A 108,471-nucleotide genomic window follows, 5' to 3' on the forward strand; every position below is an offset into this window, starting at 1 on the left:
AAGTGACTTTTGGAAAACACCTAAGGATGGGAGGCTGGTTGCCAGGGAAATCAACCACGTGATTAGATGGCTGGAACTTTCAGCCTACCCTACCCCCACGCCCCGGGGGCCTCCGGGGAGAGGGGAGGTGCTGGAGGTGGAATGAATCACCGTCCACCAATGGTGTCATGGACCATGACTCCATAGTAAATAAAGCCTCCATGAAAAACCAAAAAGATGAAACCAAACAGAGATGCTGGGAGGGCGGCACCCCCAAAGAGGACACAGGCTTCCATGCTCGTGCCTTGCCCCCAGCAAACCTGCCACCTGGCTCTTCCTGAGTTGTGTCCTTCATAATAAACTTGGAAGCTAGTGAGTAAACCATTTCTCTGGGTTCTGTGAGTCACGCTAGCAAGATGATGGAACCTGAGGAGGGGGTCGTGGGAACCTCTGTTTTTCCACGAATGGGTCAGAAGCCCAGGAGATGAGCTGGACTTGACACAGGCTTTTGAAGTGGGGACAGTCTTGTGGGACTGAGCCCAAGGCCTGTGGGATCGGATGCTCTCTTCACATCGGTAATGCCAGAATGGAATTAAATTGTAAGATACCCAGCTGGTGTCCACAGAGCTGTTAGAGAATTGCTTGGTGACCCCTTCCACGTGACTGGAACTTAAGTAGTAATGAGTGTTATAAAATAGAGGAGGGACACAGAGTTTCCTTTTATGAGGCTGTGAAGCTGACTAGGATTGTTCCAGATGGAACTTACCCCAGGCATAACTCTTGGACTCTCGCATATATTGCAAGAATTTGAAGGGCAGCTACACCTTCTCTCTGAGGCACCTTAGGATTGTGGGGGCTGGGGCAGGGTCACTGTAGGTTTATTATAGAAAGGGCCTTGCCCCCACAAATCTGGCTGCCTGTGTTGGCAGGGCGAAGGATGGTGATTGAAGGGCCCCAGAAGGGCCTCAGACTCAAAGTCTGGGGCCCATTTTCTCTAAGAGAGCTGCTGAGAGTTTGTCAAATTTCTCTCCTCTCTTTAAGTCTCCAGGGCAATGGGCCAGCCCAGAACCAAGATGTCCCCAAAAGTGATACTCGTATCTGCCAAAAAGCCACAGACCACAGTTCTGTTGAGTTCTACATCAAGATAGCTTTATTGCTGGAGCCTCTAAGAGCCCCGGAGACTAGCGGCTTACGGCTTCAAAGATCCAGGGGGTTGAGTCCAAACTGGCGGAGCTGCTCCTTGTACTTGGCATGAAGTCTCAGCACAGCCCCGTCCCACTGAGGCTTGACGACCCTCAGCTTGGCCAAGAGTCGGTCCAGGCTGCCCTGCAGACACCAAGTTTGAGGCCCCAGAAAAGGAGAGGGTAGAGTGAGCAGTGCCCCAGGCTGGTCTGTATGCTTTCCTCGCCAGTGTCTTCTTCAAGTTCTTACTCTTAGTAAGTAGGCATGGTTGTATTCCCCTGCCAGTCTGCCCTCAAGACAGAGCAGGATTCCCTGTGGAGATGCTGCTTCTCCTTCCCCCGGGTCTACCATTGATGACGATGGCAGCATGAACTAGTTTGGGTCGGAGTGGGAGGATAGGGGAGCGCTAGGTACTGGGGGTTGGGCTTCCAACGGTGGTGCTTACATGTAAGATTTCCTCATACTTGGCCTCCATGTCTGCCACGTGGGCCCGAAGCTGAGCCAGAGTCTGGTCCCGCTCTCCCAGGGCCTGCTCAGCCTCTTGCCCTGCAGCCTTGGCCTCCTTCTGGCACGTCTCTGCGGGGTAGGACAGAAGGATGAAGGGGACTGCCTAGTGACACTCTCCCTGTGAACAGAGTCCTCAAAGGTGCCTAAAAAGCAGAACTTAAATGGGATCACTCCAGCCTTCCCCCAGGATCATCAATTTTCCCACAGTCCGTATAAAGAGCTGATGTATACCATTAAGGTACAGCTGAGAAAGTAGTGGACTTATGACAAGGGATGTGGGTCCAAAGTCTGGTTGTCACTTAATATCTGTGTAAGCTCAGGCATGCCTCTCTCAGACTCAGTTTTTTCATCTTTAAAGACAGACTGATACAAATCTTACTGGCTTACTGTGAGTTAAATGCGAGAATGTGTGAGAAGATGCCTCGTATATACAGGAGGTGCTCCCTAAATGCTGATTGATTTTAAATTTGAGAGAAGGCAAGGATTAGGAAAGAAATGCAGGGTCTGCATGGCAGAGAAGCAAGTCTTGGGTATCTGTAGCTAAACTCAGGCCATTTGAGAGGAGCCTGGCTGACTTGGTCCGTAGTGCCTGCTACTCTTGATCTCAGGGTCATGAGTTCAAGCCCCACATTGGGCGTGGCACCTACTAATAAAGAAACTGAGGCTATTTGAGGTTAAGAAAACTCTGAGACCACAATTATGAAAGATCTTATGTGCCATGCTAAGATAGTTCAACTCTACCTTGTAACCAAAAGAGAAAAGAAAACCTTACTGTTCTTTACATTTTTGTTTATCTGGAAGGCTTATTCCTTTATTTAGCAATAATTACGTAGGACTTGGCATGCACTTGGCATTGAAGATATGAAAGTAAATAAGTCAAATATCTTTTAGTTTCATTGTAAAAATCAGCTAAGAGGGAATATGTTTCGCTCATGACAGATAAGGCAGGGGTGCGGAGAAAGACCCAGATTTGGAGAGATCATGGAGAGAGGGAGATGAGATGAGAAACCAGGTCTGCTTTAGTTACAACTTAGAGATTTTTATCATCTTGAACCCTCCGCTCCAGTCCTCCATGGTGGAGGAGTCAGTGGGGAAAATGGTCCAAGGGTCTAGACAGCACACAGTCTTCCAGAGAAAGATGATCTTCAGTCCGCCCCTGCAGGCTGGACCTTGTCAGTGCCCCAGGAGAGAAAGGGCTTAGGGAGTGGGGAAGCCTACCCAGCTGTTCCCGAAGGCCCGTCACTTCTTCCTCCAGCTGCCTGCTGCGGGTCTCCATTTCCTTCTGCAGGGCCTGGCACTGACGACTCATTTCTGTGGTGGGGGCAGAGGGTGACCAGGGACCCAGGTGTGGATGGAGTAGTGGAGAGAGGAAAGGAAGCTGTGGGTGGTGAAGGGCCTGCTTGGCCCAGTGGGACAGGAACATAAAGGCCTTCTCGGTTCCCGTGATTTTAAGAAGCTGGCAGAACTGGAACACCTGGGGCAGAGCTGGGAAACCACACCCCTTTCCCCTCCCCGACCTGGTCCAGTCCTGGACCTGGATTCTAGCCCTTCTCCCCACTTACTCCCATGGCACCAATGAGACAAGGCCATGTAAGTTTTTGTAATCCACATTACTAGAGGTGCTTTCTGTAATCCATAAAGCACATGCCATTGGGCATCCTGGAAGGTTCCTGCCCAGCATCCCGGAGGCCTTCCTTTGGTTCTTTCAGGCCCTGTGCCTGATCCATGCTGAGCCGGGAAGGTTGGGGATAGGCATGGCAGATGGAAGTCCTCCTCAGTTCCCTTCCTGCACCCTCTGGCCCTCTTGGTTGTCCTCTTCCAGGCCCCTGTCTCCCGCCTACCTGCCTGGCCAACCACACACCTGCATAGATGGCCTTGCTCTCACTTCGGGCCTCCTCCAACTCAGCCTCCAACACCTGCAGCCTCTGCCTCAGCTGCTCCTCAGAAGCTTTAGCCCGGCGGGCCTCATCCCTCCGCAGAGCTGCGAAAAGTCCCAGAGCAGTCCTTACAACGGGCTGAGGGTCCCACCAAATCAGGCCCCAAGGGCTTGATAGACTCCTCCCACCTCTGGGAACCTGGTGGCAGATTCCCAGCCTCTCATTCTCTCATTCTCTCTGGATTGGTTGGTTGGTTTTCCCCCCTAGAATCCCATGAGCTCTTCATTGCTAAGAAGGCAAAACTCCATGTCCTGCTTATGAAAAATAGCTCTCCTCACCCACCCTCACTGCCCACCCCTTCTTCGCAATGTCAAGTCTTTCTCCACTGGGGGATGGGGAAGACATCAGCTCGGCCTCCTGACACAGCTCCAACCATCCAAGCCTCCAGGATGCAAACTGCCCCATTGTCCCACCTCTGGTGTCCCAGAGCCTCTACCCTTCTTACCCAGGTGGTCTTGGAGCAGCTTCTTCTCCATCACTACCCGCCGGTATGCGGACTTGGCCTCCACATCTGCCCTGGCAAGTTGGCAAAATCTCAGCTTATCATGATCTCAGCCTTCCTCATGTCTCCCCATCCTCAGCCTACACCTTGGACTTTTTCCCTGCAGCTCTGAGGGCCTCTAAACAAGGGATCTCTGATGGCGAGGCTACCGAGGTCACGCCTGTGTCCTGGCTACCCAGCACAGAGTAGGTACTTGGAATATGGGTGATGAATGTATTAAGGAAGGCACAGAGCCAGAAGGGCACCACGGAGCGGGTGTGTGCTGATTTCCCCAATTTCCCAGCTCCATAGAACCTGGGGGCAGGGGGAAGACATGAAGAGGGAGGGGCATGAAAACTCTGTCTTGTCATGCAGAGGGCTTCGTTCTCTCTGGAGCACCTCTGCTTAGTCTCTAAGCCAGAGCATGGAGAAGCAGGAGGCACTCACCTCCAGCCACCCTGACTCACCAGCGCCCGCATTCTCTTTCTTCTTCTGTGCCCCAGTTTTCTTCCCCTTTCCTTTGGTTTTGGGTGGCATCTCCTTGCTGTCCTAGGGAGGGAGAGGACTCATATTTAAGCCTGGGCATGGGGCTCCTTTCCTGACTCCTGGACTGAACCAGGAGTCCTAGGAAAGTTAGAGTTCTAGTCTCCAAGTCTTTCTCTTCTACTTTCCAGAAGCTTCCATGCTTGGACTCCTTGGAACTTTAGGCAAGGCTGGTATTTGGGGAGGGTGGAGCTGTTTCTTTCTATCAGTCAGGTTCTATGAGCAGAAATCACTCCTCTCAGTCGTCTTTTGGAGAAAATAAATCTCAGTACTTGTCCCTTCCCTCTTCCCATCATCCTTGCCCTGCCTCTTCTTACCTGTAGGATCCTCTCTGGCCTCTGCTGTGTCTCCCTGTGGGGTGACCCACTCGTGGGAGGGGCAGAGAAAAGGCCCAACCAGCTCAGAGCCTGAGGAGGAGCCTGGGTTCTGGGAGCCAATCCAGGGTGGCAAATTTCCTTTGAGGGCAGGACTGAGAACTGCACGGTTGGGTGAAATTGGAGACCAAATGTTGTCCAGGTAACTGGGAAACATGGAGCTCATAGGCAGGTGGAATGTGCCAAGCACAAAGCTTAAAATAGCGAGGTCCTGGAGGGTCGCTTCTCTCCTTATCCCTAAATCCTAAATGTATTTTGAGGAGAAAGAGCTTTGGAACCAGTTAACTATGCTTTATTTTCACTTAGCAGTGCCTGAAGTTCCGAGACATACAAATGACAGATTTTCACATCTGACAGGATGCTGTTGTGCTGACACAGAGGAAAAGGGCTGACAGTAGCTCTAGGTGATTTATATCTCTAGGGCTCATGAGGGAGCACATGGCATTATTAGGCTTTGGAAAGGTGTTCTGCAGTGTATGAGGGAAAGAAGTGCAGAATGTAGCTGAAGGAGTTTCTCACTTCAGAGAAAGGCAACACAGAGGAGAGGTAGACCCATGGACTCCAGGGTGCTGACATAGAGGGAGACAAATGTAGAAGAAAGGATATTGGTTAGAGACAAGAGCCATGAGTTCTAGTCCCCCTTCCGGTTGTGTAAACTCTGACAAGCCATTTAATTTTGCTCAACCTCAGTTTCCTGGTCTTTAAGTCTTTGATGCTGTAAATCCTGGAAGGACCGGATTTTAGCTGGGTATTCACAGGGCTATCTTCCCTTGTGGGGACTTAATTTATTGCCTTGCTTCCCCTGTTCCCTAATGTGGCTGATTCTCAGTCGGGTGCTGTGAAGCTGCTTTGCCAGGCTCCCCTCAGTCCTGAGTTGGTCAGGGCTCCCTCTAGTGGACTTACTTGATTTCTGGCGTCTCCTAAATTTTTCTACTTAAATTCTTGGGCCATGTCTGGGGTGTCTCCCTTTTGGGGATACTTCCTAGCGACTTGCTGGGGTCATGAGTGGTTGGAAAAACAAATTCAGGGAAGGGAGTGTGATGGGCGACTTGTCCTTATCCCCATCCTCCTTCCAGCTCTGTGCTACAACAGCCTTGTCATCCGTCTGCCACCTGGATCTCTGGGCACCGTACTGGCTAGAATGAAAATAGCAGAAACATCAGGATTTTCCTCTTGTGGGTCAAGGAACCTGCAGACCCTTTAGATATTTCTCTCTCTCTCTCTCTGTGTCAACACTTTTGATCAATTGCCTGCTGTCAGGAGCAGATCTGAAGAAATGCTTTGAGATTTGGGATTTAAAAAGCCTTCTTCAGGGCGCCTGGGTGGCTCAGTGGGTTGAGCCTCCGTCTTTAGCTCAGGTCATGATCCCAGGGTCCTGGGTTTGAGTCCTGCATTGGGCTCTCTGCTCAGCAGGGAGCCTGCTTCCCCCTCTCCCCACTGCCTGCTGCTCTGCCTACTTGTGATCTGTCTGTCAAATAAATTAAAAAAAAAAAAAAAAAAGCCTTCCTCTGGAGAGTGGACAGATTCAGGTGGCTGCTGATTCGTGTTTATTTGTCTGTCACCTTGGTGGCTGCAGGGTACTTCTCTGATTCTTCAGACATTTTACAGCGTAAAAAGAAGAACCAGGCTTGCCTTTCCTGGGGCTTACAGTTCCTGTACCCCAGGGTCAGATGACTCTGTGCACAATTCCCAAATCTGGAGAATACTTTTCCTCTCATCTCAAAGTGTGTTTTTCATTTATTCTCCGCCCCTCCTTCCCTGAACCCTTCCCCCTTGCACAGAAATGCAATAGAGATTCTTGCCCCAGTCCTTCTCCTCATCTAGAAGCCCGTTTGGGGTCATTTTCCAGAGAATGAGTAATCTCCGCATTACGCCGATGCAGGGGCCAGCATTTTGAGGACAGGGTTTACAGAAAACAAATAACATATCATGCCTCCAAAGAGCATTTACTTTTCAAATATGTTCACTCAACTGACTTTCGGGTGCAGAATGAGGATGTGGTTTGGGTGAAGGTGAAATGGAGTAAGAAAGTGCCCCATGTCACATGATGTGATGATACAAACCAAGCCGGCTCTCGAATAAGCCAAGAATGCAAATGACACTGTAATCTACAATCCAATCCCATCTTCAGTATATGTTGAAAACATGCCAAGTAAAATTGTGGGGGGAGAAAAAAAAAAGGTCATTCTTTCCTTCTTTTTTCATTAACTTCAGCTCAGAAGTGAGAATAGGTAAGATCATCTCCACAGAACTCTGTCTTCCTTTGAATAGGATCCCTTCTGGGAGTTTCAAAGAGACACAGAGGAGAGAACCATCACTCTCTCTGGTTTATTCAAATGTGAGAGATAGGTCATTTGTATATTCAAGGAAATATGGCTTTTTCTCTTTTGTAGGGCGCCTGAGTGGCATAGTCAGTTAAGCACCTGACTCTTGATTTTGCTTCAGGTCTCATCTCAGGGTCATGAGATAGAGCCCCGCCCCCCCAGCCCAACCCTCAGGCTCCGCACAGCGCCCAATCTGTTGAGATTCTCTGTCCCGCTCCCCCGTTTGCATGTGTCCTGCATGCTCTCTCTGTCTCTCTAATAAATAAATCTTAAAAAAAAAAAACCAAAAACCTAAACTATGGCTTTTGTTTTTCCTTCTTCTTGTGGGGTGGGGGTGGAGGAGCAGAGAGAGAGTCTTAAGCCGTCTCCACACCCAGTATAAGGCTGATGCAGGGCTTGACCTCATGACCTGAGATGAAATTGAGAGTCACAGGCTCCCAGGTGCCCCCAGAAATATGGCTCCTGCAAGCAGAAATAAAATATAAATTATACCATTACATTCTATCCAGGTGGTACTGAAATAATAAAACTTGGAAGCCTTAAAGGAAGCCAGCGATGTGTAGATGACCCAGAGGAACCCATATAGGTCCAGGGGTTAATTTCTTGCCTGTATTCCATTAAATTTGATGAAGAGGGGGAAAATACCCTGTGTACTTATACTATGTTAGGTACTGTGGAAGACTAAAGTCTACCAGAGAGCATAGCATAAATTAATATGAGGCATCTGTGAGAATATAGGGTTATGGAAATTTAGAAGAGGAAAGGATATTTCTAGCTGGAATGTCTGGTGAGAAAGAAAATATTTGAGCTGGGTTCTGAAGAATGGATAGGACTTCAGTAGCACACTTTTTTTTTTTTTTTTTAAAGGGTTTATTTAGGGGCGCCTGGGTGGCTCAGTGGGGTAAGCCGCTGCCTTCGGCTCAGGTCATGATCTCAGAGTCCTGGGATCGAGTCCCGCATCGAGTCCCGCATCGGGCTCTCTGCTCAGCAGGGAGCCTGCTTCCTCCTCTCTCTCTGCCTGCCTCTCGGCCTGCTTGTGATCTCTCTCTGTCAAATAAATAAATAAAATCTTTATTTATTTATTTATTATTTTTAAAGAGTTTATTTATTTATTTGTCAGAGAGAGAGGGAGAGAGAGAGCGAGCACAGGCAGACAGAGAGGCAGGCAGAGGCAGAGGGAGAAGCAGGCTCCCTGCTGAGCAACGAGCCCGATGTGGGACTCGATCCCAGGACGCTGGGATCATGACCTGAGCCGAAGGCAGCTGCTTAACCAACTGAGCCACCCAGGCGTCCCAATAAATAAAATCTTTAAAAAAAAAAAAATAAAAATAAAAAATAAAATCTTTTAAAAAATAAATTTAAAAAAAGGGTTTATTTATTTATTTGGCAGAGAGAGAGAGATCACAAGTAGGCCGAGAGGCAGGCAGAGGGAGAGGGGAGTAGGCTCCCTGCCGAGGAGAGATCCCAGGATACCGGGATAATGAGCCAAGCAGAAGGCAGAGGCCCAACCCACCGAGGCACCCAGGTGCCCAGGTGCCCCTTCAGTAACACACTTTAGGCAGAGGGAACACTCTCAGCCATGGTGATGAAAAAAGAAAGAATTGTGGTATTTTGTGACTTGGTGACTCACGCAGCATAGGATATACATATTGGAATAGTATAAAACTGCAAGGTAGTTTGGAGTTAGATCATGACTGTTAACTTCATCCAGGAGACAATCAGGAATTGAAGTTTTTTTTCTTTTTTTTTTTTTCAAAAGATGATCCCAGGACCTGAGATCATGACCTGAGCCGAAGGCAGCGGCTTAACCCACTGAGCCACCCAGGCGCCCTGAAGTTTTTTTTCTGATGCCATCAGAACTATACGTCAGGAAGACTGGTCTGGTAGCAGAATGGATTGGAGATGACAGGGAAGCCAGTGAGGAAAATGTTTCAATAAACAGATCAGGGGAGAGAAAGGGAGGGCTTGCAACCAGGGTGGTAGATGGGAAGTTTTGACAATTATCTAAGAGGCTTGTCTAGATTTCCCTTGGGAGATTTCTTCTCTCTCTAGGTAGGAACTGATTAAAGGAAATTCTACTGATAGGAAATAATGTTGACTCCTTAATCAATCTTAAGGTAAAGGCCATTGAATTGCAAAGCAAGGATGTCTGGCTGATCGGTACTTGAGTTCGGAGAGATTTTCCCCAACTGTGACGGGAGCACACGATAAAGTTAATTCCCTTATCAGTCAACGACTTTGTGGAAGACCCAGGTGGGGGATCTAAGACGGAACTGAGTACTTACAGACACACTAGAGCCTGCAAGTTCCCAAAGAGGAGGCTCAGAATATTAGCAAATTAGGCAGGGCACTTCCTTCTTTAGGAAGAAAGTTCCCTTTTTTTTTTTTCAAAGTTTTTCCAACAGAACTTTTAGATTAGAGAAGTGGAAATGACTGGGAACTGCATTTCTGTTCCACAAGAGGAGCGAGTACTCCTCTGGTCAGAGCTCACACCCGTCTTACAGCATCTGTGGTCAAGGCCTGGGCCGGCCGCACTGACCTGCCTCGCAATGTGTGGAGCCCAGTGCGCTGAGCTGGGGAATCTTAAGTACATACTCAATTCCCAGAAAAAGGAACTAGTGTTCAGAAGCCAAAAGGAGGGGGAGGTATTTTGTTTTCAGAAAGTCAAAAGGCCTGGAAGAAGAGCTTGCGGCCTGAGTGTCTCATGCCTTTCTGGGGTGTAATCAGGCTTGAATATCGGCAACAGTCACGTTCTTGTCACATTCTTGTCCTTGGTGCCGACTTAATGAGTTCAAAACACCAAGGAGTGGGGAAAGAACTTCTGTTTTTCTCCAACAGTGTGAAGAAGCAAATGACTTTAAGCTCAATTTCCTCATCCGTCAGGTATGGGGGAAAGATTTGACGTCGAGGTTCCTTCCACTGCTACCTGTCTTCATTTAAATGTCCCAATAAACCCCTCAAAAGCACCAACCTTACAGCCCACAAGGAACATGGAGGGCTTGGCTTCTGTCTAGTGCGCAGACTCCTGCCAGACCCCGCCCCCTTCCTTTCCCGGCTTCTCCAGCAGAGGGCGCAGGCGCAAAGGTTCCGCCTGGGCCCGCCCCCCGGGGCAGGGGAGGGGTAGGCGGCGCGGAAACTTGGCCGCGGCTTTCCGGGAGCTGTGACTCGGAAGGGGGTAGCGCAGGAGCGGTCGCTACCCAGTCGGGACCAGGCCGCCGGCTTCGCCGAGCTCCGCGCGCTCCTCCTGCCCCCGGGCTCGCGCTCTTGGAAGGGGCGCGCCCGCGCGGACCCGCGCTCCCGTCGCCGCCCACTCCCGTCCCCGCGGCCGCCCCTCCCTCCGCCCCGACAGCCGGCGGTGGCGGCGGCGGCGGTGGCGGCCGGGAGAGGCCCCTCCTTCACGCCCTCCTTCTTTCCCTCGCTCGCAGCGGAGCGGAGCCGGCGGACGCGGCTGGGCCCCCAACCCTCCCCGGGCCATGGCCGGCAACGTGAAAAAGAGCTCCGGGGCCGGGGGCGGCGGCGGCTCCGGGGGCTCGGGCTCCGGCGGCCTGATCGGGCTCATGAAGGACGCCTTCCAGCCGCACCACCACCACCACCATCACCTCAGCCCCCACCCGCCGGGCACCGTGGACAAGAAGATGGTGGAGAAGTGCTGGAAGCTCATGGACAAGGTGAAAGGCCTGCCCGGGACCCGCGGGAGCAGGGGTGGGCGTGGGCGGAGGGGCCGAGGGAGGGGAAGGAAGGGACAGAGGAAGCTGGGGGGAGGGGACGGGTCATGCGGGGCTGGGGAGGCGAGGAGCTGGGGTGACCCAGCCGAGGGGTGGGGGACGTGGGGGTGGGGAAGAGACCGGGAGGGTGGGGGTCGGCGGTGGGGGAAGGGCTGTGGTTAGGAGTGGTTAGAACGTTGAGGTGCTGTATTTGGGGTAACGAGACAAAGATGGGATGGGGGCTGGGGTGAAGGTTAACTGGGAAGCCACCAGGGCGGAAGTATAATGGGGGGGTTATGTTGGGGCTCTGCGGGGTCTAGGGATGTGGGTCACGAAATTGGCCCCAGGAGGTAGGAAGGAGAGGGAGGGCAAAGAAAAGAGTGTGCGATGTACCGGCTGGGGCTGGCTGGATGAGGAGTCGAGCTCGGACTCGGGAATTAACGTTGATGGGCTCTGACTGAGAGACCTGGGGTCAGGACAACTCCGCAGGCAAACTGCGCTCGCGGCGCGCACAGTTTTTCTCGTTAAGATGTAACACCAAGATAAAAGAAATTCGGATGTTTAAATGGGCCAAGGAAGAACTTTCCTCCACGTCTAGCGCTGGGGCAAGTTTTCATCCTCCAAAACATTGGATGGGATCCATTGCTGGTGCTGAGATTAAACCACAAGTTTGGTTAGAACCATTATCTTCGGAAAGATGTATTCACTGAGCGGGCTGCACAGCAGCTTCAGGCTCCTTCCAGATTCTGGCTGCTTCCAGAACTTCCTCCTCACGCTGCTTTTAGCTGGGTTCTAGTTTTTTCGTGGTGGACCTGACTCCTTGTTGCAGGACCTGGCTTTAAGCTTGTTCGTGAGCTTCGATTACCTTTTTTTAAAAACAAGTGTAAAAAATACCCTTTTATATTTGGCCATTAAGTTCGCCGTTTAAGAGAATTTTACTTCTTCATTGTGTCTGTGGTAAAGAACTATAGTGTTCCAGAGTACTTCAGAGTGTTTAAGCATTTCCAGAGAATTCAGTGCAGTGTTTCCTTAATATTTTTTCACATTCATTAATGCATAGCTTATTTCTTGAAAAATTTCATATTGCCAATGAAAAGTAATTAAGAGTATCTGGCATATTGTAAGAGAATGGTGTTATTTCCTCCAGAATAAACTTGGTTTTCTTTGGTTCCTCTAGGTCTAGGTTCCTCTTCTGTAAGTTCTTCATGGATTCTTTTGGAGTAAAACAGCTAATAAAAATGATTATGAAACACTTGGCAAATAAAAATGTTCTATATAAATGCTTAATAAGTCCGGTGCGTGAATTAACACTCCTGGAGTGCATACAAGTGATTCCTGAGCCATTTGGGTTTCTAGTGTTTTTTTTTTTAATTTTTAATTTTTTTTTTAAGATTTTATTTATTTATTTGTCAGAGAGAGCGAGAGCGAGCACAGGCAGACAGAGAAGCAGAGTCAGAGGGAGAAGCAGGCTCCCTGCAGAGCAAGGAACCCGATGTGGGACTCGATCCCAGGACACTGGGATCATGACCTGAGCTGAAGGCAGCTGCTTAACCAACTGAGCCACCCAGGTGTCCCGGGTTTCTAGTGTTTCTAATGTTAAATAATCTGGTACTGTAATGAATGATCCCAGTATTTGTATGTTCATTATATTGGTGGTGTAGTGCTAATTTTATTATTAGAAGTCATAATAAAACCATTACAGAAAGTTAGGCATAGAAAGGACACTTTGAATTCATTGAACACTTTTTAAAAAATTATCCAATGTATTCAGTATCTGAAGTTTGTAGGGTTACATTTTAGAGATTTTATAGGTAAGGACTAAGGTTCTCCTGGAATAGAAAAAAAATTTGTATTTTTAGTTTCTCATTTAAGATGTGTGTAAGTGGTATATCGAAACTGTTGACTAGAGACCTTTCCTTAAAAATGACAGACTTTTTCTCAGACTTTTGAATCTCTGTAAAGTAGTTCAATAAGATCCTTCTTGAAGTTTTATTCCTTTGTTTCTTAAAGTATGTGTATGGATTTTTTAATGGATTTTTTCTGCAGAGTGTTTAATGGGGAAGAATACTCATTTTGAGTGCTTCTCAGGTTTTGATAGTTTAGGGAAAGTGGACACTTAGCTTTTCCTTTCTAGTGTTGGGAGAGGAATGTTTTATTCCTTGTGTCGCTTGTCCTAGGAGGTAATTTTTAGTACTCTTCTGTGCCCCATATCACATATTACTAATCATGCTGAAATAAAACTTAATTCTTTCTGATGTATTCATCTGATAGGTTCATACTGCTCTCCAGATTTTGGGTACTTTCCTATTAGATTGAACGGTCTCTTCTATGCTTTCAGAAGTGGTTTTTTTCCCCACTTTTTTACTGTTAGAGTCTTAAATGTGTCAGTAACCCTCCTTGTCTTCGTGTGGTATGATGTAAGTGGTAAAGAACTTAACTCTCAAATCCACAGGTGTCCCACACAGTTACTGAATTTGGTTCTTGTCACCTTCTATTTCCTGTTTTGTCCTTGTTATTGAAGCTAGATGAATGGTACTCCAGCCTATTAATAATCAGTTTATTGACTTTGCACTGGGAACTGTTGGTGTCCTCCCCTCCCCCAATATTGAATATGTGCAGATGGAGAAGTTGGCATAAGTCATGGGTTCTGGTCAACATAGGCCCGATTTTACTAATCCATTGTGGAACTTAAACTCATTGTTGGGAAAATGCTTGTCCTAGAGCACTTGTTATTTAACAAAAGACATGGTCAGCCTCTGGGGTTTTTTGGTGCTAGCCTCGTATATTGTAATTAATATTTGTGTGAATACTTGTGTGTGAAGAAAGTGGCTAGTAAGAGCCAAGTGGGCAGGGGAGTGGAGAGAAATCCTATAAATTGCCTTAAATGTCAGCTCGGAAGTATTGAAATATTTAGTTTGGTGAGAGATTCAAAATTCTGTTAGGAAGTAGAGCAGGAGTTGGCGAACTTTGTCGAGGGACAGACAGTAAATATTTTAGGCTTTGCTGGACCCACTTAGTCTTGTTTTCTTTGCTTTTGTTTTATAACTCTTTAAAAATGTAAAAGCTGTTCTTAGTTTGCAGGTTTAAAAGAAGGCTGGAGATTGTAGGTCGCCCATCTCTGGAGTAGAGCATCATGCTGGGTGTACTATGTTTGTACTCTGTTTTTATTTTGAATTGGCTTATATCACTAGAACATGAAGGTGTTGATTTTTTTTAATGGGATATTATTTATTTATTTATTTATTTTAAAAAAAAAAGGATTTTATTTATTTATTTATTTGAGAGAGAGACAGTGAGAGAGAGCATGAGCGAGGAGAAGGTCAGAGAGAGTGAAGCAGACTCCCCATGGAGCTGGGAGCCCGATGCGGGACTCGATCCCGGGACTCCGGGATCATGACCTGAGCCAAAGGCAGTCGTCCAACCAACTGAGCCACCCAGGCATCCCTTAATGGGATATAATTTATAAAAGAATTTATGGGACACCTGGGTGGCTCAATCGGTTAAGCATCTGACTCTTGGTTTCCGCTCAGGTCATGATCTCTGGGTCGTGAGATTGAGCCCTATGTCCGGCTCAGTTGGCAGTCAGCCTGAGTTTTCTCTCGGTCTCCCTTCCCCCACCCCTTCCTGCAGCTCTCTGAAATAAATAAATATTTTAAAAAATTATAATTCCCTTATGATTTATAAGGGAAAAAGCTTCCTTTTAAGTCATGAGTTTAAAAAAGTTTTTTTTTTTTTTTTTAAGATTTTATTTATTTATTTGACAGAGATCACAGGTTGACAGAGAGGCAGGTAGAGAGAGGAAGGGAAGCAGGCTCCCTGCTGAGCAGAGAGCCTGATGCAGGGCTCTATCCCAGGACCCTGGGATCATGACCCTAGCTGAAAGCAGAGGCATTAGCCCACTGAGCCACCCAGGCACCCCTAAAAAAGTATTTTCGAAAGGTGATTCTTCCTTCTACTACCTATCTTCTCTTTGTCCTACCTGCCCCCTCCCCCAAAAGTACCTTTCTATATTTTAGAAGTAAGGTGCACTAAATAGAATTTATGATTCAGTATATTTCATTGGACTATTTCCTCCTCCCCTTCTCAGCTTCCTTCCTTTGCATGCTAAGTCCCAAGCATAGTGCTAGGTGTAAATTACCTTCCAGGAGATTACATTATAGTGATAAGGGACCATGTAAATATGTACAAAGCGATAGGAGATCTCTTAAGTTTAAACATAGCGTACATACAAGATTGTAAACTCCATGAGGACAGCAACTATAGTCTGCTAACTTCCTGCAGTGTCCAGTCATGAGGCTTACTCAATAGGAAATGCTTTGTAAATATTTCATTTGTTTTGTATTGTGCTCGCTTTGGCAGCACATATATTAAATTGTTTTGTATGTTCCAAAGAAATAACTGAAAAGATAAGATGTGGGGGTGGGAATACATTTTAATTTCATTAAACTTATTTTTTGCAGTAGCCCTTTGGTGGTATCATGTGTGTCTTATAGAAGGAGACAGGCTCAGAGAAGTTAGGTAATTTAATTTAGTGAGTTTGGAGGCTGACTTGGAATCCAGGATCACCTATCTCCTGAGGCTTAGTTATTCCCTCCATACAGTACCTTCTTAGGTATACAGCAGAGCCTCAGTAACAAAAAGCCATTTATTCAGAAAGTGACCTGTGTAGGTATAAAACAATCTTCATGTACACTTACGTTCCGCCGTTCACACACTCAAGCGAAGTAGATGTTCTCTTGAGTGATACTAGGATAGCCTTTAATATCATTCAGTGAAATACCATTTGTCTTCTACTTTCAGGTTAAGGGTTTGTGTGTCTCCAAATTATGTGTACCGGTTACTTTGCATGGTGGTCTCAGAGGCCTGTGCACTTTATTTTCCCATTATACTCAATGCATGTTACCTCTGGCATCATTTATGACTTTTCTTTGTCCATCTATTTTACCGTCCAGTAGAGCTCTTCAGGACCAAGGCTTTGTCTTAATTTCAGTTCCTGGGCCTGACATGGGGTAGTTGGTGAATGAAGTGCAAGCAAACAGTTAACAAAATAAAATGAGCTCAAAACATAGTCCCTCCTCATTCTCTGTGTGATGAATTAGGGAGAATCAGGTAGGGAATCTCTTTTGAGTGATGGCTTAAGGTACCATTTACTCAAAGTACTTTTACCTTTCTCTCTTTTTTTTTTTTTTTTAAAGATTTTATTTATTTATTTGACAGAGAGAGATCACAAGTAGGCAGAGAGGCAGGCAGAGAGAGAGAGAGAGGAGGAAGCAGGCTCCCTGCTGAGCAGAGAGCCCGATGTGGGACTCGATCCCAGGACCCTGAGATCATGACCTGAGCTGAGGGCAGCGGCTTAACCCACTGAGCCACCCAGGCGCCCTACCTTTCTCTGTTTTAAAGGTAATAATACATAGTCATTGTAAAACACGATTGTGCTGTTAAGGCCTCCCCCAAAGGATGTAAAATTCTTTTTTTTTTTTTTTTTTTAAAGATTTTATTTATTTATTTGAGAGAGAGAGACAGTGAGAGAGAGCACGAGCGAGGAGAAGGTCAGAGAGTGAAGCAGACTCCCCATGGAGCTGGGAGCCTGATGCGGGACTCGATCCCGGGACTCCAGGATCACGCCCTGAGCCGAAGGCAGTCGTCCAACCAACTGAGCCACCCAGGCGTCCCAGGATGTAAAATTCTTTGTAATTCCTTGTGAAACACGAGATTGCTTGAGCATTTCACGTGATTTGTGATAACTTGGTAGGTATATATAGAATAAAAGTGAGGTTGGGTCAGGGAAGAAGAGAATCTGTTCATTTTGTAACTTTGGTTGACGTGTTTGGTAACTCTTGCTATATAGTAAAACCTGTTTTTAGTATGTAGTAGGTTTGTTGTTAGTATATATACATTAAGCCTGATAAATCATGGCAGATTGGTCCCTTACTCTTCACTGTTCTATTCAAACATAACAACTTGGTAACTTTTTAAAAAAGATTTTATTTATTTATTTTTGACGGAGGGACAGTGAGAGAGGAAACACAAGCAGGGGGAGTGGGAGAGGGAGAAGCAGGCCTCCCGCAGAGCAGGGAGCCCGATGTGGGGCTTGATCCCAGTGGGGTCCCGGGATCATGACCCGAGGCGAAGGCAGACATCTATCGACTGAGCCACCCAGGTGCCCCCTTAGTAACGTTTATACTATGGAAAAAAAAACCATTTCCCTAATGATTAACCTAGATCATTAAAAGAATAATAAATGAAGTATTAACTTGAAAACTGAGTTTATTTTTTATTTTTTATTTAAAAGATTTTATTTATTTATTTGACAGACAGAGATCACAAGTAGGCAGAGAGGCAGGCAGAGAGAGAGGGAGGAGGAAGCAGGCTCCTTGCTGAGCAGAGAGCCCGATGCGGGGCTCGATCCCAGGACCCTGGGATCACGACCTGAGCCGAAGGCAGAGGCTTAACCCACTGAGCCACCCAGGTGCCCCGAAAACTGAGTTTAAACTTCAATCCTACTTTTTAATGAAGTTGTTAATTCTGATCTACATTAGGTTTGTTGGAAGTAGGGGGATTATAACAAGCAAGTCATTGTGAAATGTTTTCATGATTAGCACATTTTGTGCTGGAAGGAAATAGGTGGGAGTAGTCAACCAGGAGCACTGGAAGCCAGCCTCAGCTCTGTCCACACAGTGTTCCTTCCTGCAGCAGCTTCCAAAGGGAGGAAGGGAAAGGGGTGCTAACGATGGCATTGGTGGTATACACCCACTGGGGATTTCAAGCCCTGGGAAGATTTGGTGCCACAGTCATAGATGCTCCTGTGATTCCTTTAGAAGAAATCCACGATGACTCTGGGTCTCCTCTCTGCAAGCTTTTTAGGATGGACAGTGACTCTTACTTTGCAGACTCTACTGCCTGGTCCCCTTCTCAGACCCACCTCTGAATACTGCCTTTGCTCTGGCTCTGGGATCAGGCATGAGGAAGTCTTTTTTTTTTTTTTTAAAGATTTTATTTATTCACCTGACAGAGAGAGATCACAGGCAGATGGAGAGGCAGGCAGAGAGAGAGAGAGAGAAGCAGGCTCCCTGCTGAGCAGAGAGCCCTATGCGGGACTCGATCCCAGGACCCTGAGATCATGACCTGAGCTGAAGGCAGCGGCCCAACCCACTGAGCCACCCAGGCGCCCCAGGCATGAGGAAGTCTTAAAACAAGGCCAGGGTATTGATACTTTAGTGAATGGGATAGGATCCTAATTCCCGCCTCTTCCTACTTTGAATAGCAGTATCTGTTGTAGCACTCTTTGTGAAAAATGACATATGAATCATACAGAACAAAATGTAAAAGTCCCCTATTCCTCTCCTGCCCACACGTGACTACCTCTCCAGAGGTACATACTGTCTACAGTTTGGGTTCCATCTCTCCAGTCCTTAGTCCCTTTCCCTAAGCTAGGTTCTGAGAAGGTTGAATGGACAGCACTGCCCATGAAAGATAGATCAACTTGAGCAAGTTACTGACTTTTTAGCATTTACTCACTAAGACTGATAATTGAGTTCTAATCGTCCCTTGTAGAGCAGCAGTTTACAGTTCACATCTGCTGATACATCAGGAATCTCAAAATAGTGTGTTTGAGGAGAATGGAATTGAGATTCAGAGAGATTAAGTAACCTAAGTCACCTAGCTAATACTTTCGTCTGGTGTTCAGACTCTTGTTAGGTGATTTCTTTTTTTTTTTTTTTAAAGATTTTATTTATTTATTTGAGAGAGAGACAGTGAGAGAGAGCATGAGCGAGGAGAAGGTCAGAGAGCGAAGCAGACTCCCCATGGAGCTGGGAGCCTGATGTGGGACTCGATCCCGGGACTCCGGGATCATGACCTGAGCTGAAGGCAGTCGTCCAACCAACTGAGCCACCCAGGCATCCCATGTTAGGTGATTTCTTATAAGCCAGTGCTTCTCACTTTAATATGAATTCAGACCATTGTGGGGGGTGGTGGTTAGGACTTATTTATTTTTTATTTTTATTTTTATTTTTATTTTTTAAGATTTTATTGATTTATTTGACAGAGAGAGATCACAAGCAGGCAGAGAGGCAGAGGAGGAAGCAGGCTCCCTGCTGAGCAGAGAGCCCGATGCAGGACTCGATCCCAGGAGCCTGAGATCATGACCTGAGCCGAAGGCAGCGGCTTAACCCACTGAGCCACCCAGGCGCCCAGGGTGGACTTATTTATTTTTTAGAGGATGGGGAGGGGCAGAGGCAGAAGGAGAGAGGGAGAAGCTCAAGCAGATTACATTGAGTGGGAGCCTAATGCAGGGCTTGGTCTCATGACCTTTAGATCATGACCTGAGCCTAAACAAAGAGTTGGATGCTTGACCAGCTGTGCCACCCATGTGCCCCCAGACCATCTGGGGATCTTGTTAAAAAGGTAGAGGCTGAGTAAACCTGGGGTGGGGCCCATGATTCTGTATTCCTGACCAGCTCCTGGGTGATGTCCATGCAGCTGGCCCCAGGGAACATGCTTGAAGTAGCAAGTTTCCATTCCACAGTTGCTTTTATTTTAGGTGAGCCTAACAGACTTTTTTTCTTTCTTGAGAAATAGCAGTAGTATATTTCACTTATGTTGAAGATTTTAATTATTCTTAAATTTCAAAAGTAAATTGTACTTAGAATATACATTTTTTAAAAGATTTTATTTATTTATTTGACAGATCACAAGTCGGCAGAGAGGCAGGCAGGGCGGGGGGAAGCAGTCTCCACGCTGAGGAGAGAGCCTGTTGAGGGGCTGGATCCCAGGACCCTGAGATCACAAACTGAGGTGAAGGCAGAGGCTTAACCCACTGAGCCACCCAGGCACCCTCAGAATATACATTTTTTAAGGAAAAGTGGGTTTTTATTTTTTTTTTTAAAGATTTTATTTATTTATTTGACAGAGAGAGATCACAAGCAGGCAGAGAGGCAGGCAGAGAGAGAGGAGGAAGCAGGCTCCCTGCTGAGCAGAGAGCCAGATGCGGCCTCGATCCCCAGGACCCTGAGATCATGACCTGAGCCGAAGGCAGCAGCTTAACCCACTGAGCCACCCAGGCGCCCGAAAAGTGGGTTTTTAAATAAAAATGGTTCTAGAATGTTTTTCTTTTTCTTTCTTTCTTTTTCTTCTTCTTCTTCTTTTTTTTTTTTTTTAAAGATTTTATATATTTATTTGACAGACAGAGATCACAAGTAGGCAGAAAGGCAGGCAGAGAGAGAGTGGAGGAAGCAGGCTCTCCGCGGATCAGAGAGCCCAGTGTGGGGCTGGATCCCAGGACCATGGGATCATGACCTGAGCTGAAAGCAGAGGCTTGAACCCACTGAACCACCCAGGCGCTCTGTTTTGCTTTTTCAAAATCTGCTGTATTATGGAGATTTACCATGTTAATACCACATACAGGTCTTCCTGAATTCTTTTTTTTTTTTTTTAAGGATTGTATAAGATTTTATAATTATATGTTTATCTAATAAATTCATATTGATAGTCTTTTAGATTATTTCTGATTTTTTTTTTTAAAAGATTTTATTTATTTGACAGACAGATTACATGTAGGCAGGGAGGCAGGCAGAGAGAGAGGAGGAAGCAGGCTCCCTGCTGAGCAGAGAGCCCGATGCGGGACTCGATCCCAGGACCCTGAGATCATGACCCGAGCCGAAGGCAGAGGCTTAACCCACTGAGCCACCCAGGCGCCCCTGTTTCTGATTTTTAATATTAGGAACAGTGCTGTGGTGACTACCCATTATGCAGTTTCTAAATATTTCTTTAGAATAAACTCCTAGAAATGAAATGTGCTGGATCAGAAGACTCATACATTCAAGTTTTTTTTTTTTTTTAAAGATTTTATTTTATTTATTTGACAGAGAGAAATCACAAGTAGACAGAGAGGCAGGAAGAGAGAGAGAGAGGGAAGCAGGCTCCCTGCTGAGCAGAGAGCCCGATGCGGGACTCGATCCCAGGACCCTGAGATCATGACCTGAGCCGAAGGCAGCGGCTTAACCCACTGAGCCACCCAGGCGCCCCCATACATTCAAGTTTTAAAATATATATGTATTAGGGGCGCCTGGGTGGCTCAGTGGGTTAAGCCGCTGCCTTCGGCTCAGGTCATGATCTCGGGGTCCTGGGATCGAGTCCCGCATCGGGCTCTCTGCTCAGCAGGGAGCCTGCTTCCTCCTCCTTCTCTCTCTGCCTGCCTCTCTGCCTACTTGTGATCTCTCTCTGTCAAATAAATAAATAAAATCTTAAAAAAAATATATATATATATGTATTAGCACGTTGCCCTCTAAAAAATTTGCTTCCACTCATGATCCTTGTCTAGTTTGTTGATTTAAATACGATTCCTTGGTACCTTAGATGAAAATCAGGGGTAGGGAGAGGGTGGTTGGGTTATGGACATTGGGGAGGGTATGTGCTATGGTGAGTGCTATGAAGTGTGTAAACCTGGTGATTCACAGACCTGTGCCTCTGGGGCTAATAATACATTATATGTTAATAAAAAATAAAAAAAAATTTTTAAAATTATGTTGGCATCTGTCCATACACTTTTATGGGACACAAGCTGTAGTGCTCGCTTCGGCAGCACATATACTAAAATTGGACACAAGCTGTTTGTCAGGTGCTGGGGAGTTAAAGATGACCCAGTGTACTTAGAATCTGGTGATCTAACCGAAGGTATACAAAGGACCCTGGGAAGTGTCCGTGGAAATCATTAGGCGAAACTTCACTTCATTCCTGATGAGACAAGACAAGGGATTGGGAAGGGAAGGAACTTGAGAGCACATCAGTGCCTCTGTACTATCCTAAGCCACAGTTGTATCTTAATGAGGGTCTGACATCCAAAAGTGATGCTAAAATCATTTAATCTCTAGTATTTATCTCTAAAATCATTTAATCTCTATAATCTGCTGAGTATTCTGTTTGAAGTTGCACTGATAAGTCTGGGTGGAGAATTATATTTTTCTTTAAAAAATAGAATCTGTGGGGCGCCTGGGTGGCTCAGTGGGTTAAGCCGCTGCCTTCGGCTCAGGTCATGATCTCAGGGTCCTGGGATCGAGTCCCGCATCGGGCTCTCTGCTCAACAGGGAGCCTGCTTCCCCCTCTCTCTCTCTGCCTGCCTCTCCGTCTACTTGTGATTTCTGTCAAATAAATAAATAAAAATCTTTAAAATAAAAAAAAAAATAGAATCTGTGTATAAAAACTGCATGGTTAAACTATCAGTACGTGTAGGTTATTTAATATTCTACACTGTGTTGGATTTTTTTCCTGCAGCTAATGTGATAAATGAAAGTAATGAGATTGGTAATTAGTTATAAGTGGCATAGTGTCTTTAATAAATAGTGTTGGGTGGTATTTGAGAAGTGTTAGGTAGTAATTATAGTTCAAGTCCCTGAATGGAGTTTTGAGAAATCAATAATGGAGAATAGTAATTAGAAGTAAAAGGCTTTTTTCTTTGGGCCATTATCTGTGATGATAGGTTTCTTAAAAAAAAAAAGTACAGGTTTCTGATTTCTCTTTAGAAAACATTTAAAAGCTTCACAGTATATAGTTGTAATACTGTTAACCGTTTTCAGGTTTCTGTGTTGGTGAGTTTCTAAACCTGAAGCTTTAAGAAGATGTTAAAAAATTAAAGTCTAAAGAGGCTTTAGAAATTAATTGATCTCTTTCATTTATAGAGGCAGAAATTGAGATCCAGAGAGGTCAGTAAACTTGGTTAAGGTCAGCATAGCCAAATAATGTTGGTCATCAGGCTAGAGCCCAGGTCTCCGGACCTGGGGTCCTTTCTGCCATACCTCCTGCTCCCTTGAGCAATATGGAGTCTTTAACTTTAAAAACTGTAACCAGATTTTACGTGTTTTAAGATCAACTCAACCAACTGAATACTCATTTCTAAGCATAAAGCTTATTTTAATCACATTTTATCGTATGAAATGTTTGAAATGAAAAACCGTTCCACGGATAAGTTGAGGTTTGCAGAGCTAAAAATACTTAGTCATTCATAGTCCTATATGGTTAGTTTTCTGTCTAATTGGAAATTCAGGTTCCTTAGTGGTACAGAAGAGTCTGTGTTCAGAATAGAATTAGGCTTAGGCACTGTTCTTGGTAACTTTTCTCTTTTTATAAATTTAGCTGTTTCCAAGCATAATTTTATTCATTTTTTATTGTGATCATAGCACTTTCCAAAGTTTTTCTATTGACCATTGAGGCTTGGCAGAAGCAAAGGGAGGAGTGAGGCCAATGAGAAAGCTCTTATGAATGAACTGTGTGGCAGCCGTACAAGGATGCTGTTGCTTTCCCAGAGCACGTTTCTTTTTGGCATTGTTTTGAGTGATGCTGTAAATGTACAGGCAAAAGTAAACAAAAGGAAGCCATTTTTGCCATTGCAAGACTCGGAAGGCCAAATAAAGTTGGCCAAATGGAGGACACACTGAACAGGAAAATGTTTTAGCTTTTTAGAAATTTTTTGGTGAATGTTTTTGGAGCTCAGTGTCCATTTATGCTTTAACTAGCTAGCTATGACTGGAAATTAAAGTAAATAAAGGCAGGTTTTCACTTTTGATGTTTGTTAACTGTTAAATTAGTCACAGAGCCTTTTTTGAACATTTTCCTAGAGGTTATACGTGTTGAGGGCATTTTCCTTTCTAGGAGATTTTAGTATCAAAAGAGTAAGTCTACTTAAATATTTTCTTTATGGTCTGTGTTGGTGTTAAAAACTCACGAGTTGTTAGTGGAATACTGATTTCCCTTGTCATGTGATGATTCATCTCAAAAAGATCTTAAGAGCAGACATTTAATCTGCAAATGATCTTCATAAGGTCATGTTTGAGGGAGGGATGAATAATATTTGTGAAAGGTACACGGTACTAGCTTGAAAATGCAAGCGAATCAAGTAAACACTTGATTGGAGACATTTTTTAACTTGTGATATTTTAAATGTTATATTATGAGGAGTGGTTTTTTTGGTGAATTATCATTAACATTTATTGATTGCGTGTTATAGGTTGGGTATTGTGTGTAAGATTAAGCAATTTTAGTTTTGTTGAAAGAAAGTATATGTTTTTTCAGAGGTATTAGGCGAATAACTACATTTTAACCTAAACTCTCTGAGGTTAACGCATTTATCTTTAAATAGGGAGAACAGGGGTCGCCTGGGTGGCCCAGTTAGGTAAATGTCTGAGTCGGCTCAGGTCATGATCCAGGGTTGTGGCATGGAGTCCTGCATTGGGCTCCCTCTCAACCATGATCCCAGGGTTGTGGGATGGAGTCCTGCACTGGGCTCCCTGCTCCCTGGGGAGCCTGCATCTCCCTCTCCTGCTCCCCTGGCTTGTGCTCTCTCTCGCTGTCTCTCTGTCAGATAAATAAAATCTTTAAAAATAAATAAATAGGGAGAACAGGTGGGTTGGTGTGTGTAGCCCCGGATAAAATATAAATTCATATTGGGAGCTCTGCTGGATTTGGACCTTGGAAGGTGGGGTGGGAGGATACTGTAGCTTTTGCAGATTGTGGGTCACTGTATTCTTTTTTTTTTTTTTTTAAAGATTTTATTTATTTATTTGATAGAGAGAAATCACAAGTAGACGGAGAGGCAGGCAGAGAGAGAGAGGGAAGCAGGCTCCCTGCTGAGAAGAGAGCCCAATGCGGGACTCGATCCCAGGACCCTGAGATCATGACCTGAGCCGAAGGCAGCGGTTAACCCACTGAGCCACCCAGGCGCCCAGGGTCACCATATTCTTGAGGGGCCTGCTGCCTTTTCTTTATCCTTTGGTCATCAGTTGGAGACTATGCAGGACTGGGAAGGTAGCAGTGGCATAAGCCAGGATGGTAGGAGTTGTGGTGGTTGGTTTCCGGGAGTTATCCAAAGGTGATGATCTACTTAAAGTCCGTAATTCCTGCCTACCCTGAAGATAAGCCTGGTCAAGGTGCATGGAAATGGGAGCAGAACACGTATTGAGTACCAGTTTATTAGAAACTGCAGGCCTTTCATAAGTGCTTATTGTGAGGTAAGTATTTTCTCTGTTTTTGCTGGTAGAAGAGCTGAGGCTCAGAGGTTAAGAAAATTAGTGAAGGTAAATGACCGAAACAGGACATTTCAATATAGTTGGTTGATGCAGTCTTAGCAAAATATGAAAACATTTTGTCCTTTCTAATTTTAATCAAAAACTTAAAAGTTATATTACAGGCTTCATCCTAATGCCTCCCTTGTTAATTACCTCCTTGTTAATTTCACATCTCTCTCTCCTCTCTCCACTTTGCTGTCTCCTTAGTCTTACTGATCTTTTTATTCCTCAAACAGATCCAGAGCTGTTCCCATGTTCAGACTGTTGGATTAGTTTCCCACTCTGGGCTCCTCTTCTGCTGATACTGCATGGCTAACTACTTTGTGTAATTTCAACTCTTAATCCAAAAACACATCAGAAAATCTTTCCCTATTCAGTGTTCTAAAGGAGTTGTTCAGGGGCACCTTGGTGGCTCAGTCGATTAAGCATCCGCCTTTGGCTCGGGTCATGATCCCAGAGTCCTGGGATAGGGAGCCTGCTTCTCCCTCTGCTGTTCCTCCTGTTTGTGCTCTATCAAATAAATAAAATCTTAAAAAAAAAAAAAAAGGAATTTGTTCAGCATATTCTTACTCTATTTAAAGGCTCTGCATAGAGCCTGACACTTTCCTTTTTATCGAAGTATAACTGACATGTAACATGATGTTAGTTTCAGCTGTATAACATAATGCATGATTGTTTGTATACATTGCAGAAGGATCACCACAAGTACAGTTACCATCTTTCACCATACAAAGTTACAAAGCTGTCCTCCCAAATTTTTTCTTTCAATGAGAACTTTTAAGATTTACTCTATTAACAATGCTTAGTTATCTAATACATATTGTATTATTGACTATAGTCACCAAGCATTACATTCCCTTGACCGAAGTTTATACTTTTTTACTCCCTTCACCCATTTTGCTGACCTCCAAACCTCCTCTCCCCTCTGGCAACCACAAATTTGTTCTCTGTGAGTTTTGTTTGCATGTTTGTCTTATTTATTAGATTCTACATATAAGTGAAATCATACGGTATTTGTCTTTATCTTTCTGGCTTATTTCACAGCAGAATACCCTCAGGGTCCATCTGTGTTATCACAGATGGTGAGATTTCATTCTTTTTTATGGCCGAGTAGTATTCTGTTGTATACACATAACACATCTTCTCTATCCATTCATCAGACCATGGACACTTAGATCGTTTCTGTATGTTGGCTATTGTAAATAGTGCTGCAGTGAACACAGGGGTGCATGTCTTTTCAAATTAGTTTTTTTTTTTTTTTCCTTCAGGGAGATATCCACAAATAGAATTACTGGATCATATGGTAGTTCTCTTTTTAATTTTTTTACAGGAACCTCCATACTGGTTCCTGTACGGTTGCATCAGTTTACATTTCCACCAAGAATGCATGAGGCTTCCCTCTTCACTGCATCCTTGCCAACACTTCCTTCTTGTCTTTCTGATACTAGCTGTTCTGACAGGTATAAGGTGGTATCTCATTGTGGTTTTGATTTGCAGTTTCCTGATGATGAATGATGTTGAGCATCATTTCATGTGTCGGTTGGCCATCTGTATGTCTTTGGAAATATGTTTATGGAGATCCTTTGCTCACATGAAAATCAGGTTGTTTGTCTTTTTGTTATTGAGTTGTGTGAGTTCTTTAATGTTTGAATGTTAAACCCTTATCAAATGCATGATTTGCCAGTATCTTCTCCCATTTGGTAGGTGGCCTTTTCATTTTGTTGATGATTTCCTTTACTGGGCAGAAACTTCAGTTTGATGTTATTTCCTTTAATTTTGCTCTTTTGCCCTTGCTTTTGAAGTGAGATCCAAAAAATCATCACCAAGACCATTGTCAAGGAGCTTACCACCTGTGTTTTCTTCTGGGAATTTAATGGTTTCAGGTCTTAGAACCCCCTGTGTATATATTTTTTTAATTTCTTTTTTGTAGCTTATTGCCTGATGGCTCCCAGATTGAGGCATGTTGCCTTTTTACTTCTGTGTATCCCAGTGCTTGACATACATTTGTTGAATGGGAACGTTGAGAAAAATCAAAACCATCAGGAACATTGCTACCTTCATGTTAACTGCCTTCCTATGTCTGAGTTTGTCTCTCAATCTGCCCTCATCCCTTCTGTTTCAGAGGATGGAAGTGTCCTTTCTTTCTAATGATGTGTAATGTTTCTAGCCATATATAGCTATATATATATATATCTATCTCATTTCCTGTTGTCTTCCCAGAAACCTTAGCTTCTCACTTATCTTTTTCTCTTCTGGTTCTTTCTCCTTATCATTTCCAATTTTCTGTGAAGATAAAAACCTTCAATTACATACCTCTTATAGCCTTTGCTGGGTCTCAAGATCTTAAGTCTTATAGTCAGTCTACCTACTTTCTTCCATGAACTAACTTAAGGAAGATTTCCTTTTAATTATTTTTATTATAAACATATATTCTGTAAAAATATATTCTGAATTATAAACAACTGACTTAAAAATGAGGTTTTGGAATGTAACACTGCAAATTGAAGACTATTTGTTTATTAATATGAGTTCTTATTAACTCTTGCACTTAGAATATAGTTGTCTTTTGAGGTAGTCTTTCTTTCTTGGCTGTGTTTTTCCCTTTTGGCTTGAAATCTTTAATAGGATGAGCAGCTTCCTAAAACACTCCTAAAATATTCATGCATCAGATATTTTTGTTGATTCATCTTATGTTTAGTAGGATTATATGGGCCTCTTTTTTCAAGAGTTCAGGAAATGCTGTGCAGAGAATAAGATTCCTAGCTTTAAAAATTTAATACCATCTGACTCATCATAAGAAGAGTCATTGATGATTAGTTATTAAATGGAAGGTTTGCGGTTATCCTAGCTGAACCTAATGTTTCCACTTCTGGGGGAATCTATTTGAACGAAATAATCTGATGTATAAAAGAATAACATGCTCAGTGATGTTCATCACAGTGGTCCTTGTAATAGTAAAGGCTTAAAAACAACATAAATGTTAAAACAGTGTGGGGTGAGGGAGATGGTTAAGATATACTGTGGTCTATCTATAGAGTGGAATCATTTAGACATCTCAGGCTTATAATGAGCTTTTGTTGACACAAGGAAATAGATGTTTTTAAATGTGAAATAAAAAGCAAGATGTCAGATTTTGCTTCTGCCAATGTTAGACAACGTCAGATTGTTTTAAACCAAACCAAATATATTGCTGACAACTAGAAAAGCTAGAAAGCATTGAAGAGCTATAAAAGCAGTAAGGAATGATGAGGCCAAGTTCCAGAAGATAAGGAAGACTCTGAGAAGTTAGCTTGATGTTAGAGGCTGCTTTGTCCATGAGATCATGGCTGACTTTGGAAGTGACAGTTGAGAGACTGAGTAGAGTGTTCAAAAGGCTGATGTCAGGGAAGACAAAAAATTGGAATCAGAGCCTCCCAGGGTAGAGGGCCCTGGGAAACTCTGGTTTTGGGTTGGGTTCCTCAGGACCTTAATTGTAAGGGTAAAACAAGTAGACTAGTCTTTACTAAGGAGTGAAGCCCAGTTGTTCAGTCTTTTCAGTTCTGGATTAGATTAAGATGATCTGGGAACCTAATATCCCTAGCCTGTCTGCTTGCCAGAAGCAAAAGTGAACCCTTTCCCCATCATCCATAGCCTCAGATTGTGTCTATAATTTTTTATTTATAATGTCCAACGTTCAGTAAAAAATAACCAGGCATATGAAGAGACGAAATGCAACTAGAAACCAAGAGAAAAAACTGACAGTAGAAACATACCCATAGGATAGGCAGAGATATTTGAATTATCAATCATGGGCTTAAAAAAATGTATGATTAATGTGTTAGAGGAACTAAAGACAAAATTGATAATTTTGACATTTGAAATAAACAAATTCTGAAACTGAAAAACGCAGCTGGTTATTACGAATTCTGTGAATGAGTTTAACAGCATAGATACAGCTGAAGAGAAAATTAGTGAAGTGAAAGCTAAATTAGGGAAAAAAAAATCCAGACTAAACCACTAGAAGCAGAGGATGGAGAAAACAGAAAAGAGTGTAAAAGACATATGGAACATAATAAAAAGGTCTTATGGATTAAGTCACTGAAGTTCCAGAAGGAGAGAAGAAATTAAATGGCACCGAAGCAGTTACAGGCATCCCTCAGTTTATTGTGCTCTGTGCATACTGCATTTTTTACAAATTGAAGCAAGCCTCTTGACAAATTCAAGGAAGTCTCTCTACTCCATTTTTCCAACAGCATTTGCTCACTTTGCTCACTCTGTGCCATATGGTAAATTCTCCCAGTATTTCACACTTTCTCATTTATGTTTGTTTCTGTGATCAGTAATCTTTGATATTACTATTCTAATAGTTTTAGGGCACCACAAACCTCACCCATGAGAAACATTGAACTTTTTTTTTTTTTTTTAAGGGAGCTCTACACCCAGTATGGGCCTTCATCTCAAGACCCCAAGATCAAGAGTTGTATGCTTTAAAAAAAAAAAAAAAAAAAAAAAAGAGTTGTATGCTCTACTCACTGAGCCAGCCAGAAGCCCCTGAAATTGCAAGCTTAATTGATAAATGTTTTGTGTTCTGACTGTTCTACACCCGGCCAGCTATTCCCCCTCTTTCTACCTCTCATGTGGCCTATTTCCTGAGACACAATGATACTAAAATTAGGACAGTTAATAACCCTGCATTGGTCTCTGAGTGTTCAAGTGAAAGAATCGTACTTCTCTGAGTGTTCAAGTGAAAGAATCGTACTTCTCTCACTTTAAATCAACCAGCAACCAGCACCCTGATGAGTCAGCAGGCATCCACATTGAGGCAGGACCCTCAATTGCAAAAATGTTACAACTCACTGAAAGCTTAGAGGATGCTTAGCATTTTATAGCAATAAAGTATTTCTTAATTAAGGTATGTACATTTTTTTAGGACCTAGTATTGTATATTTAATAGATTACAGTATAGTATAAACATAACTTTAATATGCACTGGGAAACCAAAATACTCATTTGATTCACTTTATTAAGTGCTTTATTGTGGTTGTCTGGAATCAAACCTGTGCTGTCTCTGAACTATGCCTGTATATTCTGAATATATACATTTGGATATATACGTGTTATATATTCTTTGATTCTCTACAGGGTTTTGTTTTGTTTTGTTTTTTTTAGATTTTATTATTTATTTAACAGACAGAGATCACAGGTAGGCAGAGAAGCAGGCAGAGAGAGAGAGAGGAGGAAGCAGGCTCCCTGTCGAGAAGAGAGCCCAACGTGGGGCTCAATCCCAGGACCTTGGGACCATGACCCTAGCCAAAGGCAGAGGCTTTAACCCATTGAGCCACCCAGGCGCCCCTCTACAGGGGTTTTTATTCTTTGTAGGGCATCTTGATAAACAGAAGTTCTTATAAAGTAGTAGACTTTCAGTTAACGTTTTTGTGTATGTGTTTAAGGCTTTTTATAGTCCTGTTTAAGAAAGTTTTCTCTGTAATTTAGATAATTTTCTTATATTATCTTCTAAAGCTTTATAGGTCTGCCTTTCACATTAAGATCTGTAACCCAAGGTCTACTTTTTTGGGGTTTGTTTTTTTGTGTGTATATGTATGGTTTTGTTTTGGTTTTTGGTATAGTGTAAGGTGAGTGTTTAGTTTGATTTTATTTTTTTGTTCTGTTTAGATACCCGATTGTTCCACTACTATATTTGGAAAAGACCACTCCTTTGTGATAAGTGAAGGGCCTGTATATGTGTGGGTCTGTTTCTAGACTTTTCCCTTCCACTAACTTGTCTTTCCCAGACACGGAAAAATCCGTGGAAGTGGAAAATACAAAATGAGATAGTAGGAATAAATATAAATTTATTAGTCATTATTAACAAATATAAAATGTACCAAACTCACCAGTTTAAAAACAAAGATTGTTACATTGGGTTTTAAAAATATTGCTACGTATTCCTTAAAAGAAACCCGCATAAAACATAAGAACTCAGAAGTTGAATGTAAAAGATGGGAAAAAGAATTATTAAGCTAAATGTTCTGGAGGTTGTTTTTTTTTTTTCCCCTTCCTTCTTTTCTTTCTTTTTAAGCATTCTCCATACCCAGCATGGGGACTGGAGATCATTTATATGGCAAGAAATGGTATCTCAGTTGAGCTCCATGGGGTTTCAAGGCTCCTCTGCTCCCAGACCCTAGTGGCTGTTACAATTCTAGCCTCTCTATTACTTCCCAGGGCAGCCATGTTCTTTATTTCAGTCCTTAGGAATTTTCTTTAGAGTGCTGTGGGGTGAGCCATGCATTTGAAATGAACTTGTTCTAGTTCATCTAGCACTTTTTAGGTATTAGTGTGACGTCTTCCTCCTGTTGCAATGTTTAGACTGCTATGTAAGTTCTTTTTTTTTTTTTTAAGATTTTATTTATTTATTTGACAGAGAGGTCACAAGTAGAGAGGCAGGAGGGGGTGGGGGTGAGCAGAGAGCCTGATGCAGGGCTCCATCCCAGGACCCTGGGATCATGACCTGAGCCAAAGGCAGAGAGAGGGTTAACGTACTGAGCCACCCAGGCGCCCCCATTTTCTTCCTTTTTTTTTTTTAAAGATTTATTTTTAAGTCATCTCTATACTCAGCATGGGGCTTAAACTCAAAATCCCAAGATCAACATTTGCACACGCTACTGACTGAGCCAGCCAGGCCCCCCTTGTCTGCTATGTAATTTCTGGACCATTAGCCTCTCATATGGTTTTAAGAACCCACCCTTCTGGGGGGACCACTAAAAATGCAAAATAATTGCAGGGGTGTTATGGATCATTTCTTATGGTCTTGTGCATTTTTTAGTATTTCTGCAACAGAGCACAAATTTTATAACTTTTTTTTTTTTTTAACTTGAAAAAGGAAATTGTCCTTAAGATCCTCTGAGTAATAGCCCTTCTTTTCCATTTGTTGCAGGTGGTGCGATTGTGTCAGAACCCAAAGCTGGCGCTAAAGAATAGCCCACCTTATATCTTAGACCTGCTGCCAGACACCTACCAGCACCTCCGCACTGTCTTGTCAAGATATGAGGGGAAGATGGAGACCCTTGGAGAAAATGAGTATTTTAGGGTGTTCATGGAGAATTTGATGAAGAAAACTAAGCAGACCATAAGCCTCTTCAAGGAGGGGAAAGAAAGAATGTATGAGGAGAATTCTCAGCCTAGGTAATGGCACATACCACACAAATACTTCTTCAGTTCTGTGACTGCCTCAGTGGGTAACACTTAGAAGTAGTTGACTTGGTTTTAAATTTTAGGTCAATGAGAATGCAAAGTTGACATTTGATTTAAAGGTGGGTTTTATGTAAAACGTTACCTTGGAGGACATTGAATCCCCCCGCCTCTGAAAAGTCAGTGACTTTTAGTCATGAAGATGAGTTGGAGGTACTAGGTCCATCGGAGACCCCACAGATCATGGAAGTATGGGGATAGGTGAGAGTTTGAAAGAAGGTTGGGGTTCAGCTGAGGTTGGGAGTCAACAATAAGGGCAGATTTTGCCAAAGCTATAACTTATTAGGGAAGTCATATATGTGGGATAAAAAGTAAAAAAATAAAGTCAGTAGTTAGGTAACTTTTTTTTAAAATCAAAGTGAAATGACGTTTCTTTTACTGTATTGGGTATCCCATATGTTATTAGTTTGGTTGTTACAAATTACGTACTGGGAGAGAAATGGGTTGATTGTAGGTATGGTTGTATTTGGTTTGGGCCAGTGGGAAATACTAACTCATCTAGGACAAGTAATAAAATGTAAATTCGACTAGAGGTTTGTAGGTAGTAAATTAACACTCAAGGAGTGACACCAGTTAGGAAGAACAGTAATTTCTGAGGGCATTAAGTAAGCATGCATTACTCAAGCACTAACTTACTAAATGGTATCTTTGTAGCTTACCTACCACTCCTTTGACTCTGGCTTAGATTCTGGGAACTCTCATCCCTTAGTTAAAATTTTATGCCCGTCATTATTTATATTAAGTTTACTACAACAGATTACTCTGGTTTGATCCAGAGTATCAGTCTTTTCTCATTAAAAAGATTTCTGGTGATTGAATTCGATCTGTAGGAACCTTTATAGCTTCTAATTTATATGAAAGTGAACTTTATTCCTTTTAAATATTTAAATTTTATGATTTGTTAAGCTAAAACCTGACTATGTGGACCCTAGCTAACTGGTGATTTTGTATGGCTGAGTTTTTAAAAAATAATTTTGCTTTATTTAATTTGAAACTTAATTTATCATCTACAGTGAACTAGGTTCTAATTGTAGGAGGTGAAAAGGGGAGTTTTTAATTATGATGTACTGAGGCAGATGCTTTAATAGAGAAATGTACAAAAGGCTGCGTGAACACAGGTTTGCCTGGTTGCATCAGGGGATGTGGCAAAGAGGAAGTGTGATTTGAGCTGGGTTGTAGAAGGCAAGTAGAAATTCTCAAATCAAAGAAGTGAAAAAAAGGCCTTTAACATGAGGGCATGGACATGCCCAGGCTCCGTATGTTGAAGGAACGTGAGTGTGGTCTGGGGTGGCTAGAATTGGGGCAGACAAGTGAGCTGTGAGTACAGGTGGGAGTCAGGGCATAAGTGTTCTTTTGTCCCTGGACATTGTTCTGTGGGTAGAGGCTGCCACAGAACTGTCACTGTTGTTCTTTTTTGAAGAGGACCTTTATAGGGAGATTAAAATAGTAGATTTCCCAGTTTTAGAGCATACTGAACATTAACTAATTTTTTTTTCTTTTCCCTGCTGGATTGTTCATTCCTGAGAGGCAGTATGCTGTGTTGGTTAAGAGGATGGACCCTGAAAGCTTGCATTTGAATCTTAATTTTGCCATTTAGCTATGCGATCCCTGTTTATTCATCTGTAAAATGAGATAACAGTAGTACTTTATTTGTAGGGTTGTTGGGAGTGGTTAAATGAGTGAGTAAATGTTCAGCACTTAGAGTGGTGATCGGCACAATGAAAGTAATAAGTGGGTTAGCTCTAATTTTAATCCTCATCCTGATTTTCTTTACTATAAACATCGGTTATTGTATCAAGCTGTGTGTTGGTGATACTGCCAGATCATAATTAAGTACATGGACCAATTTGCCCTTAATAAGTGGCCTCATACAATTGTTTTCAGGTTCTTCTGCTGTTTTTTTTTTTTTTAAATCTACCTGTCAGTACGTTTGTCTGTATCAAGTGTTATTACCCATAATAGGAAGTTTTTAATACACTATGGGCTTTGAATCCATACAGCAAGGTTTGTACAAGTTATCTGTAAAATGAGAATAAATTTCAATTGAGATTCAGATTTTTTTTTTAAAAGATTTTATTTATTTATTTGAGAGAGAGCCAGAGCATGAGAGGGGAGAAGGTTAGAGGGAGAAGCAGACTCCCCGCAGAGCTGGGAGCCCGATGTAGGGCTTGATCCCAGGACCCTGGGATCGTGACCTGAGCCGAAGGCAGTGGCTTAACCAACTGAGCCACCCAGGTGCCCCTCAGATTTTTTTTTAACCAAGGAAAATGTATGGCTTTCCTGTGTGACCTTTCTGATCTGTATTTTGGTTGCTTAAAAACTTTTTTACTAATCAGTTTTTTAAATTGAGATATTAATGTATCATAAAATTCACCCTTTTACAGAATGTAATTCGGTGGTTTTTGGTATGTTAACAAAGTCTTGTAACCGTCCCCCACTATCTAATTTAAGAATGTTTCCATCATCTCAAGAAACCCCACACTCATTAGCAGTCACTGCCCATTCCCCACTTCTGCTCCCCCTACCCCCCAGGCCCCTGGCAGTCACAAACATCTATTTTCTGTCTCTGATGATTTACCTGTTCTAGACGTTTCATGTAAGTGGACTTGGAATGTGTGGCCTTTTTTGTCTGGCTTTCCTAACAACTCATTCATGTTATCAGTACTACTTCCTTTTTTTTTTTTTTTTAAGATTTTATTTATTTATTTGATAGACAGAGATCACAAGTAGGCAGAGAGGCAGGCAGAGAGAGAGGGTTAGCGGGGCTCGATCCCAGGACTCTGGGATCATGACCTGAGCTGAAGGCAGAGGCTTTAACCCGCTGAGCCACCCAGGCGCCCCAGTACTACTTCCCTTTTTAATGGCTAGATACACTCTATCCCATGGATATACCACATTTTGATTATGGACATTTGGGTTGTTTGCACTTGACATAATGAATAATCCGCTGTGAACATCTGCATGTAAGCTTTTGTGTGGCTGTATGTTTTGCGTTCTCTTGGGTAAATACCTGGGAGAGGAATTGCTGAGTCATATGGTAATTCTATGTTTAACTTTTTGAGGAACTGTTAGACTGTTTATCACAGCAGCATTTTACATTCCTCTAACAATGGAGGAGGAGAGTTCCAGTTTCTTACCAGCACTTGTTATATTTTGTTTTTGTTTTTATAGCTGTCCTACTGGGTATGGGGTAGCTATCATTGTGGTTTTGATTTGCATTTCTCTAATGAGTAATAATGTGATCTTTTTTTCATGTGTTTATTTGTCATTTGTGTATCTTCTTTGGAGGAATTTCTGTTCAAATCCTTTGCCTGGTTGGGGTTCTTTTTATTGTTGAGTTGTAGCATTCTTTTTTAAAGATTTTATTTATTTATTTGACAGACAGAGATTACAAGTAGGCAGAGAAGCAGGCAGAGAGAGGGGAAGGGAAGCAGGCCCCCTGCTGAGCAGAGAGCTGGATGTGGGACTCTATCCCAGGACCCTGAGATCATGACCTGAGCCGAAGGCAGCGGCTTAACCCACTGAGCCACCCAGGCGCCCCGAGTTGTAGCATTCTTTACATATTCTGGATACTAGACCCTTAATCAGATATATGATTTACAACATTTAATTCCCATTCTGTGGGTGGTCTTTTCACTTTCTTTTTAGTGTCATTTGAAGCACAAGCAATTTTAATTTTGGTGAGGTCCACTGTTTTTTTCTTTGGTTACTTGTGCTTTTGATATCATGGCTAAGAAACCATTGCTTAATCTGATTTCATGAAGATTATGCCTGTGATCATTTTGAGTTAATTTTTGTATATCGTCAAAGGTAAGGGTCCAACTTTATTCTTTTGCATATGGGTATCCTTTAGTGCCAGCACTGTTTATTGAAAAGAACATTCTTTCCCTGTTGAATTGGCCTGTATTCCCTTGTCAAAAGTCAATTGTATGAAGGTTATTTTTAGGTTCTCTCTCTTCTTTCCATTGGTTATGTCTGTCGTTAGGCCAGTATCCATACTGTCTTGATTACTGTAGCTTTGTAGTAAAGTTTTAGAATCAGGAAGTGTGAATCCTCCAACTCTGTTCCTTTTTTTTTCCAAGGTGGTTTTGACTATTTGAGGTCCCTTGGGATTCTTTATGAATTTTAGGATCAGCTCACCAATTTCTGCAAAATGGGTGGCTGTAATTTTCATAGGAATTGGATTGGACTGGTACATCTGTTTGGGAAGTATTGCTATCTTAACAATACTAAGTCTTGGGGCGCCTGGGTGGCTCAGTGCGTTAAGTGTCTGCCTTCGGCTCTGGTCATGATCTTAGGGTCTTGGGATCAAGCTCTGCATCAGGCCTTCTGCTCAGCGGGGAGCCTGTTTCCCCTCTCTCTCTGTCTGCTTCTCGTTGGCTTGTGATCTCTCTCTTTCTGTCAAATAAATAAATAAAATCTTAAAAAAAAATACTAAGTCTTACTATCTATGAACATGGGATGTTTTCCCATTTGTTTAGGTCTTTTAAAACATCTCTCGGGCACCTGGGTGGCTCAGTGGGTTGGGCCGCTGCCTTTGGCCTAGGTCATGATCTCCGGGTCATGGGATCGAGTCCCGCGTCGGGCTCTCTGTTCAGCGGTGAGCCTGCTTCCCTTCCTTTCTCTCTGCCTGCCTCTCTGCCTACTTGTGATCTCTCTCTGTCAAATAAATAAATAAAAATCTTAAAAAAAAAAAAAATAAAATAAAACCTCTCTCAGCAGCGTTTCTGTAGTTTCCAGTGTACGAGTTTTTCACTTCCTTGGTTTAATTTATTTCTAAGTAGGCGTGCTGGGTGCCTCAGTTGGTTAAATGGCCAACTCTTGGTTTCATCTCAGGTCCCAGGATGGAGCCCTGCTTTGGGCTCTGCACTCAACAGGGAGTTTGCTTGAGGATTCTCTGTCTCCCTCTCCCTAACGTGGAGTGTACGTGAGCTCGCTCCCTCTCACTCAGTCGCTCAATAAAAATCTTTAAAAAAATAAAATTAAAAAAAAAATTATTCCTGGGTGCCTGGGTGGCTCAGTTGGTTAAGCTTCTTGCCTTTGGCTTGGGTCATGATCCCAGAGTCCTGGGATCGAGTTCTGCTTTGGACTCCCTGTTCGGTGGGGAGCCTGCTTCTCACTCTCCCTCTGCCATTCTCCCTGTTTTTGCTCTGTCCTCTCTCTCTCTCTCATATAAAAGAAATCTTTGAAAAAAATTTTTTTTATTCTTTCTGATGCTATTATAAATGTAATTGTTTTTCCTGGTTTCATTTTTGGATAGTTTATTGCTGGTATATAGAACACCACTGATTTTGTATCCTGTAACTCTGCAGGTCTATTTACTGATTCCAGTAATTTCTTACTGGATTCCTTCGGATTTTCTGCAAATGAGATTGTGTCATGTGCAAATAGAGAAAAGTTTTAACACTTCTCCTTTATGGATGCCTTTTATTTTTTATTTTCTTGCCTGGTTGTGGTGACTAGAACTTCATGCTGAATAGAATATATGTTGAATAGAAGTGATGAGAGCAAACATTCTTGTCTTGTTCTTGATATGAGGAGGAAATCTTTTGGTGTTTTCACCATTGAGTATGATGTTAACTGTGGGATTTTCTTTCTTGTTTGGTTTTTTTTTTTAAAGATTTTATCTATTTATTTGTCAGAGACAGAGGGAGAGAGAACGAGTGAGCACAGGCAGACAGAGAGGCAGGCAGAGGCAGAGGGAGAAGCAGGCTCCCCGCCGAGCAAGGAGCCCGACGTGGGACTCGATCCCAGAACCCCGGGATCATGACCTGAGCCGAAGGCAGCGGCTTAACCCACTGAGCCACTCAGGCGTCCCTGTTTTTTTTTTTTTTTTTTTAAATATTTTATTTATTTACTTGACAGACAGAGATCCCAAGTAGGCAGATGGCAGGCAGAGAGAGGGGGAAGCAGGCTCCCTTCCGAGCAGAGAGCCTGATGTGGGGCTCAATCCCAGGACCCTTAGATCGTGATCTGACCCAAATGCAGAGGCTTAACCCACTGAGCCACCCAGGTGGCCAGTAGCTGTGGGATTTTCATAGATGTCCTTTATCAGGTTGAGAAGGTTTCCTTGTGTTCCTTGTTCAGTGTTTTTTTTATCATGAAAGGGTATTACAGGGCTCTTATGCTTCATTCCTGGTTTTTCTTCTTGGGAGAGAGAAATGTGTGGACTTGTAAATTCTAGAAAAAGTGAATATGTTAAGTTGCACTTAGGGCAAGGATGCAAGGAATCCTCGGGAGTAACAAACCGGGGTTGGAAATGTTGCTGGGATTCTCTCCGCATTCTCTTGATGCAGACGGATGTCTAAATTGCTGGAAAACTGACCTCTGCTACATCCAACATTTACATCTTGTGGGGTTTCCACTGTAGCAGAACGTCTTGACTCTCAGTTTCAGTTTTGACTTTGGCTTGCTATGTATGTGTAGATCAGTTGATGATCCCTGAACCAGTCAACTCGAAAGAAAAGGTGAGTGCTGTGATTAGTTCAGCGTGGGCCAGGACTCACTTCTAGATGAACCTCCTGGCTTGGGGAACACACTTGTTTCCCTAAAGCTGTATGCACAAGGGAATTTGTTCCTAGGCTGGATGTTGAAGAGCTGATCCCTTAAGTCCGCTCTGCATATCTATCCATATTAATAGAGTTGCTTCCTGTCTTTATTTTAGAGAGGATATTAGGTGAAGTAACTTCTCTCAAGATAAATTTGCCCTTATTTCTCTTAGACTTTATAAAAAACGACTTAAGCAAAAACTTTAAGCTGCTTTCTTGTCTTTGATCTGTGACCCTGGTTTTTGCACCTGTTTTCCTTCTTGCACAGGATGTTACAATAGAAGCTGAATGGGATTATGCAGCAAAGTCCATCTTAAAAACATTACTGTTTGATTGCATACAATTTGAAAAGAAGATGAAACTTTGTTGTAACTCTGCTGCCTTTTTAGTTATAAGCTGAAATGATCAAGATTTGGCTTCATTGTCATTCAGCTGGGAATAATTTAGAACTAACTAAAAGCTCATGTTCTAACCATTCATTAAAGAAAAAATTAGTCTTGGGTACTTTCTTGATGGTAAGCACTACGCGAGGAGCAGTGATTGCACACCACGTGGAACCAACACAGTCCTTGTCTTAGGAGGTTGTAACCTAGAGTTTTAGCTTGTAAGGTTTTTGGTGTTTTTCTAGTAGAACAGTGGTGTTTCATAGACAAGACAGAATTATTTGTGCTGCTGTAGTCTTCCCCTAGCTCCCAGAAGAGAGGTTTTCAGTTAGTGTGTCATATCTTAGTGTAGGCAGCTTAGATCTTTGGTGTGGAGAAGATAGGGCTTGGGGCGCTTGGCTGGCACAGTTGGTTAAGTGTCTGACTTTTGGTTTCATCTCCAGTCATGATATTGAGCTTTGGGCTCTGTGCTCAGCTCAAGTCTGCTTAAGTTCCTCTCCCTCTGGCCTGTGCCTGCCCCCCACCAGGCTTGCTCTCTGTCTCTCTGTTTCTCTTTCTCTCACATACATAATTACATTTTCTTAAAAAAGAAGTTTGATTTTGGTTAAAGATTCCCACTCAGATTAGGAATGACTTTCTGATGATTGAGAAGGGGGCAGCACCCCCTTTTTGGTCCTGGAGAAAGATGATGGCTTGAATCAAAGTGGTGATGGTAGAGATAGCAAGAAGTAGACAGTACTTGATGTGTTTTAAACCTAGCAAGGGGTGCATGGGTGGCTAAGTCGTTTAAGCCTCTTGATTTTTACTCAGGTCATGATCACAGGGTTGAGTGATTGAGTCCCGCATTGGACTCTGCGCTCAGTGCAGAGTCTGCTTGGGATTCTCTCTCTTTCTCTCCCTCATCGTCTGACTCTTCCTGCTGCTCTGTGCATACTGTTTTTCCACCTGCCATAAAAAATAAGTAAGTAAGTAAGTGAGTAAAATCTTTTAAAAAAAAAAAAAAAGAAGAAGAAGCAGAGCTAGCATTGGCTAGGTTTCTGGTTTGAGCAATGGGAATTCACAGAAACGTATAAAAAGAGGGGAAGAACCTGATCCGGTAGTTACTTTAGAATGATAGCATTGGCTGCTTTGTGGGAAATGGATTAGGCTTAGGGGTAGCAGTGGTGGGATCAGAGGAGTAGGTTACAAGGTTGTCAGCCAGATGGGAGACAAGATAGTTGGTAAGGGAGAGGCTGAAAGGAAGAAAAGAGGGCAGATTGGAGCTAGAATCAGAAAGAATTCCTGGGGAATTGGACAAGAGGAGGGCAGGAAGAAATAACAGGGAAGGATCAAGATGACGTATAGGTCTCTGTCATTAACTCTGCCAGTGGCAGCGGCATTTACTAAAATGGGGTATTCGGAGTATAGACGTGGGGAGAGCTAAATTGGGAGTGAGGAGGATCAAGAGTTCCATTTTGGACTTGTTTACATTGGAGATATTTTTATGAGCCATCTAAGGCAATAAGTCAAGCAGGCAATTGGCTGTATTAGACTTCGGAATTCAGAGGGGGATGTGTGGGATGCAGTTTTTGGCGGTATTTAAAGCCAGCAGAGTGGACAGAATCATCTAAGGGGAGAGGAGTCGGCAGTGGAGACTGAGGAAGAAAGAAGGGAGAGAATAGATTGTAAGAGCCACAAACTAAAAAGAGGGGGGAATGCCTGGGTGGCTCAATCGGTTATACATCTGCTTCAGCTCAAGTATGATCCTGGCATCCTGGGATTAAGCCCTGCAGCAAGCTCCTTGCTTAGTAGGGAGCCCGCTTCTCGGAACTCTCCCTCTGCTGCTCCCCTGCTTGTGCTCTCCCTCTCTCTGTGTCAAAGAAATAAATAAAATCTTAAAAAAATTTTTAAAAACTAAAAAAAATCCTCTTTCTAAATGAAAAATTGACAAAGGAAATGACTAGTTCACAAAAGAAAAATAAAAGGGCACATAGAAATATTAAAAGAACAGTTTAGTTTATGAGTCATAAAATAATTTTCTTTGGCCCCCCAAATTGGCAAAAATTGGAAAATCAGCTTATAATTAGTGTTTCAAAGGAGGGTGCATGCAGGAAAAGGGAGTACTCCCTTACCTGGTTGTGGTGGGAATGAAATTGGTTTAGCCTTTCTGGGGGCTGGTATATATAGAAAGATTTAGAATCTTGCTCAGTTCCACTTTTAGAAATTTATCAAAAAGAAGTGAGAAGGGATTTGGATTAAAATATAAAACCATACAACTCCCAAAGGAAAATCTAGGGGCGCCTGGTGATGCATTCAGTCAAGCATCTGACTCGGTTTTAGCTCAGGTAATGATCTCAGGGTCATAAGATTGAGCACCGTGTGGAGTCTGCTTAAGACTCTGTCTTGGGTGCCTGGGTGGCTCAGCTGGTTGAGTATCTGCCTTCAGCTCACATACTGGTCCCAGGAGCTCAGCAGGGACTCTGCTCCTCCCTTATCCTCTGCCCCCCTCAAATAAATGAATAAAATATTTGAAAAAATCATTAAATAAAAAGACTGTTTCTCCCTCTGCCCGCCACCCCCTGTGTGTGTGCCCTCTCTCTCAAATAAATAAATCTTTAAAAAAAAAAAAAAAGAAAGAAAGAAAGAAAAGAAAATCTAGGCAATAAACTCTTGGACATTGGCCTTAGCAATATTTTTCTGGATTCGTCTCCTCAGGCAAGAGAAACAAAAGCAAAAATAAACAGTTGAGATGACATCGAATTAGAAAGCTTTTGCACAGTGAAGGAAACCATCAACAAAAAGGCAGCCCGCTGAAGGGGAGAAAAATAGCTGCAAGTGATATATCCAATATGGGGTTAGTTATCAAAGTACATAAAGATTCCCTACAACTCAAGACCAGAAATACAAATAATCTGACTAAAAAATGGGCAGAGGACCTGAGCAGGCATTTTTGTATTACTGAGAGTTAGAATAAGTTACCCAAGGACGAGTAGCTAGTTAAGTGCCAGAACCTCTTTTTTCTTTCTTTCTTTCTTTCCTTTTTTTCTTTTAAAGCTAGTTTCCCAAATGTTTATTACTAATTATTTTGGTTTTCTTTTAATGTAGAGGAATGGTAATGGTATATTCCACTCCATATTACAGAAATGGTCCCTTGGAGGTAACACTTCAAGTATCATATGAAATAGTAAACCACGTAGACTCAGACATGAGTACATCTTTTAATTGGTATGTCTTTTGCACACAAAAATACTCAATAGTGTGATTTACCACAGCAGGATTCTGTCTTTATATAACAATCTCACCCCAAATATTTTGTATTGGACATAAGCTTGGTTATGCAAATAGAGGGAACATGAAGCTCTCCCTTGCCTCCTCTCAGAGAGTCTGTGATAACTTGTAGAAAACCAGAACATTATAGAGAAGTAGGCAGTGAATGTCAAGTAGAATGTGCAAAAGCTTTTTCTAATCACTTCGTTCTACTAGTGCCAGCCAAGCCTTGCTCTAAAACCATAATACTTGGGAAGTGCACAACTGCATTTAAATTAGAACATCTTAAAGAACAAGGTCAAAAACTGGCTCCAAGAATGTCTTTTTTGCCAGGCTGTAGTGTACGAAGGAGCAAATGCTTGCTGGCGATACCTAGTAGTTTGAAAATGCATTGTGTACTTTAATCCTGGCAGCTTAATTTTTTACTTACTGTGTGTTAAAATACATGTCCCCCCACCCCCCAAAGCTTAAATCCAGTGTTTTAAATTTGTCAAAGAAACGGAGTAAGGAGGCTTCGCTAACATTTTTGTTTCCTCTCTTTGTTTAAACCCTCCCCCTCCTCCTTTCACATGCAAAACACTCACCCCGCTTCAGTGTCTAATACAATATACCTGGATGGTTGAAATCCAAGCGTAAGCATTCAGAGTTTAGTATTCTTCAGCTTGTTTCATTCTTAGAACTTCTTCCCCAGTTATTTACATTTAAAATGGTTGACTTGTATTTCCTGGGTAAAGTTGATCCAGATAATAGTATCCTTTTTTTTTTTTTAATTCTCCTGTTCTGACTTCAAAGAGCGTGATTAAAAAGACACTTAGGAAAGAGAATCCTCCATTGTTACTTGTAACTGTGAGCTAAATTCTCAGCCTGAACCTTTGTCCTGGGGATCTTTAGACCTATCTCTGTGTGAGTGAATATTAACTATTTTACCTTTTAATCACTGGATCAGGGTTTTATAGATTAAATCTTCACTTGCAGATCCTGAATGATCATTAAGGCCCTGCCTTATATAGCATAGTTTCTCAGTTTCTCAGGCAGTGACACAAGTGTGTGTTGGGAAATATGGCATGTTGAGCAGGGATGTTGAGACAGAACAGAATTAGATGTAAGTAGGACTATATGTGTAAGCTGGATTGCCCAGAGTGGAGCCCTCTGCCATTCACTGTCTATGCCTTGAATCCAGGTACTGCTCTTTGCCTCAGCTGTCTCACTTAAAGGTGTTCTGGGACCGTCGTGTTATAATAAATACGGCAATATTTGGAAAACACTTAGAATAGTGCATCGTTCACAGAAAGCAGACCTAAGTATTTGCTTTTTTTTTTCTTTTAAAGATTTTATTTATTTGATAGCGAGCGAGAGAGCACAAGCTGGGGAGCTGCAGAGGGAGAGGAGAAGCAGATTCCCTGCTGAGCAGGGAGCCCGATACAGGACTCAAAACCAGGACTTCTGGGATCATGACCTCAGGCTAAGGCAGCAGACACTTAACTGACTGAGCCACCCAGGCACCCCAGTATTTGCTTTAAAAAAAAAAAAATTAGAGGGGCACCTGGGTGGCTCAGTTGTTTCAGTGTCTGTCTTCAGCTTAGGTCCTGATCCTAGGTCCTGGCATTGAGACCATTGGGTTTTGCTTCCCTGGGCAGGGAGCCTGCTTCTCCCTCTTCCTTTGCCTGCTCCTCCCCTTGCTTATGTTCTCTGTCTCTGTCAAATGAATAAATAAAATCTTAAGGAAAAAACTCAGAGATCCATAGTCCGTGAAAAATAAGGGAAGAAGAAAAGTATTGAGTGCTCTATCCACTGAATTATACACTTGAAAATGGTTAAAATAGTCATTTTGATCTCATGTATGCTTTACCATCACCTTTTCAGAAGCAGTGAGTGTCCTAATGCAAAGGCTGTTGAAGTTTTCTTGCTACAAGTGTTCGGTCAGCAAGTAGTTCTGAGAACTTGCTCTCAGTGGGCTGCAGGTGAAGGTGAGGCTGGAGTTCATGGTTAGAAGGACGACAGGAACGCAGACCCCCTCTTCTTGGTGTGCTGTGGAGAGGAGTGCTCAGGCTGGGGCACACCTGGCTGTTCTGTGAGACTGGGCTTCAGGAAGGAGACTCTGTCTCCCAGCCCACCCTGTCCTCTTTTTTTATGGGGTTAATTGTGGTGAGTGAGGTGAAAAGGCGAAGTCTAGGGACCACCTGTTTCTAGGAGTTACTGAGAACCATCTGTCGCACACCTAGAGACTGTGAGAACCCTTGGGAAGGGGTTTACTAGAAACCCCTCCTGGCAGAGGGAGGGGAAGGAGGAACCCTTGGTCTGTATAACTCATTGCTGAGCTCATTGCCAGAGAGTACAGGATGACCAGTTAGGAGCTAAACCAGTCGCCCGGGTGAGATGGTGGGAGCTGGGACCAGTGGTAACTGGACTGCCATGGACATAAGAAGTCACTGGCTCTGTGAACTGAACATGTTTTTTCTTTCCTTTTCCCTTCTCTTCTCTTTTCGTTCTTGATTTATTTAAGACAGCTCACAGGGGTGGAGTTGAATGGGAGGGACAGAGGGAGAGAGAGAATCTAAAGCAAACACCCTGCTGAGCACAGAGCCCAGCGTGGGTCTGGATCTCATGACCATGAGATCACAGCCTGAGCCAGAATCAAGGGTTGGATGCTCCACCAGCTGAGACACCCAGGTGCTTCATGTTGTGTTTCTCTATGTGCAGTCAGTTCTCTATGTGCAGCCTCATGTTGTGTTTCTCTGTGTGCAGTCAATTCAATTACAGTGAATTATGGTTATAGATCGGCAAAGTTAAACTATCCTTGCGTTGCTTGGATTATCTCTAGTTTGTAATGATGTGTAAATGCTCACTGGACTCTATTTAACAATCATTTATGATTCTGGGGCTCCTGGGTGGCTCAGTCGACTGAGCATCCAGCTCTTGATTTTGGCTCAGGTCATGATCTTAGGATTGTGAGATTGAGTCCCGTGTCTGGCTTCACACTCAGTGCAGAGTCTGCTTGAGATTCTCTGCCTTTCCCTCTCCCTCTGCTCTCCCCCTGCTCACATTCTCTCTGTGTCTCTAAAATAAAGAAAATCTTTATTTTATTTTATTTATTTTTTAAAAAAGATTTTATTTATTTATTTGACAGACAGAGATCACAAATAGGCAGAGAGGCAGGCAGAGAGAGATGAGGAAGCAGGCTCCCTGCAGAGCAGAGAGCCCGATGTGGGACTCGATCCCAGGACCCTAGACCATGACCTGAGCTGAAGGCAGAGGCTTAACCCACTGAGCCACCCAGGTGACCCAAAAATCTTTATTTTAAAAACAAAACAATTACTTATGATTTTTTTAAATCTATGTAATGTGTTGTATTAGTATGTATAATATATAAATATATAACTAACAATCATTTATGATTTATTCACCTATATAATACATTATATTAGTAAGTGAAACTAGCATGTAATTTTTTTCTTGTGTTTGATTATGGAAATAATCACAGTGACCTAATTCTTTCTCATTTTGTGACAATTTGCAAAAGTAAGAATTTGCTTTTGTGGGGAATATCTAGCAAAAATTTCTTCTGTAGTTCTGTTATGGTCTAATGGGCATGCTTGTGCACATGTGCGTGCATTGCTATGTCTCTGAGGGCTGGGGAGGGACTTCTGATACCTACTCTGTTTAATGGTTGTGGTTTACTCAGCGTTTGAAATGAAATAGTCCATTTCCCCTAAATTTGTAAGCTTAAGAACAGTGCTTGCCATAGAATAGGCTTTTAGTATTTGTGGAATGAGTGAATTAGTAAAAGTTATTGGACTAGAGTTCGCTGTAATTTTTATTAAAATGCCTTCTATATTGTGTGTCTAATTTGATGTTGAGACAGAACAGAATTAGATGTTAAGATTTTAAGAGTTGCTGCGTTCTGAAGATTTTTACCAATTCATTTTTTCAGTTACCATTTTTTGGTTTCCTCTCTTTGTTTAAACCCTCCCCTCCTCCTTTCACATGCAAAACACATCACTTTTTCTTTTTTCTTTCTTTTTTTTTTTTAAATGATTTCATTTATTTATTTCACAGAGATCACAAGTAGGCAAGGAAGCAGGCAGAGAGAGAGGAAGAAGCAGGCTCCCCGCCGGGCAGAGAGCCCGATGCAGGGCTTGAACCCAGGACCCTAAGAGCATGACCTGAGCCGAAGGCAGAGGCTTAACCCACTGAGCCACCCAGGCGCCCCACATCACTTTTTCAAGTACCATTCAGTTTTTACCAGTTCATCATGATCGGTTTAAGTTTGCATGTAGCTTTCAGATACCTCGTATTCTATTCAAGGTACATTTGTGATTTTTTTTTCTTTATTTTTCCTCATATGTGAATATACCTCTGCACCTTGACCCTGTTGACATTTTATCATATGTGTTTTACTTTGCTGAACTTACTGCACACAGTAAACACTGTTTACTCTTGTGTGGTGGCTTCCATACACATGGGTGGCTCAAATGTGCTTTTTCCTGTTGGGAAGTAGGGTAGATGCCACTGGGTAGGTGGCGCAGCCCCTGAAATCCTATAATCTATGAAGCTGTGCTAAGGTGCTAAGTGCATTTTCGAGTCTTTATAAAAGATACCGACAAAGACTGGGTCTCAAAGAGAGGGCATTACTTTCTGCCTTAGGTGAGACTATACAAAATTAGCATGATTTTCTTATAAAGGTAGTTTGCTTGGGACATTGATTGGCCAGTATTTTCAAAATAACTGTTCACATGGATTTGTTCTGCCTTTTTAAAATTTATTTATGTATATATTTTAAATAATCTCCACACCCAGTATGGGCTCCAACTCATGACCCTGAGACCAAAAGTTGCACTCTCTTCCAACTGAGCTAGCCATGTGCCCTGCATTTGTTTTGCCCCTCCTCTTTGTTTTTAAAAGATTTTATTTATTTATTTGACAGAGAGACAGCAAGAGCCGAGATACAAGTAGGGGGAATGGGAGAGAAGAGAAGCAGACTTCTGGCCAAGCAGGGAGCCTGATGTGGGGCTCTATCCCAGGACCCCGGGATCATGACCTGAGCTGAAGACAGACACTTAACTGACTGAACTACTCCGGCATCCCAAGGAGGATTATTTTTCATGGAAAATATATATATATATTTTTTTGTATTAAAGATTATTTATTTATTTATTTGACAGAGAGAGATCACAAGTGGGCAGAGAGGCAGGCAGAGAGAGAGAGGAGGAAGCAGGCTCCCCGCTGAGCAGAGAGCCCGATGTGGGACTCGATCCCAGGACCCTGAGATCATGACCCGAGCCGAAGGCAGCGGCTAAACCCACTGAGCCACCCAGGCGCCCCATGGAAAATATATTGAAGAGAATGGCAGTTATGAGGATTTCTCCAGTTTTGATCCCTTCAAAAGTCTTAGATTCAGATAGTTACAGAAAATTCCATATTTCTTCCCCTGTTTTGAGGATACTAAAGTTTAGTAGCTACTCTGTATTTGTTCAGAGAAACCATATATTTAAATGTCTAATGTGTCATATATTTACGAGGTAAATAATTAATGACAACCAGATAGACTTTCTGCATATGTGATTAGATTCTCTTAGAACTGTTTCCTGCTCAGTATAAGTTGTTTTGTCTGTCTGTATATCCATATATTTTTAAATATATTTTTTAAGTTCATAGGACAGGCTTTCTGAAAGCAACTTGGTGGTTTTGTCATTTGCTAGTGAGAAGGTATGAGAAGTTTTAGAGATGATTTTTCTTTTTGCATTTTGTTACGTAAGTGCTTGCATATTCTTTAAAGAACTGGTATGGAGAAGAAGTAATCAGTTCTTGTGGTTAATACACTTTTAGCTGCAGACAAATGCTTCAATGTCTGTAGTAGCTTATATACTTACCTTTCAAAACTTGAGTTGAATAAATTCAAAGGTTATGTTGAAATACAGGGAAGTCAGATTATGTTCTTAAACTCTTTAGGAAATAATTATTTTCAAATATTGTCTCTAGTATAAATGATCCTGTTTCAGATGAGTTAGGAAAGGACAACTGTTGGTGAAAAAGGACATTTTGTCTACTAGTAATTGTCCGGTGTAGAAGCATGCCAAACACTCCTGGCATTAACCCAGTGATCAAGATTTGCATCACCAGTGATGTCATGTGGACTTCATGTAGCCCCTGATAGGATGTGATGAGTAGGGCATCTCACATCCGTGGGATTCTCTCTGTAAACTCAGGCCTCATCAAAAATACGAGCTTAACATCAGCTAAGCATATCCGGGGATGTTCTGCAAAATACCCGACAGGAACCCCTCAAAACTCTGTGAGGTCGAAGAAGAACAAAGACTAAGAAACTACCTCATACCAGAGGAGAGTAAGGAGATGTGATGTTAAATGTTATGTATCCTGGATTGGATCCCGAAACAAATAAGGGCATTAATGGAAAAAAACAGGCAAGACCTGCAGAAAGTTGCGGTTCAGTTGATAGGAGCATATGGTTGTTGGTTTGTTAGTGTTCACAAATGAACCACAGCAATATAAGGTCTTAATACTATTAAGGGAAACTGAAACTGAATGAGGGCTGTATGGGAAATTCTGTAGTATCTTTCAACTTCTTTTATAAATCTAAGGTTCCAGAGTAAAATGTTTATTTAAAAAAAAAAAATTTTCCCGTTCAGTTCTACAAATTTATTGAATGCCTGTTAGGTGCAAGGCAATGCGCTCACTACTGCAGGAGACAAAGTATGTGAGACACCGTCCCTGTCCACAAGGAGTTGTCCAGTTGGGGACTAAGACAACGGATACAAAACAGAATATGGTAGAGCTTGTGCTGAGTATGAGCAAGGTGCTTTGGGGTCTCAGGCTGGAGAGTGGACATGGAATAAAGACAGGCGAATATCCTACACCTGCCCGCCCCACTGCACACACTGGGGAGATAGCATTTGAGATGGACTTTGGGCAGGAGTTCAGTAACCATAGGGGAGAGAAAGGAAATCTGAATCATACTGACCAGTGGGCTCTTGAGTCAGTAGACCAGCTTTGCCATTTACTAGCTCTGTGATGTTGTGCAAGTTATTTAACATCATTAAGTCTTTGTTCTCATTTGTGTGATAGTATTAGTAATTCCTATTTCAATGCACTGTTATGAGAATTAAATGAGGTATATATGTAACTTAGCAAAGCATCTGATACGTAGTAAGCTCTTAAGGTTAACTGTTAGAAATAGAGGCATGTATTGTTGACGTAACATCATCAAGAAAGGTGCGGGGCCCCGGAAACTATAGGATTTGGGGGGAATAATGAGTCGTGTGTTTAGAAAGATGAATCAGGACCATATTGTAAGTGCTCTGATTTGTAAGCTGAGCAACTTGAACTTTTTTGGTGGTTATTGGGGAGTCTGTGAAGATTTTTGTGTAGGGGGAGTAATGAGATTGAGTCTGTGGCTTAAGATTAATTTGTTAGAAGTGTGAGGGCAGTACTGGAGATTCTCACATGGGCTTTTGCCTTCCCACTCATCCGGTGAATTAGATTAGTGTCCCTTCAGCTTTCAATTCTGTGAAACAGGGAGCTGAAAATGCTGTGGATGGTTAATGCTGTGATGGTAATCTGTACATGTAACTTGGGGGTCTTAAAAAGGATGGCCACAAGTATAGCAACAGGTACATTTAATATGTGTTTTGTATTTTGAAAAAAAAAAAAAAGGTCATTGATATTTTTAGAGATACTGGCTCAGAACTCCTTTTGTAGGTGATGGTTCTAGTTTTGCCACCCCCACCCCCTTTTTTTTAAGCAGTTTAAGCAGATAAGAGTTAAACAGTACTTTATTGACTTCCTGTGGAGCTTGTTGAAAGAAGTTCCGTTCTATCTATTTTTAAAGCTGATTACTGTGAGCAGGGGTGCTTCTGCCCAGTTATGAATGTTCACCACAGTATGCTCTCAGCATTCTTTGGATGACACTGTGTTTGCATATAAGGTTCTCAGAGTTCAATGAAGAGGAAAGCAGCATAGTTATTGCTGAAATGGTGGCAGCAAATGAAATTCTTACAAGCATTGATCGTTTCACCATTCAACAGTATAATCAATTTATCATCCTCTATATGGGGCCTTTACCTCACACTGCTGGCGGAATGGCAAAAAATGGGGTATCCCTGTGACCTCATTTTGGGGAAGATTTTACAACTTCAAGATGATACTATATAATGTTCTATAGCTTGTTTGTTAATCATTGTATCAAAAGTGCTAATCATTTTGAAATTTACTCACTGGGAAGTAGAGGTTCATTGGGCCCATAAATATTAAAATAGATTCCAACCTAAATTATTGGGGTTCCCCCAGTGTTTCGTTATGAAAATTTTCAGTCATGCAGAGAAATTGAATTTACACCAGTTGTATCCCCCATCACTTAGAATCTCTAAGTAACTAAATGGTAAAAGGCAAGTTCTGTTTTCTTCTCTTTGAAAATCAAAGAAACTTCTTCCGGAAACTTTGAACTGTTTTCATGTAAGGTAGTATTTTGAAATGGCTGAGGTGACTTTTTTTTTTTAAAGATTTTATTCATTTGAGAGAGAGAGAGAGAGAGAGAGCGCACGAGCATGAGCAGGGGGAGGGGCAGAGGGAGAAACTGACTCCCGGCTGAGCAGAGAGCCCAATGTGGGGTTAAATTCCAGGACCCTGGGATCATAACCCAAGCCGAAGGCAGACACTGAACCAACTGAGATACCCGGGTGCCCCGGCTACGATGATTTTTGATGTTAGTTATTTCTTCGGAAATGAAATTGAGTAAAATAACCTACCACACATTCTGGGATTTAGTAAATCCCCAGTGTTAGAATAGAAAACAGTATTTACCAGATCAGATTAACTTTTCAGATCCCACAGTGGGTTCATACAATTAACTGCTCGTTTAAATTCCATGAGACATGAGTTCATTTAAATTCTTTGTAGGTTGGACGCTGGGTGGCTCAGTCAGTTAAGCTTCTGCCAGTCAGCTCAGGTCATGATCCTAGGGTCTTAAGATTTGAGCCCCACGTTGGGCTCCCTGCTCAGTGAGGAGCCTGCTTCTCCCTCTCCCTCTGCCTGCTGCTCTCCTTGCTTGTGTGCTCATTTTCTCTCTGTCTCTGTCAAATAAATAAATAGAATCTTTAAAAATAAATGAACAAGTTCTTTGCAGGCAAAAATAAAACAAGATGAAATCAGAGAAGGAGACAAACCAGAAGAGACTCTTAATCATAGGAAACAAACTGAGGGTTGCTGGAAGGGAGAGAGGGGGAGATGGGGTGACCAGGTGATGACATTAAGGAGGGCATGTGATGTTACGAGCCCTGGGTGTTATATAAGACTGATTAACCTCTACCTTTGAGACTAATAGTACATTATGTTATTTAATTGAGTTTAATTTAAAAAATTTAAAATATTAAAAAGTAAAAAAAAAATTCTTTGCAGGCAGAAAGAAAATAAACTTGTAAAATTTATCTTATAATTTCTAGTCCTCATTCTTATAAAGATATATATACTAGTTTGCTTTCTCTTGAGTCTTTCTTCTTCAATCCTATTGTGAAATTAAACTGCTGGAAGTTAAGGTTTCTAGTTTCAAATACGTGGAATAGCATAAATTCATAAATTTTTATTCATAGAAAGAGATCTTCAAGAGTCATTGGTTCCAGCTCCCTTATATTACATCTCAGGAAGTGGCAGCCCAGAGAGGTTAAGTAACTGCCCAAGGGCCCAGTAAATTAATGGGGAATCAGGAAATACATTTTATTTTGTTTATTTTTAAGTTTTTTAGTTTTAATTTTAAGTAATCTCTATACCCAACTATGTGGGGCTCGAACTCACAACTGTGAGATCAAGAGTCATGTTACTCTACCAATTGAGTCCACCAGGCATCCCAGGAAAAACATTTTAAATCTCTAGTCTTCTCTAGTATTATCATACATTATTTTTAGATAACTCTTATAGAAAGAATAAACAGAGTATGCTTGTCAGTTATAGAATTTATCTCTATTTAAATGGAGTTTCAGAAAATGGCACTCTAAATGAGAATATCTTTGTGAATAAATTGGACTGTTTTATAAGTCATATTTTTTTCCTAGAAGATCTCAATCCCTAAATGTATTGATTTCTCGACAGTCCTGTGCTCGCTTCGGCAGCACATATGATTTCTCGACAGTCCTTTTCTTCATAATATTGTTGCTGTACTTCGAAGGGTTGGGGCATTCTCACTAAGCAAGGAAGAGTGGTACTATCAGTACTCATCTTAAATGTTAATGAATATATTTTATTTTAATTTTTAAAAGATTTTATTTATTTATTTGACAGAGAGATCACAAGTAGGCAGAGAGGCAGGCAGAGAGAGAGAGGAAGGGAAGCAGGCTCCCTGCTGAGCAGAGAGCCCGATGTGGGACTCGATCCCAGGACCCTGAGATCATGACTTGAGCCGAAGGCAGAGCTCAACCCACTGAGCCACCCAGGCATTCAATAAATATATTTTAATAGAAAGTGTTAATTTATCTCCCCGCACTATGTTCTTTTTTCCATTTCCTCTTCCTCTGCAAAGAACTTCGTGGCTATGAGTTACAAGATAACTTGTTTTTCAGTATTTTGTGCAGTAGTAACTTCATCAGTCGGAATCATTTGAAGAGGTTTCTGTTTATCTAATTCATATAAAGGCTACTTTTCAACACTGTCTTGTTTGATCTGCAGAAGTGGTGATTGTAATTCCTCTCAAGTTGTATTTATCTTTCTACTTTAGAAGCTAAAACAGGAACTGTAATTGCTTCTTTAATCTTTAATGTACCTATTTGTGACACAGAAATCTTAGTCCCTACTAGCTGAAATTATACCCAGAAGATGTAACCATTGTTTTAGGCTTGAGGTACAAAAAAGGTGTGTTAGCTTTTAGGATAGGACTGGAGGTAGGGAGAAAAGAACTGACACTGGTCTTGAACTTAAACTGACACTGCATACTGAATCAGCATTTGTTTATGAGGAAGTTGTGAGCGAAGAGAAGAGGAAGATGGAAGCTATACGGTAGAATTTGTGGTTACTTAGATGTAGATGTCTGGCATTAAAGGCAATAAAAATGACCTCCTTTAAATACTGAGTTAAAGAAAAACCTATATTGCTTGCTGCTGCTGGAACTTGAGAGTAGTTATGTCTTCAGGGTATTTATTTTAAAAAAAAAAAAAAAGTAGAAGAGATATGTTCCTCTGTGTTTCTTTGGAGAATTGTTAGAACGTAGTGTATGAATTGAAGTAACTGCTGACAGAATTTTGCTAAGTATTGCTTGCTTTGTCATAAGCCTAAACATCCATCATGCCTCATTATTCTAAGATTACATGTTTAGACAGATTCTGCTGATTAAATTCAGCTCTGTACACGGCGGACACTCAGCTATAAGCGTTATAAGTCTTAAAATGTTATTGAACAGAATTTCAACTCAGATCAGTTACAAAATGCTCTGACCCATGGGATTTTATAGATGCTTAATTTCCTTTTAAGAAGTGTGATGCTTATGGTGCGCATCTCTGGTGGTTTTAAGAAATGTAAGCTGGCTTTTTGGGGGAATGCATCCTTAAGTAGGAAAGTGTCTCAAATTGATTTTCTGTGTCTATTTCAGTCAGCACTTTGAACTGCTCTTACGTACCTGGTCTCATTACATCCTTGTGGTCAATAACTTTCCCTTTTCTCGCGGCTTACTTCACATATTAAAATAGCTTTCTGTCCATTATTATTTTGGTGTGTATATTTTATCTCTGATCCAGCATAATGCTGGGCACTTGGTAGATCTGACTGGAAATTTTTTTTTTTTAATCTGTTTTGACAGACAAGAGATCACAAGTAGGCAGAGAGGCAGGCAGAGAGAGAGAGAGAGGAAGAAGCAGGCTCTCTGCTGAGCAGAGAACCCAACGTGGGGCTCGATCCTAGGACCCTGGGAACATGACCTGAGCCAACGGCAGAGGCTTTAACCCACTGAGCCACCCAGCTGCCCCTCTGACTGTGAGATTATTTGAAAAGGTGCCGACATGGCTTGGTTATCCCAGACTCACGTTGTCCCCACTTCATACCTCGTTTAAGAATCTGCTCTTGGGGGCGCCTGAGTTGCTCAGTGGGTTAAGTCTCTGCTTTCGGCTCAGGTCACAGGGTCCTGGGATTGAGCCCTGCATCGGGCTCTCTGCTCAGCGGGGAGCCTGCTTCCCCCCACCCCTCTCTGCCTGCCTCTCTGCCTACTTGTGATTTCTCTCCCTCTCTCTCTCTCTGTCAAATAAATAAATAAAAATTTAATTTAAAAAAAAAAAGAAAGAATCTGCTCTTGGAGAGAGGTTCCCAAGACCACCTTCTCTAAAACAGCAACCCTACACGACTCTCTTCTCATACTCTGCTTTTTCTTCAGAGTACTTTTCTCCCATTACCTGATGTTCTCCATGGGAATGTAAATGCCATAAAAACAGGAATTTTGTTTTGTTCACTGTTGTATCCATCCCTGTTACTCAGCAGGCACATAGTGGGCACTCAGTGTTTTCGGAAGGTATCGTGAAGGTTAGAAATTGTGCCGGATATCCTGTGGGATATAAATACATATTAGAAATATAGCCCTTGTGTACTCAGATAGCTAAAGCAAAAGATGGGTTCAGACGGTCTGAGGACTTCAGCAAATAGGCTGTGGGTATTTTAGTAGCTTATTACTTCTAGCTGGCTTCTTAGGAAATGACATTTAAGCTGCGTCTTCTTTCAGACTGGGGAACCAGATAAGCAGAGGCTCAGAGGTGGGAAAGTGAGTAAGGGCGGTATGTATAAGAAAAGATGACATATTCAATTTGACTAGAATATATTCCTGACAAAGTAAGAAGTCAGGTAGAAAGGTAGGTTAGATCCAGGGCAGTGGAAAGTCTTCAGATCAAAGCTGAGTTTGGGTTTTGTCCCGCTGGCACTGTGAAAATTGTTATTTTCCCTCCTGAAAGGGCAGTTAGGGACGCCTAGATAGCTCAGTCGGTTATGTGTCTGCCTCCAGCTCAGGTCATAATCTTGGCTCCCTGCTCAGCGGGGAGTCTGCTTCCCCTCTACACCTGACCCCATTTGTGCTCGTGTGTGTGCGCGCGCTCTCTCTCTCATTTAAATAAATAAATAATTTTTAAAAGGGCAATTATATGGCACGCTCTCTCTCTCTCATTTAAATAAATAAATAAACAAATAATTTTTAAAAAGGGCAATTATATGGCATGATTGGACCTGTAGAGGAGGAGATTGAAGACTCAGGTCAGTTTTTATTATTATTAAATGTTTTATTTTAATCCAGTATGTTAGCAGAGTGTTAAATTAATCTCAGGTGTACAGCGTAGTGATTCAGAGTTCTGTACCTGATTCGGCGCTCACCACCATAGGTGCATTCTGAATCCCTTCACCTAGTCCACCCCTCTCCCCACCCACTGCCCCTCTGGCAGCCACCAGTTTGTTCTCTAGAGTTAAGAGTCTGTTTCTTGTTTTGTATGTCTCTTTCTTTATTTTCCTTTGCTCATTCGTTTCTTAAATTCCACATATGAGTGAAATCAGAGGGTATTTGTTTTTCTCTGTCTGACTGACTTCACTTGGCATTATCCTCTCTAGTTCCATCCATGTTGTTGCAAATGGCAAAATCTCACTTTTTATGGCTGAGTAATATTTCGTGGACAGATATATATAGATATACACACACACACACACACACACACACCCCACATCTTCTTTATCCATTCATCTGGACAGTTGAGCTGCTTCTTTGGTTTAGCTATTGTAAATAATGCTGCTGTAACCTTAGAGGTGTGTGTGTGTTTATAGTTTTGGGTTAAGAACCAGTAGTGGGATTATTGGATTGTAGGTCAGTTCTGTTTTTAACTTTCTGAGGAGCCTCCGTACTGTTTTCCACAGTGACTGTTCCAGTTCAGTTCTAGTCAACACCCTCACCAACACCTGTTGTTTGTTGTGTTGTTTATTTTAACAACTGTCAGGTGAGAGATGATGTCTCATGATGAGTGATGTTGAGCATCTTTTTGTGTGTATGTTGAAAGACTGAAGTTTGAATTGTAGGGTAGGTGGGGGAAGGTAGCAAGGAACTTATATTAGAATAATAATATAATTTCGGATGCCTGGGTGGCTCAGTGGGTTAAAGCCTCTGCCTTTGGCTTAGGTCATGATCCCAGGGTCCTGGGATCGAGCCCCACATCGAGCTCTCTGCTTGGTGGGGAGCCTGCTTCCCCTCTCTCTCTGCCTGCCTCTCTGCCTACTTGTGATCTCTCTCTCTCTGTGTCAAATAAATAAATAAATAAATAATCTTTTTAAAAAATATAATTTAAAAGTGGAAAGACAACAGTGGTCAGCAAATTGACAAATAAATCTGATATGGTGAATAAGGGAAATGGAAGAAACCAAGATGACTTTAAGGTTTTGAATTTGTGAGAAGTAAGATGGTGTTGTCATTGAAGAGAACATGAAGTAAGAACAGACTTGAGAAGGAAGATTAATTTAATTTTGAACATGTTGCTCTGAGGTGCTAGCATTTGAGTGGAGGAATGTGGTTGGCAGTTGGAGTTGGAGAGCTTCCAAGGCTTGAGATTTGGGAGTCGCTTGCAGGGTAGTTTCTGAAGCTTGAGAATGTGAAGGAAGAGTCAGGAGAGCCCATGGAAAAGAAAGGGAAGTGGCGGAGAACATATTCTTGGGAAATAACTGTTAAGAGAACAGGAGGAGAACCAAGTGAGGACAACATTATAGGAGTCCAGAAAAAGGTCTGTGGTAACCTTGAGAGTGGGATATATATCTTTTTGGTCATATCACACATTGTTCTGTACTGTTTAGCATAGTTCCTTCTTTTTAAAAAATATTTAAGTGATCTCTACCTCCACTGTGGGGCTCAAAATCATGACCCTGAGATCAAGAGTCACAGGGTCTACTTACTGAACTAGCCAGGTGCCCCATTCTGTGATATATTCTTGGTCTTTCTGCTTTTTGTTTCTTTTTTGATAAAATAGCAAAAGTCTAATAAGCCATAACTGAAGGATCTCAAAGTGTGAGAAGGACAACGATTAAAGGAGCTTAGGGATTGGATAAGTGCTTGTCTTCGTATCCCACACTTGATCTACATAGCATAGGAATTATTTTAGACTGTCTTCAAAGAATATATTATCACTTTTGTAGTGCTTTCAGAAAACAAATCGGAAACTAGAAAGAATAACTTGCTAAAGTGCAAGAAGACGGATCTTAGAACTGAATCTGATTTGTTGAAAGCTGACTGGAAAGATTTCAGTCGCATTTTGCACAAGAATCAGGGCTAGGGAGACTTGGTGTCTTTGGTGCAGCATTTTATATAGCAAAAAAGAGAACAATCTCTCCATGAAAGAGAATTTTTAGGTACTCAAATTTGATCATGAATTGACTTGAAATTTTATAATCCACTTAAGAGAAGAATAGACTTTTGAATATAAAAATACTAATGATTGGGACAAGGTGAAAATAAGTACAGATGGTAGCTGGTTTGGCATATAACAGTATCTAAAGCATCTGTCTGTCTTTCTCTGTGTGGCAGCACATTAAAGATAAGGAAGATAATCTGGGGCGCCTGGGTGGCTCAGTGGGTTAAGCCGCCGCCTTCGGCTCAGGTCATGATCTCAGGGTCCTGGGATCGAGTCCCGCATCAGGTTCTCTGCTCAGCAGGGAGCCTGCTTCCCTCTCTCTCTCTGCCTGCCTCTCTGTCTACTTGTGATCTCTCTCTGTCAAATAAATAAATAAAATCTTTAAAAAAAAAAAAAAAAAGAGAAGAAAGATAATCTGATTAAAGGACATACCTCAAAGTAGAGGCATCATCCGGTGTGTTAAATTGGTACTATGTGGCATCTTTTTTATATTGAATTATAGTTGACAGAATGTTACATGAATTTCAAGTATACAACATAGTGATTCGATAACTCCATTATTCTCTGAGGCATCTTTATGAGGTTATCAGAGTAAAGCTCACTAATGGGTAAAGCATAGCACTAGCATATGCATGCAGGTAGAAATTGTCACATGGTTTGGATACTAGCATTCCAGTTTTGGTATAGGAAGAACTGTTTTGGTAAAACTTCTTTAAGGTCTGATTTAAGTGAAATACTTGTTAGGTCTGGATATTCAAATTGAAAATTGTAATTTATTAATTTATATTTTTAATTTGGATGAGTGATATGATTAGCTTTAAAATCCAGAATAGCGGGGATCCTGGGTGGCTCAGCCAATTAAGTGACTGCCTTTGGCTCAGGTCATGATCCCCAGGGTCCTGGGATTGAGCCCCGCATTGAGCTTCCCTGTTCCGTGAGGCGCCTCCTCCTCCCCTTTCTCTGCATCTCTTCCCACTCATGGGTGCATGCTCCTGCACTCTCTCTCTCTCTTTCCCTGTCTCTAGCTCAGATAAATAAAATCTTTTTTTTTTTAAATCCAGAATAGGGCGCCTGGGTAGCTCAGTGGGTTAAAGCCTCTGCCTTCGGCTCAGGTCATGATCCCAGGGTCCTGGGATCGAGCCCTGCATATGGGGCTCTCTGCTCAGCCGGGAGCCTGCTCCACACCCCCCCCCCCGCCCTCTGCCTACTTGTGATCTCTGTCTGTCAAATAAATAAATAAATAATCTAAAAAAAAAAAATCCAGAGTAGCTTAGGCAAAGCAGAAATAGTATATTTTGCTTTTTTATTATTTCCTTTCTTTTGTTTGTGAATGATTTTTTTTTAAAGATTTTATTTATTTATTTGGCAGACAGATCACAAGTAGGCAGAGCAGCAGGCAGAGAGAGGAGGAAGCCGGCTCCCTGCTGAGCAGAGAGCCCAAAGCAGGGCTCAATCCCAGGACCCTGGGATCATGACCTGAGCTGAAAGCAGAGACTTGAACCCACTGAGCCACCCAGGCGCCCCTGTGAATGATTATGTTAACATACAAGTTTGCACCTTTATTTGTTGAGTCATTGTATCTATGTCATCCTCATAAAGTAGATTTGTTCGTGTTAGTTAATACTCAGAGGTATTAGACCTGATTATTAACCTGAGATTGAAAGCCTTAAAATATATTATTGTTAAATTTTCGATTTACTATAGGACATCTTTTTGAATGTGGGGAGTAGGAGTGGACCTAGTGAATGCAACAGTCTTCCCTATGTTATATATCCATCTTTCGTATGATGTTAGGACAAAAACAGTTTCTGAAGCTCTTCTTTGAACAAAGATAAAAATGAGAGTATTTAATAGTGTCAGCAGCACATTTCTTCCTGTCTTCTTTCCTAGTTTTATGTATCTCTGAATAATATTTGCCAGAAAGTATATTTGAAGAGGTTCTTTGTAAATGTGTGTTCATGTTCATATTAATTACATACCTGATATGGTGAATTCAGCGCATTTAAAATAGAAGTAATTTTATGTGTTTAGTTATTGCACTTCTGATCATTTGTAGGCGAAACCTAACCAAGTTATCCCTGATCTTCAGCCACATGCTGGCAGAACTAAAAGGAATCTTTCCGAGTGGACTCTTTCAAGGAGACACATTTAGGATTACGAAAGCAGATGCTGCAGAATTTTGGAGGAAAGCTTTTGGGGAAAAGTAAGTCTCAAAATAATGAATTTGATTTTTTTGTTTGTTTTGTTTATGTGTTTGTTTCTTAAGTAGGCTCCCAGCATGGAGCCCATGGTGGGTCTGGAGCTCAAACCCTGAGATCAGGCCCTGTGCTGAGACCCAGAAGTCAGACGCTTAACCACTGAGCTACCCAGGTGCCCCTCAAAATAATGAATATGAACTGTGAAGAGCTAAAGTTTATGTTGTGGCCTTCTGCTTAAATTTTTTTTGATGTTTTAACTTTTTTTTTTTTTTAAATAAACTGCAGCCTCAGTGTGAGGCTCGAAATCACAACCCCAGCATCAAGCGTTACATAGTCTACCAAGTGAGCCCACTGGGTGCCCCTGTTATTTTTTTAATTAATGAAATAATTATGTCGTGGGAAAGCATAAAGAAAAATAATGAATGCGTATGTACAGTAGGCCCCTCCCCCCCTTATTGGCAGTTTTACTTTTCGTGGTTTCAGATACCTGAGGTCAGCTATGGTCCAGAAGCCGATGGTCTTCCTGGTGTATTAGCACGTCGGTAGTAGCCTAACACTGTCGCAGTGCTTGCGTCTTTCCCCCACTCCATCTTCTCAATATGGGCATATTATCTCATCAGGACTACTGCACTGAGATGCTGTGGGAGAAAACCCACATTCACATAACTTTCATTACAGTATATTGGTTATAATTGTTCTATTTTGTTATTGTTGTTGTCTTACTATGCCTAAATTATAAATTAAACTTATAATAGGTGCATGTATAGGAAAAAAAAACACAGTATATGTAGGGTTTGGTACTATCTGCCTTTGCAGCCATCCACTAAGGATTTTGCAAAGTATCCCTTGCAGATAAGGTTTTGGAGGTTCTTTTTTTTTTTTTTTTTTTTTTTTTTAAAGAAATCTTTGCAGATTGAACTGATACCCAGGCTCTTATATCGAATATTTGTCTGTCTCTCTCCCCATCCAGTCCGCTGTTAATAGAGGTTTATGTTTCACATTCTTTGTGCTCACAAACTGTGCCACAGTGAACAAAATTATTTTTGCCTTCATATGCAAGAGCTTCTTCACAGTTACATGCCCAGTAGTGAAATAGCTGAATCAGGGAGTTTCACGTCCTCTGCTTTGCCAGATATTGCCTAATTGCTTTCCAAAGTGGTTATACCAGTTTATATCCCTGTAAGTAGTCTACATACACAAATTCCATAGCTTTACAGTCGGGCTAACATGGGTAGTGTGACTTGGGTATCATATTTTGCTTTCTATTCCTAATGACAAAGGAGATTGAGCATCTTTTCACAGTTATGACCAGTTGGGATTCTTACTCTGACTTGCCTGTTCCTGTTCCCAACTTGTCCATTTCTGTACTGAGTAACTTGTCTTTTTCCTATTGAAAGACACTGATTGTTTGTTACCTTACGTTACAAATATCTTCTCCTAGTCTGTGGCTAGTTTTCTACTTTGTCATATTGTCTTTTGTTGTATAGAAGTTTTAAATTATATAGACAGATTACTGTGTTACACTTATGCTTTTAAGTATTAATATAAATGTTCTTGTATAGCCTATGAAATTTTGGATCGAGGAACTAAAAAAAATTAGCAATACAGTTTTTTAGTTGTATATACAGATCCTAATATAAATTTCCCTTTAGATGCCTTCTTTTTAAGAATATGCTTAAATGTAAAATACAGAATAATCGGTGATTTAAAAACTTTGTTAAAGAGATTGGGAATAAATTCAACTTTGTTCCTTTTAACTTGATATCTCCATTAGAAGAGTTCAAAATGCCACTTTATCTCTTAATTTCTAGGCAGTGAGTACATAAACTTTTCAGAGTCAGTGAGCTTGTGTTTACATAAAGATCTTGAGAAATAGAAATCCCATAGAGTCTTGTGCTAGCCTTATCTGGGGTTTAATCACTCTTACGTTAATAATTTATTCCTCCTCCCTTTCAGAACTGTGTTCTTCCTGTGTCTTAAGCCTATTTCCTCTTGGCTAGGCCTTGAGATTATGAGTTCCTCAAAGAACTCAGGATGTTTTATATGCTTTTAAAAAGTTAGTTTAAATGTAAGCTTTTAAGTTAGTGAAGGCCTGGCCTCAGATGACATTTATATAAAAAGAGTAATATCTCTCTTTCCATGTTTCTCTAAAGAGAACAGATGTGTGAAGAAAGATGAGAAAGGGAATTAGTTTATGACATATTGCCAAAGAATAGTGGGAAAAGATTTCTCTATTACTAATTTCCTTATTAGAAAGTTAAGAAATATTTATTCCCTTTCTGTTCTCAATCCAAAATATAACTTAACTTCTTTAAGAGAATTGAAATTGATACTGTGACCTTAATGTGGCTTTCTTGGTTATTATGGCAGTGCACAGCATTGTCTGTTACCTCACACTGCCTTCCCTTTCACCCCTGCTTCCCCATCTAGGACAATAGTCCCTTGGAAGAGTTTCCGACAGGCCCTTCACGAAGTGCATCCCATCAGCTCCGGGCTCGAGGCCATGGCTCTGAAATCCACTATTGATCTGACCTGCAATGATTATATTTCAGTTTTTGAATTTGACATCTTCACACGACTCTTTCAGGTAGGATACTAAAATGTTGGCTAAACTAGTTGCTTCTTTCCTGAAAGGAGAGCTCTTTAAAAAAATAACATTTGGAAGTTTACATATTGTACAAAAGTATTTTTTTGGGGGGGATTTATTTATTTATTCAACAGACAGAGATTACAAGTAGGCAGAGAGAGGGGAGGAAGCAGGCTCCCCACTGAGCGGAGAGCCCGATGCGGGGCTCGATCCCAGGACCCTGGGATCATGACCCGAGCCGAAGGCAGAGGCTTTAACCCACTGAGCCACCCAGGTGCATTTTGTAAAAATACAAAAGTATTTTTAGTCAGTGTAAAGATTATAAGCAAAAAACCCTCACTACTCAGTTTTTATCTATTTATTGTTACACAGTAACTATATAATGTGCTTTCTTCTCCTCACATTTATAATCTCTCTTTTATTTATTTATTTTTTTATCTTTTTTTTTTTTTTCTTTTATTTGACAGACAGAGATCACAGGTAGGCAGAGAGGCAGGCAGAGAGAGAGGAGGAAGCAGGCTCCCCGCTGAGCAGAGAGCCGGATGTGGGGCTCGATCCCAGGACCCTGGGATCATGACCTGAGCCGAAGGCAAAGGCTTTAACCCACTGAGCCACCCAGGCGCCCCTATAATCTCTCTTTTAAATACTCTTTGCATCATTTAAATCATTGTAGAATGCCCAGAAAATGGGTGTAAGATGATCTATTTAATCAGTTTCCTGTTGTTGGACATTTATGTACATTTCCAGCCTTTTCTCCTATTGTATTGAAATTCTTGACTGTTATTATTAACATGCATTGATACTTCAGAAAGAGCTCATTTCTTTCTCTCTGTAAAGATAATATGTGTATGCCAACTGGTGTAAGCCTTTATTTGCAACTTTTCAGTTGTACATGTGGGCCCTGCTGTTGGTTAGAACTTCTGTAAAATGTCTTGAATTTCATTTTATAATGAAATTTCTTTCTACAAGCATATATTTGTTTCTTCTTAGCTTTTCTGAGTTCTTACGTCTCAAACATATTTCTCTCAAAGTAACCATATAATTGAAAATTTGAGACAATGAATGGAGAATTGAGGTGGTTTTCTTTCTGTTCTTCCTTGCTCTGAGGACGGTGGGATGTCCTGAGCTAAGTGGTCTGATTGAGCTCTTGTTCCCTTAGCCCTGGTCCTCTTTGCTCAGGAACTGGAACAGTCTTGCCGTAACTCATCCTGGTTACATGGCTTTCCTGACATACGATGAAGTGAAAGCTCGGCTCCAGAAGTTCATTCACAAACCGGGCAGGTCAGTGCTGGGAAGCAAAGGTGTTTATTCTCCTGAATTCTATGCTTTTGTGACCTCTGCCAGGATAGAGGAAATGTGATCTTGGGTTAGTTTCCCAGTGGCTCCGTTGCTGCACTGGGATTGATGTCTGTTTACCAGAAGAATTGACTTATTCAGATCTTAGGATTTGATAAATGCTTTCAAGCCACTTAAGAATTGAACTTATGTATTTTTTGCTTTTGGCCTGGAGTCACTGTAGAATCTATTATTGATGACCCGTTTGATTTTTGTCTCTGTCTTGCCTTCCACTCTAACAAAAGCATATAAAATGTTATGTTCATCTCTGTTCTCAGTTACATTTTCCGGCTGAGTTGCACTCGTCTGGGTCAGTGGGCTATTGGGTATGTCACTGCTGATGGGAACATTCTACAGACGATCCCTCACAATAAACCTCTCTTCCAAGCCCTGATTGACGGCTTCAGGGAAGGCTTGTGAGTATCTGCTGTTTCCCCTTGCTGGAATACAGGAATTTAGGGGTTATAAAACTTAATCATCAGTGACTTGATTCCAGGTGTCTTCAGGACTGAAGATTCAAGAAACCTATTAACAGGTTGTATTATTTTAAACTTCAGGTTCTGTAGGACTTTTGTTGTTATTTAAAAGGATTCTTTGAGTGAAATGATTTTTCTGTAGTGCTTTAGTTATTACCATGTGTAAACTGTATATTTTTCCTTTTCCAGATGTTAACTTATTTCCAAATCTGTATTTGAAAATATGCCAATTACCAGGAAATGTTACCAGTTATTTAACTAGCCCACATTAGAGTGCTTAGATGTTTTTAATAAGAGCAGGCTCAGTGGCCTTCATCTGCTCTAAGCATTTTGGTTTGGCAGTATTTCTTCAGTCTTTGGGCTTTTGTAATCTCTGCTAATATTGATAAGTAAGTTCTTACTTATTCCAGAATGCTATTCCTCTGGGAACGCAAACTGATTATCGCTTGGTAGGCACTAAAAATACTAGCAGTTGACCAGCTGTCAGAAAGCTACTTGTGTTTTAAAGCAACGAGGAGAGTCCATTTTCTGCGGCAGCGTTGGGGCTGAAGGGAGTGCTTCCCCATGTATCAGAGCAGGCCGGCACTCTGGGCTTCCTGGTAGCTGGTCTCAGGGGCTTGCTTTGCTTCTTGTTACATTTCTTTTGAATTGTTGTCTTTCCATGTTAAATAGCTGGTAAACAAGGGCATTTTAGGCCTTTGGCCAAAAACAGATGGTGCTTAAATTAAGAATTTGGGGACACCGACGTAACTCAGTGGTTAAGTGTCCAACTCTTGATCTTAGCTCAGGTCTTGATCTCAGGGTCGTGAGATCGAGCCCTGTGTCAGGCTGCACGCTGGGTGTGGAGCCTACTTAAAATAAAATTAAAAATAAATTTAATAATTTTTATTTTATGGCTACCCATAGATTAAAATAGGGGTTGGGCCAACTATGGCCCATCAGCTAGCTGTTGCAGTATGGCCTGGAACTAAGATGGGTTTTCCTTTTTAAAGGGTTACTATAAACAATAACAACCAAAGAATATAGGGGACATACTTCTATGGATTGCAAAGTCTAAAATATTTATTGTGTGGCCCTTTACAGAAAAAGTTTGTCAGCCACTTAGTTTAAAGATAAAGCCTGTGGCCTTGTGGCCTAGAGAAGGAGTATCGTTGTTTGGAGAATATCTTCTTGAAACTGTTCTGTGTTACTTATTTTTTGAAGTATTTATCTTTGATAAATACAAAGATTTACCTTTGTACCTTATGCAAAGTAGCCTATTTATGTATTTGAGAGAGTGTGCATGAGCCGTGGGAGGGGCTAAGGGAGAAAGAGCATCTTAAGCGGACTTCTGTGCTGAGTGCGAAATTGATGGTGCGGGGCTCAGTCTCCCCACGCTGAAGTCATGATGTGAGCTGGAATCAGCGGTTGGACGTTTAACTGACGGAGCCACCCAGATGCCCCCACAGTTGTCCTTTTAAAGATTTTTTTTTTTTTAATTTTTTGACAGAGATCAACAGGTAGGCAGAGAGGCAGGCAGAGAGAGAGAGGAAGCAGGCTCCCCGCTGAGCAGAGGTCCTGATGCGGGGCTCTATCCCAGTATCCGGGATCATGACCAACCCACTGAGCCACCCAGGCACCCCAACACAGTTGCCCTTTTAGATGAGAGAATGCCCAGCTACTATTTTGTCTGCATTAGCCAACAGTTACAAATTGTCTTTAGTAAAACCCCAAGGCCGGTTACTCTTTTTACAGCTATCTGTTTCCAGATGGACGGAATCAGAATCCCGACCTGACAGGCTTATGTGAACCAACTCCCCAAGACCACATCAAAGTGACCCAGGTGAATTTTGTTTTCCCTCCTCACCGTGTCTCTGGAGGCGAGCTTTTGTCCTCGACATAACTCATGGTAGAGCAGTATGGAGTGATTGGAACACTTAGGTTTTAAACCATCGACTAGCCTAGTGGATTTGTGTGTGTGTAGTTTTTCTAAAGAACTTGAAATAGGACAAGACCGTGTGCTTTCTGTCTCAGTGAGAGAATGGTGACCACTGTTGGGGCACTTCCATATAAGCCAAATTTGTGGAGGGAGCAACAGTCTAGTTTTCCCAGTGTCAGTTGAAGGTTGCAGTCATTCATTCGTTCGACAGATACCGCACTCAGCTGAGTAGTCTCTTCAATTTTTCTTTATTAAAGGAACAATATGAATTATACTGTGAGATGGGCTCCACCTTCCAGCTGTGTAAAATATGCGCTGAAAACGACAAGGATGTGAAAATTGAGCCCTGTGGACACCTCATGTGCACGTCCTGTCTCACATCCTGGCAGGTATGGCTCCAGACCGTGTGCTCTGCTGTGTAGTCCTCGGAGGAACTGGGCATTTTGTATCCTCTATGGAGAGAAAGGATGGTCTGGTTTGTGGGGGAGGTTTTAAGCTTCTGGTTTCTTTTTTCATCTTTAGGAAATGTAGTTCCATATTGTCCATACTTATAGATGAGCCTTTGACCGTCTCCGTTTGCTCTGCAGGAATCCGAAGGCCAGGGCTGTCCTTTCTGCCGATGTGAGATTAAAGGTACTGAGCCCATTGTGGTCGATCCATTTGACCCTCGAGGAAGTGGCAGCCTACTGAGGCAAGGAGCCGAGGGAGCTCCCTCCCCAAATTATGAGGATGACGATGATGAACGAGCTGATGATTCTCTCTTTATGATGAAGGAACTGGCTGGTGCGAAGGTGAGACTTCAGGTTCAGAGACTGGCAGACTCCACTGTGAGTTGTGTTCTAAAGGAATAGAGAGCATTTGATGACATCCAGACCGCAGGAAGCAATAGTAGCTGACTATTTACTGAGCATTTACTATGTGAGAGATGCCATGCTGAGTACTTCCCTTTTTCTAACTCCTGTAATCCTGTCCTCGTATATACTCAAATAACCCAGGAGTAGGTACTCTTATTTTCATTTAGCAGATGAAGAAACCAGGGTACAGCAAGGTTAAGGAACTGGCCGAAAATTACATAGCTGTGGCCAGACGTTCTGGCATCAAGGCCCATGCTCTGTGTCCTAGAACTGGGCTTTCCTCAGCTTGGAGAGAATGAGAGGCGATAGGACAGTGAGGCCCTATTGCGCCTCTCTGAGTGGGGTCTGGTGTTCTGGTGTTCTTTCCTACTGGGGTCTTGGCACTGGAAAGTTAGATTGCAGAGGGGAGAGGCACTGTTAGTAACCAAGGACATGGCGACCAAAGTGACTGGAGGGTGGCAGAGGAGGTATCAGGTAGAAGCTAAGCAAACTGGAAAGGCCCTAGTAAAGAGAAGAAACATACAGACTAAGAAAGATGGGATCAAATTTTGTAACATCGGTGGGTAGGGTAAAACAGGGATCTGCTGACTAATTATAAGGAAGGGAGTCCTTTGAAGATGGTAAGCAATACAGGGCAAACAGAAGATTCTAATGTGCTTTCGATTCTCTAGTGGAGGATTTTTATATAAATTTATGGGCAGCCTTCTTTTATAATAGTACCTTACTGCCTGACACGTGGTAGATGGAAAGAATGGATTTGGGGAGGCCCCTGGGTGGCTCAGTTGGTTGAGAGTCTGACTTGATTTCAGCTCAGGTCATGATCTTGGGGTTCTTGGCTCAAGCCCAGCTTTAGGCTCCATGCTCAGCGGGGAGTCTGTTTGGTATTCTTGCTTGCTCTCTCCCTTGGCCCTACCACCCCTGCCTCCAGGAAAAGGAATAGATTTGATCTCTTAAATGTTTGGATCCAGTGTGTCTCCTCCTCTCTGTCCTCAGTGCCACTGCCTTATTTCAGGCCATCATCATCTTCTCTTTGACCCGCTGCCAGCACTGGAGAGCTCAGCACAAACCTGACCATCCCATTCCTTTGCCTCATACTCTGATGACTTCTCGTTACTTAATGGGTTAAGCAATTCTCCTTTCCTCCGGCACTTTGCCCTTAAAATCCTTTTTGCTTTATGTTTTGTGGTCCAGCAAGGCCAAACCACTAAAATCTCTTTGTGCTTTTGTCTTGGTAGTTTCTTTTTTCTTTTTTTAAAGAATTTTAAAATTTCTTTTAGAGAGGGAGCTTGTGAGCAAGGGAAGGAGCAGAGGGGGAGGGACAAGCAGACTCCCTGCTGAGGGGGCTCATTCCCAGCATCCTGAGATCACGACCTGAGCCGAAGCTGAGGGCAACTGAACCACTCAGGTGCCCCTGTCTTGGTTGTTCTTCGTAAGTTAGTTGAATTTTCATTTCCTAGGACACCTTTCCAGACTGTTCCTGCTTCCCCCACCCCCCAGTTCCCATGTGTTTATATACACATCATTTCTAGGTCTACCCAGGTATCTCTGAGACACTGAGTATGTGTGCCATAGAACTTAATACCTCGTAATAGTTTATTAAATGTATTTCCTGGTATATTATAAATTATAGAAGGCAAGAGCCTTGTCTCATTTGTAATTTACTATTCAAAATTGAGCACATCGCAATTACTTTGAATGTTTGGAAATTGAAACAACTTTAGTATAGGAATTAATAAATCTATGCTTTATCAATTGCAGGTAGTTGAGGAAGACTGGAATGAGCAGTACATTTTTGGTTTTTTGAAGTGGACAGATTTTTTAGTTTTGGCCCCTTATAACAGGTTCTTTGGGTCCATTTTAAGAGACTAGTTTGAGGGACACCTGGGTGACTCAGTTGGTTAAGCGTCTGCCTCTGGCTCAGGTCGTGATCCTGGGGTTCTGGAATCAAGTCTCACGTCGGGCTCCCTGCCCAACGGGGAGTCTGCTTCTGCCTTTCCCTTCACCTCTCTCTCAAATAAATAAAAAATTTAAAAAGAGATTATTTTCCTCTCTAAAACATAAACTTGATCTCTAAACATAAAGTTTTATATGTTCTTACATAGATTTCTTCTGTTCATTGATGAAAATTTATTGGTAACTCCTGGAGTATTAGGGAAGCTGAATACTAAGATAAGTGATTTTTCCTGGCTTTATTTATTTGAAATTAAAATTACCCTTTTTTCTTCATGAAATTCTATAGATGAGCATGCCTGGGTGGCTCAGTGGGTTAAGCCTCTGCCTTCGGCTCAGGTCATGATCTCAGGGTGTTGGGATCGAGCCCCACATCAGGCTCTCTGCTTAGTGGGGAGCCTGCTTCCCCCTTTCTCTCTATCTACTTGTGATTGCTCTCTCTGTCTCTGTCAAATAAATAAATAAATAAATAAATAAATAAAATCTTAAAAAAATTCTATAGATGAATAATACTTACTGTGGAGAAACAGGCATCGCATTCAGTGTTGATGTGTGTACAGATTAGCCCATCTTTTGGAAGGACAGTTTGACATCTATCAAAATGCATTAATGGTCCCAGTTTGAACTAGCAATTCCAATTCTAGGGATTAATCCTAAAGAAATCCTCAGATAAGCACCCAAAGATACAGATCCAGTTCTTTTTTTTTTTTTTTTTTTTTTTTAAGATTTTATTTATTTGACACAAAGAGAGAGAGATCACGAGTAGGCAGAGAGCCAGGCAGAGAGAAAGGAGGAAGCAGGCTCCCTGCTGAGCAGAGAGCCTGATGTGGGGCTCAATCCCAGCACGCTGAGACCATGACCTGAGCTGAAGGCAGAGGCTTAACCTACTGAGTCACCAAGGCGCCCCCAGATCCAGTTCTTATAGCCTTATTTGCAGTAATGAAAAATTTGAATTAACTCACATGTCCAGCAGTAAGAAATTATGATACATCCATGTGTTTGTATTCTGTTGCTGCCATAACAAATTACTACAAATTTAGCAGCTTAAAGCAACACAAATTTATTCTGTTACAGAGTTGAAGGTCAGAAGCCCAATATGTGTGCACTCCAGTTAGATCAGGGTAGATTCAGGTCTGTGGTTCTTCCTGTAGGCCCTGTGGGAAGACCCAGTTCCTTTTCTATTTGGATTTGGCAGAGTTTAGTTACTTGCCAGCTGTAGGATTGAGATCCCCATGGCCTTGCTGGCTGTCTGCTCATGGTATCCCAGCTTCTAATGCTCAGACACACTCTTTGGCTCCTGGATTTCTTTCCTCCTCCTCCTGCCTTCTCTCTGAGGTTCTCTGCTTTGAAGGACTCATGTGGGATGTAAGGGTGGTATGGCTGCAACATCTGTCACCCCACTGATCACCAGGGTTGATTCGGCCGATCTGGCTGGCGAGGCGGGTGTCCCCTTCCTCCCTCACAGCTCCATGTGCGTCCCTCCCAAAGCTGCATGCTTGGTCGAAGAGGACAACCTTCCCCAATCGAGGAGAGAACTGGTCTTCGGTTGGGGTGTATGAGTAGCTGCCCTCTGCTGCTAGAACCTTCAGACAGGCTCTCAAGGACTCATGTGATTAAATTGGGCCTATCCAGATAGTCCAGGGTAATTCCCCCATCTCAAGAGCCATACCTTCAGTCACATTAGCGAAGTCTCTTTTACCAAGTAAAAGGACATGTTCAGTTTCTGGGTTTCAGGGTGTGAATAAACATCTTGGGGCTGGGGGATGGGGAATCCTCATTCTGCCTGCTACAGTCCCCATAACGGAATGCTCTGCAGAAGGAGTTCAGTGTACGTATACTTAAGTCGAAAATTGCCCAATACTAAGTTTAAAAAATAATTGTGTTTAACATGCATAGGGGAATAATTGACTACCCACTGAATTGCTGTAATGTTTGAGGGCACAAGTTTCGAGGACTTGGCCTTAATGGGATATTTGAGGGGTTTACAATAAACATAGTATTTTTGCAAAGTGTCCATTATGCTGGGTAAGAGGCTCTTTATTGGGTGCTGTAAGTATTGAGTGAGATAAGAAACCTGAAACAAAGGCCTGCGAGGAGCTAGTGGTTGTATTTGAGAAGAGAGCATGCGTGCGGGTGGAACAGCTTACCACACGCAGACCACGTGCGCTGTTGTAGATGTTGGGTCCACACTCTAAGTGCTGTAGGGCTGTAAAGAAAAGAAAAGGAACCCTTTTCCCATAGCTGATCTGTATGAATGATTTTAAATTTACTCATTTAAATAAAAGTTATAAACGTACACTGGAGAAGTTCAAATACAGAAAAAAATAGCTTCATGCATGATGTTGTCGCTTGGCCATTCCGTAATTTATTTAGTTTCTTAATGGACATTCACATTATTTCCAGACTTACACAGACTGATACTCTTTTCAGGTCTGTAGTTTAAATTCCTGGCAGTGGAACTGCTGGATGAAAGTGAATGTACATTTAAACTCTTTGATGGAGGAAAGGATATAATTAGGGGAGGGGTGATGGGAATTGCGCAAAGTCAGTGCTCTTGGATTTCTTAGTTGTTCAGTAGGTGCTACGTGGGTGTCTATTATTCTTTGTATGAATTTGTTATAAAATATTTAACTTTTTTTGAGTAGATAACTAAAATTTATCCCCACTTTTTTTTTTTTTTTAAAGATTTTATTATTTATTTGACAGAGATCACAAGCAGGCAGAGAGAGGTGGAAGCAGTCTCCCCACCGAGCAGAGCGCCTGATGCAGGGCTCTATCCCAGGACTCTGGGATCATGACCTGAGCTGAAGGCAGAGGCTTTAACCCACTGAGCCACCCAGGCACCCTATTCCCATGTTTTTGTCCTAAAATCACTCCTGAAGGTGTATGAGACTAGCGGGGTGCCTGCTTCAGCTGGTAATGGCAAGCAAAGGGATTTGGTGAGATAAGAAACCAGAATTTGGGAGAATTGCGAGAAGGTGGTTTTAATAAATCAGATCTGAGGCTGGTAAGCAGAATGAAGAGGCAGATCAAGATATGAGACTCTTTTGGGGCGCCTGGGTGGCTCAGTTGTTAAGCATTTGTCTTCAGCTTAGGTCGCGATCCCAGGGTCCTGGGATCAAGCCCGGCATTGGGCTCCCTGCTGGGGGAAGGCCTGCTTCTCCCTCTGCCACTCCCCCTGCTTGTGTTCCTTTTTCGCTGTGTCTCTCTCTGTCAAATAAAATCTTTAAAAAAAGATATGAGGCTCTTTCATGGAAGAATCAGCAAGATACAGTGACAAGCTAGAAATGGATGAAGTGACAATTATCCTAATAACTTTCTCACTTAAGCCTTGAGGTGTCTCACTGTTCATGCTGCATCGCTCGTGCACCAGGGACATGCAGCCCTTTCCTTAAGCATGAGTAAAAGCAGGTAGCTAATGGTGAGGGCTTTCTTTGTCTTCATTTACCACCCAGCACTAATGATAGGCCGAAGTAGGTGAATGGGTATCTTTCTGTCATCTTATGTAAGTGCTTGTAATACATATTTGCCTATATTCCATCTGTATTGCTCCCTGGGAGAGAATGCAAATGCCAAGTAGCATTTTGTATGAATTATGCAGATCTCTTGATAGCTTGCCTGGACAAGCTTACCAGCCATTCATCACCCTGCTGCAGGCTCGGAAATGGGAGAGGTTATACATGTATTGCTTCGTCTAATTTGGCACCTCATTTTTTTAAGAACACAAATGGATGGGAAATATTAATTCCTTTAAATTACTGACTTGAAATAACATTTCTTCAGAAGGACTTGAGATGCTTTTTACTCATTCTGTTGATTCTTTCCCTCTAAATGTCTTTATTTTTTTCTTTATTCTATCCTAACAAGCCAGAGAATTTCTCATCTTTGATCTCTCATTGTTCTGTGCCTTAAATGTTATTTCCCTACATGATTTGTTGAGAGGTTAATGTCTGCTCCTTCCTTTTTATATGGGTTCCTCTTTTTGACCTTGAGAAGATTTTTTTCTTTCTCTGAAGAGGAGGTGGTGGAAATTGTAATATTTGTTTTCAGTTGTGAGCTAGGAAGCTTCTTGTAGCAGAGCCGTTTCTCCATACTTGCCTGTGGCTTGGATCTGCATGGTAGTTCTGTGATTGAGAGCGCCCTCTTACGGTGACGTAGAAATAACTCAGGAAGCCTGACCCATTGGTAACCGTGTTCAGAGTACTTGCTGTCTACCCGTTAGAAGGAATTGAAAGATGCCACTCCCTCATACAAGAATAACCTTTTGGGAAATTTTATGTGTGTCAGGTGGAACGGCCTCCTTCTCCGTTTTCGATGGCCCCACAAGCTTCCCTTCCCCCAGTGCCACCTCGACTTGACCTTCTGCAACAGCGGGTGTCTCTTCCTGCCAGTGCTTCTGGTCTTGGAACTGCTTCTAAGGTAAGACATTACCCATTTCTACAGTCTTCTGATTCTTTGTTGTGGATTATAGCGTTGTGGATTACAGTGGGGTTTTTTGGTTTTTTAGATAAGTAGGTTTTGATTGATTTACTTTTCCTCATGCTTCACAGGTAGCTTCTGGCTCCCTTCATAAGGACAAACCATTACCAATACCTCCCACACTTCGAGATCTTCCACCACCACCCCCTCCAGACCGGCCATATTCTGTTGGAGCAGAATCCCGGCCACAGAGACGTCCCTTGCCTTGTACACCGGGCGACTCTTCATCCAGAGACAAACTGCCCCCTGTTCCCTGTGGCCGCCTTGGGGAATCATGGCTGCCTCGGCCAATCCCCAAAGTACCAGTGGTTGCCCCCAACTCTAGTGACCCCTGGACAGGCAGAGAATTAACCAACAGGCACTCACTCCCATTTTCCTTGCCCTCACAAATGGAACCCAGAGCGGATGTGTCCAGGCTTGGAGGCACATTCAGTGTGGATACCTCCATGGTGAGTCCTGTCTCTGACATTTTTTTGCCTATTAACAAATACTTTTGCATGACGTTGAATGGGTCAGAGTTTTGTGATAGGTTTTGTGCAGGATTCCGAGACAGTGAAACATCCCTGTCCTCAGGCGTGTGTATATATACTCTCAAGAAGTATACTACTAGAGTAGAACAGATAAAGCATGTTTGCCAATAATGCGATAGGTTCGCGTGTGTACCTGCGTGTATGTGTGTGTATGTGTATATATGTATGTATGGCTGGATTCATATAGTGTGAGTATTATAAATAGAAAGCATTGAAGTTGTAGAGAAAGAAGAGATTATTTCCAAATAGAGCAATCATGAGGGCTTTATGGAACAAATGACATTTGAATTCAAAGTGTTCTTTCCAAAGTGAATAGTGTGAAGGTCACGAGTACAATGACACAGATGCTTGAGGTATATTGTGGAACTAGAAGTAGTTTAATTTGAGTGGAGCAGAAGTTTTGAATGTCAGAGGAGGGACAAGGTCTAGAAAGGGGCATTAGTACTAGATTGGAGGACTTCGAAAATCCCATCAAGGCCAAAAGAGTTTGAATTTATTTGGTAGGAGATGAGCATTTGAAGGTTTTAAATTAGGGGAATGACATGAGCAAAATGATGGTTTACGGAGATAAATCCAGTAGTAGTATGCAAAAATGGATTGCTAAGAGAGTAGATTGAGAGAAGGTTAGTGGTTCATTATATAAGCATGAGATAAGGGTTCCAGACCTGGGGGTGGGGAGGCTTATTTGTTCTTTTGTTGGTTCATTTGTGTGTGCGCTCCACAAAAAAACCTGCCCTCACAAAGTTTACATTCTAATGGAGTAAAGACAAACGTGGTAAGTTAATAAAACAAAGGACATTGGATGCTAATGAGAGCTATGGAGAAAAAGAGCAGGAAAAAAAGGGGTATTGAGACAGTTGATGTTGGGGTGGGGGGTACATGGAGGGATGGGGTACAATTCTGAGCAAAGATCTGGAGTGCTGTTGAGAGTGAGCTGTGCTGATTCTGAGGGAGACCCTTCGAGGATGAGGGGGAGGCCGGTGAGTTTGGGAGAGTATGGTGCGAAGTAAGCAAGAGGGAGAATGCGCTGCACATTTCATTGACCTGCTTTCCCTCGTGTATGTGAGCAGTGTTATTTCTTATGTGCTACACAGATAGTTGAAGGTCAATTAGCAGTATAACTATGTAGTCATGCTGCCAGTCCCCTTCAGACAAATAAAAAAAGGGGGAGAAAAACCTGTGAGCAGTGAAGCTTGGAACATGGCGGAGCCCTCATGTGAACTGGGTGCTGCTGCTTGGTGGCGAGAGAAGGGGGATGGTCACTTGCAAGTGGCATTGAGTGACAGGCCATCTAATTCGTGAGAGTGAATTAGGTCCGGCTTTCTGGTGACTGTAGAAAGAGGTGTAGGTTTTTAAAGCTAGAAAGGGTATTTGTATTGACAGCCCATTTCCTTAAATCTTCTAGAGTCAAAACAAAATCCCCCATTTCCTTGGCTCTTTTTAGATCTCTGTCTTCCTCGCCCTGACATTTAAACTTTGTTCAGAGCCTGAAAGCAGCTCAGCTTTGGGGTCATATGTAGTAACGTGTGAGCGGCATAGAGAGCGGGGTTTGGGTCCGTGTTACTGTTCTTACTATTCTGACGGGGTCGGAGAAGGAAGAGGAGACACTGAGTCGTGTTAAGAAGGTTCTTTCTCACTTTTCTTTCCAGAATGTGAATAACAACCCATTAGCAGGTTCAGAGTGCGAGCACCCCAAAATCAAACCTTCTGCATCAGCCAATGCCATTTACTCTCTGGCCGCCCGGTAAGTACAAGGCCGCAGGCCGCATAGTGGATGTGCTCCCGCTGACCAACAGCCTCCGCACAGAGGGAAGGGAGCCCAGGGCGGCCTGAGGAAGAAAGTATAAGCTGATCTGTGTTTGTATCAGCTCAAAACTAGATCCTCAGTTTTGGTCTCCTCTTTTCTCTATGTCCATGTACATCAATCAGCCTTGCTGGGCTTAGTGATTTTATTAATCTTCTCAAAGAAGCAGTTTTGGTTTTGTTGACTTCTGTAAAAAGAAAAAAATCTTAATCATTCTTATAATTTTTAAGTTTGATTCTTAATTCTCAGTATGTATGGTAAAGTACACACCAAATACACCATCTTGGGGCACCCGGGTGGCTCAGTCGGTTAAGCGTCTTGACTCTTAGTTTCAGCTCAGGCCGTGATCTCAGGGCTGTGGGATTGAGCTCTGCGCTGAGCTCCGCGTAGGGCACGGAGTCTGCTTGGGATTCTCTCTCTTCCCTCTGCCCCTCCCCCTCTCCCTTTCTCCCTCTCTAAAAATGTATGCATATACCATCGTACTTAGAAGTGTACAGGTCAGTGGTATTAAGTGCATTCACATTATGCAACCATCACCATCATCCATGCTCATAACTCTTCATCGTGTAAAACTGAAATCCTGCGCACACTGAGCAGTTGCTCCCTGTCCTTCCCTGCCCTGGCAGCCACCGTTACGCCTTGTCTTCAGGATTTTGACTACTTTACATACCACCTGTAAGTGCAACCATACAGTATTTGTGTTTTTGTGACTGGTTTAATCTACTTATTGTAACGTTCTCGTCCATGTTGTAGAATATGGCAGACTTTCCTTACTCTATAAGGCAGAGTAGTATTCCAGTGTATGTATATACAGTTGTGCCCCACCCCCTTTATCTGCATGGGATACCTTTCAAGGCCCCCTGAATGCCTGAAACCAAGGATAGTACTGAACTCTATATGTACACTGTTTTTTTTTTCTAACATACATACATACATACATACATATATACGTACATACATGGTGAAGTTTAATATATAAATTAGGCACGGTAAGAGATTAGCAACAACAATAATAGAACAGTTGGAACAGAGCTATAGAAGTTGTATGAATGTGGTCTTTCTCAGAATACCGTACTGTACTCCCCTTTCTCGTGGTCACGTGAGGTAAAGTGCGTCTGATAAGAAGTGAGGGGGGTGATGTAGGCATTTGGATGTAGTGTTAGGCTACTGTTGACCTTCTGATAATACATCAGAAGGAGGATCATCTGCTTCTACACCATAGCTGACTATGGGTAAGTAAAACCACAGAAGATAAAATTGCAGATAAAGGGTGACTCCCATACCATATTCTGCTTATCCGCTCATCGGTGGGTGGACACTGGGATGGCTTTCACGTTTCAGCTGTCGCAGTGATGCTGCTGTGAATGTGGGTGAACAGATACTGGTCAGGGCCCTACTTTCAGTTCTTTTGAATATATACGCAGTAGTAGTATTCCTGGAGCCTATGGTAATTCTATTTTTAATTTTTTGAGACACCGCCATACTGTTTCCTGTGCCCTTTTTGTGGCATCTTTAGGCTTTTCTGTATATGAGATCATATCATCTGCAAACAGGGAGATAATTTTTCTTCTTTTCCGATATGATTGCCTTTTATTTTTCTTGCCTTGTTGATCTGGTTAGAAATTCTAGTACTGAGACATCTGGGTGGCTCGGTTGGTTAAGCGTCTGCCTTCGGCTCCAGTCACCCTGGGGTCCTGGGATTGAGTCCTGCACTGGGCTCCCTGCTCAGCGGGGAGCCTGCTTATCCCTCCCCCTGCTTATGCTTCCTCTCTATCTGACAAATAAAATAAATAAAATCTTAAAAAAAAAAAAAGAGGAAAAAAAAATTCCAGTAAAAATTCCAGTACTCTTGAGTACTCAGGAATGGTGAAAGTGGACATGCTTGCCTTGTTCCTGATCCTTCAGGAAAAGCTTTCAGTCTTTCACTATTGCATATCATCCTTGCTGTGGGTGTTTCATATATGGCTTTCGTTATTTTTAGGTACTTTTATTCCTATTTTAGTTGAGTGTTCTTGTCTAAAAGGGTGTTAAATATTGTCAAATGCTTTTCTGCACCGAGATGATTGTGTGGGGTTTTTTCCCCTTTTGTTGACCTGCTGTATTTATATTAATCCACTTGCATTTGTTGAGCCATCCTTGCATTCCAGGTGTGAATCCCACTGATGTATAATGGTGCATAATCCTTAAGTGCTGCTGAATTCTTTTTGCTGGTATTTTGTTGTGGACTTTTGCATCAGTGTTCATAAGGGACATTGGTGTGTTTTCCTGTCGTGTCCTTGTCTGGCTTTGTGTCATGATTGTGCCATCCTTGCAGAATGAGTTAGAAAGTGTTCCTTCTTCAGGTCTTTGGAGCATTTGAAAAGAACTGGTGGCGTGCCTGCGTGGTCCGTTGAGTTAGGCATCAGCCTTCAGCTCAGGTCATGATCCCCCTGCTCAGCGGGAGCCTTCTCCCTCTGCCTCCACTCGTGTGATGCTCTCTCTCTCTCCCTCTCTCTCTCGTTCTGTCTCTCCCAAGTAAATAAAGTCTTTCCAAAAAAAGAATTGGTAATCGTTTTGTATTAAACACTTGGTCGCATTCACTAGAAAGGCTATCAGGTACGCAGCTTATTGTTGTTGGCAGGTTTTTGACTACTGAGTTCGTCTCCTGTAAGTCTCTTCAGATTCTCAATTTTTTGTGATTTAGTCTTCGGAAGTATTGTGTTTCTAGGAATTTGTCCATTTAAGTTACACATTGTTTTGGCATATAACTATTCATAGTACTTTCTTAAAATCTTTTTTATTTCCATAGAATTGGTAGTAACGTCTCCACTTTAGTTTCTGAGTTTTAGTAATTGGAGTCTTCTCTCTTTTTCTTAATCCATCTAGATATTGACACAAAGATAATGACATCGTGACACAAAGTTAGACAAGTTTTGTCTGTTTTATTGCTCTTTCTGAAGAACTAACTTTTGTTTTCATTGATTTTTCTGTTGTTTTGGGGTTTTTTTCTCCTATGTATGTATTTATTTGACAGAGAGAGCGAGGGAGCACCAGTAGGCAGAGCAGCAGGCAGAGGGAGAAGCAGGCTCCCCACTGAGCAGGGAGCCTGATGTGGGACTCCATCCCAGGACCCTGAGATGATGACCTGAGCCAAAGGCAGTTTCCTCACTGACTGAGCCACCCAGGCACCCCAGTTCCTGTATTTTTTTTACTTCTGCTCTAGTCTTCATTGCTTCCTTCCTTCCACGAGCCTTGGTTTTGGTTGATTCTTTTTGTTGTTCCTTAAGTTGTAAAGTTAGGTTGGTTTGAGATCTTTTTTTTTATCTTTAACGGAACCATCAATGCTATAAATATAGCACTGCTTTAGGTTTTGATGCGCCATGTTTTTGGTCTCATTCACCTCTAAGTGTTTTCTAATTTCCTTTGTAATTTCTTTGATCTGTTGGCTATTTAAAAGTGTATTATTTGAGGGGCGCCTGGGTGGCTCAGTGGGTTAAAACCTATGCCTTCGGCTCAGGTCATGATCTCAGGATCCTGGGATGGAGCCCCGCATCAGGCTCTCTACTCGGCGGGGAGCCTGCTTCCCGCCCCCTCTGCCTGCCTCTCTGTGTACTTGTGATCTCTCTCTCTCTCTGTCAAACGAATAAATAAAATCTTTTAAAAAAAAAAGTGTATTATTTGATTTTCACAATTTTGTAGAATTTTCAGTCTCACTTTTGTTACTGATTTCTAATTTGATGAGATTGTGGTCAGAGAAGACACTTTGCAGGTCTTTTAAAATCTATTAAGACTTAATTTGTGGCCTCACATACTGTCTGTCAGAAACTGTCCCTGTGTACTTGAGAAGAACGTGTGTCGCTATTGAGTGAAGTGTCATGTCTATGTCTGTTAGAGCTGATCGGTTTATATGTTGTTTAAGTACTGTCTCTATGCTTCTGTCTGGCTGTTCTATGCATTACTGTGGGTGAGGTTCAGAAATTTCCACCTATTGGGGCTTCTGGGTGGTGCACTTGGTCAGGTGTCCAGCTCTTGGTTTTGGCTCAGGTCACGAGATCAAACCCCACATCAGTCTCCAAGCTCAGCACAGAGTCTACTTCAGGATTCTTCATTCCTTCCCTCTCCCTCCCTCTGTCCCTCACCTCCCCGACCCCCCACCGTATGCACATGCTCACTTTCTCCCTCTTTTTTCTCTCTCAAATATTTTTTTAAAAGTTCCTTTATTCAGTACATTATTATTTGATAGGTTGTGACCTGTCTTTTTTTTTTTTTTCCAGTGTCATTAATAGTACTGTAGTGAATATTCCCGATTATTTTCTTAGAGAAAATTCTTAGAAATGGAATTTCTGAGTCCAAGGGTATGCATGTTTGGTTATATATTTTTGGGGAATTACACTCCAGAAAAGTTTTAATATTTCTTTTTTTTTTTTTTTAAGATTTTTTATTTGTTTATTTGACAGACAGAGATCACAAGTAGACAGAGAGGCAGGCAGAGAGAGAGAGAGAGGGAAGCAGGCTCCCTGCTGAGCAGAGAGCCCGATGTGGGACTCGATCCCAAGACCCTGAGATCATGACCTGAGCCGAAGGCAGCGGCCTAACCCACTGAGCCACCCAGGCGCCCCACTAATTTCTTATTTCTAAAACTATGTAAGAAAGTATCCATTTCCCTATATTCCCCAATACTTGGTATTTTTCCTTAATCTTTATAGGCATTTCTTTAATCTTTATAGGTATTTCCCACAAACAATTTTATTATATGAAAAGTGTCCAGCACAGAGTCAGGGTGGAAGATTTTCACCGTGACCATCCATATACTCCCCGCCTGGGTTCTACTGACAGGATTTTTTTTATCCTTGTTTTATCACGCATTTCTGTCTATCCTTTTTTTTTTTCCTTTAATAATCTCTACACCCAGTGTGGGGCTCAAACCCACAACCCTGAGATTAAGCATCACATGCTCCATGACTGAGCCTGCCAGGCACCGCTCTGTCTGTACTTCTGTACATCCATAAGTCTATCTTTTTGGACACGTTTCAGAGTAAATTGTAGATACTAATACAGTTCCACCTGAAAACCTGAGCATGCTGTGCTGTGTGCAAAGAAAGTAACGTGAGGACATGAGAAAAACAAAATCTCTGATTATGTTTTAGGGATTGTCTGTGTTAGGTTTCCTTGGCATTTAAGTGTCTTATAATTAGCTGCTGCTTTCATAATTGGGAAAAACAAACACTGAGTAAACACGCCAAACCCCGTAGGTGTTCCCGCTAGATACAGACTGCTTCAGATGCACGGGGACAGAGTAAAGGGGATGGGGAAATGCTCTCTTTAACTCACATTCCCAGTAGCCTTTGTGTCTGTGTGCCTGTGTACACCTGTGTGTTTCTCAATTTTGTGGATTTGTTTTGTCTTGTTGTTATTTTTGTCTTTGTCTGGTTTCGGGGCAGGTAGTAGTAGAAGTTTCAGTTCAGAAGTTTCTGGGTGAGAGCTTGTATGCCCTTTGGGTATAATGGCGGGATCCCTGAAGCAGGCGTCAGGATGGGAAGTCTGGTCTCAGATCTGGTGCTAAGCTAGCAAGGCACCTGATCTCTTTTATTTCAGATGGTTCTTATATCACACGAGGAGAAAAGGTGTTTATACTATAAGATAACAAACGAGAAGGCTTTTGACAAGCTGTAAACTCTTTGAAACTGTAGGTAGATTCTGGAGTGGGGACTCGGTACAGGTTCCTAGCATATGGTATGGGGACTCCCAACTTACCTGGGGACGGAGACTCACGAGTATCAAGTACTGCCGAGTATCAAGTACTGCCCCCTTTTGCAGCCCAGCTCAGCGCAGCTGCGTCTGTGGTCAGCTGAGAGCAGAGATCTGTTAGTGCCATCCGTTCGCTCTGTCGGATTTGAGTCGTGGCCTGGTTGAAGGCACTCATTTCATACTTACACGTTTAGCAGCATGTTAGTTTTCAGTTTCTTTCTCTTTTATTCTTCTTCTTCCAGGCCTCTTCCTGTGCCAAAGCTGCTCCCCGGGGAGCAGTGTGAAAGTGAGGAGGACACGGAGTATATGACCCCCTCCTCCAGGCCTCTGGGGCTTCCAAAGCCAGATGGGAAACGGCCTTTGGAGATCGCCCAGAGTTCACGGTACGTCGTACATGACAGTCCCATCTGGGAGCAGGGGTGACACCATTCACCTGCTTGGCTGCTGCCTGTGTGATGTCACCGGCCTGAGTTAAAGCGGACGGTTGTATGCAGCCCCTAGTGTTTGGTCTCTTCCAGCTATAGGCGATTCCACTTACACTTCCTCACGGTCATGTTCATTTCAAAAACACTCCTCTATTATGCATCGGAAGAGTCAGTCTTGGGACGTTTGTTAGTGATTCTGGCAAAAGGAGTATGTGTTGTCCTGATAGACTCTGGGTCTAGAATAGTGAAGACCAGATGAGTGTTAATAAGTTTGCAGGTAACAGAGTTCTATTGTGAAGATCATCTGCCCCGTTCCTTCTGCTTCAGAGCGTGTGACTGTGACCAGCCGATCGATAGCTGTACATACGAAGCAATGTATAATATTCAGTCCCAGGCGACGCCATCAGCCATGGAGAGCAGCTCCTTCGGTGAGTAGCTGTCCTGCCACTTGGAAGATCATTGCTGTGTCATAGGAATGAACCTGTAATATTTGGCCATTTGGGACAGCTTGATCTTAGCAAAAACTTTTTTAAATAATTTCCTTTGCAAAATATCTTTGATCCATGGGCAGCAAAACCTTCTCCTCTCTTTCATTTCCTGTTCCCACAGCAAGTTCCCTTTTCATCCTTTCCGGGCCTGGAGACATTCGGGGTTATGGGGCCTGGGCCCGCAGTGCCGACAGCTCCCTTTTATTTTCTTTGCTTTTTAGCATTGAGGAAATTCTTTTGTGTGTGGGTGGTGAACACTCTATTCCCATATCAACTAGCTTCCCAAGTGGAAAGTCCAAGAAGGCAGCACACACAGGCTCTTCAGCTGGTGCTCCAAGGTGACATGTCGATAGCGACGTTGAACAGGTGCCATAAAATGGTGCTGAGTCTTTGGCGTCAGCGGCCGTCACTGTTGGCAGGGGTAGCCGTTGCCCCATTCAGGAGAGCATAGCTTCGGGATTGGCACAGACTGCGTTTTCTCTGTTCTTTTATCTCCAGCCGCAGGGCTTCACATGGTGGTTGGCCTGGGAGGGAGTTGGTAACTTTGATGGGTTTCTCTCCACGAGCTGTATTAGCACACGGGTGTGTAAGAAGTTGGTAACAGCACACACTTTTTTCTCTAGGGGAAGGGAGTCTCGCCACAGGCCATGGGGGCGCTGGCCCCGAGGGATCAGAAAATGAGGAAGACGGCTATGACGTCCCTAAGCCGCCGGTGCCGGCTGTGCTGGCGCGCCGGACCCTCTCCGACATCTCTAATGCCAGCTCCTCTTTTGGCTGGTTGTCTCTGGAAGGCGAGCCCACCACACGTGAGTCTCCAGGCCGGCTTGGGTTTGTGCTATGGTAGAGGTGACCGCTGGGCCACAGCGCCTTTGTCACCAGATTTTAGTCTCTTTAGTCTAAGTGGGAGGAAGAGCTGTTCCTGGGTCCCAGTTAAGAAGTTAAACTGGAGACCGGTTTTTCAGGATTCTGCCAGGCTTAAGAGGTTGTTCCTTAAACCTTGGCCCCTCTTGGCTGGTGGGAGGTGGGGCTTCCGGTTCTTCCGAGCATGTATTAAGACACTGGTAATTAAGCCTGATGGTACATAGCGCACATTCCTGACTTCTGGACCCTTTTGCGTTGCCAGGAGGGCATGCGGGTTCTGGAAAGCACACTGAGCGGGCTTGGAGCCAGGCTGCACTTGGGCCTTGACTGTCAAGGGCTGCCCTCGCACCTGTGCCTGCCTGGAAGGGGGTAGCACCCAGGGTTGCTGTCGCGTTGGAAACTGAAGCCCGAGCTCAGGACAGCTGGCGAAAGAGAGACAGCATCCAGCTGCCCAGGGAGGCGGTGACCCCACCCACCCAGCCTCGCTTCCTGCTGCTCAGGGGCAGCCCAGGCTTCCTTCTGTTCTCCTTCTTTGTCAGAGGAGACGTTTAGCGTCCTCTCTGGCCCCATCTGAAACGTTATTTTTAATCGTCCCAGCACTACCATGCATGAATACTTGTTGCAAAATGTGTAAAGCACAACGATGTAGATAGAGGTGTCTGAACTCGGGGCAGCAGTGTCCCCATCAGCAGAGCAGGCGGACGTTATATTTAGAAGGTGGCTCCTGCCAGGAGGGAGGAGAAGGAGGAGGTTAGCTGCCATAACCCTGGAACCTGTAGAGCCCGGCCCTTTGAGAGCCCAGGTACCCCATTGCAGTAGGTCATCTCGGTCCTAGGACACTGTTCTTACTGCCCTTAAAGGGCGGCTCCCCCCAGATTTGCACCTCTTGTCTGTTTGATTTCTTCTAGACTTCACCGAGGGTTCCCAAGTTCCTGAAAGGCCTCCCAAGCCGTTCCCTCGGCGAATCAACTCAGAACGGAAAGCAGGCAGCTGTCAGCCGGGTGCCGCCGCCACCGCCGCCGCCTCCTCGCCGCAGCTCTCCAGTGAGATCGAGAGCCTCATGAGCCAGGGCTACTCCTACCAGGACATTCAGAAGGCCCTGGTCATTGCCCACAACAACATCGAAATGGCCAAGAACATCCTCCGGGAATTTGTTTCTATCTCGTCTCCTGCCCACGTCGCCACCTAGCAGAGCCCTTTCCGCTGTGGCGTCAGGACCAGTGAGCCGGGCACTGTCCCCTGGGCGGCCCCTCAGAGGGCAGAGGTTCCTCGGGAGACTTCACAGTGAAGTCTGGCCCTCTCTGGGATTCCACATCTGTGGTTCCAAGATTTCAAAACCGTGGAATGAACGTGGAGCAGCTAGTGTGTTTTACTTTGCTTTGAGAGTGGATTTGAAGGTGTCCTTCAGTCCCCAGTTAGAGTGTGGATTTTTATTAAATGGTAGCCTACCCCGGGGGAACAGTCCAGAAAGCGGTGGGAGAAGTATTGTGGTGTAAATCTTCATGGGGGACTTCAGACTTCCCTGGGTTAAGGAGTGCTTGTGCGTGTGTGTGTATCTGTCTGTGGCGGCGTGTGTCCTGTGATTATAAAATGAGCCTGTGGTGTGTGTTAATCCCGGGCAGGGAATTAGCACAGGAGACGTAGGAAGGAATGATCCAGGGACCTCCATCTACTGTGGTGTGAGACCCCGCCCTGGTGTGTAGTACTGCGCCCTCGAGCTCCCCTGTGGCTTGGATTACCGTGCGCACAGCTCGAGTCTTGTATTTTTAGAACACCCTCCCTCTGTCCTTTCCCCTGTCTCTGCCTCCTCCTCCTACTCATTGTCTGTCGGCCGCCGGCTTGCTCCGACCAGCCTCACTGAAGCCCAGTGGCTTACAGGATGTTCCTGATTACGTGTGATGGTGTTGGTTTGTTTGGTGGATAGACGGGGCAAGGAAAAGTACTGTTGCTGCATCATCACAGTCCTGTGTGATCCTCGCGGCTAACACTGGTCACTCCAAAGCACTGTTTCCATAGGAACATTGATTCTGTGACAATGAGATGTTTTAATTATCCTAATGACGTAATGACTGATCTCAGATAGAGGCCTTCAGATACATTCCATGCCCTCCCCAGAAGACAGTCTGTGGGAGTCCGTTGCCTTCCTGCCAGGTGTGTGTTCTCATGTAGGTCACGGGCGTTTGTCCTTACGGGGAAGGGAACAACATTTGTTCGCAGTCTGGCTTTCTGGCCTGTATGCCACCAAACTTTCAGGAGCTTCCTTTTCATGCGCTTTCCCTTGTTATGCAGAAGATGCACAAAATAGATAGGATTCATCAGTTTGGTTTTTCTTCCCAGTGAGTCAGTTCCAACTTGTGTGGGCACCTCCCTCGGAACTTGAGCCAGGTTATACTTTCAGAAGAGGCTTTTGTCCTTGCCCTTGAAGGGGAGGGGATGGCACCCTTGGTAGCACAGCATTTTGCTGGTAATTAGCACCAGTCCTCCCCTGGCACCACCAACGATGTGGTTTTCTCTTTTGCCCGTGGCTTTGGGAACGGAGCACCTCTTCCCCTCTTCTCACCATACTGGTCCTCTGTGCTCTTCACAGACCTCATTCTCTATAGTAATGCAGGTCCCAAAGTGCGACGAACACCTTCGGGGGCGTCAGAGATGGGATGAAAAGTCCAGCAGCTGGTGTGCATGCGGGTTTGTGAGGAAGATTCGGAGTCCAGCGTGGGGGGCCGTGAATCGGTTCCGGTAAGGTACTGCGAAATGAGCCCCAGTCAGCCAGTGCTCTGGCCGGTCTTTGCTGACTTCCCTAGCAGGCTGTACCCTCCTGCGCAGCAGAAGCAAACCTACTCTTTGATACATCTGCCCTCCTCAAAGTCTAAGTCATGCTTTTGTCTTTAGATCCAGACAGAAATGAATCTCTCGGGGTCCATTTTCTTTCTTCTCATTTCGTCCTGATTCTTCTCTTTGCTTTCGGCTCTTCCTAGACCTTTTGGCTTTATGCTCTTGGCTCAGAGCCATTTACATTCCCAGGGTAGATGGTACTGGACCTCTTGTCGATAGGCTCTGGCCCCCCAGTGTCTGCTCAGCGTGGCCGGGAGCAGCAGCACCCTCGTGGGACCTGCCACACCCGGGAGCGGGACAGTGGCAGTCACTGGGAAGCAGTGACCTAGCGTCTCCTTCTAAGAGCGAGTAAGGAGCCTGTTTGATTTGTGGTTAACACTCAGTTTGCTTATTGTTTAGATGCTGAAGAGTCAGGCAAAGAACTAGGGAAGATGGCAGCATTTTCCCTGCCTGTCCACACTGGAAGTTTTCCTTGTCTGCAGACCTCATCCACAGTCTGAAGGTTTGTCAGAACAGAGCCCTGGTTCTGCATATCTCTTGCCTGTTTGGTGTATCCCACATCTTCTCTGGAGAGTCTTTCCTTACTCATATAGGCCAAGGGCAGGTTCGTCCCTTTTTTCCTAATTGAGTACCCCCGTGCCTCCCGGGGTGGGCCCTGAGACTGGGCTGTCAAGACCCTAAGGTCAGACATACGCATCGGTGACTGGCTTGCTGGGTGGCGGTGCGCTGCGGGCCTGGGCTTCCCACGTGTTAGACCGTTCTGGGAGGTTTGCTCTCTTTGGGTGCTCTGAGGACAAACCTCAGCCATGCCTGAGACTGCCATCGTCCCCTCAGGAAAGTTTCCACGTGGGCATTTGTCTTGAGGGGACTTCCAAAACTTTAATTTCTTCACTTTTCCTTGGACTAAGGCACAAATAACCCTTCTTCATCTTCCGGTTGTATGGCAGTTTCTAATTCTGTGCTCTGCTCGGAATTTAAAATTGCCCTTTCAGAAGTGGGCTCTGAGTTCTGCCAGTTTGGGCAGACCCCTCCCGTCTCTCCCTCCGAATTCAGGGTGGTTCCTTCTCTGGTCCCTTCCCAGGAGGATGAGGTAAAAGCCACTTAGGGGTTTTGTCAGATGCATTAGGTTCTTCTCTTCAGTGCGGTCTCCTGCTTTCCCTCTGTCTTTCTGGCTTGGTCTACGCAGTCTGCCTCTTCGTCGTCTGGGGTCTGCTCGGCAGTAGGTCATCTGCTGCCCCTGCCAGGCTCCTTCCGCTCAGGTAAAGGGTTCTCAAGTGGGAAGACCTGTGGGCTCTGTGATATACCTCCCTTGAAGAAATGAAGAGATTGGGCAGTTTCTCGTCTCAGTGTTTACCTGTTAATGTAAATAGTGCTCTGTACCTGTGGATGGCCGTTCTCCTTCCCTGGCCCTCTGGCCCCCCACAGCCCACCCACCCACACTCTGCCCTTCTGTTCTCTTACCCACACAGCCCCAGGGCCCAGGATGGGGGAGAGTGCTCCTTATATCAGTTAGCTATTCTGTGGATTAAAAATTTTGGAAGGGAGTCGCTATTCTTCATACTTAAAAGTATTTATTTTCTCTGTAGAAAAGTAAAATATAACCCATGGTCCACACAGCAAACATACAAATGAGTTTTTGTAAATTTGCTAGCAGAGTAGGGACCAAGCTCTGTGTTCCCTTTAAGGCACCATTAACAAGATCCGGGTGGTCGGTGCAGGTGTTGAAGCAGAATATTTTCCTACCTCACGTCGTGACAGTCAGGGTTACAGACCTTCTTCCTAAACTGCGACTTTCCCTTCCTGCCATTGGCCTCTCTGACTCCAGTGGCCCCTGGCCTGGAAAGAGCGGCCTTTGGACCACTGGCCCCGCTGTGTACCTGTTAGCCTGTTCGTTTGGCAGAGGTGAGTGACTCCCAGGTGCCAGCAGTGCCAGCTCCGTGCTCTTCCCTCCCACCACGGGCAGATTTCCCGATGCCCATATATTGTACTTGCTGGCTCGCCTTTCCCTTTGGCCCTGAGATCGCCCTTCCTGGAAGATGATGCAGTGTGTATTCACAGCTCTTTTCATGGAGCCATGGGTTTCCTTCTAGAACTGTCCTGCATAAAAGCAATTCAGGGCTCTCCCATGAACCCCCGGTTGTCTTCCCAGAGCCTTGATGACATCTGGGAGATTTGGCAGCGGTCTCCTGGGTACCCGCCGGCTTGGATGCGTTTCAGTGGAATCTGTGTGGTGGGTTGAGGAGCATATTGGCTCAGAGTTGCCCAGTAGGGCAGTTAAATGTTTAAGCAAGGTATTTGCCCACAGTCCCCTCTCCAGTCTCGTGCCTTCCTTGATCTTTTTACTGAACTGCTCGGAGTCCCTAATCCCCCTTGTTGTGAAGTTTTCTTGTCACCCTCGTGGGACCTGTCACCATCTCCCATTCTCTTTGGGACTTGGCCCCCAGTCCTTCAACGACCTTTGCAGCTAATTCTGTGTCCTAGAAGGGCTGGAGGTGTGGGAGATGATGGTTGGAGTGTTGGAGACCCAACATCAGGGTCCTGGTCTTGCACGGATATATGTGCTCTCCCAAGAGCCAGGCAGTAAACTAGATGGAACTCAGTCATTTCGCAGAAATGCCAGCCTTTCCCTCCCGGGGTAGGAAGCTCAGGACCCTAGAACTTTGCATCAGGGTGCACACGTCAGCATGAAGGGGTCCTCGCACCACTTTAACCTCAGCCTGTGTTGCGGTCTTTCTTTACAAATGCTTCAGGCCATTTGTGCACGGCGGAGGGTGCATAGGGAAAGGAGGTCACAGTCTTGTATCATTGACTATCCTGTTTAGGAATCCTTCAGATGCAAGAAATCGGTATCCAGGCTAAAGAAAGGAGAGAATTCTCTGGATGCAGTGTATTTCACAGACCCCAGCATGGGAAGCGCATCGGGTTCTTGCATGGAGCTGGGAATTTGCACCTAGTCCTTTCTCCTGCTTGTCACGCCCTGGACTAGACACCCCATTGCCCAGGTCCACACTACCTCCCGGCTCTTGGGATCACCGTGCACAGCTTCCCAGTACCTCTTAACTCCTATTCTCAAGAAAAAATACAGTCAGCCCAGCATGTTGCTCGGCTTTCTACCCTCATTGGTCAGCCTGGGTGCAGGGGGCGGTGGGGGGGGGGCGGCAGCAGTGGCCTGTCCCCTTGGGTGGGAGTTGGGGTGGGGGGTGTGCTGTCCGAGAAGAGGCTTCAGACAGGATAAATACCTTAGAAGTATTTTAGTAGCAAAACTGCTGTCCTGCTGCCCCCCCATCCCCCCACCCCCCCGCTTTTTTGAGAGTGGAAAGGCAGGACACAGGACTGTATCTGGACATGGAGGAAATTCTTAGGTTTCACTTAATTTGGGTTTCTGTCATCTTTGTTGCTTTATTTCCTGTTTTAATTCCCTTTACCAGTCTTGGCATCCAAGATTTCTTACCTCCCTCTTCAGGACCAGTTTCTCCTGCTCCGGAGCTAGTCTGTTCTTGGGTGACATTTCTTCACCTTCATTCAATCTCAGGTTTTTAGCCTTCTTTCATACTTAGAGAGCAGATCACAAATCCCACTGTCGCCACCCCTGGACTTCTGGGCTCTCCTCAGGTTTTAACGCTGAAAATATATTCATTCTTTGGGCCTGTGGCCCGTGCCCCTCCCTGCCTGCCCCCTCACCCTTGCATTTGGTCTTTGCCTTGTGAGGAGAGCTCTGCACTAGTAGCTGTAGGCAGGCCTTCCGAGGTACCTCAGAAGCTACTTCCCTGTAGCCAGCAAGAGTATCTGGTGGCTGGGACAGTTGCCAGGACAGAAATCAGATGTAGATGTCAGCTCGGAGGAGTTTTGACTGAGAGCTCTTTAGACCAGAAACCCTTGTCTTCCCCATCCGTCAGCTTGCTTTGTGGTCCCGTATCAAAGCCTTTAATTTTTTGGATTTTGACACAACTGCTTCTTGCTTGCTTAAGTGTTTTGATCTTACTTACCTCATCCTGGGGCCTGTCCCATGTTAGTAAGGCATTTCATAATTACTTGTAACTTTTTTAAAAACTGTTGGAGTCGTTTGGAATACACAGAAGTAACCTAGTAATCCAAAGATACACATTGAGGCACGTGACGAAGGGTGGGGTCTTTAGCCTTTACATTTGATACTCTGGATTCGGCTCCAGAATTAAGGACCAGAGGGACCGCAACGCCATGTACCTCTGTCCAAGGAAATTTGGGTTGGTCTCAAAGGGGAGTACCAGTGTTTTTTTGGTTCTAATAAGTAGCACCCCGATGAAGAGGTGGGGAGGTAGGGACGGAAAGAGCGAACGCTGCGTGGAGGCTCGTTCACGTTCATATGAGAAGGTCAGCCCTTCCGAAGGGCCAGCTGTTCACTCAGAGTAGCAGCTGTCTGCAGCTCTCCCTGCCCCTTCCCCTGGGTCGTGCTTGAGAAAAATGTGGCGGACCACTCCCTCTTTTTGTACAGGGCCAAGGCTGAAAGCCAAACTCCGCTCTCCTACTGATTAGGCAGCCAAACAGATCAGCAGAGTTGTGATCACCCGGCTCCGTATTCCTGACTTCTTCCTGCAGGGAACGAGAGAGGCACCTCTCTTTTGCCTCACAAGTTTCCTTCCGCCCCTGCACCAGACTGGGAGACCAGGTTGGGGGGCGGGGGTGTGCTAATGACAAGCACCGTGTGACTCCTCAGGCCTGGCCCTGCCTCCTGCTCAGCCCCACCAGGGGGACGGGCCGGGGGTTTTAGGTGGGGTGGAGAGGAAGGTGTGCAGGCCAGGCTGTGTGCCCCCACTTGGTGCCCTGAAGTCCGTGTGTGTCGCTCCCTCCTCCCTACCTACCTCTGACCCTGTTGTGGATGAGGGTGGCCGTGCTCATGGCTGTCTGGAAACTGAAGAGGCAGAGACCTATTAAGGAATCTGTAGACCACATGTTTTCTCTTCCTTGGCTGCTTTCTTCTGCTGTCTGGGTAAGCCTGTAGGCACAGTGCCCGGGAGAGCAGATGCCTCCCGACCTGCCTGTCTCCATGTCGTGGCCTTGACCTCCTGCTGAAACATGTGGTAGAGGCATGGCAGCTAAGAGGTACCGCCTACATGTGCTTTCTGGCTGTGGTGACTTGGGATTTTTAACCTTATATATCTTTTTCCTTTATTCAAAACAGAACAATTTTTAGCACACTGAAAAAAAAAAAGCCAAACATTTTGTGCCTTTCTAAGGCAGCACTGTATCCCAGGCTGCATTTTAGGACTTAATATGGAAATACCAGAGTCTTAGCTCCTCTACCTTGAGTGTCAGTCCTTACAGTCTAGGAGGGAGGAGGAGACACTGTGTGGGCCTGGGGAGAGGGCACACAGGTGTGGTGGGGCAGCGGTCCCTTCCCCTGCCCTGGTGGCTCTGTTGGAAGAAGCAAGCATTACCCTGGGATCATTTGGCTCTAATCAGAATCGTAGTTAGAGGTTGAATGCTGTGTCTCCGGGAGGAGGAGAGAGACTGTCCTGGGACTCCCAGGAGTGCTGTGGACGCTGCAGGTGTGCTAGCCTCGGAGTCCTGGGAAGGACCCAGCTGCGGGGCAGAGCGCAGGAGTCTGCTGACAACGGGAGGTAGTTTCTTTGTATCTTTCTGCTGGATCCCAAACTGGCCTAGGCCTCCTGCCTCTCCCTTCAGACTTGGCTTTTCTTTTATTTGAAGACTTCGGTCTTAAAGCATTAAGCAGCCAGTGCCCTCGGTGGGGGCCTGTTTTCCCCTGGGAAAGGCAGCAAGGCCCACGTGCCAGAGCCTGGCCTCAGGATCGTGGCCACTGTAGATTTCAGCAAAGGAAAAAGGAAAAAATGTTTTCTTCATGGTATTTTTCTTCTCCCTTTCCCTTTTCAATTCTTCCCTGCCTTTAACTAATAAGGAATTGGGGAAAGAATTCTTTTTCAAGTCCTCCCTCTTTAGGATTTTGACATTCTTGGCCTGGGTGGGGCTGAGGAGAACTCCATGCTTTCTCCAGAATAAAGAGTCCCAATTTGTATATCAGTGTTAAAAATAAGACAAAAACTTAGATGAGATTTTTGTGGACTATTTTAAAAAATGTGTCATTAATATAAAAAAAATTTATATTAGCAGTATTTAATCATTCTCACCTGTAAAGAGTAAGAAAAACAGAAGGTAAATATTCTTACAGAGAAGAGCAGAGCTTTAAGATTCATTTTCGATTTTAAGTCCCTTTTGTTTTGCCAGTGTATTAATGTTTAGAGGTCTGTTATACTAATGTTATTTATTAATTTTTTTTTCATTTCCATACACAGTTAACTAAAGAGCTTTTTCAAGCACCCATGTCTGTAAAAAAAAAAATATTTTTAAATAAAGTTTCTTTTGTTGTAGCAGACTGGAGTTCTTGCTCTTCCGCGGGGGTGGGAGAGCGACAGAGACTCGGCCAGCCCCATCCTCACGGTGAGTCTACTGCTACCCCAAGGCAGGTCTGCACAACGTGACAGAGTGAAGGGCCAGCTTGGCCTGGCTGCCGCTGAGAAGGGCTGTGGTCCTCTGGGAGCTCGAGCCATTTGCTCAGAAGCAGAGGTAACCCCTCGTCCCCACTCCCAGATGCAAAGGGTTTCATGTTCCTTTTGGTGGGATGCCAGATCCCAGGGCCCCAGGCTGCAGTGGCAACATGATGAATCAAAATCACTGTGAGGTTTCTGGGACAATTAAGCTTTATTTTTCATATATATATATATACACACACATATATATATAAAGGAAATTTGCAAATTTACAGACAACCTAACAAAACCACATATACATACACTCACACACGCACACATATACTCATACACACCCTGAAGCTCCAGCCAAGCCCACCTCTTATGCCTAAGTACCATTCTCCCGTGAGGGCCCTTCTTGCCAGGACCTAAGCCCCTTAGCTCAGTTTGTAGAAGTTTGGTGCTAGTGTAATTGTAGTCCTAATCCTCCTAAAGGACAATCTGAACCTCATCTGTCTCCTAACCTTTCAGTCTGACATGACCTGCTGCCTGGGCAGTAGGAGCCAAACTTGGGGGTGGGGGCTGTTGGGCTCAATGGCCTAACTCTGGAGAACTGCCCAGCTTCCTCCCTGCAGGGACGAGATACACCCAGCACCTCTTAGGGAATGACACCATTCCCGGCTTCTGTCCCAAGAAAGGTGGGTCACAGTAGGACCTGAAGCATGCAGGCAGCTGCTTGTCATAAAGGCTGGGGAACTCTCTAGAACCAGCGTGAGAGGGGCTTGTGCTCCGTGAGTCCTCACTTCGGTGACACAACTGACCAACGAAGCCAGCCTTTGGGGCAGGAACCAGACAAACAGACTGCCTAATCGGGCTGCGGCAGAGGTCAGGTATGTGTGTCCACGATCCAAATACAGAGAGAACGTGGTCTGCGAGACACTCTCTCCCGCCCCCAGGATGCCGAGGCCCCTCCCTGGGATGAGCATCACCCAACAGAGTGAGCCCGTGGCAGGTTGGTCCCCGACGAGGGCCCTCTGCGATGGGGCCTGCAGGCCAGCTGGGGCAGGGGGCCTTCTCCGCAGCCCGCTGTAGAGGCCTGGATAGTCATCCTGAGCACTGGGAGGGAGAGGGTGAGTAGAGCGCACAAAACGTTCCAGACGGGAGAGGCGCTCAGTGGGGTGAGTGGGCTAGTGCCTCAGATCGATGTATTTCTCTCCCTAGAAGCGGGTGAAGAGAACAGGTAAGGGGGGAGAACAGGTAAGGGGGGGTGCGGCGGGGACAGGGACGGGAGCCTGAGGTGGGTGAGCGCTGGAGGGACGAGGGACTGAAGCCAAAGCTGATGGACTAGGCGTGGAGGGAAGCAGCGGGAGGGGGTAGTGGGGCGGGGTGGGAGAGCCTAGGCCCCCAAACCGGACTGGCCACACTGCACCTGGTGACCTGAGCCACGGCACTGTTCAGGAAAGGTGGTGACGGAAAGTGTTTGCTCCCAGGCCTGGGAGCTTACCCCTTCTATGGGGTCCCTGGGCCACTCGCCTCACCCTACCATCTGGGACTAGTGTTAGGAAGCCAAGAAGGGCCTGCTCCCAGTCTCCAACAGAGGAGGAGGAAGGAGGGAGACAATTAGTGTTCGGGGACACGAGAGCCATCAGCCCCGGCTGCTCCCGATCCCTGAAGCTGGGTCAGGCGCTGGCCTTGGGCGCTGCCTCCTACCTGGTCTCCGGGTGCCCTCTGGTCACGGCTGCTGCCCTGTAGGAGGCCCATCTCTTCTGGGAGCTTATCTGACTTAACTTCAACTACAAATTCGCTCTTACGAGACGGGGGCAGCGTGCTGGGAGGGAGGGAGGCAAGAAGTTGGCATCTCGGGCAAGGAAAGGGAGGCTCATTGAGAGACGCTGGACTGGGCGATGCGGTGCTCTGGGGCTGGCTCAGGGAAAGGGAACAAGGCGATGAATGGAGAGGAAGTGTGGGTGTTGGCAGCTGGCCAGTGGGCAGGAAAGCGGGGAGCACTCACACCCAGTGTCCCCCTCCTGCTCCGAAGGGGCGAGGGGGCAGGGGGGCGGGCAGGGAATGTCCCTGCCCAGGCAACAAGCTGGGAAGCGCGCGATTGGGTGGGGGCGCAGGCGCTGGGTACCCGGCTTACATCTCCTGCTTGCCTGACCGCCCGCAAGGCAGCTTGCCCTTCTTGTAGAAGAAATAGAGGACAGCACCCAGCACAGCCAGGACCAGGACACACACGGTCACGGCCACGATGGCCACGCCCTTGCTTTCAGGCTCGGGCAGCTTCTTCTCTGTCCCACAAAGATGCTCCGGGTCACTCCCAGTCCCAGGCAGCCCTGGCGCCACCATGCCCCACCCCACCCCACCTCTCCACCTGGCCACAGCCCAGGACTGATGGAAGATGGGCCTCTGCTCACCTTTCTGAACAGGGTTCCCGGGGGAAGGGTCAGGGTAGGAGGCGACTGCCCGGCCATCGCCCTACTCTTGCGCCAGGACTGCTTACCTGTGGAGGTGCCGTTGGCTCGGACAGAGGGGCTGACGGTGGACGTGCTGAGGCCAGTGCTTCTGCTGGAGTCTGGTAAGTGGTGAAAGGGGTTGAGAGGGGGGTTAGGAAAAGCACACGCTCATGCCCATGCCTGCCATGCCGCAGGACGAGGCCCTTACCCAGCTCCAGGAAAATGGTGGTGGTGTTTCTGCCCAGGGAGTTGGAGGCCACACACTCAGCACCTGTCCTCAACAGCTCTGGGGTCACAAGGACACTCAGGACGCTCAGGACGCTCTGTGGCTCTTGGTCTTGTTCCTGTGCCTACAGGATGGGGACGCCGCTCAGGGAGGGGGGCGCGGGGAGGGTGCCCGTGGCCCACAGCAGAGCCTCGGCAGGGGCGGTGGGCCTGCTCACCATGCCCTCGACGCTCCAGGAGATGGTGGGCCGGGGATGTCCCGAGGCTTCGCAAGACAGATTCAACACTGCATTCTCCTGCACCCACATCCTCCTCTCCTTCTGTGTCATCCATGGGGACCCTTAGGGAGAGAGCGCTACGGATGTGGCAGCGAACTCTGCCAGCCTGTCTCCCCGTCCCCACCGGAGCACGCCAGGGCAGCAGGAGGAGGAGGGTTTCCGTCCTCTGAGGAGCTTGAAACCACCCAGCCCTAGGGAGCTCCACGGGGTGGCCTGATCTCTGCCCCGAGGGCTTCTCACCAAAAATGGCCACGTGGACCAGCTGCGTGCGGTTCAGGCCGGGGACGCTGGGCACGGATGCCATGCAGCGGTAGCCTCCCCCTGCCTCACGTTTCAGGTTGTGTAACTGGAGCAGAGGCCCCTCCGTCAGCACCTGGCCTGTCTGGGGGCACAGATGGGTCAGGACCTTGCTCCCAGCCCCATGCGGCCCATAGCCCCAGATCCGCTGGGTACCTTTTCTCTCAGCCACTGAAACTGCACGGCTTGGTTGCTCTCCGCCTCACAGCTGAGGACAAGGCTGCCGCCCTCCTGGCTCTCCGGGGCTGCAGGGCTCACTCGCACAGCAGACACATCTGGGGACACCAGCAATGCTCGTGCTGAGGGGCCGAATTCCATCTTGCCCCCGCCTGGTCCCCCCATCCCGGGCCCCTGGCCCCTCACAGTTCACCAGCAGCTCCTGTTGGTCACTCAGCAGTGATGCCATGGTTTCCAAGTCCAGGCCCTGACACTGATAGAGGCCACTGTGCTCCTTCTGGGCAGACTCCAAGACCAGGACCCCGTTATCTTCGGGCGTCATCTCCTCCACCTCCTTGGTGCTGAGGTTCTGGGGAAGAGGAGAGAGGTGAGCCGAGTGCGCCTCCAGCCACTCCTGCGGCCCCCACGTCCCTAGCACGGCGCCCTCCGCACCTGCTTGCTGATGGTGAAGTGGGGCGGGGGGTTGCCGTCCGCCAGACACCTGATTTCCACGCGGTCCCCTTCCTTCAGCGCTCCCACGGGCTCCACCTCCAGCCACACCTTCTCCGCCGGGTCTGAAGAAGCACAGGGGGCGACCCTCAGCAAAGAAGCACAGGGGGCGACCCTCAGCCCCAGAGCCGTCCCGCACTGGAGAGCTGGCTGGGGCTGCCACCAGCCTCGGCCCAGGGCCGCGCTGGGACTCACAGAAAACCTGGACGCTGACTTCCCGAGACTCCTTCATGTGGTTGCCGCTGGGCAGCCGGTAGCTGAGCTCACAGTAAAACAGGGCGTCCTTGTCTGCTGTCACCAGCTGCGCCTTCAGAACGCTCACCAAGGTGTACAGACCACTCGACTCCACGATCTGGGACGATTGAATATAAACCCCTGGCAGGGCAGAGAAGGGGGAGAAGAGCTCAGCCTCAGCCGTGCCTGGGATTCTCTGGGGGGGCACCTGGAGAGGGACCCCTGCCCACCCCGCGACCCTTCAGCTCAGTGGTTCTGTATGCCACCGACACCCGCGCACACACAGGGAGGGGGTGCCACACTCCAGATGTCCACCAGCCGGGGACCCCCCTCCACCATCCCCATGGTAGGTGATCCTGGGCCGGGGGCACAGAACCATCAGGTCCAGCCACACAGGCTGTGCTGGAAAGACTTCCAGGACTGAAGGTCCAAAGAAAAATTACCGTGTGGTGACGTATGCCACACTGAGCCACTGTGGTCAGGGTTGCTCAACCTCAGTACAACCTTAGGTGGGGGTGGGGGGCTGTCCCGAGTACTCTGGGGTGTTTAGCAGCAACTCCCCTCAGCCTCCGCCCACTAGGTGCCTGTAGCCCCTCTCCATTCAGGACAACCAAAAATACCCCCAGACGTGGCTGAGCATCCCTGAGGGGAAGCAGCTGTGTCCCTGGTCGAGAACCACTGCTTCAGCTGATAAAACGATAAAGCTTTCGTGTGCCCAAGATATATTTCTGTGTATGAGTAAGTACCCCGAAACTGGCTGGAAAGAATAAACACTGACAGCAGAGATGACTTCTGGGAGGGGACCGGGGGCAGGAAGGCAATTTTCCTTCCAGATCTAATGTGCAGTTTAAAATCTCATGAAAAGATTTTCAGGCATCACTTGTAAATTGAAGCAAACAAAGCCCAAGGACGGGGGTGGGCCCTGTGTGGTGCCATCAGCATGGCTTCCGAGGGCTCAGAGGGCGACTCACGGTCCTTCTCCTCCTTCAGGGAGTGGCCATTCTTATACCAGATGACTTGAGGAAGGGGGTACCCATTTTTCCCCACACAGGTGGCCACCTGAGGAGGACAGGGTATGAGTCTCCCTGCTGCGGAGGCTCCCCCAAACACCCCCGCCCCCAGGCTCCTGCTTCCCACCTGGCCAATCTCACCTCCTCAGGCTCCTTACTGCTCACGGAGATGCCCAAGGGATTCACCTGGATGGTCGGCTCCTCCGGGGCTTCTACAAGAGAAGGAAATGAGGGGCCGGAACCTCCATCGCGGGCCACCGTCACGCCCCACGAAGCCCGGCGAGGCACTCACTGTAGACCCGGAGTTGGATGCGGTGCTCCTGGGACTGAGGGCGCTTGACCTGGCACAGGAAGATACGCTCATCTTGGGGGGTGACATGGCTCAGGACCAGCGTGGTCCCTCTGTCCTGCAGGCTGAGCCGCTGCTGGTACTCGCCAGGTTCACTCTGGCCCTGGCCCTTGCGCACGCGGAAGATGAGCGTCGGCTTCTCCTTGTGCACCTGAGGGCCGGTGTGCAAGGGGACGTGAGGGTCCCCTGAAGGAGGGGTACGGCCTCCCGCCACCCCAACAGCTCTCCAGGGCCCAAAGCCCCGCACTCACAGAAAACCAGTCCACGTGGCTGAAGTTGCTCTGGGAATGGGAGGGGCCGCACGTCAGAAGCGCCGTGCCGCCCACTTCCGCCTCCACCAGCTCGGGGGCAGGGGGCTCCGCCTCTCCCGGCACACCTGGGGGTGGAGGAGGGGCCGTCCCAGCCCTGGGTCAACTCCAGCAGCTCTCCATGCCCTCCCCTCACACCCTCTGCCTTGCAGCTGTTCCCCCTGCCGCTTGGAAGGGTCCGGAGGGGGCTCTGGCCTCCTAACCTTCAATCCCTCTCTCTACCTGCTGCCCCAGACAGCCCGTTCCGGGGAGCTGAAGGTCACTGCCTCTGGTCATTGCAGCTGAAACCCTGAGCACCAAGCATCTTCCAGATGAGGCGGACAGAGGGGCAACCCAGGCTCTGGGCCAAGAGGAAGGCCCCTTTCCTTCCAGGCCCCCACCCCTTCCAGTGAGCTCAGAGTATGGGAATGCAAGGCATGTGCCAGCCTGCGCCACAGAGGCCCCTTTGTGTCCCCATGCAGAGGGGAAGACATCGCTACTCTGCCCCCCCAAAGAGCCCTCCCCAAATTTCCTGCAAGACCCAGTGGGCCAACCCTGGCCAGAAGTTCCCATCACATGCTCCCTAAGCAGTACCTCTATGAACATCCCACAAGCTCAGAGGACCCCATCCTGGGAGTATTGTGAACATGGAGGGGTCAGAATCTCCCCCAGGGGTCAGGCCAAGGGCCAGGCAATGGGCAAGAGTGACATCAGTGGTGCCGCGTGCTGCCTGCCCTGTGAGGAGATGATGTCACTCACTACCATCTGGCCGGCCTCTGGGGTGCCCTAGCTGTTGCCCTGGACTGGCTCAGGGACAGGGAGGGCAGAAGGAGTGGTCTGCAACCAGGAGCAGAGGCCTCGGATCCCTGACTCCGTTTCCCCAGAGTTAAAGGAGCAGGGCGGGGTGGGGCTAGATCTGCTGCTGCGGGGGAACCCAGTTTAGCCCTTTCCCCAGAAACACAGCTTGGGAGCCAGCAGCCGGGGGAGGGGGGGACCCCAGGGACACTGTAGGCACTGGGCATGAGGCCAGGGAGCTGGGTACTGCCTAGCCCTCCCCTTCCCCAGCCGGACAGCGGCTGGGACCGGGGAAACGAAGCCAAGAGAAACGCGCGACACCGCTGCAGGCCATACAAGGGCAGTGTGCACCCGGGAGCGCTCCCAGGCAGTTCCAGAAAGAAACTCCGAGGTGCAGGGGCGCTCTTCCCACCTGAATGTGCTTCCATTCCCGGAGACGTAACGGATCTGGGGCACTTCCACTCAGGGCACCCTCAATCCCTCGTTTCTGCCTCCTTTGATCCGTCACCCGGGTAGGCACGAGGCGACCCACGCCGTCCCCCAGCTCCTGCCAACGCCCTGCTCCGGCGGGAGCCGCCGTCCCTCCCCTCCCTCGCTCACCTCCAACCTGGCTCCAAGCCCAGGCGGGAGAGGAGGCGTCCGCGCACCCCCTCCCGCTAAGCAAGCTGCCTTTTTCCAGCAACAGGCGGGCGCAGAATTCGGGATTTGGAGATGCGCTCCAGCTGCGCCGCCGCGGCCGCTTCAGCCGCGCGGCCCCCAGAGCCGGCACCTGAGGCAGAGGTCTCCCCAGCCCACCGAGAGGCTCGGCCCCACCCCTTCCCGCTCCGGGCTGCAGCCTCCTCCCCGCCTTCCCGGTCGTCCTCCCGGGATACTCCAGAATCCAGGCTGCGAACTGGCTGCAAAGAAGAGTTGCACGCGCGCAAGGCACCCGGGCGCCGGCGAGAAGCGCACGCCGGAGCGCAGAGCCCAGCACCGCGCTGTCAGCTCCGCCGCCCGGCACGCCCCGCCGAAGACCTCCCACTGCCTGGCCCGGGCCGTTCGGGGCGCGGGCCCCACCTCCGAAGCAACTCACCCGCGGCGCGGCGACTGCAGCAGCAGGCAGCGAGCAGAAGGGCGCAGACCAGCCCGGACGGCCCCATGCTTCCCGGCCAGAGGGCGAGCGCCTACTGAGCGAGCCGCGGGCGGTCAGGGGCTGACGTCAGGGGGGCGGGGGAGGGGGGCCCGGCCCGCCCCGCCCCGCGCAGCCCCCCGCCCCCGCCGCCGCACCGTGGGGGCGGGCCCGGAGCTGCGCCCGGCCGCTCGGCCCCTGCTAGGCCGGGCGGACTGCCCAGCTCCCGCGCCCCCCCCTCCCACCCACCCCCGGCTTGGGTCGGCCGAGGGGGCAGTGACAGGTGTCTCGAGGCCCGGCCGGCTGGCCGAGGCGGCGGTGAGGAGAGGCTGGTTACGATGCCCAGAGTCACGCCGGGTCAGAACCAGCGGTGCTCACCCCCGCACAGTCCCTGGCAGCCTGTGTGGCCCTAGCCGGGGCCTCCTCTTCCCGCCGCCGCCCCGCCGGACCCTGCCACAGAGAAACTGGCCGGCCTCGGTCGCTTCCCAGAACGATTGCACCACTGCGGCTGCCACCGGCCTGGCACTGTCCCCAAGCCTCGCACACCCCCAGCCTCGCAGTGCCGGCAGCTTTGAGGGAAGAACCCCGGGCCCGGGTGCCACAGACCCAGAGGTACTTGTCGTGGGGAGTGCAGGTGGTGCCTTACGGGCTGCTCCCGCAAACCCCAGCTCCAAGTCCCGAGTAGCTGGAGAGCAAAGGGGTTGAATTCACAAGCCCAGGGTTTTCACACTTTTCCACGTCCAGACCTTGGAAATCCTGGTTTTGCCCTCTTCACTCCATGATCCTAGTGGGGACTCAGTCTCCTCTCACCTGAATGAAGAAAAGAGGAGGAAGGAAGGGTAAACGGGTGTGAGGTCTCTGGCTTGGCCCCTGAAAACCTGTTGCTGTCCGGAAGGTTGAGAGGACCCCCTGCAGCAGGGCTCCCTGCACACCCCGTGTCCCCCCCACTGGTGATGGTGGCTCAGCAGCTGGGGGTGGAAGCAGGGAGGGGGGATTGGAGCTGGTTGCAGGCACCGCTCTGCACAGCAAGCTCCCCCTCTTCCCAAACCTGGGTCTTCTGGCCTCTTGAACTAAGGCCCTGGGGAGTGGGATGGGCTCTTGCCTCTCAGAGACCCCAGCATCACATCTGCCGCAGCTCCTTCAGCAGGAGGGTCAAATAGAGGTCTGGATTTGGGGTGGAGGCCTGCCGCCTGGCAGGGCAGCCTTTCTGCGGGGTGGGGGAGGAGCAGCGTGAGGCAGCAAACGCTGGAGACGGGCAGGTGACTTGAAAGAAGGCTCTGGGGTGGTATTTTGATGACACAGAGATGCCTGGCAAACCACATCAGCCTCGATTTTTCTGAACCTTGCTGACCCCTCCTCTCTCTCCGTCCGTCTCCAGCCAGAGGCAATGCCAAAGCCGGCCAGGGCAGGGACCTGGAGCCCGGAGCCTGCGGGAAGAGGACCATGGCTCCCCAGCCCCCAGAGTGAACGTATGGACTGGCCCAGGGCCCAGAGTGGAATGGAGGAGTTTGTTTGTCTACAAGGGCAGGAGTGGGAATGGCTGAAGGATGCTGTTTGCCCTGGCCAGCCAGAGCTGGGCATGGAGCTCTGCTTCCCTGCCCCCACTCCCTTCCCTTCACTTAACACCATTAACTAATCATTCTCCTCTCCGCCTGGAAACAAAGCCAGCGAGCCACCAAGGACAGTCAGTTCAGAATTCGTCTTCAGCCAGGTGGGGGCGGAGGAGCTGTCTCTGCGGTGAAAGGGAAATGAGGTTAGAGCCTGGGGTGACATCCTCTTCCAGTGTGGCTCCACCAAGCAAGCCCGAGGACTGTCCTTTCAGGAAGCTGGGAGCCTGGGGAGTGGGCAGTGGAGGTCTGGGGGCAGGCAGCTTGGGAGGACGGCTTCCTGAGGGGAGCACTTTTGGGATTCCAAACCAAAGAGAGATCAGGACTTTGGAGAGGATTCAGAGGGGTCTGGAAGAAGGAGGAAAGGGCAGTGAGGACAGGAGAATGGGTAGAGGGAACAGAAGCTGGTGGAGAGTATCAGCCTGCTGGCTCCTTGAAGATACCAGAAGACAGGGTGGCAGCAGTAGCCCAGAAGAGAGAGGCAGCAGAGGAAGAACTTTCAGGAACAGGACTGCGACCCAGTCGAAGCAGGGTGGTTCTGGGGGTAGAGATGGGCCTCCCTGCAGCAGAGACTCTGGCACCTGGGCTGGGTTGGAAGCAGTGTTGCCCGGATGTAGGCCAAGATGAGAAGGAGAGACCCTGGACCAGAGTCCTAATTCTTTGTCTGTTTCTCTCCAGAAAGAAGGGGTAGGAAGGCTGCTTTCCTCCACCCCCGTGGTAGACCCATTGTACACAGAGATAAGGGGACCCCTGTGTGGCATGTCCTCTGTGTCGCGTCTCTGGCATAGGTCTGATCACAGGCAGAGAAACTGAGGCTGGGTGGGCTGGTGGCCATGGTTTTGGTCTTCAGGGTGGTGGGCTTTCATTTGGGTGTGAGGAAAAGTGGGAAGACAGCAGCCCCAGCCACCGTGGAGGGGGAGGTAAAAAGAAAAGAATGGGCCTGCCCCCAGGGGCCACTGGGGCCAGGTTCTAACCTAGGAGTCCTCCCTCAGGTCCTCTCTCAGCTCCAGCATAGTGGGCACGGTGGCCTCCACCCACCCCACCCACCCCTCTGGTCCAGAGACTTGACCAGGAGGAAGGTACGAGAAAGGCGTGCTGAGCTGGGCGAGGAAGGAAGCTAATAAAGACGTTGCAGCTGCAGTGAGGAAGGAACAGAGGGTGGAGGGGGGAGGCCCAGCAACCTTGGCAATTAAGGAGGCTGGGGAACCCCCTGGCCTGGCCAGAAAATAGAGACCAGTTTGAGTCTTTGGAGGAGAGGGGAGAGAAGTTTTCCAGAATGGGGGTCTGACTTGGGAGAAGCTGTGGAAAACAGGGTGGGGGGAGGGTGGGGGGCAATTGTTGTCGAGGACATCATCAGGCCAGGAAACCGGATACTGGGGGGCTGGGTTGGAAGATGTGGGAGAAGAGATTGAATGGGGGGAAGCAGCCCCTATCCTGGCCGGACGCTGTCTCACCCATGCCCTTTGCACCTGACCCAGGGCAGGAGGAAGGAGGTGCAGCATGGACTGAGGTGCGCCCCAAAAACACAGGGGAAGAGGAGGGGCACTTGAGGGTGGGAGGTGGGAGGGGCTATTTTTAAACTTGGAAAAACCTTGAGTGAGTTCATCTCCACCCTAAGTACTAGAGGCGGCAAAGGGCCCATTGTACAGGGGTCCAGAGAAGGGGGGCGGGGAGGGGGTGAGTGGCACAATGGCAAGAATTATGTTGGAGTAGGCCGGCCAGTCCGGGGCGGGGGAGGGGACTCCTCGTCACAGCTGGCCTACTGAACTCTGGGGTCCAGTGGGGGGTGGGGGGGTGGTTCCACTGTCACAAAGACCCCTGGGGGGGAGCTGGGTCTCTGGCATCCGGTGGTCCGTCCTGGGGAGGGGGCTGTGGGTGGGATTCCCACAGTCTGGCTTTCCCAGGGACAGCCGGGCCTGTTCCCAGGCTCCCAGCATTCCAGCGACTCCCCTGGGAGCTAATGGCCTCTCTTCTCAGCCCCTTCTCTGCCCGGGGGTGGGGGGAGAGAAGGAGAAAGAGGATGTGGATGCGTAGGGACTCTTCCTGGGCACTAGGGACCCTTAAGCCAGAGGGAGAGGACCAAGCTTACATCCTAGTTCCCAACCCTGCTAAGGCCTCAGAATGAGGACTGTCCTTCTTGTCCCCTCCGACCCCAGGCGCCTCTCCACGTTGGCAGTCCTCCAGCACCCAGACCTCAGCCTGGGGGAGATTCCGCCGGGAGTCCCAGGAGCCCAGATCGCGGGGTCTCGCCCAGCTGGGGACGCGAGGGGCGGGGCATCCGGCGCCGCTCGCACCAACCCAAACATTACCTTAAATGCTCAGGCGTCTGCCGCGGGCCGGGGAGGGGCTCCGCGGGGCCCTCGGGCTCTCCGGAAGCCCGGGATCTGTCTCCAGCCTTTTCCCAGCGCAGCCGGCAGGCAGCCGTGATTCAGTCCACTGGCCCCCCCTTCTGAAAAGCAGGAGGGGGGAGGAAAATGGGGGGGGGGCTGGTGTTGGGGGAGAGCCGGCTGCACTGGGAGTCCCTGGGGGCCGCTGCCTGGGCGCAGAGTAGGACCTTCCAGCCAGGATTTCAGCCTGTGGACAGGAGTGGGGGCTTCTGTTAGCCTAATGTACCCCTGCCCCCCAATCCTGGATCTCAGTTCTCTGGCTTCTGAGGGCCCGGCCACTTCCTCCTCTGACCCTAAATTTGGAGAAGGGAGCACGTTGGTGGGGTGGGGGAGAGGGCACAGGAGCAGGATGCCAGAGCCCACACCACTCCCCCTCGGGGAAGTTCACATCCGCTCCCCAAAATACCACCACCCAGAATGTCCCCAGAGAGCTGTTTAAGTCTGACTTGGAGTTGTCCCTGAGGAAAGGCCAGCTCGTCCACTGCAGAAAGGCCTAAAAGGAACCCAGCCTCACCACCTAGGGGCTCCTGGCCCTCTCCTCTCTGATGGCCACTTCTGCATTTCTGCGTTTTCCTTTCCACACGGAGGACCTGTAGTTGCTATAGCTTACCCTGGAGGCAGGGAGGGAGGAGGAAAGAGAAGGGAGGCAAGCCTGGGGCCTGCTCGGGCCTCCCTGTACCACATCCCTGTAGCTGGGGCTTCCGGTGGCAAGAATATGGAATTTGGAGTCAGGAAAAAGACCATACTGGATAAGACCCTGGCACCTTCCCTTCGCCCGGCACAGGACTTTACAACTTAGACTTTTCACATCCAGATCCTTTTCATCACCAATATTTATCTGGATCTTTGCCCCCCAAATGAAGAAACTGAAGAACAAAGAGTGACATGGTCGGGGCGCCTGGGTGACTCAGTGGGTTAAAACCTCTGCCTTCAGCTCAGGGCATGATCTTAGGGTCCTGGGATTGAGCCCCGCATCGCATCGGGCTCTCTGCTCAGCAGGGAGCCTGCTTCCTCCTCTCTCTCTCTGCCTGCCTCTCTGCCTACTTGTGATCTCTGTCTGACAAATAAATAAATAAAATATTTTAAAAATAAATAAATTAAAAAAAAAAGAGTGACGTGGTCTAAAGTCATACAGCCTGTGAGGGATGAAACTCCATATTTCCCCCTTTAAAAAAAAATTTGGGGACGCCTGGGTGGCTCGGTTGGTTAGGCAGCTGCCTTGGGCTCAGGTCATGGTCCCAGAGTCCTGGGATCGAGTCCCACATCGGGCTCCTTGCTTGGCGGGGAGCCTGCTTCTCCCTCTGCCTCTGCCTGCCTCTTTGTCTGCCTGTGCTCGCTCGCTCTCTCTCCCTCCCTCTCTCTCTGGCAAATAAATAAATAAAAATCTTTGAAAAAAAAATTTGACTTATTATTTATTGTTGGGGGGGAGAGTGGGGGAAGGGGCAGAGGGAGAGGGAACGAGAGAATCCCAAGTAGACTGCGCTGAGCGTGGAGCCTGACGTGGGACTCAGTCTCACAACCCTGACGTCACAACCTGAGCCAAAATCAGAAGTTGGTTGCCCAACAGAAGCACGCAGGTGCCCCCCATAAATATTTGCTGTGGTAAAATACACACACCATAAAATGCACTCTCTTGACCATTTTAAGTGGCAACTCAGTGGCATTAAGTCCATTCACAGTGTGCAACCATCATGACTGCCCAGTTCCAGAACTTTCTGATCACCTCGAGGAACTCAACTTTGAAGTAAGATAGCTCTAAGTCTGAAACCCAGTGCATGTACCTGTAACAATTCACAGCTGAACCGAGTAAACATGTAACGGAAATGAAAGTAGGGGATAGACGAGCACTGAATCACGTCTTATAAACAGGAAACGCAAGAGGGAATCAGTAACGGGAGCATCCACAGGGACCTCTGCCTGCACTAGCTAGGAAAGTCTTTCTGCAAGTGGGGAGGCTTTCGTGAAAAGGCGGGTTTTGAGAGGGAGCAGTGAGGATCCATCATTCCAGGCAGGGCAAGCAGCAGGAGCAAAGAGAGAGGGATGAAGCTGAAGAAAGAGGCATTTACAATGACAATGGCAGGATTTCTGTATAAAGGGTTTTCAAGGAGCCATCTGGCTGGAGGGTAGGCTAGGCAACATGGCTTGGGAGCACACTGGCACAGCAAGCCCACTGCTTTCGCTCCCACTGTGTGTTTGTTTGGAGTGCCTTGAGGACAGCTCTAGCCACAAGTCCACCTGTGGCACCAGCCTTATGCAAACAGAGGGATGAAGCTGAAGAAAGAGGCACTCAATAGAGAGTGTTATGTGGCTAACTAGAACTTCAGCAGGGTAGAGGGTGCGTGCATGTGACAGCCTGGGCGGATGAGCTGGAGTTAGGTCATAGGGGAGGAACTGGCTCTTAAGACAGGCAGTCGGGAGCCACTACAGGTTCTTGAGCAATGGCAGATGATGTGATGCCATTGGAACCCAGGATTAGACCGTTTCTCTATTTCTTCTTTGCCTGACAGTGCCCCCTGGTGGCCCTAGTTTGAATTGCTCCCTCATTTTATGAATGGGTGGGAGGATGGGGGACTGAGAAGCAGTACTGTTGAGTTGGAGAAGCCAGACTCTTGGGCCACATTCCAATTCATCCTGAGTGATAACAGTGGTGGAAAGAAATAGAGACGACATGTGGACAGAGAGGGTGTGATGTGAAGGACAAGGGCATGGTGGTAGTTCCCTCTTCTGTCTCATCGTTCTTAGTTTGGATGTTGGGTAGCAGGTACTAAGGTGGAGCTGGAAGCAGGACAAGGTCGGTGTTTTTGCGGAACTTGGAGTGAGAAAACAGTTAGAATACAAGTGTCAAGTACGAGGGTGCAAATATGCACATATACCAGTTACTGAACCCAGCTTGACGTGGTCCCAGACAGCTGCCTGGAAGAGTGGAAACCTAGCTTTGTTTTCTTTTCTTTTTTTTTTTTTAAAGATTTTATTTATTTATTTCACAGAGAAAGACACAGCCAGAGAGAGAGCACAAGCAGAGAGAGGGGAGAAGCAGGCTCCCTGCTGAGCAGAGAGCTTGATGTGGGGCTTGATTCCAGAACCCTGGGATCATGACCTGAGCCAGACGCTTAATGCTTAAGCCACCCAGGCACCCCCTCCCAGCTTCATTTTCATGATAATAATAGGTAACTGTGGGGGCACCTGGGTTACTCAGTCGGTTAAGCTCTCTGATAATAGAGTGATGGCCAGAACATCATTTTAAATTAAAAATCTAGTTAGAGAACATTATACGCAGAATCCTACCTTTTCTCTAAGAATGGATGAACATTTTATATATTACACACCTATATTTCTTACTTTCAAATAGAAACATTAAAAGGACCAAAGCCAGTAAAAATAGTTACCTATACGGAGAGGTGGAAGAAGGGTCCTATCCCCAGTATTTGTGGGGCCAGGTCAGAGCACAAATGAGGGCTCACGTATCCTATATTGAAATATGTGAGTTATTTGAAAGCTGACAGTTAAATATGCTTTAACCCCTTACCTTGACAAATACACTTTGTAACAACACCATAAAAAAAAAAATAGGGGCGCCTGGGTGGCTCAGTGGGTTAAGCCTCTGCCTTCAGCTCAGGTCATGATCCCAGGGTCCTGGGATCGAGCCCTGCATCGGGCTCTCTGCTCGACAGGGAGCCTGCCTCTCCCTCTCTCTCTGCCTGCCTTTCTGCCTACTTGTGTTCCCTCTCTCTGTATGTTGAATAAATAAAATCTTAAAAAAATATATGTAAGGCGATGGTTTTTGTATGACTTTAAGTCAACAAAATGCCCAAGGAAAATTAACTTAATTTTGAAAGATTTTATGTTTAAGTAATCTCTACACCCAATGCCGAGCTCGAACTTACAACCCCGAGATCAAGAGTCACATACTCCACCGACTGAGCCAGCCAGGCGTCCCATAAATTAACTTAATTATTATTGCACATGCCTGGGTATTCTCATGATGGGCCAGCAATGTTTGGATAGAAT

General features: G+C 45.5%; 3 protein-coding genes and 1 non-coding gene across 8 annotated transcripts; 2 read left to right on the forward strand and 2 right to left on the reverse strand.

The window, feature by feature from the left end:
- Positions 1–1,106: 1,106 nt before the first annotated feature.
- CCDC153 (coiled-coil domain containing 153) lies at positions 1,107–4,991 on the reverse strand. Of its 2 annotated transcripts, XM_044260635.1 has the most exons (7): positions 4,947–4,991; positions 4,554–4,635; positions 4,051–4,116; positions 3,530–3,649; positions 2,887–2,979; positions 1,607–1,737; positions 1,107–1,305 (listed from the first exon to the last, which is right to left on the reverse strand). In XM_044260635.1, exons 2-7 carry the CDS (start codon positions 4,621–4,623, stop codon positions 1,177–1,179), a joined length of 609 nt encoding a protein of 202 aa, XP_044116570.1. In that variant the 5' UTR covers positions 4,624–4,635; positions 4,947–4,991; the 3' UTR covers positions 1,107–1,176. The 2 variants fall into 2 exon arrangements, with proteins under 2 accessions (XP_044116570.1, XP_044116569.1); XM_044260634.1 differs by lacking the exon at positions 4,947–4,991 and having other exon boundaries at positions 4,051–4,121; positions 4,554–4,677.
- A 5,568-nt stretch (positions 4,992–10,559) lies between these two features.
- CBL (Cbl proto-oncogene) lies at positions 10,560–92,668 on the forward strand. Of its 2 annotated transcripts, none has more exons than XM_044258029.1 (16): positions 10,560–10,995; positions 32,002–32,249; positions 59,899–60,045; positions 62,471–62,627; positions 63,787–63,908; positions 64,241–64,378; positions 66,173–66,260; positions 66,614–66,745; positions 66,944–67,147; positions 73,448–73,579; positions 73,711–74,088; positions 75,819–75,913; positions 81,943–82,083; positions 82,453–82,553; positions 83,237–83,419; positions 84,383–92,668. In XM_044258029.1, the coding sequence occupies exons 1-16, from the start codon at positions 10,801–10,803 to the stop codon at positions 84,661–84,663; spliced, it is 2,742 nt and encodes a 913-aa protein (XP_044113964.1). In that variant the 5' UTR covers positions 10,560–10,800; the 3' UTR covers positions 84,664–92,668. The 2 variants fall into 2 exon arrangements, with proteins under 2 accessions (XP_044113964.1, XP_044113965.1); XM_044258030.1 differs by lacking the exon at positions 10,560–10,995 and adding an exon at positions 16,675–16,779.
- Positions 75,197–75,326, forward strand: LOC122914880. Its single transcript, XR_006385944.1, has one exon. It is a non-coding gene; the product is annotated as a small nucleolar RNA SNORA19 (small nucleolar RNA).
- Positions 92,669–92,975: 307 nt separating the features above from the next.
- On the reverse strand, positions 92,976–100,533 carry MCAM (melanoma cell adhesion molecule). Of its 3 annotated transcripts, none has more exons than XM_044258033.1 (16): positions 100,434–100,533; positions 98,531–98,655; positions 98,223–98,430; positions 98,072–98,142; positions 97,892–97,979; positions 96,882–97,061; positions 96,630–96,751; positions 96,384–96,546; positions 96,177–96,295; positions 95,964–96,105; positions 95,664–95,785; positions 95,429–95,570; positions 95,268–95,339; positions 94,908–95,055; positions 94,478–94,595; positions 92,976–93,984 (listed from the first exon to the last, which is right to left on the reverse strand). In XM_044258033.1, exons 1-16 carry the CDS (start codon positions 100,498–100,500, stop codon positions 93,955–93,957), a joined length of 1,917 nt encoding a protein of 638 aa, XP_044113968.1. In that variant the 5' UTR covers positions 100,501–100,533; the 3' UTR covers positions 92,976–93,954. The 3 variants fall into 3 exon arrangements, with proteins under 3 accessions (XP_044113968.1, XP_044113966.1, XP_044113967.1); XM_044258031.1 differs by lacking the exon at positions 100,434–100,533 and adding an exon at positions 99,161–99,622; XM_044258032.1 differs by lacking the exon at positions 94,478–94,595 and having other exon boundaries at positions 100,434–100,513.
- Between the last annotated feature and the right edge of the window lie 7,938 nt (positions 100,534–108,471).

This window comes from Neovison vison, chromosome 7 (genome assembly GCF_020171115.1).
Source record: "Neovison vison isolate M4711 chromosome 7, ASM_NN_V1, whole genome shotgun sequence".
NCBI classification, from domain to species: Eukaryota; Metazoa; Chordata; class Mammalia; order Carnivora; family Mustelidae; genus Neogale; species Neogale vison.

Bases quoted from the DNA above. Each gene is read 5' to 3' on its own strand.
- CCDC153 (XM_044260634.1), bottom strand. From the start codon at position 4,672: ATGCCCAGGCTTAAATATGAGTCCTCTCCCTCCCTAGGACAGCAAGGA. The intron at 3,650-4,050 runs GTAAGAAGGGTA...GACTTTTCGCAG, and splicing joins GCTGCTCCAAGACCACCTGG to CTCTGCGGAGGGATGAGGCC. The intron at 1,738-2,886 runs GTAGGCTTCCCC...CCTACCCCGCAG, and splicing joins GGGCCTTCGGGAACAGCTGG to AGACGTGCCAGAAGGAGGCC.
- CBL (XM_044258029.1), top strand. From the start codon at position 10,801: ATGGCCGGCAACGTGAAAAAGAGCTCCGGGGCCGGGGGCGGCGGCGGC. The intron at 60,046-62,470 runs GTAAGTCTCAAA...TTCCCCATCTAG, and splicing joins AGGAAAGCTTTTGGGGAAAA to GACAATAGTCCCTTGGAAGA. The intron at 74,089-75,818 runs GTGAGTCCTGTC...TTTTCTTTCCAG, and splicing joins TCAGTGTGGATACCTCCATG to AATGTGAATAACAACCCATT.
- MCAM (XM_044258033.1), bottom strand. From the start codon at position 100,500: ATGGGGCCGTCCGGGCTGGTCTGCGCCCTTCTGCTCGCTGCCTGCTGC. The intron at 96,547-96,629 runs GTGCGGAGGGCG...CCTCTTCCCCAG, and splicing joins ACTTCACCATCAGCAAGCAG to AACCTCAGCACCAAGGAGGT. The intron at 93,985-94,477 runs GTAGGAGGCAGC...ACCCGCTTCTAG, and splicing joins AGAGGGCACCCGGAGACCAG to GGAGAGAAATACATCGATCT.